Source organism: Thamnophis sirtalis, unplaced genomic scaffold (genome assembly GCF_051295495.1).
Source record: "Thamnophis sirtalis isolate CommonGarterSnake01/CBP01778 unplaced genomic scaffold, rThaSir2_p1.2 scaffold_4, whole genome shotgun sequence".
Taxonomy (NCBI): Eukaryota; Metazoa; Chordata; class Lepidosauria; order Squamata; family Natricidae; genus Thamnophis; species Thamnophis sirtalis.
Window position 1 is genome coordinate 9,953,663 of NW_028261384.1, and position 144,179 is coordinate 10,097,841.

Sequence of the window (144,179 nt, forward strand, 5' to 3'; positions counted from 1 at the left end):
CAGAGAACCCGTTGCTGAAATTTTTGAAGCCCACCCCTGCTCATGACCTGCCCCAATAGCCAAAGATGGTGATGCGAGGTGGGGTGGGTGGATGGCTGGGTTTCTTTCACAACCGAAGTCCCAAAAGTGGCTTGAACAGTCTCTAATCCAGAACTACAGGAGAAACCTATTTATTGGATGCTTTTAATCCTGCCCTTATTTTGCCTGCCTTTATTATTTTACATTTAACAGACCTAACAGATTAACGGAGTTGGAAGGGACCTTTTAGGTCATCTAGTCCAACCCTCCACTCAAGCAGGAGACCCTATACAAGTGTTTCTCAACCTTGGCAACTTGAAGATGTCTGGACTTCAAGTCCCAGAATTCCCCAGCCAGCATTTGCTGGCTGGGGAATTCTGGGACTTGAAGTCCAGACATCTTCAAGTTGCCAAGGTTGAGAAACACTGCCCTATACCATTTCTGACAAATGGCAGTCTCCCCTTGAAAGCCTCCAGTGATGAACCCCCCACAACATGTGAAGGCATGTTGAAGGCAACATGTGTTGTTGAAGGCAACATGTGTTAATAAGACCTCCCTCGTTAATAAACCCAATCGGGCTTCTGAGCGCATGCGCTATATAAGCCCTCCCCGGGAAAATATTGCAAGACAGCAGCAGTCATGAGGTGACCACTCTGGAATGCCTCCTGCACCTCAAAAATAATAAGGCTTCCCTGAAAATAAGGCCAAGCGCTTATTTTGGGGGGTCGAAAGAAAATAAAAGACAGCGAACGTCTAATACGCCGCCTTCTATTTTCCTCACAATGAAAACCCTGTGCGGTGGGTTGGGATGAGAGTGATTGGCCCAAAGTCCCCAGCCAGTTTTCATGGCTAAGGCAGTACTAGAACTCATATCCCCTGGATATATTGGCCCAAAGTCACCTAGTTGGCTTTCATGGCTAAGGTGGGACCTGAACTCACACCCTCATAGTTTCTAGTCTGGAGCATTCACTACTAGAACAAATTTACGCTCTCTAGATACTGATTGTTTGCTGATTGCTTGTTTGTACCCTATGACTATCATTAAGAGTTGTACTTATGATTCTTGATGAATGTATCTTGTCTTTTTATGTATACCAAGAACATATGCACCAAAGACAAATTCCTTGTGTGTCCAATTATACTTGGCCAATAAAGAATTCTATTCTATATTCTATTCTATATTGCAAGACCAAGACATTAGGCTCAGATAACTAATGCATTTTGGCCATGGCTAATGGGCAAAATGCAGGTATTTTAAAAAGTTTATTAAGGAAGTGAGCAAAGAAAAAACAGAAAGACATTTTTCTGGAGCCCCCCCCCCATCCCCCTTCACTTTCTTAGTCTGAATCAGAACATCCATAGGCAAACTTACTCATTCATTTTAAGGTCTGCTCAGTAGCTTTTCTTATTGTAATTAGCAATGCCCTGGCTGTAAACATTTGCTATAACTAAATCTGAAATAATGAAGTTCCACCCACCTATCCATTTTGCAATAGCCCCGTCTGTCAGTTCTGTTGAATGGGCAATTTAAATCCAAGGTAACAGGTAATTTACTACAGACGCAAAAGCAACAGAAAACGCAACCCAAGGCATCTCATACATGCCCAAGCAGAAACCTTGACCTGCAAAAGGGGCCACGGAGCTTTTCAAAAAGCATTTTGAAGAAAAGACCAGAACAAGAGAACTAATAGCGGGAATAGCCTTTGTGCATTTATTTTCATACTTGGCCGATGAATTTACTGGAGCACCGAGTAACAATGATGTAAAACAAAAAAGATGACAAAAACAATAGAATGAGAGGACAGGTTTGTTTTGGGTTATAAATGGACTTTCGCATATGTAGTGTTTGTTTTTATCAGTGCTCATTTAAAACCCCTTTCAGAAAATGGTCAACCACAATTGAGGTGCCCCACTTCAACTAGCACACAAATCATCCGTAAGAATTAGCATCCTGAACTCCTCCCTCCCATCTATCTACTCACTCACCCATCCTGTATTTATGAATTTTATCCAGTGCCCTTTTCGGATTTATTCCTGTCAACTCTTGGATTCCACATAAGCTGCTCAGGCTTCCTTAGTAAATACAAATGGTGCACAGCAGTTGTGGGATTCAAATTTTTTTACTGCCGATTCTGTGGGCATGGCTTGGTGGGCATGGTGTGGCTTGGTGGGTGTGGCAGGGGAAGGATACTGTAAAATCCCCATTCCTTCCCACTCTAGAGGAAGGATACAGTAAAATGTCCATTCCCTCCTCACTCCAGGGGAAGGATATTGCAAAATCCCCATTTCCTTCTCACTCCAGAAGGATACTGTAAAATCTCCATTTCCTCCCCACTCCAGGGGAAGGATACTGTAAAATCTCCATTCCCTCCTCACTCCAGGGGAAGAATATTGCAAAATCCCCATTTCCTTTTCACTCCAGGGGAAGGATACTGTAAAATCTCCATTCCCTCCCACTCCAGGAGGATATTGTAAACTCTCCATTCCCTCCCTACTCCAGGGAAAGGATACTGTAAAATCCCCATTTCCTCCCCCCTCCAGAGGAAGGATACTGTAAAATCTCCATTCCCTCCTCACTCCAGGGGAAGGATACTGTAAAATCCTCATTTCCTCCCGATCAGCTGGGACTCAGGAGGCAGAGAATAGATGGGGGTAGGCCAGAGGTGGTATTTACCGGTTCTCCGAACTACTCAAAATTTACACTACCAGTTCTCCAGAACTGGTCAGAATCTGCTGAATGCTACCTCTGGTGCACAGCCACTGTTTGCAAACACACACCTGGAATTGGGGGTGGGGGGAAGTGTATTATGGGAGTGAATGATGAGTATCCTGGAAAGCTTGACTGCACCATTCTGATATTTTGTAAACAGAATCACCTACTCTAGACCTTTTCTGACTTACCTAGTAGCCCCTTTCTCATATCAGGCCTTCAAAAGGTCAAAAGGCTGATGAACCTTCATGGCTTCCTGCCATCAATAAATACATTAATCTTTAGGCACAGTGAAAGAAATGAGACCAAAATTAAATAAAGAAGACCGAGAATGACCTCAAGTAGAACAATCAGCTTTAGAATGGACAATGAAGGTATTAAAGAGATGAGTAGCTTTGCCTTGTCAACCCTCAGTAATAAAGCAACAATCAAGAAATAGTTAGCATTGGGTCTATGCAGGAGACACGGTGGCTCAGTGGCTAGGATGCTGAGCTTGTTGATCAGAAAGGTTGGCAGTTCAGTGTTTCGAATCCCTAGCACTGCGTAATGGAGTGAGCTCCCATTACTTGTCCCAACTTCTGCCAACCTAGCAGTTCGAAAGCACATAAAAATGCAAGTAGAAAAATAGGAACTTACCTTTGGTGGGAAGGTAACAGCACCTTTGACATTTAGTCATGCCACCCACATGTAGAACCGTGATGGTGAACCTATGGCACACATACCAGAGGCGGCACGCAGCGCCCTCTGTGGGCACGTGAGCTGTTGCCCCCGTTCAGTTCTGCTGTATGCCTCCTGCTGGCCAGCTGATCTTTGTGCTTCTGCTGTGCATGCACAGGGGCGGGGCATTGCATGGGGGCGTGTGCATGCATAGGGGTGGAGCACATGCACAGGGGCAGCACACACATTGCATTATGGGGGTTCAGGCGTACGTGTGTGCATTCATGCGTGTGCGCATGCTTTGGGCACTTGGTCCGGAAAAAGTTAGTCACCACTGGTACAGAGGAAAGAGAATGACCAGGAACAAGGTGAATGGATTCAGTTATGGTGGCAATGAGTGGCCCTATTGGGAAACCTGAAAGAATAGGCTAGGGATAGATTACCATGGAGAAAATGTATCTACAGGTGGTCTTTGACTTACAACAATTTGTTGAACAATGCTTCAAAGTTATGACAACTTTGGAAAAAATGACTTGCAACCTATATTCACACTTGCACAAGATCACAATTCAGTCAATGGACAACCTGCTTGCATTTACAACTGGTTGCAGCAACCTGAGGTCATGTGATTACAGTTTGTAATCTTGTTTGCAGATCTAATACCCATTGGGGAAGCTGGATTTCCTTCATGACCCTGTGATTTGCTTAACGACTGCTGTAGAAATGATTCCTACTCAACCTTTGACTGCAATGACTTACGATGGAAATTCCAGTCCTGATTGTGGTCGTAAATTGAGGACTACCTGTATACGGTTCTTCTTCCTCCTAGCATATTCCTGCAGGAGCAGATGCACTTTTCGGACCATTGAACGCCACTTTGCATGGTCATCCGTGTCTCCAGGGCCCGTGGCTTGTGTATCTTTGTTGATGGCGTCTTGCCATCTCTGTTTTAGATGCCCGCAAGGTCACCGTCCATTGACTTCTACTTGGTAGGCAGTCTTGGCCACACATGAAGGTGCTGCTCTCAGGACATGTCCATACCAGCGGAGCCGGCCTTCCCTCATCTTCTCTGCAATTGGTGCCACACCAAAATGTTGTCGAACGGTGTCTTCTGTGATGTGGTCAAGAAAGGAGACGCCCAACATCCAACAGAGCATTCACATTTCCATGGCATGGATATTTCGGTCCCTGTTGTTGCTGCCCAGCATTCAGCACCATGCAGTGCAATAGAGTGGATGGTTATCTTGTAAATCTTAAGATTTAAGATGGGTTGGCATTCGTCTGTCACATAACGCACCAGAGAATTCTCGCCAACGCATCCAGGCTGTATTCATCTTTGCTCACTCTTTGCCACTGATGTTGCCATTGTCTTGGAGATGGGATGCCAGATACTGAAAAATATCCACCTTCTTTAAATTCTCTTCTTTGATTTGAAGCGTTATAATAACCATATATCATCTGTATATGGTGCCTAGGAACCAAATGACTTGATGGCCCATCCATCCATCCATCCATCCATCCATCCATCCATCCATCCATCCATCCATCCATCCATCCACCCACCCACCCACCCACTGTCTATCTGTACAGACTTACGTATATGTATTGGGGAAGCCCAGGAGAAGAAATAGATGAAGTATGCATTCAGACATGTCAGTAATACTATAATTTCCTCTTCAGGCAGGTTGGCAAATTGTTCCTCCATCTGCGATGTGGATCATTTTCCAGGATTATTGTTTAGATTGTAACATGGCATATAGAAGGCAGAGGTGGGATGCTACCAGTTTGCACCGGTTCGGGCAAACTAATAGTGGGCATTGGGATTGGGTCACTGAACCAGTAGGGATGGCCGGCTGGCCACGCCCCTGAACTGATTCCCCAGTCGCCCATGCTGTTGCCAGCATGTTTTTTTTAAACTCATTTTATAATGTTATGCGCATTAGCAGAACAATTAACCGGCAACTGTGCATGTGCAAGTAACGCTCAGTGCGTGTGTAAAGCAAACTGCAGTAACGCCAGCAGCAACCCACCTCTGATAGAAGGGACTTTATTCAAAAGTGGCAAGTGTGATAATTATGCATTAGTGAAAAATTGAGAAATATATGGATTTCACCTATAGTGTAGTTTTAAGAATTTCTTTTTAGCCTTGCATATATCTTGAATTTGTCAATAATAAAATGTATTTTGCAAAGCACTGAAATAATCAAAGGGCAATAAAATTAACATGCCCTGCACAGACGCAATATTGCTTTTGCTACTGCTCAGAGCTGTAGACCATTTTTTTATTTATTGGAACCTATCTTGTTTTCTCAAACTTTTGATCTATGGCACGCTGAATAAAATACTGGGCTTTCAGACACATAAAGTTCCTTCTAAGAACTTCTGGGCATTTAACCAGAAACTTATAGTAAAGAAAATGTATATTTGATAATTCATGTAATAACTGCAGTTAGGATTGTATTTGCAGAAAATTGGAAAAATGAAGGTATCCCTATGGATGAGAATGTGATTTGGAAAATATTAGAATGTGCAGAAATGAATAGGTGAACACTTGAAATTAAAGAGAAGGAACAATCTGATTATTATACTATGTAATAATCTATATATACATAGGTTATTATCAATTATTATCTATATAATCAATGATTAGAGAATAAATATGAAAAGTGGAAAAAAGGAGAAGAATGAAATAGAGAAAAGGTTTTAACAAAGTTACCGTATATACTCGAGTATAGGCCGACCCGAATATAAGCCGAGGCACCTAATTTTACCACAAAAAACTGGAAAAGTTATTGACTCGAGTATAAGCCTAGGGTGGGAAATGCAGCAGCTACCGGTAAATTTCAAAAATAAAAATAGATACCAATAATGTTTTTGAATATTTATTTCAAAGAAAAACAGTAAACTAGCGGTGTATTCAATGAAATACTTCACCCACCTCATGATGCTGATGTCCCGCTGTGATGATGATGTCCCGTGCAGCCGCGGGAGCGATGTCCCGCCTCCTATGACACACGGCACAGTGATTCCTATCATTGGATCACTGTACCAGAGGAGGTGGGACATCGCTATGTGGCTGCTTGCCATAACAAGGAGGAGGTGGGACATCGTTGCAGAGCGGCAGGAGGGGGAGGAAGGGGAATCGTAAGACAGCCCTGCATTACATTAGAACGTGAGGAGGGGGATGGTGCGGTACGCGCTGCGCGGCAAACTGACACAGAAGGAGGGGAAACTCACAGGGGCACCGGGCCATTCACGAGCGTCACCCAGCGGCATGGCCCCGCCCCTTTTTCTCCTCCATTTCGGGCAAATTTTTCACTGACTCGAGTATAAGCCGAGGCGGCTTTTTTCAGCCCAAAAAGTGGGCTGAAAAACTAGGCTTATACTCGAGTATATACAGTAAATAAGTTAAGAAGAGGATTGTTATAATATTAGGTATGGTATATATTAGTATTAAGAATAGTAAATATGACTGTAATCTGAAATTGCTTTTGTAAAGAATAATTGCACAAAATATATGTACCCAGATAACACACTGTTTAATGGATGGATAGATGGATGGATGGATAGATAATCTATCTGTCTGTCTGTCTATCTATCTATCATGTATCTATCTATTATCTATCATCTATCTTTCTTTCTATCTATTATTGTCTGTCTGTCTGTCTATCTATTATCATCTGTCTGTCTATTATCGTCTGTCTGTCTGTCTGTCTATCTATCTATCATCGTCTGTCTGTCTGTCTGTCTGTCTATCTATCTATCTATCTATCTATCTATCTATCTATCTATCTATCTATCTATCTATCTATCATCTATCTATCTATCTATCTATCTATCTATCTATCTATCTATCTATCTATCTATCTATCTATCTATCTATCTATCTATCTATCTATCTATCTATCTATCTATCTATCTATCTATCTATCTATCTAAAGTTCCTTCCAAGAACTTGTTTGTTCTGCTACTGGCAAACTATTTCAAGCTACAATTTGAATAAAAGGCCAATGAGAGTTTCCCAAAGCTACTTCCCTGGTTGACCCCAAGTCTTCACAACCCTGGGTGGAATGAAGAGCCTTGAAATAAATGAGAACAATTCCCAGGAAATCTGGAAAAAACAGATAAAAGCAAACTATTCAGTGGATTGGGGGAAAAATAGTATTCTTCCTATTAAATCCAGTTGCATGCCATGCATGGAGTCAACAGACGTTTGTTTGTTTGTTTGTTTGTTTATTAGGATTTATAGGCCGCCCTTTTCCCTGAGGGGACTCAGGGCGGCTTACAATCATTAGGAAGGGGGTGCAATTAAAAAATAAACAGTATGTGAACAAAGTAAAATAATAAAAACACAACTTGCATTCAACACTCAACACTCGGGTGGGGCAAATTAGGAGCTTATCCCCAGGCCTGTTGGGATAGCCAGGTCTTGAGGGCTGTGCGGAAGGCCTGGACGGTGGTGAGGGTGCGTATCTCGACGGGGAGGTCGTTCCACAGGGTCGGAGCTGCAACAGAAAAGGCTCTCCTCCGTGTAATCGCCAGTCGGCATTGACTGGCGGATGGGATTCGGAGGAGGCCCAGTCTGTGCGATCTTATCGGTCGGAGGGAGGTAATCGGCAGAAGGCGGTCTCTCAAGTACTCAGATCCACTACCATGAAGGGCTTTAAAGGTGGTCAACAACACCCTGAAGCGCACCCGGAGATCAACAGGTAGCCAGTGCAGCTCGCGGAGGATGGGTGTTATGTGGGCGAACCGCGGTGCGCCCACTATCACTCGCGCGGCCGCATTCTGAACTAACTGCAGTCGCCGGATGCACCTCAAGGGCAGCCCCATGTAGAGCACATTGCAGTATTCTACATGGGGCTGCCCTTGAGGTGCATCCGGCGACTGCAGTTAGTTCAGAACGTATCTTTTTTAAGAGAGAGAGAAAAAATCAAGCCAATCTCAATGTTCAGCTCAGGGGAAGCTTCTGTTTCTGTGCTTGAAAATAAGAAGCAACCACTTTTATTAGATTCCAGAACTTAACTTTTTTTTTTTAATAAGCCTCATCAATTCGCCCATATACACCTGAATATTAGCCCAAAAGCTGATCGGCGCGCTTTCTAAAATTAAATTTTAGATAATGTTAGTACAGAAACGTAAAAACTGTTTAGAAACAACAATAGGTGCCTTTAAAATGAACCTTGGGCTTTTAAAACTGGATCCCTTGTTCCGTAATGCAGAACGGACGTTTCGCCACGCAGTTGTTCTGAAGGTGACACGAAGTCATTAAAAATCCTTGGGTGCCGTCTGGATGGGGATGCCTGGAGAAGAAGATCCGGTGGGTGACGAGCTGTCGCCACGGTTTACAAAGAAAAGGGCGGTAATCTGAACCTGCATCACACTCAGTTTTTTCTGAGCTTTCCCCAAAGTTTGGTGACTTCTGCATAAGCGACTGAGTAGTGGCAAACAGTACCAAGTGATGCTCCCTTATAAGCTTTTGCAGAACCTGCACGCATCTTTTTAGGTTCGCTTCCTGCAGACTCAGGTTTTCTCCTCCGTTGGCTCGGTCTATCCAATAAAATGCCGACATGCTGTCTACGATCAAGAGGGAAAGGGAAGGGTGGGAGAGAAACATGCCTTCCAGAGAGTAAAGGCTAATCAGCAGCTGGGAACTGCTGTGGCAATTAATAAGGAGGAACCTCTCCAGGTAGCGCTTCATGGTGGCTTCGGTGCCTCGACACGACAACCTGTATTCCAGGAGAGTGATTAAACGCAGCATATCGAAATGGAAGTCCGTATCAATGAAAAGCACGCTAACTTCCAAACCACCTCTTGATTTTGGAAGAATGCAGCGAGCAATGAGATGATAGAGCATTTCTGTTTTTCCTGTCCCTTCCGCACCGTGGAATTCGACGACGTCTCCTGTGGAAGCGGAGAAGAGAAATGTGGTCACCTACAATACCTCTGTCCTTTTCCAAATTATTATTATTTTTTCCCCTTTGAATCCTCGCACTTCACATATAATCCCAACAGTGGTGGGTTCCAGATCCCGCTGCAACCGGTACGGTGCAACGGGGCTGGGCGTCCACCACACGCACGCACACATGCGTACTTACTGCCCGCGACGCTCCAGCTGCTCGGCGGAGCATCGCACAGGAGCCATATGCTCCGTGTACGTATGCGTAAGCCCCGATAGGCTCAAATACAGGTAAGGAGGGCTAGCGGGCCCTCCGGAGCACCATACTGGAACGGTACCTGGTGCTCCCAGCAGGCACCGGTATGCCGGGGCGTACCAGTCGTATCCCACCACTGAATCCCAAGTAAAAACACTTGGAATCTCCTGATTATTAGACAATTCCAATCCAGCATAATTGGTTTGCCTTTCCTGGTTTTATAGGAATTAGGTGTAAGTGGCACTATAAACAAGGAGATAAAACCCTTATTGGAGGAGCAAACTAGTACATTTGTATTTTCTAGAGCAAAGAGCTTCCCTGATCGTTATCTAATCTCCAGTGTTCTTATTGAAAATGGACAGATAAAATTGATCATTTTAAAAATTACTGGAAACTATCAGCTGACATAACAGAATACAATAAAACAGATTAATGGTTACTCTTGGGATATTCTATTTAATTTTTTTAAACTTTTGTATTATGTGTTTCTTTTAATGCGTGACCCGTCAAAACCGCGCTCGACTAAACCGCGCCCGATTAAACCGCGTCGCTGACGTCATCAACAGGGCGACAACAGCCAGCCCGGAGAAAGAAGGGTGCTTTAAATAGCGCTTTGAAAGCAAGCCGATTCAACTTAAGGTAAGGGTTAGCTTTAAGGTTAGGTTAAGGGTTAGGATTAGGTTTAGGGTTAGGTTAAGGGTTAGGGTTAGGTTAAGGGTTAGGATTAGGTTTAGGGTTAGGTTAAGGGTTACGTTTAGAGGGGTTAGGTTTAGGGGTTAATTTTAGGTTTAGGGTTTACAGCGTGCTTCTGTCTCTGCGCTGTTGTCGCCCTGTTGATGACGTCAGTGACGTGGTTTAGTCGGGTGCGGTTTAGTCGAGCGTGGTTTTGTGGGTGAACCCTTTTAATGTTGTACGCCGCCCTGAGTCCTTGGGAGAAGGGCGGCATATAAATCTAATAAACCAAACCAAACCAAACCAAACCAAACCAAACCTATAACCATAGTGAGTTTCTTCAAATTTCCAAAATGTGTAAATTTTTAAAGTTAGAGGTTGTGTTTTTGGGAAGAGGAGAGATCTGTAGCACAGGCAGTCCTCAACTTTCAACAGTTCATTTAGTGACTGTTTGAAGTTACAATGCACAGAAAAAAGTGACTTATGTCCGTTTCCCACACTTACAACCACTCTAGCATCCCCTTGATCACGTAATCAAAATTCAGACACTTGACAACTGACTCATATTTATGGCCCTTGCAGTGTCCCGGGGTCACGCAATCCCCTTTTGCAACTTGCTGACAAGCAAACTCAATGGGGAAGCCAACTTCATTTAGCAACTTAGCAAGTCCAGTGATTCACTTAACAACTGTAGCAAGAGAGGCCGTAAAACTCACTTGACAATTGCCTCACTTAGCAACAGAAATTTTGGGCTCAATTGTGGTCGTAAGTTGAGGACTACCTGTATTTCAAAGTAGCATATTTGCCAGGGGGAAAAAAAAATATTTTCAAACCATAAACGGGATATCCTTCTTCAGCAAACAGGAACGGTTCAAGAGTTTTGAGAGAACTTCGACCCTCAAGACGTGCAATCAACTTCGGGGGGAAAAAAGACAAGTCATTAGATATCATAAATATCTCACGATCAAGGCAACTAATTCCACAAACGATAGAGGCACGCAGGGCTGCCAGTTTCCCTTGGACCAGAAAAGAGCACAATCTGCAGAATAAACAAATCTTCTAAAATAGTGGAACCATCAACTTCACTTGTAAACTACACTTGTAAGCTGCACTTGTAAACTACAAATTGTTCGCTGGGCAGGGGCATTTCCCAAGTGAGTTGTCTTTTCCTAGAAATGCAGGGATTTAAAATACGGTGGTACTTCGCTAGTCCTCATTAATTGGTTCCGTGAGGTGCGATGAGTATCAAAAAATGATGAATACCAAATAAATTTTTCCCATAAAAAAGTAATGTAATGAGTCACAAGGCAGCCGACCCTGGAAGGTTCTAGCTTGTGCATTGAGTACGAAACAAATAATGAGTCCTGGGACAAAATTTTCATATCAAAATGCATTGAATATTAAATTTGATGAGTTTCAAAGCAGTTGAGCACCAAGGTACCACTGAAATGTCCTTCCAATTTTATCTGAATTTCAGTGTTCACTTTCATCAGAGCCAAAAGAGCTTAATCGTGCAGCCGCGCGAGCGATTGTGGGTGCACTTCGGTACACCCACGTTACACCTATCCTCCGCGAGCTGCACTGGCTGCCTATTGGTCTCCGGATACGCTTCAAGGTGCTAGTCGTCACTTATAAAGCCCTTCATGGTATTCGATCTGGGTACTTGAGAGACCACCTGCTGCCAATTACCTCCCAAAGACCCGTTAGATCACACAGGGTCGGCCTCCTCCGGGTTCCGTCTACCAGCCAATGCCACCTGGCTACCACCCGGGGGAGGGCCTTCTCTGTGGCAGCTCCGGCCCTTTGGAATGAACTCCCCGCAGAGATTCGGACCCTCACCTCTCTCCAGGCCATCCGAAAAGCCGTCAAAACCTGGCTGTGCCAGCAGGCCTGGGGTTGATGAGTTCCCTTCCCCTCTCGACCTGTGTGGCTGTGTGATTCTTGGCTATTTTAACTAGTTGTATTGTACTCTGTGTTCCCTTTCCCCCTTTGAGTTGTTCGCCGCCATGAGTCCCTCCCGGAATAGGGCGGCATATAAATAAAACAAATCTCAATCTAAAAGAAAAACATTTTAGGATTTTCAAACTGCTACTAATCTTGTGGTCTTTCAGGGTCTTCAAATACATATTAAGGTGAAAAATGCAGACTAGTCTGAATTTGAATAGCAGAATTCATGGCCTGTTTTCTTTTTTTCCCTTGGACATACTTGGTTTTTATTTGTAACTCTCGTTCTGAGGATAAAGTCCTGGAGAACTCAAAATACTTGAAAACTTGTCCTCCCCCACCCAAATCAATATTTTAAGATAAAATTGTATTATTTTACATTAACCATTAGACCCAAATTATTGCAACCCCCAAGCTCAAATAATAGCTTGCTGTATACGATAACCAGTCCTCCAACTCTTTCTGGAAGCTGCAAAATTTGCAAGATACCCAACATTTTCAAATGAAGGAAATATTTAGGCATTTGGCATACAGTCGCTCATGCAGCCGAAGGTCAAATGATTTTTAAGTGTTCCATTTTTCTAACACCATGGCATTGGAGACAGAATGGCCCATTTAGTTTGGACTGCAAGGTTCATGGCATTTAACAAGAAATTCCTGGAAAACACACTCAAGAGAGCCTAATGCAATATGGATTTTTGTGTTAGGTGGATACGTCTCTCAATTTAATGGGATGCCTTGTTTTAATATTTCAAAACTCCCGAGATTCAAAAAGACAGAAATGGACATGTTCCCAACGGCATCATGTGAAACGTTGTCACACATCTGTGTAATATTTTTGACCCATCATCTTGTCTGCTGGGTTTCTTTTTGGCCGAAGTTTAATTCCTTTTAGTAATGACTTTTTAAAAAGCAAATATCAAATAATTAAGTTCCAGCTCTTGCTGCTCGCTTCTCTATGGGAGGATCAGTAATGAAAACCTTTTGTACTTTAGAGCAACGGTGCAATTATTTTTTATTGCAGCTTTCCGCTTTCAATTTCCACAGAAAGAATTTTGACAAAACGAAAATATCGAACCTTATGGTAGACAAAATTCAGCTAACAAATACCATATTTTTCGGAGTGTAAGACGCATCTTTCTCCCCTTAAAAAGAGGGTGAAAAACTGGGTGCATCTTACACACTGAATGCAGCATTTTTGGCCTCCTAAAACCCCACCCTGCACATCCCATTTTTCATAAAAATGGATGCGCAGAAGATTTGGGAGGCCTCCAAAATGCTAGGGAGGGAAAAACAGCCCCATTTTTTTGCAAAACTTGAGGCGTTTAGAGGGTTTGGGAGACCTGTAGAGCACTCCTGGGGGCTGGGAAGGGCAAAAACAGGCGTGTTTTTCACAAAAATTGAGTATTTTTGCCCTCTCCAGCCCCCAGGAGTGTTCTACAGGCCTCCCAAACCCTCTGCACGCCTAGTTCTTTTGCAAAAAACAGGTCAGAGGGTTTGGGAGGCCTCTGCTCCTGGGGGCCAGAGAGGGCAAAAACACTCAATTTTTGGGCCAGAGAGGGCAAAAAAAATTTTTTTTTAAATTGCCTCTTCAAAATCTTGGTGCGTCTTGTACTCTGGTGCATCTTATAGTTTGAAAAACATGTCAGTTTTCTCAACTTTGGTCTCCAAAAACATTGGACAGGCTGTAGAGAGGGAATTAATCAGTGAAAGAATGCACATTCTGGAGAGAATGGCATTTAACAAGAAATGCCATTCGCTCCCTGAGGATGGATGGGCTACAGCACAAGTCCACAAACTCAGAAGACTAAAAACTCTGGCCCCGGTGACCCACTCAGATTGGATTCTGCAAACGTTATCTTGGCACATGTATATTTTGTCTTCATTCATAATGCATTCTCTGCCCATTTACATTACAGGTAGTCCTCGACTTACGACCACAATGGAGCCCAAAATTTCTGTTGTTAAATGAGACATTTGTTAAGTGGGTGTTGGCCCATTTTGCAATCCTTCTTGCCTTGGTTGTTAAGTGAACCATTGCAGCTGGTAAGTTAATAACCCGGGTTGTTGGTTCCACCACAAAACCGCGTTCGACTAAAGGGCGCTCGACGAAACTCCGTAGCTGACGTCATCACAGGGCGACAACAGCGTGGAGACAGAAGCATGCTGTAAACGCTAAACCTAAAATTAACCCCTAAACCTAAACCTAACCCTAACCCTAACCCTAATCCTAACCCTTAACCTAACCCTAACCCTTACCTTAACTTGAATCAGCTTGCTTTCAAAACGCTATTTAAAGCGCCCTTCTTTCTCCGCGCTCACTGTTGTCGGCCTGTTGATGATGTCAGCGATGCGGTTTAATCGGGCGCGCTTTAGTCGAGTGTTGTTTTGTCGTGCCACGGGGTTGTTAAATGAACCTGGCTTCCCCATTGACTTTGCTTGTTGGAAGGGTGACAAAAGTCACCCCATGACCTTGGGACATGGCAATGGCCATAAAATGAACCAGTAGCCATGCCATAAATTTTGATCACATGACCATGGGGATGCTGCAAAGGTTGTAACTGTGAAAAATAGCCAATATTCACTTTTTTTTCAGTGCCGTTGAACGGCCACTAAATGAAATGTTGTAAGTCAAGGACTACCTCTATTACATATATCTCCAGTTAAAAGATTCAGGTGGTTAGTTACAAGTAAGATTCAGAGGCTCTGAAAGACTAGCCAAAAAAAAAAAAAAAATGCCCTTGAACTGAGCGTAGCTTTTGCTTACTGCATATCCATAAAATATTTTTGGTAATGTAGACATGGGTTCATCATTGTCTTTTTTCCAAGATCTTTTTAAAAACTCCCCAATCTAGAACAGGGCTCTGTGGTTTCCTTGTGGTATTCTATAAAGCACTAACCAAGACAGCTTTTGTTAATCTTCCCACTTCCAAAGTTAACAAGCAGCTGCAACCAAATGACTGATAAATAATTCGCCTTAGTAAAAAGATTTTTTTTAAGATTGCTCAGTTTCTGCTCTTCTAACTACTAGGCAAGTCATTCTTACTGTTTATTGCTGACTAAATTGTAGAACTCCACTCACTATTTATTATGGGTTAGATAATTGCCCTACAAGGGTTTGGATACTTTTGACAGGGAAAAAACAGCAGGTCCTTAACTGCCGAAGCAAATTATTATAATAATTTAAACACTAATGCACCTGTGTTTCGCATTCGTGTTTACTCTCTGATTTTTAAGGGAAAGTAAGTGCAGTGGCTTAGCGTCATGCTGTGTGCACTGGAGAGCCAGCTTAACAGAAAGAAATAAAAAGAAAGAAGCCATGCCAAAGCCAACCACTGTCACCACACTTTCAAGCAATGATATTAAATATTAATCTTCATAAAAGGTTGTACTTTTGATCACACTCCAAACAGATTTTTAAAAACCCTACCGGCTGAATAAATTGCGGGATAAAAATTCTACCTTCCTACCTATTTAGGACCCTTTAATCTCACTTTTGCTGCAAGGAGTTTTTAAGCAACATCATTTCTTGCTTTCCATTAAGGTCACTTTATATTTCAAAAGGGGCTCTTGAGTGTTGGATTAAATTAAGATAATAAGCAACCTAACAGAGATCTTGTCGACCATTTTAAGAACTATTAGAACCTCAAGGGCCAACCTAAGAGCTGAAATTGGAATGTCATATTCATGGCAGATAAAATAAGTTTTTCAGCTGTTTTCCAACAGTTGTGGGGGGGAAAAATAAACCAAAACTTAATAAAAACTTTGTGAGCTGCAAAGCAGAAAAATGAAATTAAAAAAACAACAACAACCGAGGGACACAGCCAAATGACAGACTTCCACAGTCTGATTTCTTGAAGCTCTAGAGCCGGCCTGCTATCTGAAGGGCTGCCATCAATCTGTTGCAGAGTGAAATCAATTGACATATTGCTATCACACATGGTAAAAAGGCTTTAGATCCCAACCTGGATGAAATTAGCAAGGTTTTATCCACAGCTTATGTCCCCCTTTCTTCTGTTCTTTGGATTGTTTGAGAAGAGGACACGAACTTTGTCCCAAAACTGCCCTGTTTTCTTTTCCACAGCTGCCTTTATTATTTGTCCACACATTTTTTGCAACTCCAAAGTAGTTGTGTTTGTGTAGTTTCCGTGCACTTTGCATCCTGTACTTTTAAAAGCATAATTTCTCAACCTTAGCAAGTTGTGTGGACTTCCAACTCCCAGAATTCCCCAGCCAGCACCCAGCTTGAAGTTGCTGGGGTTGAGAAACACTCCAATGACTTCATTTCCCATAATCCCCAATTACCCAGATTGAAACTAAAAGTAACTTTCTGGCTGGAAAGCTGATTTAAAGCAAATTAATTGTTTCAGGCAACAGGTCCATGCAACAAGAACTAAAGGGAACGCTTGAGATAAGGAAGAAAGGAAGGGCGAAAGGAGTTGAATCTTTTACAGTAGAATCACAATGGAGCCTCCATAAACTGCAGCAGTATACCAGCTCATCTGATGGACACTCCTCCATCAGGAAACAGTCTGGAGTCTCCTTCCCTGCCTCAGCCGAACCTGCCTCACCTGGGCACCCGACTCCGATTTCGATACCCCGCTGGTCATCGCTCAGACCGAGCGAAAAACGCCCTTAACGAAGCGGTCGCTGACCAGACGAGCTCAACGCCTCCAGCGCGCATGCGCCATCCTGCCACCCGAGCAGGCGCGCTTGGCTTCCCAACGCCGCTTCGCCTCTCGGACCGCGACACTCTGCCCTGCGCACGCGCAATGCGCACTCCGGCCCTCGAGCGCCCCCGTGCGCTTCATAGAAGCTTTATGTTGGGTGGAGATTTTTTCATCCTCATCTCTCTTGCTGCAAGTTTTGTTAGGCGGCAGCCAAGAGCTATTACTAAGGGTTGTGTATCTCTGCTGCCCCCCTCATGGCTGTCTGCGTTTGGCAGACGAGATCGAGAGGTAAAGCAGAAGAATATTGCACTAAATGATAGGTGCTGTACTGCATACTAAATTACCTGCAAATTAGTCACTCACAACATAATTCCACATTTTATAATTCTTTATAGAATTCTTTATTGCCAAATGTAAATGGACACACATGGAATTTGTCTTTGGTGCATATGCTCTCAGTGTACATAAAAGAAAAAAAATACATTCATCTAGAATCATAAGACACAACACTTAGTGATAGTCATAGGTTATTAAATAAGCAATCTAATCATATTAGGAAACAAATAAAACAATATAAATCGTAGAGATGCAAGCAACAAGGTTATAATTATAAGTAGGAGGAGATTGGTAATAAGGATGAGAAGAATAATAGTAATACTGTAAATAGTAAATAGTTTGACAGTGTTGTGAGAATTAGTTAGTGATGGCATTGGGGGGAAAACTGTCCTTGTGGCTAGTTGTTCTGATGTGCAGTGCTTTATAGTGTCATTTTGAGGGTAGGAGTTGAAGGTCTTGTAAACCAATCTTACTTCCCCAAGGCGGATGCACTCCTTCTTACATATCCTTTTTTTAAATCTGCCTTTGAAGACATCATCAACTCCATTGAACCACAGGTTTCTCAGTAACGATAGGATTGTCATAGGATTTTGGCGCTACAAATGTGGCCAATGGATCTTTTGATCAATGTGTTTCAAACCTAACAACTTTAAGATGTGCAAACTTTTAACTCCTACAGCTAGATTTCCCCAACCAGCATGTACCAATTTTGTTCATTCCTGGAAATACTCTGTCGTGGTCACTTACATTTTAGTCAATTCACATGTGACTCCACTTACAACTATTAGTTTAGCCACCATTCAAAGTTACAACTATGCTGAAAAAAGTGTCTTATAACCACTCCTCGCACTTACAACAGTTGCAGTGTTCCTACAGCCACATGATCAAATTCAGGCACTTGGCAAATGTAATTGTGACAATAGTGGTGTCCTGGGAATCACTTGATCACCATTCGCTAATTTCCTAGTCAGCTCCCAATAAGCAAAGCCAATGGGGCAAGCCAGATTCACTTAGCTACTATATGATTCACTTAACAGAGCTAAAAAGGTCATAAAAGTAGGCTCAACTCATTTAACACCTGCCTTACAGTTGTACCTTGGTACTCAACTGCTTTGAAGCTCATCAAATTTGATACTCAACACATTTTGACATGAAAAATGTTGTTCGCTACCAGGGGTGGGTTTCTCGCCCCGTTCCAACCGGTTCGGTTGGGACGGGGCCGGCGGCGTCCTCGTGCACACGCGCGGTGCACACATGCGTACTAGCGTCTGTGCGATGCTCCAGCTGCTCCTGGAGGATCGCGCAGGTGCTGTATGCGTCCTGCGCATGCATGGAAGCGCAGAACTCGTCAAAACCGGGTAAGGAGCGCGGGCGGGCAGGTGCGCCGTTCCCGGAAGTTAGTTACTTCCGGGTTTGCCGACCAACCGGTTCGCAGGGACCGCCGCGAACCAGTTGAAACCCACCCCTGTTCGCTACTCATCATTTGTTTGGTGCTCAATGCATAAGCTAGAACGTGTCAATATCAGCTGCCCTGTGACTCACTACAGTAATCCTTATGGAAAAATTTTGTTTGGTACTCATCGTTTTAGGTACTCATCATGTCTCCCAGAACAATGATGAGTACTGAAGTACCACTGCGATGGATCTTCTGGTCTAAATTGTGTTTGCAAGTTGAGGACTACTTGTATTACAATGTGCTGAATGTGAGCTTCTCTCACCACTCAAAAGTTTCGGCTCCTCTGAAATCCAGAGTGTGGATTGCAGGAAGTTAAAACCCACCCCACTGCTAGAAAACTGAAATATCCTGGGAAATATTAAGAAGGCAGAATATTATATTTCTCTGGTTGTGAAAAGGGAGAAACATGTTTTTTTTAAGACAGAGTAGCTCCCTGCAGTTTTCTGCCTCCCCTTTTCTCAATGAGCCATTAAAGCCTGAGCTAGTCTACTTTACATAATAAAGTTAGGATCAGCCTTCCACATAAACTCACCACACGGCATCTGGAAACTCAATCAAACTTGGGACTCAAAACACAGCCTAGAGAGTTGCCCTTGCATGAACCAATCAGAATACATTTCTTACACAGGAACAGGAAACAGAGAGGTGGGGCCAAACAGAGAGTATAAAGCCAGGAACATCCAGCCCTTCTTTCTCTCATTCTTCTTCACTCAAAATCTGGAAGCATGTGATCACCTTTTCCCCCAGGACCTAAAATCCCATGGTCCTGTCCACCATTAAAACCGTCTTTCCAAGCAGCTTCCATGTTTCCAGTGTTGTTTTTCCCCCCACCTCGAACTGAACCCATTTCAGGACATTTCTTCCAACAGGAAGTATTGAGGATGTATCCAGTTGTGCTCATGCAATATCTCTGTTGGGCCAGCTGTAGTGGTTACCAGTAAACTTTCTAGTATAGGCCTACAACACCTGTAGAAAAGGGGCGGGGCCTTGAACATGCAGTCACAGCTGACATCCTGACTTTTCCATCCCTTCCCTGCAAACTCTAAATTTCAGTGGTCCATATTAGTCCTCTCTAATCCTTCCTATCACCCATCTCCTCCCACCTATGGCTGTAGAACTGTAACTGTTGCTTGCATCCTTACAATTTATATTGATATGGATTGTTTCCTGATTGCTTATTTGTGCCCTATGCCTATCATTAAGTGCTGCACCTTATGATTCTTGATGAATGTATCTTTGCCTTTTTATGTACACTGAGAGCATATTGCCCCAAAGACAAATTCCTTGTGTGTCCAATCACACTTGGCCAATAAATAATTCTATTCTATTCTAATCTATTCTAAAACAGGGGTCATCAACCTTTCGGACCTCAGGGACAACTAAATTCATAATTTTAAATCCTGCAGACCACTAATATGAATTTTTCAAAAAGTTAATAGTATTTAGTGCAATATAAAAATGCAAATAATTTTTCTGGGGACCACCAGAACTTTCTTGCAGACCACCAGTGGTCCAGGGACCACTGGCTGGTGATCGCTGTTCTAAAATACTGCCAATCTATACCACCATCACCATAATGTAATATACCACCATGCTTTGCAAAATTTGAAAAAGATCACTGCAATTGTGCCAAGAGCTGATAATTTATCTCGTGTCACATTTCTGCTTTCAGAGTCAGAAGCAACCATGTATTTTAGGAGCCAGCAACGAGCTGTATTTATATGTGAAGCTGACTCCTAGGTTTAATTAAGCATGATTTCCCAATTAGGCTTTATTTTCGGTGTTTGCCTGACCCTTTGCAACAGCATCTAATCACATGTCTGGGTTTGCCTGGTGCAGTGATCCATTAAGTAACCCTTCTTATTTGTGTAAACCCAGACGCAACTGTCAGGTTAAAAATCTTAACCAAAACCCTTTGTTTGAAAACTGAGTGGTTCATATATCAGGCAGAGGCAATAAAAGACAAAGATATGACAACAGATCAATTGTCAGCAGAAGCAGCTACAGGGCTGAAGGGCAAGGAAGGGGTCAATGATGAAACGTGCATTGAGATACATGTCAATACGACCAACCCTATAATTTATATATTTGTGTCTGACATCAGCAAGGCTGTTAAAAAAGTCGAAATAATGGTTATAACTATGAGGTCAAAGCTCTGTCTTTTTAAACATGCATTATGTGCATAAAAAGATAGTGCTTTGATTGCACAATTGTGGATGTCATTTTGAAACCTTCTCCAGATACCTCTGAAGATGGGCTGCAAATCCAAAAGGTTTTGTGATGTTTGCCTTGTGATGCTACAATAAACATTTTCTTTCTTTCTTTCTTTCTTTCTTTCTTTCTTTCTTTCTTTCTTTCTTTCTTTCTTTTTCTTTCTTTCTGTCTCTTTCTTTCTCTTTCTTTCCTTTCCTTCTTTCTTTCCTTTCTTTTTCTTTCTTTTTTCTGCTTTTTTTCCTTCTTCCTTTCTTTTTCTTTCCTTCCTTCTTTCTCTTTCCTTCTTTCTTGTTTCTCTTTATTTCTTTCCTTCCTTTTTTCTCTCCCTTCCTGTTTTCTTTTTCTGCTTTCTTTCTTTCCTTTTTCTTTCCTTCTTCCTTCCTTTCCTTTTTTTCTCTTTCTTTCCTTCCTTCTTTTTCTTTCTTTTCTCCCTCCCTCTCTCTTTCTATCTGTACTGTACAGTACATACAGTATGTCAATAATCAGTAGAACCCTATATATAGCATTGCAGTTCTTCAGAATAATTCAGAGGTAGTACTCCATAGAAGGCTGATCAAGAGACTCAGAATAAACCTTTCTTAGCTTGGGAGCTGTAAAGTGGACAGAAGTACTTTAAAACTTGCAAGGTTCTATTCATTTAGCTTCACAATAAATTACAACTATCTAGCACATCTGGACATGTTTCTTGTCTGCTCTACCCTGTAAAGCTGGCATGGTATCACTTAAAGCAGAATGCTTTAGCCTGGCTATGGCTAATAGGCATTAAAATGTGCAGGTAAAATTTGACTTGTAGGAAGTTAAAACCCACCCCTCTCCTAGAAAAATAAAATATCCTGGGAAATATCGAAAAGGCAGAATATTATATTCCCCTGGATCAAAAATGGAGAAACGTGTTTTGAGGCAGGAAACAGACTCACACTTAATAGCCCTCACCTTTGTCAATGGGCCAGCCTTTTCTACGTAACAAAAGTAGGATTAGCCTGCAACAGAAACTCACCACATGGCATCTGGGAACTCAACCAAGCTTGGGACTCAAAAGACACACAACCTACAAAGTTAGCTAAGACCCCCACCCCCACCCCCGGGAGTCTCACAACCAATCAGAATACGTTTCTTATACAGGAACAGGAAACAGAGAGGTGGGGCCGAATAGAGCGTATAAAAAACTCAGGAACTCTCAACAAGCCCTTTCTTTTTTCTTTCTCTTCTTCACCCAACATCTGCAAGCATGTGATTCCCCCTTTTCTGTTCAGGAGCTCAAGCCATGTGATCCTGTCCACCATTAAAACCATCATTCCAAGCAGCCTCCATGTTCCCAGTGTCTTTTTCCCCATTTGGAAACTGAACCCTTCCAACAGACATAAACTGTTTGTTTAGTGACAGTTACAACAGCACTGGGGAAAAAAAAGTAGATTACGACCCTTTTTTACCCTTAGAATCATTGTGGCATCCCTATGGCCACACGATCAAGGATTTTAGCCCTTGGCAACTGGAATATATTTAGGATGGTTACGGCGACATTGGTGTCCTGCTTTCTCCGTTGGTAACTTTCCGAGCCAACTTCCAATAAGTAAGCTCAATGGGGGGGAAGCCAAATTCACTTAATCACCACATAATTCACTTAACAACCACAAGGATTCGCTTAACCATTAGGACAAAAAGATCATAAAATAGGGGAAAGCTCACTTAAATAACTGCCTTGATTAGCAGTCGAAAGTTGCGGCTCAGTTGTGGCTGCCCAATTTGAGGATTACCCGTATTCTGTGATCCAAAATTCATTCAATACTTAGAGTATTGCAAGGGAAGAAACAAAAGGTGATGTTAGTTAGTTTCAGCACTTCTCTGTCTTCGAAAACAAGCTCTTAGTGGACTGTGGTAGTTAAAAAAGAAGATGTGCGCCAGATCAATACCTTTCCCTCTGTCAAAATAGAGCCAGCCTCACATTTATTATCTGCTGTATGGGACGGAAAATCAATTGCGCCAGGTCAAAGAGTCTTTTGTCTCGGCCTCTCAGGGCCTCTCCTGCCAAATATGTGTTTTTGTAACAAGTGCTACCAACTACAGTGCTTGAGAAATATGCTGCTTCGGCAAACTGATTCACCCGAGTTGCTCTCGATAAAAAAAACAACCCAACAACAACCCAGAAAATACCGAGGTGTTATATGCTTAAAAGCTGAGGTGGGGAGAGGAAACCCCGCTACTGGCCTAGTTTTCGTTGGGTTGCAACATCTGATCCGCATGATGGCAAGCGCCATCTTGACCTGGAGGCCTGGAGTATCCTTACCATCTGGTTAGATGCCTTCATGTTCTGAGCTTTAACACACTGCACTTCAGACATTGTTGTTGTTGTTAGTTGCGAAGTTGTGTCTGACCCATCGCAACCCCCATGGATAATGTTCCTCCAGGCCTTCTTGTCCTCTACCATCCTCTGGAGTCCATTGAAACTCATGTTCTAGTGCTTAAGTGACTCCATCCAGTCACTTCATTCTCTGTCATCCCTTTTTTCCCCGCTCTCAATCATTCCCAGCATGAGGCTCTTCTCCAGGGAGTCCTTCCTTCTCATTAGGTGGCCAAAGTATTTGAGTTTCCTCTTCAGGATCTGGCCTTCTAAAGAGCAGTCAGGGTTGATCTCCTCTAGGACTGACCGGTTGGATCTCCTTGCAGTCCAAGGGACTCAATGCAGGAGTCTTCTCCTGCACCATAGTTCAAAGGCCTCCATTCTTCGGCGCTCAGCCTTCCTTATGGTCCAACTTCCACAGCCATCCATTGCAAGTGGGAAAACCATCGCCTTGACTACATGCACTTTGGTTGGCAGGGTGATGTCTCTGCTTTTTAGCATGCTGTCTAGATTTGCCATAACTTTCCTCCCCAGGAGCAAGCGTCTTTTAATTTCTTGGCTTCAGTCCCCATCTGCAGTTATCTTGGAGCCCAGGGAAATAAAATCTGTCACTACCTCCATTTCCTCCCCATCTATTTGCCAGGAATTTGCCAGGCCGGATGCCAAGATCTTAGTTTTCTTAATGTTGAGTTTCAAGCCAACTTTTGCACTCTCCTTCTTCACCCACACCGAGAGGCTCTTTAGTTCCTCTTCATTTTCTGCCATTAGAAAATGCCATCATCTGCTTCAGACATAAGATAACCTTTCCACTGGGTCAGAAGTACGTGGGGCCTTTCCCCGTTACAAAAGTCATAAACCCAGTTGGTAGCAGAGGACAGTTTCGATCCATCGACCTCTTCGCCAGTTGAAACTTGACATTAAACCACACTTTGAAGTTGACACCGGCTGTATTTAGACAACATAGTTTGGATCACAAACACCACTTTTAAGCCAACTGATTAGCTGGTTTATGACTTGGTGCGCCATTACAATCTGGAAAATTGAACTAATTGAGTAAACAATATGAATAAATCATAGGAACGCAGGTGGTCCTTGAATTATGCCTGGAATTACTGTTGTATGTCGTGCTGGTTGTTAAATGAGTCACTATACAACCATGCCAAATGCAGGCTGGTGGCTAAGCACCCGAAATGCAATCATGTGATCTAGTCTGACACCCCCACCCCCCCAGTATTACGGGTGTGGAATACTTACTTACTAGGGTAAATTAAGTAAATAAGTAAGTAAATCCTTACTAGCGTTTTATAAAGCTGTACTAATTCTTCACGTGATATTGATTTTATGCCTCTATTTATACAACCCAGGATTGCGTTAGATTTTTTGGCTGCTGCTGCACACTGCTAGCTCATATTCAAGTGATCATCCACTAGGATTTCAAGGTCCCTATCACAGTTACTGTTTTTGAGCCAAGTCTCCCAAATCTGTACTTATATCTTTCATTTTTTCCTGCCTAAAGGTAAAACTTTGCTTTTCTCTACATTAACATTCATTTTGTTAGATCATAGGGCCCATTGTTAAAGTTTGTCAATATCTTTTTGGATCCTGAGCTTGTCTTCAGGGGTGCTGGCTATTCCTGCCAGTTTAGTGTCATCTGCAAATTTGGTGGGTTTAGGTTCAGACTTTCCACTCTCAAATATGGATGACCCAAACTCACATTATACGTAATCCTCAACTTACAAGTATTAGTTTAGTGAACATTTTGAAGTTACAAGAGCACTGGAAAAAGCGGTTTAAGACTGGTTCTCACACTTACAACTGCTGCAACTTTCCAATGGCTACCTGCTGAAAATTTGGACGCTTGACCACTGGCAAGGGTTTTATGTGGGTTGCAGTGTTCTGGCGTCATGTGACCACTATTGGTAAACCTTCCCAGCTAGCTTCCAATGAATAAAGTCAATGGCAGAAGCCAGATTTTCTTAATGACTGCACATTTCACTTTCACATTTAACAACTGCAGTGATTCGCTTAACAATTGTAGCCAGAAAGATTGTAAAATGGGGAAAAACTCAGTTAACAAGTGCCTTACTTAGCAACAGAAATTTTGGGCCCATTTGTGATAATCATTCAAGCACTTCTTGTATTGAATCAAACAGATATGTACAGAAGAAGAATGTTTTGATTTCCAGTTAAAAATATTGTCTTTCTACTTATAACGCTGAGCTTGTCGATCAGAAAGGTCGGCAGTTCGGCGGTTTGAATCTCCAGCGACGCGTAACAGAGTGAGCTCCCATTACTTGTCCCAGCTTCTGCCAACCTAGCAGTTCAAAAGCATGTTAAAATGCAAGTAGCAAAATAGGAACTACCTTTGGTGGGAAGGTAACAGCATTCCGTGCGCCTTCAGCGTTTACTCATGCCAGCCACACGACCAGAGAGTCGGCTTCGGATAGCGCTGGCTCTTTGGCTTTGAAACGGAAATAAGCACCGCCCCCTGGAGTTGGGAATGACTAGCACTTATGTGCGAGGGAAACCTTTGCCTTACTTATAATTTACCACGTATCACATGGTAAAATGTTCTCTCCAATATTCAACAGACTTTTTGATGGTTGTTTTGGACTGTGGCCTGAGTCCATTTGCAAATGGTTTTGTGCTTGATGTAAAACGAATGCTACTCCAGAATTCTTTTTGCAATCAATTATTTAAGCCTTATGAATATTAATGCAAAACAAGGGAGGGAGGGTGAGAAACAGAGAGACATCGTGGCCAAAGATTTCAGCAGGACCTGGTCAAAAAGTGAAGATGGAAGTTGCAATGGTTTAATCAAAGTTCTGTCTGGTTTTCATGCGCGTTTTTTTATCCACACGCTGCACACATTCCTGATTGTAGCATATGAATTGCTGGGATCAAATACTAACTTTCTATTTTGAAAAGTTCTACATAAATTACAGCCAAGAAAACTACAAGGATATGTCCAGGAATCAAACATCCCTCTATGGATAGTCCTTGACTTATGACAACAATTGGGACCACAATTCCATTACTCAACAAGACTAATCAAGTTAAGTTGCGTCCAATTTTAGATCTTTTTAAAATTGTTACGCAAATCACTGCAGTTGTTAATTGAATCATGCAGTCGCTAAGCGAATCGCCCTTCCCCCATTGGCTTTGCTTGTTGAAAGTCAGCTGGGAAGGTCACAAATGTTGATCACATGACCCCGCATGCAACCTTCGTAAATAAAACACATGTGGGTTGTGAAGCATAGGAATTATGATCATGTGGCCATGGGATGTAACAGATGTAAATACCAGTTGTAAATCACTTTTTTAATATTGTTATAACTTTGGTCACTAAATGAAAGGTTGTAAGTCGAGGACTCTCTGAACCTAGCTTGCTTTAAAGGACAGGTCTGAGAAGATAAATTGACTTGTGTAATCAGTTACTCTAGTTCTGCTTGCCTTCTTACAACAAATCATATTTAGCCGCTATATTAATTATGGCAAATGTTCTTTTTAAAGATCATCTTTGTTTATTCAACTTGTGGCCCAGTTTATCCATTTGGCAGATTTCTCGGTAGTTAAGCTGAAAGCGAAGAAGTAGGGCATATAGGTAGTCCTTGACTTATGACAAGTGATACCAGAATTTCCATTGTAAGTTGTTATAAATTGCATTCATACCCTTTTTATGACTATTATTGCCATGGCCGTTAAGGGAACCCCAGCTTTCATTAAGGACACTGTGACCAGTTGCAAATGCAAGCCAGTTGGTAATTGACAACTGGCTTTCATTGACAACCAGTGGCTGTATCCTGAGGTCATTTGCTTAATGATAGCGATAACCGCCTTAGCAGCCATTGCAATAAAAGTCAAATTGGAATCGTATGACAACGGGGGTGGTGGCAATTGCCTTAAGTGCAAAGACAAGTCGTTAAGTGTGAGGACTGGACTTTTTCAGCCCTATGGTAATCTCAAAGGGTCATAAAATAAATGGTTGTGAACTGAGGACTAACTATCTATGGTTCCACCACAAAACCGCGTTCGACTAAAGCGCGCTCGACGAAACCGCGTAGCTGACGTCATCACAGGGCGACAACAGCGCGGAGACAGAAGCACGCTGTAAACGCTAAACCTAAAATTAACCACTAAACCTAAACCTAGGTTCCACCACAAAACCGCGGTAGACAAAAGCGCGGTCGACGAAAGCGCGTATGTGACGTCATCACAGCGCGACGAAAAAGATCGAAAAATGGAAAAATAAAGCGAAAACCTTACCCTAACCCCCCCAAACCTAACCCTAAACCTAACCCTTAACCTAACCCTAAACCTAACCCTTAACCTAACGAAAAACCTAACACTAACCCTTAACCTAACGCTAAACGTAACCCTAACGCTCTAACCCTAACCCTAACCCTTAACCTAACCCTAACCCTAACCCTTACCTTTATGTGAATCGGCTTGCTGTAATTTAATTTTTATTTCAATTTTTCAATCTTTTTCGTCGCGCTGTGATGACGTCACATACGCGATTTCGTCGACCGCGCTTTTGTGGAATGCGGTTTTGACGGGTCACGCTAAACCTAACCCCCCTAAACCTAAACCTAATCCTTAACCTGGACTTATAGAAAAAGATGAGCACAGGCCTGTGGCTTCCCTAAGATGACATCATATCTGTTTGATAAAGGAGGAATCGGTTTCATTTCATCCAGAGAAGTCCAATATTCTGCAAACGATGGAGCAGAACTACTTAAAACCTCTGTTGTTAGTGACGTCGTGAGTGTGCCCTTCCAGTTTTCTCCGAGGCAACATGGAAACACGTAATTTCCCATTTCCTCTGGCCTGTTTTTTCAATTTTAATCATAATATTTACAGATGCTGACTGTGGTAAATATTCTTTCTGTAAACTTCTTCAGTGGACCACATATTTCTCTCTCATCTTCTCTGCGTTTTAACATTTATCAAATGGAGGCATAAATCAACAGAGATATTACTCATTTTCAGAGGGATCGGTTGGGAGGTTTTGACATATTGACACAAAGATCTATCACACACACATACACACACACACACACACACACACAGAGCTCTTCTCAAATTCAGATCTTAGCCCCAATATTATGAAAATAAGAATTGGGTGGATCCAAAATGGCCACAAATTATTGCATGACTGAAGTCACAAAGTGTGTGATGGGATCTAGACTTCATTCACCCCTCAGAAAAGGGCCCTGCCTTTTCCACAACAATCTGGCCTTTTGTCATTGCCAAGATATAATTTCAATGATATGTATATGATCCAGCTGTTTTCCTGTATCTTAAAAAGCTCAGCCTGCAAAGTATGGAGCAGATAAAAGCAAGGTTGGGGTACTGGATTAGCTGTTCTTTGTTTTACCAGTAAGGGCTGTTTCAAAAGAAAAACTGGGTCTCATTTCAGTATTTCATCTTAGCTCTGCATCTATATAGTATTTTCTCCACAAATCTTCTTATATAGCCACTCTTTGGTATTCCCCGTCTTTTGCAATATGGGAAGACTAGATCCAATGAAATTCCATTTCTATGACATGTTCATCTCTGTGTGGGAAACTCCCACCTCTCAGCAAAGTGATTCATTTCCAACTTAGCAGGCCTCCAGATTTCTATGCTGATTTTCCACTTCCAAAGAGAACACCTATGACCATGATGGCAAACCTATGGCATGCGTGCCAGAGTTGGCCCCAGTTCAGTTCTGCTGCGCATGCGCACGCACCTCCCACCAGTCAGCTAGTCTTTGGGTCTATGCCATGTATGTGCAGGAGGCAGGGCCAGTGTGTGTGTGGGGGGAAGAGCGTGCTCGCATGCACCGGGGGGAAGGGGATGCGGAAGGGTGGGGGCATGCACGCATGCACAGGAGCGGGACACATGCAGGGCGGCATATGCGAGGGGAAAGCTGCATGTGCATTGCATTTTGGAAGTTTGGCCATGCGCTTTGGGTACTCGGTCGGGAAAAGGTTAGCCATCACTGACCCATGACATTAAATTCCTAATGTGGTTCTGAAAGTATTTTGGAATCTGGAATCTGAACTACAATATAGGTAGTCCTCAACTTACAACAGTTCATTTAGTGACTGTTCAAAATTACAATGGCATTGAAAAATGTGACTTATGACCGTTTTTCAGTTATGACCTTCGCAATTTGAACCACTGACCATGTGATGAAAATTGAGATGCTTGACAAAACTGATTCATATTTATGACCCATATGGTTCACTTAACACTTGTGGGAGGAAAGGTCATAAAAATGGGGCAAAACTCATTTAACGAATACCTCATTTAAGGACAGAAATTTTGGGCTCAACTGTGGTTGTAAGTTGAGGATTAACTGCATTTAACAGCTTGCATTGCGATTTCATTTTTTCAATATTAATTTATTAAACACTTCACTCAAGGAAATGCTAAACAATATATAAAAGCAATGCAACAACAATAAGCCATTAAGTTCCTTTTTGGTAACCTCAGAAATAAGTCCCTGCGATTTTTTGGCCACAATTTTTGGGGGATTGTTTCCCCTTGTCTTTTGCCTAGGACAAAGAGAAAGTGACTCACTTGACAACATGGTGAATTTAGAGTCTCCTGGTTTCTGCCTGATGCCTTTAACGGCACACCAAACTGACCTTTTCCAATAATAAAATGCACCAAGGATTCTTGATGAATGTATTTTTTTCTTTTTTTTATGTACACTGAGAGCATCTGCACCAGAGACAAATTCCTCACACTTGGCCAATGAAGAATTCTCTTCTCTTTCATTCCATTCTTCTGTTCTTTTCTATTCTGTTCTATTCTTCTCTTCCACTCCATTCTTCTGTTCTATTCTATTCTTCTGTTCTTCTTTTCCACTCCATTCTTCTGTTCTATTCTATTCTTCTGTTCTTCTTTTCCACTCCATTCTTCTATTCTACTCTTCTCTTCCATTCCATTCTTCTCTTCCATTCCATTTTTCTGTTCTATTCAGTTCTTCTATTCTGTTGTTTTATTCTATTTTTCTCTTCCATTCCATTCTTCTGCTCTATTTTATTCTTCTCTTCCATTCCATTCTTCTGTTGTGTTCTATTCTTCTGTTCTGTTCTAGTCTGTTCTATTCTATTCTATACAGCACATTGCTAAGGTTAGGGCAATATTATAAGATATATTTGACAATCTTGAAATCAGCAGGAGTCGAGTCCTTTTTGGCAAGCTGTAAGACGAGCCGCCAAGGGCTTTCAGAGGCGCCCAGCTGTTTCTCCCCCCCCCAACTCGGGCTTCCTCACCCTGGGAAGCGGCTGGGTAACCACCACCCAGCGGTGCCACCTCCCAAGATGGCCGCCGGGGCAGCCTTGGCACGCCGCACACGTGGGCACCGGGGTTGGGCGCAAGCGCGCGGCGCTGCCCGGTTGCTCGTAGCTGCGGCGGCGGGGATCCCCGGGAATCGGTTCGGGAACTGGCTTCCCCTCCTGCCAGATCCCAGCGCCGAGCATGGCGAGCCGCCTGCCGCCCTGCGTCGTAGACAGCGGCACCGGGTGAGTGAGCACTGCGGAATCGAGGGCAAAGCCGATGAAGCCGCGGGCTGCGTCTCCTCCTCCTCCTCCTCGCGCAGAACTAGCGGCTTGGCTAGGCAGGGCTGCCCTGGTAGGGTCGGGCGAGTCTCAGCGTCTCCTCCCATCTCAGCATCGGAGCAGGTGCCGGTTCGGCCCTCTCCCTGCTACACACCATCTCCGCCCCCTTTTTCCTCCGCCAGTACTAGCGCCTTGGCTCTGCGCTGCTGCTTGAAGGAGAGACGTGGCGGCTCTCTCCTTGATCTAAAGGCAGGGAGGGACGCCCTTTCTGCTGCTCCCAGCTCTTCTCTGGACCCAAACTATGCCACCACCATCACCGTCTCATCCTGTCGCTGTGCTAAGAGGGGTGGGGGGCGTTGTGCCAAATGGAGCAGCCCCCTCTTTACACGGAGGTCTGCAGTGCGTGCTTTGCTTCTACTGAGCTGGCTTTCCCTTTCAACCCTAAACTAGTTGTGGGGCTCCCTCCTGCTTCTAACAATTCCATGGTGCAAATATTAAGGTTCTACATTTAGGCAAGAAAAATGAAATGCACAGGTACAGTATAGGTGGTAACTTGCTCAATAGTAGTAACTGTGAAAAGGATCTTGGAGTCCTAGCGGACAACTATTTAAATAGGAGCCAGCCTGTGCAGCAGCTGCCAAAAAAGCCAACACAGTTCTAGACTACATAAACAGAGGGATAGAATCAGGATCACATGAAGTGTTAATACCACTTTATAATGCCTTGGTAAGGCCACACTTGGAATACTGCATCCAGTTTTGGCCACAATTGAACCTGATGTAGAAAAGATGTGGAGACTCTAGAAAGAGTGCAGAGAAGAGCAACAAAGATGATTAGGGGACTTGAGAGTAAAGCATACAAAGAACGGTTGCAGGAACTGGGTATGTCTAGTTTAATGAAAAGAAGGACTAGGGGAGACATGATAGCAGTGTTCCAATATCTCAAGGGTTGCCACAAAGAAGAGGGAGTCAAATTATTATCCAAAGCACCTGAGGGCAGGACAAGAAGCAATGGGTGGAAACTAATCAAGGAGAGAAGCACCTAGAACTGAGAAGCAATTTCCTGACAGTTAGAACAATTAATCAGTGGAACAACTTGCCTTTAGAAGTTCTGAATGCCCTAACACTAGAAAATTTTAAGAAGATGCTGGATAACCATTTGTCTGAAGTGGTGTAGGGTTTCCTGCCTAAGCAGAGGGTTGGACTAGAAGACCTCCAATTCTGTTATTCTATTCTCTGCCCTCACATTCCTGTCTTTTCATGCCTCCTCTAAGGAGAACCTTTTTCTGGTACTTTTGCATTCCCCTAGTGCTGGATCCACCCCCTCCCCAGCAGTCTCACTTGTGTTGTTTTTTTAAAAAACTTTAGGAATAATTAGCTGTAGGCCCCAGAGATTAGTGAGGATTGCACCCCTCTTGAGTCACTTCTCCCTGCCTTCCAGCCTGAGACCCAATAATTGCCTCTCCTTTACACCTCCTTGCAAAGACCCCAAGAGGCAAATAGCTGCGTGCCTTCCTCTTCTAAAAAAAGCAAACAAATTTCAAACTATCAGAAGTCTGCCCAGGGTAGCATCAGCCATCCATCCTTGATTATAGAAATTATAGAAAAAAACAGCTACGCATCTTAATTTCTTGCTCTGTTTCTCCCATCCTTTGCCAGTTTTGTTATTGTCTCTAAATATACACAATGGACTTCTCTCTTGTTTCTCAGCTTTCTGCCACACTTTCTTGGAAGTGTTAAAAAAAAAATCAGCTTTTATTTTATAACTCCACTAGCTGATAACCTGGTATGTCCCTGGCATTTATTTATGCTAATCCTGTATTAGACAGGAAAAAGAATGAATTATATCTATAGTGTCAGGTCAAAGTAATGCTGGAACACACACACACACACACACACACGAATCCAAAATGCACACAATCGCTGTCAAAAGTACTGTGATTTGACATTATAGATATAATTCATTCCTTTTTATTTCAGCAGCCCATGCGTTCCAGAGTTATGATGGAACACTCACACACAGACACACACTCCTCTTTCTAGCCTGGGTGCCTTAACCACTGGACCAAATTGGCTGTCCTCAACTTACAGCTGTAATCGGGATCAGAATTTCTATTGCTAAGTAAATTGTTAAGTCGTTTCTGAATTTAGGACCTTTTTGTCATGATTGTTAAGCAAATCACTATAAGTGTGAGAACCAGTGGTAAATCACTTTACTTGACTTCTTTTTTTTTAGATCAAAGTTTTATCTTTATTGAACAAATCTTACACCATTAATCAAACAGCGTGTCATCTGAGTACAATGTTTGTGTCATCATATTTAACATTTACTATCATTTTAAATATATTTTTAAACTTTCCATTTACCTTTTCATTTCAATTACATTTCAATTCAACTTCTCCCCTATAAATCTGTTTTCCTTCCCAATTTATTTAATTTTGTATCTCTTTTTGTCTATATTCATTTTCTATCCAGTAATAGAACCTCCCTGATATATTATAATACTCCGATTCTTCCTTCCCTTTAATTGCCAATGTTAATCTATTCATTTCTGCACAACTCAATATTTTCTTAATTACCTTTACTTGACGTCAAACAACACTCCTTACTAGCACTGATGATGTTACCTAGTTAGGGTAATGAAACGTCTGCAAGAAAACAAGGGAAGTCATAAAAACCAAATTAAGAGTCACGGACATAAGGATGGCTGTGTACCATTCCTTTAGAGACCATTCAGAGTCACTGAATAATTTTGAATGACTCATGACCAGTTCTCACACTTATGACCGTTGCAGCAGTCCCACAATCAAAATGTGTGTGCTTCACAACCTGCATGAATTTGTAACGGTTGCAAGTCCTAGGATCCCGGGGCTGTCATTTGCAACCGTCCTAGAGAACTTCTGATAAGCAACTTCAGTTGAGGAACACAGATTTCCTTTATGACTGCCTGATTCACTTAAACAACTGTGGTGATTTGCTCGAAACTATGGCAAAACTTCATAAAATGGGGCACAACTCACTTAACAACCGGTTTGCTTAGTAATGGAAATTTTCAGCTCATTTGTAGTTGTAAATGGAGGACTCCCTACAAGCCAATCAGATATATAACCTTGTATATGAACGATCTTTGTTAATATGGAAATGAAATAAAGTACAGGTAAAGGTTCACTTCGCACATCTGTGCTAGTCGTTCCTGACTCTTGGGGGCGGTGCTCATCTCCTTTTCAAAGCTGAAGAGCCAGTGCTGTCCGAAGACGTCTCCATGGTCATGCGGCCAGCATGACCAAACACCGAAGGCGCATGGAATGCTGTTACCTTCCCACCAAAGGTGGTTCCTATTTTTCTACTTGCATTCTTACGTTTTTTTTTTTTTTGAACTGCTAGGTTGGCAGAAGCTGGGAAAAGTAACAGGAGCTCCCTCCATTATGCGGCGCTAGGGATTCGAACTGCCAAACTGCCGACCTTTCTGATTGACAAGCTCGGCGTGTTAGCCACTGAGCCACTGGGTCCTTTAGTGAAATAGATAAAGGCTGTATCTAATAATCAGTTAACCAAATAACAATGGTTGCGTCATTCTGTGTCCCTGATGTGTTGTAGGGATGTTAAACGATGCTAATAAATCTTGTGTGTCTGTATTATGCAATCCAAAATTGTTTTGGTAATTGATAGATCCTTTGTTCATTAAGTGCTTGTCTTCCTCCTAAACTCCATAGCATGACAGGTATAGTTTTATTTTGATTTTTTTTTCATTTTAATTTTTTTTTTACCCTGCCTTTATTTTTTTATAAATAACTCAAGCCATTGACATACTTAATACTCCTTCTATTTCCCCCCACAACAGCAACCCTGTAAGGTAGGCTGGTTGAAAGCCATCCGGTTTTTGTGACTAAAGTGGAACTAAAACTCCCAGTCTCCTGAGAATTGGCCTAAAGTCACCCAGTCAGCTTTCATGCCTACGGCAGTATTAAAACTCACCATTTCCTGATAATTGGCTCAAAGTCACCCAGCTGGCTTTCATATCTAAGGTGGTACTAAAACTCACAGTCACCTGGTGAAATCACCCAGGAGGACTAGAATTCTTAAGACTCCTGGTTTCAGGCCTGATGGTTTAACAACTAGACCAGTGATGGTTAATCTTTTTGTTGCGTGCTGAAAGTGTGAGCACGCACACGATAGCGCACACGTACATTTCCATACCCATAATGCATTGCATGCACGACCACCCCCCGCACACCCCTGTGCATGCATATGTGACCTCCCCCTGCGCCCCGTTTTGGGCCTAGCAGGCCTCCCTGAAGCCTCATAGGACCAAAAATGGACCGCAGCAGTGTGTGCACTGCACCCCCCCGCTCCATGTGCATGTGCACTCCCCCCTGCACAGGCGCACATGTTGCCCTCATGTGCCCTGCCCCCACACAGACGCAGCAGAGACCTGAAAATCAGCTCGCTGGCGGGAAGCATGTGCACATATGCAGTAAAGCTGAGCTGGGGGCGACAGCTCGCGTGCGCTCAGAGAGGGCTCCGCTTGCCGCCTGTGGTGCGCGTGCCGTAAGTTCACCATCACAGCATTAGACCAAACTGGCTCTCTTCTTACTGCATTTTAGGTAGACTTATTAATAGCTACATAACACAACGCTAGCTGCTAGCCGTTTCAATTCTCCTGTTAGTTTCTACCAATCCTTTCCTGCAGTTCTACAGATCAGCTTACACATTCACCCTAAAGTCAGGAGGCATAGTGATCTATTTAAAACTTCCTAGAGGGCATTCCTCTGATGTTATTCTGTCTGTCTAAGGTGGCATTGCATATATTAACTAAGGCCTGATTTTAAAATCCCATATTTAATTACAGTTACATGAGCAATCTGATCATCTTCCAGGCTTTTTCACTTTTGGTGTAGAGTTTGCAATTGAATCAATACTGCTAAATATACATCTCTATTTCAGAAGAAGGTCTCTATGAACTTGCTAGACTTCTGAGAAACCTGCTGAGGATTGTCCTGTAAATCGATACAGCCTCTCAGAAATTATTTCGAGCGCAGGATCAAAGCCCTGTATACCATGTCAGATAATGACATTAATTCTAGAGAGGTAGTGACACATTAGAGATTGATTTCATTTCACGTGCCAAAACATCTCTCAACATTGCAGGCAAAGCAGCCGTAACCAAGATGTGTAGAGTAGAACCTGAGGAGAGAGATTTAAAGAAAGATTTGCACCAGGCTCGAAAAAGTCCATTTTTAGGCATTCTCTTCTATTTTTGGCATGCTTCCCTTGGTTAAGACAAATGGTGAGGCTGTGAATCTGCGTTGTAAACTATAAACATTTGCAAGGTAATAGGTTGGTGAGGATTGCATAATAAAAGGTAAAAGTAAAGGTTCCCCTTGCACATATATCCTAGTCATTCCTGACTCTAGGGGGGCGGTGCTCATCTCCGTTTCAAAGCTGAAGAGCCAGCGCTGTCCGAAGATGTCTCCATGGTCATGTGGCTGCCATGACTAAATGCCGAAGGAGCAAGGAACGCTGTTACCTTCCCACCAAAGGTGGTCCCTATTTTTCTACTTGCATTTTTACATGCTTTCGAACTGCTAGGTTGGCAGAAGCTGGGACAAGTAACGGGAGCTCACTCCCTTATGCGGCGTTAGGGATTTGAACCGCCAAACTGCCTACCTTTCTGATTGCAACCATGTCCCTTTATTATTAATATTAATAGCAATAGCAATAGCAGTAGACTTATATACCGCTTCATAGGGCTTTCAGGCCTCTCTAAGCGGTTTACAGAGAGTCAGCATATTGCCCCCAACAATCTGGGTCCTCATTTTACCCACCTCGGAAGGATGGAAGGCTGAGTCAACCCTGAGCCGGTGGGATTTGAACCGCTGAACTGCTGATCTAGCAGTAGCCTGCAGTGCTGCATTTAACAACTGCGCCACCTAATAATATTATTAATAATATTTATCTATTATTATTGTATAATAGAGTGATTTAAGATCTACCATTTTGATGGGGAAATGTGAGAGTCATAATATTTTTACTTACTTAATTTCTTAATTTGATTTTAACGTCATCTTTATTACTTCATAAGTAACTCTAGGAAGTGAATTTACTTTATACTCTTTCCTTTTCCCATTTTCCCCCACTACAACAACGTTGTGAAGTGGCTTGGATCTCAGGGAAAGGGACTAACTCAAAATCACCCAGTTGGTTTTCATGTCTAAGGCAGGACTTGAACTCACCGTCTCCTGGTAATTGGCCCAAAGTCACCCAACCAGCTTTCATGCCAAAAGTGGGACCAGAACTCACAGTATCTTGATTTCAACCCTAACCAAACTGGCACTTTTCTTATAAGTGAAGTCCCCTTTTTCAGTTGAGTTTTAATTCTGATCGCCTTATGGCTGCAACCATTCATGCGGATTTCCTAACAACAATATGGAAATGTTTCTGTTGTTGCTTTTTTCTTTGACTTCACAGTCTAGTCAACAGATGAGATGCCCCAGAGATTTCTAGCCCTGTTTGCTTTCCTGAGCCAGACACCTGCTCCGCTATCTCTTTCATTGCCTATTGAAGAACAAGTATTTGTGTGAAGGCTTACGAATTGATGTCCTGGTTTTGCCAGCCTGAATTATTATTATTATTTATTTTAACCATGTTTATTTAATTGTAAGCCTGGATTAATACTACCTCGTGGGGAAGACTGAATCCTATACAGTACATCCTGTTCAGTTGCAAGGGCAAATTCTCTGCTGGGACTCAAAATGGGAAAAAAAAAAAACCAGAGTACTAGTAAATCAAAGCATAACTAAATAGCGTTGATTATTTTTGAGAAAAGAACTACAGTTCTGCGATTGAGAACTTCGACCTAAACTAGACATAGATGGAAAGATGGAGGGCTGTTTCATATGATTTTCTTTTTAAATTTTTCTTTTATTTTTTCATTTTCATAACATATAATCACATGTATACTATTACATAGCCAATATCATATTGTATTATTAAATGTTTACATCAATTCATCTTACCATCAGCTCCCAAAAACAATTATTGGCTTTTCTGCTCTCCATACACCATATTTGTACCTTATCCATCACTTTCTTCTCCCTCTCTCCTCCCCCTCGCTACCTCCTTTCTTCCCTCTGTCATCTTTCCTTTCTCTATTTCCCCTTCCTCCCTCCTTCTCCTCTCTCCCCTTTTCACTCCTCCTTTCTCTCCTCCTCTTCCCCCCCTTGCCCTCTCTCCTATCCTTCTCTTCTTCCCTTACCACTCTCCTCTATTTCCCTCTTAACATATGATCTTCTTAAGAACCTCCCAGGCATGCCAGTTCTCAAAAGCATGGGAGAGGACCCATCTTGTTAAGTCCACAGTTCTTAAGTGACTCAAGACTAATTACTTCCATAGCTTTGAATGAAGCCAAAGCATTAATCTGTTAAAATCAGTATATAGCAATTATTAATCATAAGATAAAAGAAGGACCAGGAACACAATAGCAATAGCAATAGCAGTTAGACTTGTATACCGCTTCATAGGGCTTTCAGCCCTCTCTAAGCGGTTTACAGAGTCAGCATATTGCCCCCAACAATCCGGGTCCTCATTTTACCCACCTCGGAAGGATGGAAGGCTGAGTCAACCTTGAGCTGGTGAGATTTGAACAGCCGAACTGCTGAATTGCAGTCAGCTGAAGTAGCCTGCAGTGCTGCACTCTAACCATTGCGCCACCTCCAGCTCACAATGGCTAGATACCATCAAATCTGACACCAGCCAGAACGTAGAACAACTCAAAGAAACAGGGCAATTCGCAATTCAGGGTCATAGGAAAATACAAGTATAAAGGTTAAAAAATGGTACAAGTGTATTCATTATTGGGAAGTAAAACATTAAACAGAAAATTATTTTTAAGTAAATATTAAGTCGGGATGCCTGGAATGCCACCCCGAAAGCCCATCAGAGAAAGTAACAAGCAAGGGCAACAATAGAAAGGAGGGAGGATGAGGAGGGAAAGGAAGAAAGGGCAAGGCAGAGGAAGTAAGGGAGGGGAAGCAAGAGTAGAAGAGGGTAAGAAGGAGAAGAAGAGAGGAGTGGGGGAGAGAGAGGGGAAGAAGAAAAGAGGAAGGAGAGGAGTATTTATAAGAATGTATACACTGCGCCGAGGTGGTGCAGTGGTTAGGGTGCAGTACTGCAGGCTACTTCAGCTGACTGTTATCTGCAGTTCAGCGGTTGAAATCTCACCGGCTCAAAGTTGACTCAGCCTTCCATCCTTCCGAGGTGGGTGAAATGAGGACCCAGACTGTGGGGGCGATATGCTGACTCTGTAAACCGCTTAGAGAGGGCTGAAAGCCCTATGAAGCGGTATATAAGTCTAACTCCTATTGCTATTGCTATTGCTATACTTGTGACTGTACTTGAAAGGAAACAACAAAAAATATTTGTGTTATATTTGTGCTGATAAATAAATAAAGGGCACAAATCAGCACAAATATAACACAAATATAACAAAGGCAACAGTAAAAATATTGGGTTTCTGTCATGATGGACTCTCTTGTGACGAGCCGATTGACAGATAATGGAAGCAGTTAGCTTCCTCCCATAATTGGGGCATACTAGGGGTTGTGATATATATATATATATATATATATGTATGTATGTATGTATGTATGTATGTATGTATGTATGTATGTATGTATGTATATATATATATATATATATATATATATATATATATATATATATATATATATATATATATATATATATATATATATATATATATATATATATATATATATATATATATATATATATATATATATATATATATATATATATATATATATATATAAAGTCACAACCCATGGGAGGAAGGTCACACTTCCACTCTCTGTCCTTCGGCTCGTCACAAGAGACCATTCAGACAGAAACCCAATATTTTTTACTGTTGCCTTTTTGTTACATTTGTTATATTTGTGCTGATAAATAAATAAAGGGAGACTAGTATAGATCTATTTCAAGCTATTTAGCTCTCATCAGCTAGCCATCCCCTTGCTGGGAATCGAACCTGTGCTCTATTGCCTCTTAGGCAGATGTGTTAACCATTGAGCTACAGAGCTCGACTCTGACTTTAAATATATACCTTTCACCTTGGCCTGGCTGATAAGGAGTATTATATAAATATATATAATATATATAATATATAATATATAATATATAATATATAATATATAATATATAATATATAATATATAATATATAAGATATAAGATATAAGATATAAGATATAAGATATAAGATATAAGATATAAGATATAAATATATATATATATATATATATATATATATATATATATATATATATATATATATATATATATATATATATATATATATATATATATATATATATATATGTAGGTCTCTAGTTGTTCGGGTTTTCTCCCGCGTAGAATTGGATATGTCTTTGCGACGTTTCGACGAAGTCACATTCGTCATCTTCAGGCTGCTGCTGACTACTTCAGGTTTGGTGTTTCCAGGAGTTTTCCTGGAAACACCAAACCTGAAGTAGTCAGCAGCAGCCTGAAGATGACGAATGTGACTTCGTCGAAACGTCGCAAAGACATATCCAATTCTACGCGGGAGAAAACCCGAACAACTAGAGACCTACATAGTAACACCCGCGAAAACCTCAGAAAACATATATATATATATATATATATATATATATATATATGTATGTATGTATGTATGTATGTATGTATGTATGTATGTATGTATGTATGTATGTATGTACGTACGTACGTATGTATGTAGGTCTCTAGTTGTTCGGGTTTTCTCCCGCGTAGAATTGGAGATGTCTTGGCGACGTTTCGACGAAGTCACATTCGTCATCTTCAGGCTGCTGCTGACTACTTCAGGTTTGGTGTTTCCAGGAGTAGTGGATACATACATACATATATATATATATTCACCAAGGGTCGGACACCACTACGTAGATAACACCACCACCATCATCATCTAGAATTAAATATTACCTAATAATTACTGTTTGGGCTTTCTCGAAGTCCTATCGTTTTGGAGCTCACTGACCATGAGAAATCTCTGCAAATATAAGCAATGGAAAAACTGGACATGCAGTTGTGATCTTTAGCCCTGAGCTTAGAGGATGGTACGATCAATAAGTGTGTGGAAAGCTGATTGCTCAGCATTAAAGCAAGGCCTAGAAAAGTTGATAATCAGTAAAACACATGGAATGCATCATATGTGTTTCTTTTCTTTTTTTTTTAACTCATGCTTCCCTTCAACTTCAGTCGTTGAAGCAGTTTAGTTTCCAGGTTATTCTTAGGGTCTATTACAACATTCTAGCATGTTTTGATCTACAGTTTTGGATTTTTATCTGATTTTTATTACATTATCACTAACTTAAGGTTGCAAAAATATCCAGCACCCCTTCTCTTATGTTCCGCACAAGGACCAGCCTGTGAAGTGAGCTGGGCTGGGGGAGGGACTGTGCAAAGTTACCCAACCAACTTTCATGTCCAAGCAAGGACTAGAACTCAAGTCTCCTGATTTCTAGGCCAGTACCTTAATCACCACATCAATCATCATTTATATGAAGACCTACTTTTTTTGCCATTTTAAAAAAAATTTCTATTCTCTTACATACCATTTTAAGTATACATTCACATAATTGTTATTCTTCTTTACATTTGTCATTCTTATACATTTGTTGTTTAATAGGTTATAATATACAGTTTGGGTTGCTTTGTTTACCATCCCTTCTGCCAGTTGTAACACCACATTATTTTCCCTTTCTTTTCTCCCTCCCTCCCTTTTCTATCTCCTTCCTTCTTCCTCTCCTTCCCCTTTCTTTTCCCCTTACCTCTCCCTTACTCCTACTCTTCCTCTTCCCCTTCTCCTTCTCCTTCATTCCCTTCCACCCTCCTCTCCTTACCGCTTTCTTCTCCCCCCCCCCATTTCCTCTCATTTTCTCCTCCTCTCTCCCTTTCCTTTTCTGTTGTTATAGGTGTCTCTTTCAAATCTCAGTTTGTTTTCTTAGGATGGTATTTTTGCAAACCCAAATATAATTTAGTATCATTTCTTACGCAGAATTACTGAGGCCAGGAATAAAGGAGTTTTCAAATTTCTATGGGGGGGAAGGCCAAGAGATTGCTTACCTCTGAACTGAACTGAAATCCATCCTCAGAAGATGCTGATTAGTATTCTGGAACCATACTTCCAGACACTGGAATGATGACATTCCATTTATCATTACCAAATTTCTTACAAACACACTTTAAAGCATAGGTGTCCAACCTTGGAAGCTTTAAGCTTCAATTTCCATGCTGGCTGGGAACTTCTGGGAGTTGAAGTCCACATACCTTAAAATTTTCCCAGGTTGGATACCCCTGCTTTCAAGGTTTCAGCAATGGTGATGGCGAAATAAGATTTCTTTATGGCCATCACTGTGGCAGACTAATTTTGAAAATGGATTATTGTATACATTTGCATTTGTTCTAAGTCTTCTACTGTTTATGCTGCCTTTCTCCAGGGCAGGCATAGAAACCCAGCAATTTGGATGAAGAGATGTATTTGTGCTTTACAAAACATGATGCATTTACCTGCGTGAAATCCTTGGTCACAATAAACCTTTATTTGATTCAGAAAAAGCTGGCCGAACATGATGCATTTATTTGCAAGCCAATTTAGCTAAACCTGACGTGGCTAAACCACGCTGAGTCTCTAATTATCTGCTTTCTTCTTATTCTAGGTACACAAAACTGGGCTACGCTGGAAATACTGAACCACAATTTATTATCCCATCATGTAAGTAGAGGGTGTTTTCATAATACGTGCTCCTCAGTGGAGAGAGACAGGCATTTGGCTTCTCTACTGTTTAGTGAGTTTTTCTTGGGGGTTGAGGGTGGGATGTGTGGGCTCTTTCTTCTGTGAAGTAGTATTTACTACATTAGTGTCCTTGGCTAGTATGTAGATGGAGAGACAAAGGTCTCCTTGCCAAGACTGGCCCTCATTAAGCCACTTTCCGGTTGCTATGGCAAATCCTCTTTCCTTCCTATCTCTATTATGTGCGCTGCCACAGATCTGCCTTGACGAACAAGTGACTTCCTTCTGACACCATGGATACAGCTTTTCACTTGGGGTACCCTTTGAGCAGCTTGTATTCTGAATTGAAGATGCCATCTGCATGTGGGACTAAGCACCTCTCTAACGGCAAATATTTACCGTATTTATCAGAGTATAAGATGCGCTGGAGTATAAGATGCACCAAGGTTTTGAAGAGGCAAATTAAAAAAAAAAAAGTTTTTGCATTCTGCAGTCCTCCCAAAAACGGCCCCGTTTTTCGCGAAAACGGCCTTTTTTTTTAAAAGGCATGAATAGCCTTTAGGAGGCTTGTAGAGTGCTCCTGGGGTGACCCCCCCCCCCAAGAGCAAACGGCCCGTTTTCTGTCAAAAAAATTGCATGCATAGCCTTTAGGAGGCTTAGAATGCTCCTGGGGGCTAGGAGAGGGGGGGAAATTGAGCAAAAAACGGCCTGTTTTTCACTCATTTCTGCCCTTCCCAGTCCCCAGAAGCACTCTGAAAGCTTCCTACAGACTCTGCACAGCAATTTGGTGAAGGGGGCGGGGTTTCAGGAGGCCAAAAATGCTGCATTCGGTGTATAAGACGCACCCAGATTTTCAGCCTCTTTTTTGAGGGAAAAAGGTGCGTCTTATACTCCGAAAAATGCAGTAATTGTTCTCCCAAAGCGAGCGCACCAAACGTGTATTTGCTTTCCAACTCTTTCACATTTAGGCATTGCAATAAGAGAATCGGCCAAAGTAGGTGACCAGGCGCAGAGGAGACTGGTCCAAGGCGTGGATGATCTAGACTTTTTCATTGGAGATGAAGCTCTCGTCAAACCCACCTATGCTACAAAGGTAAAGTTGGAGCGAATAATGGGAGTGTCGGGCACAAAGAATCGGGACCATACATCGACTTTCGCTTCGGAAGATGTATTGCTCAAAACTATACACAAGAATCTCGCCAATTAAAGTTCAGTACTAAATTGTCAGCAGTTAAGAGTCCACAGAATTCAAGAAGGGTTGGACTTAAGACTGTTTCCGGGAATGTAATGGCTCTAAGCCAGTGTTTCTGGGAGTTGAAGTCCACAGGACTTAAAGTCGCCAAGGTTGAGAAACACTGCTCTAAGCTAATTCAAGGGTGAAATCCTCCCGCTTTGGCTGAACCGGTAAGGATGATTGTCGTTGGTTCTGCGAACCGATAGTTAAAAAAAAAATCTTCCAAGGATTGCACAGCTCAGGTTTGGGCCTTCCCAATCGTGGGAAGCTTTCCCTCCGCTTTTTAAAGCATTTTTTTTCCTGCCAGTTCGGGCGAATAGGCAGGGAAAAAATGCTTTAAAAAGGCAAAGAATAGAGCTTCCAAAAATCACGCAGCTCACAGTTGATCCACGTGATCATTGGAAGCTTCCCCTCCCCTTTTTAAAGCATTTTTTCCCTGCCTATTCATCCAAACTGGCAGGAAAAAAGTGCTTTAAAAAGTGTGTGTGTGTGTGTGTGGGAGGGAAATGGCCACGCCCACCCAGTCACATGACATCCCCCCCACGCCCCACACTACTGATGGGTAAAAAAATTAAATTTCACCACTGGCTTAACTCCACACACCCCTCCACGCCACTTCTGTCTGCTTTTCTCATATATTGAGCTCTCAAAGGATTGGATCAGCAGGCGGTTTCTTTTCATCCACAGAAAGGATTCAAATAAATCAATATGGCAGACGTCCCGCACGTGATTGTAGCCCTGTTCCTTTTTGCAGGAAGTCCACGACTTATAACCAGTCAGTGACCATTTGACTTGCCTGAAAAAAGGGTACTTGCAACCTGGATTTGAAGTGCCAATGTACAATCCCCTTCCCAGGATCATGTAACTGCATTTTTTGGATACTTATCAGCCTGCCTGCACTTAGGGCTGATTGCAGAGTTACATAGTCTCATGACCTCAATTTATGACACTTTTGCCAGTTAAAAAAAAATAAAAATCATAGCAAAAAATGGGTTCACTTAACGACTGCAGTGTTTTTTTTACAACCTCTGTTACTCTCTTAATGACCCACTGTAAAAAGGATTGTAAAATTGGGTCTGGTCACATGATGACCTGCTTAACGAGGTTCCACCACAAAACCGCGGACGACAAAATCACGCTCGACGAAAGCGCGTATGTGACATCATCACAGCGCGACGAAAACATCGCGCTGTGATTGATAAATGTAAAAATAAAGCGAAAACCTTACCCTAACCCCCCCAAACCTAACCCTAAACCTAACCCTTAACCTAACCCTAAATCTAACCCTAAACCTAACCCTTAACCTAATGCTAAACCTAACCCTAACCCTTAACCTAACGCTAAACGTAACCCTAACGCTCTAAACCTAACCCTAACCCTTAACCTAACCCTAACCCTAACCCTTAACCTAACCCTTACCTTTATGTGAATCGGCTTGCTTTAATTTTATTTTTATTTCAATTTTTAATTTTTTTCGTCGTGCTGTGATGACGTCAAATGCGCGCTTTTGGCGAGCGCGCTTTTGTGGACCGCGGTTTTGACGGGTCACGGCTTAACGATTGTCAGACTTAGGACTGAATCGCAGGCTTAATTACAGTTGTAAGGTAGTACCTGCAAGTAAGCCCTCCAAATCATATTGAAGTGCCCTCTATGTTGATTGTTTCGGTCTTCCTCTGCATATGTTCCTTTTACCCCTAAAGTCTTTGGCACATTCTGGGTCCTTAATCTTTCTATGCCACAGAACCCTTTTAGACTGTTGAAAGCTACGTATTGCTTCTCAGAAAAGTGTATTTCAAGGCTTGCCATAAAATATATAGATATAGATTACATTAGAGAGGAAAGCATTGATGCTCAAATACAATTATCCAAATATTGAAGAATAATTCAGCTCATTTTAGAGAGTAATATCGATGTTAACAAACTTTTTTGTTTTTTAAAAAAGTTTTTTATTAGATAAACATTAAAAACATTGGACATAGTACGACATTTCTGGCCTAAACATTTCCATATAGTGATTAGATCATACAGCAATTACATTTATATCCATTCCATAGGTGTATGTAGTCAGTCAGATTACCTGTCTGTTCATCCTTTCTTTTATATAATTACTAATCATACAAATACATATCCAATTTCTACATATCACACATTCTTAATACCCGTATTTTCCAATTCTTAACTTGTCTATATGTTTTTCTGTCTCGGCCTTTTTCCCTCATTTCTAACCATCCGTACCATTTGTCCCAGATTTCGTGATATTCCGTCTCATTCTGTCCATCTCTGCACACGTCAGTATCTTATTTATTATTTCTTGTTCCTAGGGAATCTCCTTATTTTTCCATTTCTGTGCAAAAACCAGTCTTGCCGCCGATAAAATAATGCAGCATTAAATATAGTCAAACCTTTTTGGAGTCCATAGGCTGTCAGTTGACTTTGTTATCTAGTTTCATTATTGGATGGAAAGTTGGAGGGTGTTGAAAATAAAGTTATTATTTATTTTCCATGTGAGTTCATAGACTGCTAAAATCTCAGGTGAAAACCCGCTGCTTTAAACTTAACTAAACAACTCTAGAATTCCCACTCAGCCTGGTCATCAGGGAGTTGAAGTCCCAACCAATTTTGAAGTCAATTTTTCCTTCCGAGTAAGAATTATTACATCTAGTTGATCCCAATTCCCTGAACCTTTTCCTTCGTTCTCCTCTTCTGAAGTCTAATGTAGGCCCTTCTACTTTGCTACTGTATTTTTGTATCTGTGCTGACTATCAGCCATCTAGGTCATAATTGCCTCAAAGGTGCTTTTTTGCTTTTTCAAAAGGCAACAATTTTTTCCTTGATGAAGCCATTTTGCTTCTCATCCAAGAGGTTTCTGACAGAACTGAAGAACTGAACAAGCGTCTTGGGTGAGAAGTGAAACATTTTCCTCAAAGGGGAAAAAACAAAAACAAATTCCAGGTTCCTTTTAAAATAGCACCTTTGAGAATAGTGCATTTTGTTATCTCTTGCTTTCTCTAAAGCAGAGGTCTTCAAACTTGGCAGCTTTAAGACTTGTGGACTTCAACTCCCAGAATACTCCAGCCAGCATAGCTGGCTGGAGAATTCTGGGAGTTGAAATCCACAAGTCTTAAAGTTGTCAAGTTTGAAGACCTCTGCTCTAAAGCTTACAAAAAGATGCATTTATTGAAAGGAAGATCCAGCAGGAGAGACCTTTGAGGAAACCAAAGTAAGAACAAATTTGGCAGACAGTTGAGTTAGAAATTTACAAAACTATTGGAAGTTACCAGAGCGCTGAAAAAATGGACCAATCACCTTTTTTGACGCTTATGACCATTGCAGCATCCTCATGGTCATGTGATCAAAATTCGAGCGCTTAGTAATTGGAACTTACTTATGATGGTTGCACTGTTCCAGGGTCATGTGACCACCATTTATAACTTTCCCAGATGGCTTCTGATAAGCAAAGCCAATGGGAGAAGCAGGATTCGCTTAAGGACCACACGATTCATTAAGAACTGCAGTAATGGGCAAAAAGGCCGTAAAATGGGACTTAAAATGGAGATTAATTGTTCTGTCAGGAAATTTCTCCTCAGTTCTAGGTTGCTTCTCTCCTTGATTAGTTTCCACCCATTGCTTCTTGTTCTACTCTCAGGTGCCTTGGAGAATAGTTTGACTCCCTCTTCTTTGTGGCAACCCCTGAGATATTGGAACACTGCTGTCATGTCTCCCCTAGTCCTTCTTTTCATCAAACTAGTCATAAAATGAAGCAGACACACTTAGCAACAGAATTTTTGGGTTCACTTGTGGTCGTAAGTCATCCATACTCCAAAGGGTCACCTTGACAATTTCTTGAGAGGCCCCTATATCTTATTTGGTTTGATCTGGTGCCTTTTGTCTGAGCAGATGGCTCCCTATCTAACTTGTACGTAGGCACCTGTCCTTAGAATATAGAATTGCAGAGTTGGAAGGGACCTTGGAGGTCTTCTAGTCCAACCCTCTGCTTAGACAGGAAACCCTGCACCACGTCAGACAAATGGTTGTCCAATCTCTTCTTTAAAACTTCCAGTGTTGGAGCATTCACAACTTCTGGAGGCAAGTTCTTCCACTGATTTATTGTTCTCACTGCCAGGAAATTCCTCCTTAGTTCTAAGTTGCTTCTCTCCTGGATTAGTTTCCACCCATTGATTCTTGTTCTACCCTCTGGTGCTTTGGAGAATAGCTTGACTCCCTCTTCTTTGTGGCAACTCCTGAGATGTTGGAAGACTGCTATCATGTCACCCCTAGTCCTTCTTTTAATCAAACTAGACATACCCAGTTCCTGCAACCGTTCTTCATATGTTTTAGTCTCCAGTCCCCTAACCATCTTATTGCTCTTCTCTGCACTCTTTCTAGAGTCTCCACATCTTTTTTACATCACGGTGACCAAAATGGGATGCAGTATTCCAAGTGTGGCTCACCAAGGCATTATAAAGTAGTATCAACATTTCACAGGATCTTGATTTTATCCCTCTGTTGATGCACCCTGGAACTGTGTTGGCTTTTTTGGCAGCTGCTGCACACGGCTGGCTCATATTTAAATGGTTGTCCACTAGGACTCAAGATTCTTCTCACAGTTACTACTATTGAGCAAGGTACCACCTATGCTGTACCTGTGCATTTCGTTTTTCTTGCCTAAATGTAGAACCTTACTTTTTGCATCATTGAATTTCATTTTGTTAGATAGCGCCCAATATTCAAAACTATCAAGATCCTGCTGAATCTTAATGATAGAACAGACCTTTGTTTCTTCAAGGTAAAGATGACACATTCATTCATGGAATGATGCTGTGGTTCCTTTCTCCTTCACTTCAGTGGCCTATCCGGCATGGCATGGTGGAAGACTGGGATCTGATGGAAAGGTTCATGGAACACATTATTTTTAAGTATCTCCGGGCTGAACCAGAAGATCACTATTTTTTAATGGTAAGACCAACAGGCAAATGATACCATACATCACGCTTAAGTATTGTTGGTAATACATTTTGACATTAATAATATAAATACATACTGTTATGGCCTGCTAGTGGCCAGCAGAGTTGGTGGCAGATTCGGACAGTGAGGAGGTTGGAGAGGAACATGGGCCAGTCCTGGAGTCTGGGGAAGGCTCTGATGAGGGCTCTTTGTCAGAGGCAGAGAGGGGGCCAGAGTTGTCTGACAGTCATCAGCTGCCTTTGGAGTCAGATATCAGTGGGGCGGAAGGACAGCTGGAGTCTGTTCCTGATGTGCGCATGCGCAGAGCTGCCAGGACAAGGGAACAGCTAAGGAACAAGGGCTGACTCGGGAGTAAAGGCACAGGTGGACGGAGAATGGCCCCTCCCATAGGAACAAAGAGGAGCGAAAGGGGAGTTTGCAGGAGACAATTAGTTCAATTCATTAGGGTGAAGAGCTGTTCTTGACTTCTTGCCAAGTAATTGCTGCTATAGCATGGCCTTTGGAAGATATCGGCCTGCAACACTCCAAGGCTGATAAGGTCTGTAGTTGTGGAATCTCATGAAAGACTGTTTTCCGGGACTTTGCAGGAGAGGAATTCCTTTCAACCTAAATAAAAGAGGTTTTATCGGGAAGAGGAGTCTGCTTCATGATCTTGGGAAGCCTAGGTCAGAAAACACACACACACACACACAGACAGACAGACAGACACCATACATGCTTAATAGAAAAAAAGTGACTTGGGAAAGTCCACATCACTTTCATTTCATTTTTCATTTATACTTTATTTGTATGCCGCCCTTTTCCCTGAGGGGACTCAGGGCGGCTCACAGTTGAAGGGGAAGGGGAAGACAGACAAGTTACAAACATAGAGTCATACACCGTTAAAAACACAACAGTCACACCATTCGAGTGGGGTTACAAGTCGTTAGCCCCAGGCCTGTTGGAACAGCCAGCTTTTAAGGGCTATGCGGAAGGTCTGGAGGGTGGTGAGGGTACGAATCTCCACGGGGATTTCGTTCCAGAGGGTCGGAGCAGCCACCGAGAAGGCTCTCTCACAAATGGTTGGAACTTGGAGCAGGATTTATTTGACAAATAGATGCACAATCCTGATTTTATCCAAAGGATACACACACAGTGTCCCTTTTTAAAAAAATATTATCCTAAGAATCTCTATAAATAACATGTTTCTTAGAGTCTGGAGAGCCAAAGTGGGAGAATAAATAGGGTAGAATATTATGTTAAGCACTAAAGAAAACAAGGAGACAGTAAATATTTAATACCAGTTTAATTGTTGTCAATGTATTAAAAATAATTTAGCCATCAGTTCACTAGCTGTATTCTTGATTTGATAGCCCCTGTCAAACCTTTAGCTGTCAGAAAAGAGAATTACAATAAACACAAATGCTGTCTATTAACCTTGATAAAATATATGATTGATATCTTTTTTGTTTAACTCTGTCTTTTGAAAATAGACTGAACCGCCGTTGAACACCCCTGAAAACCGAGAATATCTTGCAGAGATCATGTTTGAATCATTTAACATACCTGGACTTTATATTGCTGTGCAGGTAAAATCAAATAAATTCTTCCTGGAACAATGCTGCTTTTGGCATTGGAAACAGTGTATTTAGTTCTCTCCCTCTCTCCCCCTCCCAGTAAATTCTGGAAGAGAAGTTGATATGATTAAGTAGGGTGTCCAAAAGATGAAGATGGCAGTTGCAACACCTGTTAAAAAAAGAACAGAGTTTGAATCATGCAGCTGTAGGTCCCATCTTACTTTTTTTTTTAACCCTCTCAGCAAATGTCTGTGTGATTGATGTAGGGAAAGTATTTTCATTTGGCTAATGTAGAAATGTTAAGAGTTACTGCTGAAGACCTGATTGTATATAAATAGAAAGAGGAAGTTGTGTCATTCTTACAAAGTCAATTTGTTTCAAGGAAGGGAGGGAGGGAGGGAGGGAGGAAGGAAGGAAGGAAGGAAGGAAGGAAGGAAGGAAGGAAGGAAGGAAGAAAGGAAGAAAGGCTTTTGCTGTGATCTCACTCTATATTTCATCTCTGTAGCAAAGATTATTTTATTTAACTATTTTCCAATTTTTTCCATTTTGCATCATTGCATAATTTTAGCCTTTAAGACAGCCCTGTTTCTTTCCTATCCATACCCTACTCCAGGAACCTACCATAATCTCATCATTATATTGGTTTGTAGACTAACTAGCATGGGGACCAGAGATAACATCTGTAGAAGTGGAAAGCATTATTCTATGGCAGTGTTTCTCAATCTTAGCAAGACCGTGGATTTAAACACCAAGAATTCTGGGAATTGAAGTCCACAGCTCTCCAAATTGGTCTAGGAAATGTTAGTTTAGGAAGTCCATTCTGCCCTATGGGTGCAGAAGATGTAGAAAGTGCTTTTGTTTTTGTTTTTAATTATTTTTATTTTTATTAAAATGTCTTTTACATTTTCTTTTCTTTGGTTTTTTTTTTTCTAAAAAAAAAGAGGAAAACTGATATTTAGTCTTTTATTTTTTAATTTATTTTATGTATAGAGTCTCACTTGGGCTGGGAATTTACCAACTATTTGGGAAATTGGTAAGAAATTCTATATTACTGTTTTTCAAATTAACTTTCACAGGCCGTGTTAGCCTTAGCTGCATCCTGGACTTCACGACAAGTTGGGAACCGTACCTTAACTGGCACAGTGATCGACAGCGGTGATGGGGTGACTCATGTCATTCCAGTGGTAAGTACGATATACAAGTAACCCTTGACTAAGCATTCACGTAATGATGGCTCAAAATTACAAATGGCCTTGAAAAAAATGATTGTACTGTTCTCTCATTTACAACTGTGCAACACTTTGACAGTCACATGATTGCTTATGGGATCCCAATTTGGGTATTTGGCAGCTCTCATTTATGAGTGATTACAGTGTCATACTACAGTCACACAATCACAATTTGCAATCTTTTATGTTGATTTTTGGCAAAAAAAAAAATAGCCCATTGGGAAAGCTGGATTCGGTTAACGTGATTTGTTTAACAACTGCAATGAATGTACTTAATGTTTGCTGCATAAATTGTTGTAAATTTGGGTCCAAACCAGGGGTGGGTTCCTGCTAGTACTAACCTCTTCTATAGAAGAGGTTCCACAAATCTACAGTGCCGTTTAGAAACGGTTCCAGATCCCTCCCCCCACCCGTCCACACATCATCAAGATGAAGTGCGAGAGGAGGAATTCTGGGTGTTGAAGGCCACAAGTATTAAAGCTGTCAAGTTTGAACACCCCTGGAGTTTTTTTTCTAAAGGGTTAGGGGTGTAAGGGTCTTGTAACTTGACAGCTTTAAGACTTGCACACTTCAATGCCAGAGTTCCTGAGCCAACATGACTGGAGGAGGTATTCTGGGAATTGAAGTCCACAAGTCTTAAAGCTGTCAAGTTTGAACACCCCTGGGGTTTTTTTTTCTAAAGGGTTAGGGGTGCAAGGGTCTTGTAACTTGATAGCTTTAAGACTTGCATGCTTCAAATTCCAGAATTTCTGAGCCAACATTTGGGTTGCTAAGCAAGAGTGTTGTTAAGTGAGTTTCACCACATTTTACAAGTTGGCCACGCCCACCCAGTCACATGGCTGGCAAGCCACTGCCACCTGGTCACATGGCCAGCAAGCCACTCCCACTCAGTCACATGGTCAGCCAGCCACTCCCACAAACCAGGCCACACCTACAGAAGAGGTTCTAAAATAAATTGAAACCCACCACTGGTCCAAACTGACAAGACTGCAATGATTTATGATAGAAATTCCACTTTCAGTTGTGGTCATAAGTTAAGGAAGCCCCCATGTTATTTTTGTTGTTGTTGTTTTGGGGTCCTGCTGATTGCACCAGAAAGTAAGTCATAGAAATGTGTTAAAGCAGTGCAATTGCTTTGGAAGATGTACTTGGGAAGACATAGGAATGTGAAGACAACACTGATCTGTGCAGTGGTTTAACAACCGGTTTGCTAAGTGTGTGCATTGCGTGCGCACGTGCGCTTGCGTGCAGCACTGAAAATGGAGCATTTAGAAGCTCAGCTGCTTACTTTCCAAGTCAGCAATGGTAAGTAGAACAGCGAAAAGGTGGGGGTGGGGGGGGAATCAGCTATGCTGCACGATTGTGATGAGCTAGAAAGCAGGAAATAACAAACAGGATAGGGCGGATGTGGCCATCAGAATCAGTGAGCTACCGGTTCGCCCGAACCGGTCTGAACCAGCTGAATACTACTTCTGTATCTGTGGATGTATCTTTAAAGCAAACACATCTGCTTCCAGAACCTTCTGCATCGTATCTGAAATCATAGAATTTATGATCTGGACACTCTCCGCCAGGGGGGTTTGCAGGAGTGTCAAAAAACTGCACGGTTGTGTGCCCCCTTTACTTTTTTTTTTTTTTTGACACAAACACACCCTCCTGCATCAGCATTCTCTCTTCAAAATAGGAAATAGACATTTATAACAAAATCAAATATCTTCAGCTGCACTATACTAATTACTGATTACTGCATTTCAGAGGACTGTTTGCAACACACAGGAGTCAATATGTAAAACTGAGTTATTCAAGGAACTATTTTGCACATGTACTAAAAAATGACCGAGACTCACTTCTCGAGCAGTTATGTGAGCTTTGCAAACGATGCATCTTTTTTTTAGCCATTTGTTGCTAAGCAAGGCATTTGTTAAGTGAATTTGGCTCTGTTTTACAACCGCTGTTGCCGTGGTTATTAAGTGAATCACTGCAGTTTTTAAGAGTACCACGGTTGTTAAGTGAATCTCAATTAACTTTCCTTTTCAAAAAGTCACAAAAGGGATCACATGACCCTGGGAATACTGCAACTGTCATAAATATGAGTCAGTTGCCAAGCATCCAAATTTTGGTCATGTGACCATGGGGATGCAGCAATGGTCATAAGTGTGAAAAAGAGTCATAAGTCACTCTCTCAGTGCTGTTGTAACTTTGAATGTTCAATAAACAAATTGTTATAAGTTGAGGACTTTCTGTACTTCTCTTCAATTTGCCCAACCTGGAACATTTTGCTTGCTCTTTAAAAACAGGCAAAAGTTTATTTTTCAGCTATCCAAAACATGTCACAGTTTCATATCTATTCAGTATTTAAATCAATATTTCTTTAAAAAAGTGACTTCCATAATATAAATTTAATAAAAAACATTTTTGGCTGCAAGCCATCCCTGAAATGCTAGTTGGGTATTTTTTAACTGCTTTTATTCTTTAATTTACTTGTTAAAAAAGGTCCAGAGTTTTGTATGTACCTTTCACCTCTCCAGAATCAGCCTCTACTTAATTTTTTTAAAAAAAATGCAATAATATTTGAGAGGGAAAAAAAAGGGTTACTGAATTAGGAATCACCCAATTAAACCTGTTTAGATAAACAGGAAAAGAAAAATCAGCCTACAGAGTACTTAAAATGCTGACAGACATTTAAAAAGACCTCTGTGGCTCTAAAACTTTTGAATGAATTTGACCAATTTTTCCTGAGAAAGCTATTTATTTATTAAACAAATCTATATAGCCCTCAACTCACACATTGTGATTACGGGTGGCATACAGCAATAAAAATCCACTGTTAATAATTTTAACACCCTCCTCCATCTAGAAGGCAAGGGACGTGGTGGCTCAGTGGCTAAGACGCTGAGCTTGTCAATCACAAAGGTTGGCAGTTCGGCGGTTTGAATCCATAGCGCCCCCTAACGGAGGCAGCGCCCATTACTTGTCCCAGCTTCTGCCAACCTAGCAGTTTGAAAGCACGTAAAAAATGCAAGTAGAAAAATAGGAGCCACCTTTGGAGGGAAGGTAACAGCGTTTTGTGTGCCTTTGGCGTCCAGTCATGCTGACCACATGACCACAGAGACCTCTTCAGACAGCGCTGGCTCTTCGGCTTTGAAACGAAGATGAGCACCGCCTCCCTAGAGTCGGGAACGACTAGCAAATATGTGTGAGGGGAACCTTTACCTTTATCATCTAGAGGTGTCAACAACAGATTCAGATAAAATACTTGATCAGCTTTTAAAGCCCACTGACAAAACTATGCCTTCAAGGACTTGTATCAAAATAATCAGGTGGGGGCCAATCTTATCTCTGGGGGAATGATGTTCCAAGAAAAGGGAGCCACCACAGAGAAGGCCCTTTTTCTAGGTCCCACCAGATAGACTTCCTTGATAGATGGGACCTTGATCAATGTCTTGCTTTCCTGCTCTGATGGGCCAGGTGGATATAATCGATCTCTGTGGCAAAGACTTAATCTTAGATGCCTACCCACTCCCTAGTGCCAATATGGTGGATTTGGACCAAGTTGGAAATGGAGAATATAATGAGCAGTATTTCAAGGTCTTATGCCAAGGGAGAGGGGATTTTGTATGCAGTCATCCGTATTCCACAAAAATATCTCCAGAGATTATTTTCACTGCAATATTTTCCATTTGCTTTTCGGATTGCAGAATGTGGTGGCGTAGTATGTCTTTGGCATTGCTATTTGAAAAAAAAGAGGGCAAAAGTCCCCACATAGTCTTCAAAACCAAAGGATATTCATAGGGTAAGATAAAAAAATGTCAAGATTGCAGCTGCAACAGTACAATGGACTGTTGCCATGAGCTTCACACACTGAGGTCACTCTTGCCATAATCCATTGGACACATAAAAAATTGGTAAGTTTCGGGGTGGGCTGATGGGAGTTCGCAGGGGTTTGGGAGAACTTCTAGCTAAGATTCTGTGCAGTTCGGAGAACTCCCAAATCACACTCCTGGCTGGCTCCTTCCCTTCCCAGGAATCCCCGATTCCACCACAAAACCGCGGTAGACTAAAGCGCGTGTGACTAAAGCGCGGTGACAAAACCGCACCGTCAAAACCACGCGACAACAGCGCGCTGACAACAGCGCGCTGTAACATAACCCTAAAAATAACCCTAAACCTAACCCTAAACCTAACGCTAAACCTACCCTAAACCTAACCCTAAACCTAAACCTAACCCTAAACCTTACCTTGTTAAATCGCACTTCTGTTGGCGCGCTGTTGTCGGCGCGCTGTTGTCGGCGCACTTTTGACATCGCGGTTTTAGCGCCACGGTGTTGTCGGCACGCTTTTGACGTTCGCGGTTATGTCGTGCCACGGGAATCCCCACGCCGCCCATTTTGGATACAGCTAAGTGCAGGGTGTGCATGAAGGCTCGGGGGGGAGGGGAGGGAAGAACGGACCTACCAGAAGTTCGAGAAGGTCAGAAACGGGCTGGTTTCCTGCCTCCAGAGGGCCTCTATAGCCTGAAGAGGCTGTTTTTGTCCTCCCAGAGGCTCGAAAAAAGGCTCTGGAGCCCAGGGAGGGCAAAATGCTCCCCCCCCTAGTTGCAGGAGGCTGACCAGGCCACACCCACATGGTCATACCCACCCAGCAACCGGGCAGAGAACCCCTTGCTAAACCTTTTGAAGCCCATCCTTGATAGGTTTCATGTTACAATGAACCTCTCTAGGGCAGGGGTCACAAACTGCGGCTCTGGAGCTGCATGTGGCTCTTTCCTCCCTCTGCTGCGGCTCTGTCACCGGTCGGCGCAACAATTTTGAGAGGAGCTTCGGGGGGGGGGGGGGAGAAGAGAAGCACAGTGCGCCAGGAGAAGACTCTATGGCAAGGGGAGGGTTTTCCAGTTGTCTCCACAATTGATAGGGCTTTCGGTTATGACAGGTAGAGGAAAAAGTACGCTGTGCTAGAAGGGGACTCAATGGTGGTGGTGGTGGGGAACTGAACTTCCGGTCAGCTCCAGAATTGAACAGGGGGCTTCCGGTAAGGACCTTTATGGCTCCCGGTGTTTTCTTTTCTGTGGGAAACGGTTCCAAATGGCTCTTTGAATGTTTACGTTTGCCGACCCCTGCTCTAGGGGATATTATGATCCGTTTCCAAAGTTTCAATGGCCACTCCTCCTGTCACATGACTGTGCCTTGGGTGTTGAGCAAAACGGCCATATTTATGGCTGTTTGCATTGCCCATGTGACCCTCTTTTATGATAGTTGGCCATTCCATAACCAACTTTGAGTTCGCTTAATGGTCATGCTGTTCATTTAATGGCTGCCATGCTTGCTTAACCCCTGCTGCAAAAAAGTTTGCAAAATCGGGCTGGTCACATAACCAACCTGATTTGCACTGCCACAACATATGGCCTTACCAAGTAGGCTCCCTTATGGTCATCTATTGAGGAACAGGGGTTTTTTAGACCCATTATGTCTAATTATATCATAAGTTCAGTTATTGTGTTTCCATAGCTAGCTCATTTTGCAGGTAGAGGATGCACTTTGAAAAGCTAAAATCTGAAACTCTGTTAGGTAATACAGATAATCCTTGATTTACTCACTCAGGGACCATTTGAAGCTACAAGAGTGCTGAAAAAAACCTGACTTACAACCAGTGCTCGTCCTTATAACTGTTATAGCATCCCCATGGTCAACTGATTAAAATTTGGGCGCTTGGCAATGGGCCTGTATTTTCAATGGTTGCTGTGTCCTTAGCTCACATGATCACCATTTGCAACCTTCCCAGCTAACGTGACCCGTCAAAAGCGCGGATGGCAAAAGCGTGATCGACAAAATCGCGCCTTTGACGTCATCACAGCGCGACGAAAAAGATCGAAAAATTCAAATAAAAATTAATAAAAATTAAATTAAAGCAAGCCGATTCACATAAAGGTTAGGGTTAGGGTTAGGTTAAGGGTTAGGGTTAGCTTTAGAGCGTTAGCGTTAGCGTTAGGGTTAGGATAAGGGTTAGCGTTAGGTTTTTCGTTACTTTAACGGTTAGGTTTAGGGTTAGGTTTAGGGTTAGGTTAAGGGTTAGGTTTAGGGTTAGGTTTAGGGTTAGGTTTGGGGGGCTTAGGGTAAGGTTTTCGCTTTATTTTTACATTTTTCGATCTTTTTCGTCGCGCTGTGATGACGTCACAGCGCGCTTTTGTCGAGCGCGATTTTGTCCTACGCGCTTTTGTGGTGGAACCCCCAGCTAACTTCCAACAAACAAAGTCAATGTGGTAATTTAGAATCACTTAGCAACTGCAGTGATTCACTTGACAAACCATGACAAAAATGACATAAAATGAAGTGCAATTCACTTAACAACAAGGGAATTGTTAGTCAATGCTTGCTTAATAGTGGAAATTCTGGTCCCAACTGTGGTTGCAAGCCAAGGACTACCATAATTGATTGAAAAGCAGAATGCATTCAGCCCCAAATTCTGAACTGGTTACTGTTGGAAGTCTAAAGCTAAGTAACTTTTCCCCCCCTTTGGAAGGCAGAAGGTTACGTGATTGGCAGCTGCATCAAGCACATCCCCGTTGCAGGAAGAGACATCACGTATTTTATTCAGCAACTCCTAAGGGAAAGGGAGATGGGAATTCCTCCGGAGCAATCCCTGGAGACAGCAAAAGCTATAAAGGTAAATACTTTTCTATTTCACTAAATTCTGCAGAACAGATTTTGGGGGAATCGGTAATGTAAAGGGTGCTTCCCGTGGTCTCTGGATAGCGCATTCATTTTAAGAGGATGGTACAAGGGAGTTGTAAAATGTTCTATCGCAGAATACCTTAATCCCAGAATAGGTTGCTCTAGTCTCAAAACAGATTGCTTTTCACAGGAAGTGCTCCAACACTTAATTCCAAACACTTCCAAAATCCTTCTAGTAGCCTGCTTAGGAACTGGGATCCTTCGTGAAGGCCACCTTTGGAGACAAGGAAGTGCTTAGTGCATGGGTATCAAACTTGATCATGTCACATGATGTCGCCTGTTGTATTGATTGTGACGTTCTTTGCCTTTGCAGAGCAGGGGTGGGCATGGCCTGTGTGTGATGCATCCGGCCCGCGAGCTGTCAATTTGACATCCCTGGCTTAGCGTTTCTAGTAGTTAAGGCTAAAAACCTGGAGACTTTGAGTCCTGGCCTAGGCGGGAAAACTAGCTGGGTATCTTTGAGCCAATCACCAGGAGAGTGTGAGTTCTAATTCAACCTTAGGCATGAAAACTGGTTGGGTATCTTTGGGCCAATCACCAAAGACTCTGAGTTCTCATCCTGCCTTAGCCATGGAAAGCTGACTGAGTTACTTTGGGCCAGTCAGTCTCTCAGCCCAACTCACTTCACAGGGTTGTTGTGGGAAATATAAGAGAAGGAAAGAGTATTAGGTACAGTGTGAAATCCAGCAGAACTGGTAGCGGAAATTTTGAGTAGTTCGGAGAACCGGCAAATGCCACCTCTGGCTGGCCCCAGAGTGGGATGGGAATGGAGATTTTGTAGTATCCTTCCCCTGCCACGCCCACTAAGCCACACTCATCAAGCTATGCCGGCAGAACCAGTAGTAAAAAAAATTGAATTTCACCACTGATTAGGTATCTTTGCCACCTTGAATTATTTATAAAAATAGTAAAGGGGAAATAATAATAATAATAACTGTATCAACCATTAGCAACGGTCACTGGTATTTGTAATGCATTTTTGAATGTTCAGTTGGCTGAGATTCATCTTTTATGAATAAAGTATATATAATAATAATAATAAACTTTTAAAATGGTTGGATGTCAACTCCCAGCACATTGGGAAATGAACGTGTCAGCCTCACTAGATGGACTTGACTGGGAAATCAACTCCACAGGGAATAAAATTATTTTTATTGAGATTGGATGTAATAACAGAATCTTGCAAGTCTGATTGAGCTGTACGCCATCTTTATAGTTCAATGAACGAGGGAAGAATTTTCCTGATCCCCTTCCAAATGTTATGTTGATGTTTTGGACTTAAAAAGTGCTTTATTTCTTATTTTGCCTATTCAGCAGATCCTGCATGACACAATAGCCATTTGATTTTTAGGAAAACAACAACAGCAATTTGAAGGGGCTGCCTTGAAATGCAAAATATTGCCCAACCCTATTAAATCAACATTGCTCACCAGTTCCTCCCCCTCCTCCCCCTCCCCTCCTCCTCCCCCTCCTCCTCCCCCTCCCCCTCCTCCTCCTCCTCCTCCTCCTCCACCTCCACCACCACCACTCATGGCTTTCAGATCCTGATAATAAACAGTTTTTCACAACATTGTACAATGTGGGATCTCCAAACCAGCTCCTGTAGCAGCTGTAATGCAAAATCACTCCTAAAGAAATTTTTAATCTCACCTTCTTTCATCCAGTGAAACAAACATTTTCCTTCTTCTTTTTTTTTTTTTCACTATTGACAGGAAAAGTACTGTTATATTTGTCCTGACATAGTAAAAGAATTTGCAAAGTATGATGTTGACCCCCACAAATGGATTAAGCAATACACAGGAATCAATGCCATCAATAGAAACACATTTACGATAGACGTTGGTTATGAAAGATTCCTTGGGCCAGAGGTCTTCTTTCATCCAGAGGTAAGAGACAATATTGCTGTACCACAGTAATAAATAGTAGTAGTAGTAGTTGTTGTAAGGGTGGTGGTAAGAAAGCAGGAAGGCAGGAATGAGGCAGGCAGGAAGGAAAGAAGGCAATGACACTTATGAGAGTAAGGCACCATCTTGTGGCCAAATTATTTTCTAATAGTGTTAGAAAATGTATATCTTTGATGTAGGTTAGTCATTCTCAACCTTAATAACTTTAAGATGTATGGACTTCAACTCCTAGAATTGAAGGGAGGCTAGCTGGGGAATTCTGGGAGTTGAAGTCCACACATTCTAAAGTTCCCAAAATTGAAAAATGCTGCTTTAGGTACTGTAGAACTGCATCAAATTAATTCTTTTGTTTTTTGACATGATGATTGTTCTTGACAGAAGGGTGTTCATATCTTTTGGCCCCCTCTTCTTGGAAAAGCAGAACTAATGGCTACAGTTAAGATCCACGAGTAGTATGACCATACCATTTATCGCCCAAACCAAGCCTGTTGCGCTGGGAAAAGCAGAAAACTAGATCACGGGAAAAACAGACATGGCATATAAGTCAGCTGCTGTGGTGGAAGAAGGGGGCATCTGCCCAGCAACCTTGCAAGGGAAGAATAGTAGTGGGGTGCCTGGGGCTGAGTTTGCATTCACAAACTACTGGCCTTGCTTTGCCAGTAAACAACAATTATTGACCATTCCACTTCATTAAGAAATGAAAAATCCAGGACAAAAGTAGATGGAAATGCTACGATAACAAGCAGAAACTGAGATGATCCAAGAAAACCAGAATGGTTGGTCATCTTGTCCGTGAGAAACTCTTTTTAAGAGGAGGCTGCACGACGGAAGTGGATTGCTGCCGGCATTACTGCTGGTTCGGTGCGCCCATAATTTTGCTCCATGCGCATGCGCAGTTGCCTGAAAGTAGATCTGTGCATGCACAGAACATTAAAAAAGGGGGACAAAAAGGCATTCTGCGCCAACTGGAGAACCGGTTCGGAGGTGTGGCAGGCCTGGGTCAATGCTGGTTCCAGCGACCCAGGCCAGCAAACAACTACCGGTTTGGCTGAACCGGCCCAAACCAGTAGGAACCCACCTCTGCTGCACAAACATCTGCCTGAAATGGTATAGGGTTTCCTGCTTGAACAGGGGGTTGGACTAGAAGACCTCAAAGGTCCCTTCCAACTCTGTTATTTTGTTAAAATGTAAGAGCTGTTATTGACAAACTCAGCTGGCTTTGTTTATCAGGAGCTCAGATGATGTCAGTCTTTATAAACCAGATCAGAAAGTGGATGAACTTGTCAATTTTCTAACCCAGCAGAGAAGGGGAGAAGTAAATTATGCTTCCCTGCCCTGCGGTGTGGAATCCAGAAGATGCCCCCCACATCTTTTGACAGTTCCTTGTTGTTACTGCTGGTTGTATGTCACCTCCTTCCCTTGCTCACCCACAACGGATCTTTCCACATCCCAAGGGAGGAATTTAAGTGCAGACTTATGACCAAAATTGGGTCTGGAGTATCTGCCACTGTGTGATGTGGTTGTTAAATGAGTTGCGCCTTATTTTATGACCTTTTTGCCATGGTTCTTAAATGAATCACACAGTTATAAAGGAAATCCCCCCCCCCCAAGTCACATTCCTTGTCAGAGGCTCCCTTGGAAGGTCCCAAAGAAAAATCATACGACACCAGGATGCTGCAGCCATTGTAGATACATGTCCATTGCCAAAAACCAGAATTATGATCACATGACTAGGGGGTTGCTGTCACGGTCATAAGTGCAAGTACCAGTCATAAGTCACTTTTTTTCAGCTGCGGTGTAACTTTAAATGGTCATTAAACCAATGGCTGTAATTCGAGAATTACCTGTACACTTTTTATAGATGTTAATAACTTCAGCTGTTTAATAAGCTTAAACTAATTGTCATAATCACAGGACCTCCTATATCTGCATTAATCGATTATCTGCCTCTCTTATTTATTTTTAGTTTGCCAATCCAGATTTTGTGGACTCTATTTCGAATGTGGTGGATGATGTTATACAGAACTGTCCCATTGATGTTCGGCGTCCTTTGTATAAGGTACACGGGGAGAAAGGATGATTAAATGACATTCAAGTGAAATTTGGAGTCTCCCACCTTGTGTGTCTTCCTGCTGGTTTGATCAGTATCTTGTAGATAGAGGGATAAACAGAAACTGTGATTATGATCTTGAAAACATACTTTTGGCAAAGCTGGTTTTATTTTCAGTGTTATTCGAACACTGAACATTTCTGAAGATTGTTAGGTATCCAGCTATGGATTCAGCTTTTCTCATGCTTTTACAGCTCATCAGTCCTTGGAAAAGTAGGAAAAATCACACATTTACTTTTTATTTGCTTATTATATTAAATTTGGAGCCTGCTCATCTCACTGGCATGGTAATTTAAAAGGAACCACGTTTGATGGGAAGGTAACACAACATTCCATGTACTTTTGGCGTGGAGTTGTACCGGCCACATGACCACAGAGACATCTTTGGACAGCGCTGGCTCTTTGGCTTTGAAACGGAGTTTATGAGCACCGCCCCCTAGAGTCAGGAACGACTAGCATATATGTGCAAGGGGAACTTTTACCTTTACCTAGAATAATTAGCTCCATTGTGGATCATTTTACACTTACTTATATTGAATTGTGTTTCTCTTTCGCTTGATCACTTACATCCCAACGGGTTAACATTCTCTATGTTCACCTCTCTCTCTTAAAGACATGTAATAACTGTATTTTTAAATTTTTATTAGCTTCATTTGTTTCCTTTTAAATGGGCTGCTCAACCATTAGGATCAGCTGAGAACTTTTTAATTTGATACATGATGTTAATTATCAAGTCCATTTATGAAGAGAGCGTAGTTCTGTCTGTCTTCTCTGTGTTCCTTGTCTTCAATCTTTTCTTCTAATGGCTCAAGTATTCTATTTGCATCATCGGTGGTGTGTACAGAAGCTGTCTGGGGACAGAGGTTGTCTTGAAGAAGGCAATCCATGACTTCTATGTGAATATTTACTTAGCCCAGGTAGACAGGAAAGGGTGAGGAAAACACTTGATTGCCCTGTCTTGATTCTCTTTAGTATAAAGAGGAGAGAAAAAAAATCTTAGGCAGTCTTCAAGGTTCTAGTATTATATCCTGTTCAACAAAGTTCCGATATGTTTTTTTATGATGTCTCTTTCCTGTCCTGGGGAGAGAAAACCTTTTTCTAATGGAATGCATGGATAATCTTGGGGAAAAGGAGGAAGTGATTCTGCCCAAGAAACAAAGCTGTAATTTTCAAAGGCCTTTATGGCATGGGTTCAGAGAGAGTATCTGAGGAATTTACCTCAGTAGTATTAACCGCCTCACTCATTCCAGCGGAAATGGGCTATTTTGGATCCCATTGGCCACATATCTTCGACTGGCGAGGCCCAAAAGAAGAGCCTTTTCAGTTTTGGCTCCCAGTTAAGCGTAACATAACAAAGTTTAAAAAAGGATATAGATTAAAGGTAAAGGTTCCTCTTGCGCATATGTGCTAGTCGTTCCCAACTCTAGGGGGCGGTGCTCATCTCTGTTTCAAAGCCGAAGAGCCAGTGCTGTCCAAAGACATCTCTGTGGTCATGTGGCTGGCATGACTAAACACCAAAGGCACACGGAACACTGTTACCTTCCCACCAAAGGTGGTTCCTATTTTTCTACTTGCATTTTTATGTGCCTTCGATTGCTACGTTGGTAGAAGCTGGGACAAGTAACGGGAGCTCACTCCGTTATGTGGCGGTAGGGATTCAATCTGCCGAACTGCTGACCTTTCTGATTGACAAGATCAGCATCTTAGCCACTGAGCCACGACGTCCCTTACAATATATAAATTCCAGATAATAGTGTAAGAAAAAAGATATAATGAAAGCCCTTAAAAGAAGGCTACAGCCTAGTTCTTAAAAAGTTTTTTTAAAATATTGTTGTTTATACTAAAACCCAAACTCTGTCTGCCTATCTTAATTTAAATTTAATTTCCAAAATGGAAAACCCCCAAATAGTTGTTCCTTATCTTGGAGCCCCCTCATGTGGCTATAAAAAAAAACCCTCATAAAGTTCAGGAAAAGAAGAAAGTTTAAAAGTTTGGCCAGATAATTGTAGATGAAACAAAACTGTTTATATTAGGAATATAACCTTGTTGCAGGAAAATAAATAAAAACGAGATAAATAAAATCACAATAAAAATAAATTGTTCTCAGATTAGTAAAATCATTATTTGTAAAATTTCATTAGGTAGCTAATGAAAAACAACGAAAACAGTAGATTATTGAGTGAAATATTCCTTAACTAAAGAGAGTTCAGCTCTGCTGATTCTCATTCATCGCTCTCTGTTGAAAATCCTTAGATGACATTGGAAGCAGGGCTATAAATCACTCTGAAGACTTTATAGTGTTACCAAGAGAAGAGAATATTTGTAGTTCTGGATTTAACTTTGGCATCCTTGGTGCTCTGGTTGTTTTCTTACAGATGTTTCATTATAAGTCTAAGTCAATTTACTAACCTCATCAGTGCTAGTGAGTGTGGGATTTGCTCCTGTACTTGCATTGATTATGTTACCTAGTTGGGCAATGAAACGTCTGCAAGAAAACAACCAAGCTCTCAGAGAGTAGCAAGGACCTTGTTAATAGTGATCTGGGGTCATCCTCTTTGGACAGTCTCCAGTTTTTCTATTGTGTATCTTGACGTTTAATTATCATCAAGAATGAAAAGGGGAAACTGGAAACTGTCCACTGAAGAAGACCCCTTCTTGATTTCATGAATGAAGCAATACCGTTTCGCAGTAGAACTTGTCTTGAAACAGCTTTATAGGAGGAATTCTAAATGAAATTTTTTTTTTGTATACCTTAAATTGGTACTGCTTTCTAGTTATAACCAGTGGTGAGTTGCCTAATTTGTTATTAGTGTTTTGGGAGTTTTTGCGCATGCACAGAAGTGTCCGGGTGTATGGGTGGAGCCTCCTGCCACCGCTACTACCGATTCAGCTGATCCGGACTGAACTGGCGGCAACTCACCTCTGCCTATAACATGTGTGGATTAATTAGTTCTGTTGTACATTCACCATACAAGCATTTCTAGGTAACATTCGCACCTACCTTATTACTCTTTTGTTATTAACTGCTAAACTTTTCTCCATGAATAATGGATGGATCAACCAAAAGTTTCACTTAGTCTTCTGACCTTCAGCTTTATAGTACATTATTATTAAAATCATTTTACCCTGGGTGCTGCAGTTAAATGTAGAAATTATGGAGACCATCTTCTGCTTCAAAATTCATCAGCTTCCCATAATCCATCATCAACTGGATTTATACTGTATGTGCTGTAGTAAATTCCCTGATTCTCTTCTCCAGTGTTTAGGTAGATCTTACCAACGATTCCAGATTCATTTGCTCTTAGCTAGCAGACATTTTTTACATTCCTTGACTTATGACCACAACTGGAACCAGAATTACTGCTGTTAAGTGAGTCATGCCCAATTTTGTGATCTTTTTGTCATGGTTGTTAAGTGAACCACCCCAGGGTGAAATGAACCACCCAGTTGTTAAATGAATACGGCTTCCTCCATGGACTTTTGCTTGTTGGAAGCTGGCTTGGAAAGTCACAAATGGTGATCACGTAACCCTTGGATGCTGCAACATTCATACATATAGTACATGCCAATGGACAAGCACTCGAATTTGTTCATGTGACTGTGGGGATGTTGCGAAAGTCGTAAATATGAGGACCAGTTGTAAGTAATGTGTTTTCGGTCATGGTCTTATGTTCATGATCAGAGGACTGCTGTATTGCTGTGGCTGAGATGAAGGAATTAATAAAAGCTAATTCTCATAGGGACACGGTTGCTCAGTGGCTAAGACGCTGAGCCTGTTGATCAGAAAAGTTGGCAGTTCGGCGGTTCGAATCCCTAGTGCCGCATAACAGAATGAGCTCCCGTTACTTGGCCCAGCTTCTGCCAACCAAGCAGTTTGAAAGCATGTAAAAATGCAAGTAGAAATATATGAACCACCTTGGTGGGAAGGTAACAGCATTGTGCTTTCGGTGTTTAGTCATGCTGGCCACATGACCATGGAGACGTCTTCGGACAGCGTTGGCTCTTCGACTTTAAAACAGAGATGAGCACCGCCCCCTAGAGTTGGGAACGACTCCAACATATGTGCAAGGGGAACCTTTTCCTTTATTTTTAATTCTCATTAGTGTTGCTAGCCATTTGAACGAAAGCAACCATTTTCTCAAAATCCACATCCATTTAATTAGTACCCATGTGAGGGAAAAAGATTGGGCCTTAAGTCTATTAAACGTAATAAAACTGTATACTCCTCTATAGACTAAAGTAAATTATCAGGTGAGGTAAGATGACTATGATCTTCTCAATAAGGAAAATTTGGTATTTGTTCTGAAATATCTCATTAATTTTCATTTAAGCTTTTACAGTGTGTTGGTTTAGACCAGGGGGTCAAACTGGCAGCCCAAGGGCCGGATGCGTCACCCATAGGCCACACCCACCCCAGTTCCGTGAAGAGGAAAAATGTCATGATACGTCATGCGACGGCAATGTGACGCTACGAGTTTTAATCCTGTGTTGTTTCTAAACTTGACAAGTTTAAGATGTGTTGGGTTCAACTCCCACAAGCTGGCTGGGGAATTCTGGGTGTTGAAGTCCATCCATCTTAAAGTAGCCAAGGTTGAGAAACAGTGGTCCATGCATTAATTAATTCATTCCTTCTCCAACTTGGCTGCTGTTTTCTTTCAGTTTTGCTTCAATTCATTTTGTAAAGGAGATGCTTATTGTTAAGCTACATCCTGAATACTGGAAGAGTTACCTCACACATAGTTGAAAAAACGTGATCAAAATAATTTTGAGAGCCTTTAGGAATGGGCAACTGTTGATCAGCTGCAGTAAGAAGGCCGTATTTGATGAGATTTACAGGAATTAACTTCGTCTCCTAATGGTTGGCATTTATATGTATTCATTGCCTTTGCTTATAATCTTAGATTATAATTCGATAAAAATGTTTTAAATCAGGCTTTGTGCAGTGCGTAGCCCACAGACAGCTGGTAATATAGCTCAAGATATATATACCGAAGAGGAATGGTCTTGGGCTGTATATAAAGTATACCTTTACCTTTACCTTTAATGCCCTACATGGTTTATGGCCTGGATATCTACGGGACCGTCTTCTGCCACATACCTCCCAGCGACCAATAAGATCTCACAGGGTGGGCCTTCTCCGGGTACCGTCAACTAGACAATGTCATTTGGCGGCCCCTCGGGGGAGAGCCTTCTCTGTGGCTGCTCCGGCCCTGTGGAACGATCTACCCCCGGAGATCCGGACCCTCCCCACTCTCGCGGCCTTCAAAAAGTCTATTAAGACCTGGCTTTTCCAGCAGGCCTGGGGCTGTTGACCTCTTGAATGAGTCCAGCCCCACTACGGTTGAGTGTGTTGTGTTTTAACTTGCTTTGTTCTTTTTATTTTTTAAACTTTTTAGTACTTTTTAAATTGTCTTTTATGTAAGCCGCCTGGAGTCCTTCGGGATTGAGTGGCATATAAGTTTATTAAAATTAAAATCCAAATATAATACACTTACTGTATATAAATCACATAATAATGTTATGTATTTATAGTAAAATGTAGTTACTGTATAGTAACTATATATTTATAGTATATAGCAGTGGTAGTCAGCCTGGTCCCTACCGCCCACTAGTGGGTGTTCCAGCTTTCATGGTGGACGGTAGGGGTTTGCTATAACTCTGCTTTATAAATTTTATAAAGTAAAGTTACTTCCCTACTTTATAAATCACCATTACTGTGAAACCGGTGGGCGGTTAGAAAATTTTACTACTAACAGAGATACAAAAGTGGGCGGTAGGTATAAAAAGGTTGACTACCCCCGGTATATAGAATAGTATAGTAAAATATAATAACTGTAAACTATAGTTAAAATATAGTTACTGTATATAAATCACATAATTTAACATTATTATGCAATTTATGTACAGTAAACTATATATACTTTATATGCGGCCCAAGAAAATTCCTCTTCACTCAATGAGGCCCAAGCAAGTCAAAAGTCCAGACGCTCAATGTGAAAATAGATGGGGCGGGTGTGTCAAAAAAAAAGGCACCTTTTATAAATATTATAAATATTATAATATTATAAAAAAGGCACCTTATATATAAGTGCCAAGCTTGTAAAACATTTGATTGCACTTGATTGTGCAGAGGTGGCCATTGATTTATTCGATCTTCCTGCAGAATAATCCTCAGTGGATCTATCATGTCATTTAATACTAGTCCTTTACTTACTAGTAGACACTTGGTGATCATTTGTAGCTACTAAAGGCACCCCCCTCCCAAGACACTTAAGACCTGGTTTTGAAATTACAATGGCCGCATATACATCCCGCCCCCTCGTGTGATCACGTGATCACATTTTGGAGGCTTGGGGCGACCGACTCATTTTTACAGCTGTTTGCTATGGTCTGTGGTCACATGGCTAATTTTCAATTATTATTATTTTTTCCTGGTTTCCGATGTTTCTTTTAGTTTTCAGTAAAAACTGCCCTTGGGGAAAAATGGATTCACTTAAAGACCCTGTCATTTGCTTAACAACCACGACAAAAAAAGTCATCCCTGATCATATAGCGACCCACTTAATGATTCCAACTACTGGCGAACATAATTCCACTAATGGTCGTAAGTTGAGAATTACCTGTAGGGCTGTACCTGACCTATCACATTTGTGTCCTGCTATTCCTCAAGGATGGGGACGCGGTGGCTCAGACACTGAGCTTGTCAATCAGAAGGTCAGCAGTTTGGCGGTTCGAATCCCTAGTGCCGTGTAATGGAGCTCCAGTTACTTGTCCCAGCTTCTGCCAACCTAGCAGTTCGAAAGCATGTAAAAATGCAAGCAGAAAAATAGGAACCACCTTTGGTGGGAAGGTAACAGCATTCCATGTGCCTTTGGCCTTTACTCATGCTGGCCACATGACCACGGAGACATCTTCAGACAGTGCTGGCTCTTCGGCTTAGAAACGGAGATGAGAAACGCCCCCTAGAGTTGGGAACGACTAGCACGCATGTGCGGAGGAAATTTTACCTTTACCTTATTCCTCAAGGAACAGCCTAGAGAGAAGATCCATAGATCTGTTTTTAAAAAAAGGTTGGTTTTTATTATCTAAAGCCCCCCAAATATCTCTTTGTCATGTAGAATGTGGTGCTTTCCGGAGGATCTACGATGTTCAGAGATTTTGGTCGTCGCTTACAGAGAGACTTGAAACGAGTAGTAGACGCTCGGCTAAAAATCAGCGAAGAACTTAGTGGAGGTCAATTAAAGGTACATTTTAATTTCCCATTAAATGCCCGAACAAACAAAGGGAGGACCCTGAACTGATTAGCAAGGCCTGTAAATCAGATGATATTTTTACAAGCATACTAATTGCATTTTTGGGGGGCCAGTATCCTGCTTTGAGATGATTCACAAAGAACAACATTATATTATTTATGGCCAATTCTCCAGGTTTAAAGAAATGGCCAACATCCAGAAAATGTTAGAACATTTTCAGCCCAGAGTTATGCTTCCTTGTAACAAAAATGAGGTGTTTGGTGTCAGAGGTCTGTCTGCAAAAGGCTCAAAGGATTTCATTCTGGTTAATATGAGTGGAGTAGAGGATGAATGAGAGTTAGTTTGGTGTAGCAGTTAAGGCTAAAAACCGGGAGGCTATAAGTTGTGATTCTGCCTTAGGCCCAAAGCCAATTGGTATCCTAGGGCCAGTCAGTCTTTCTCAGCCCTAGGGACAAGGCAATGGTAAATCACTTCTGAAAATCTTGCCAAGAAAACTGGAGGGACTTTATCCAGCTAGTTGCCAGGAGTCAAGACAGGAAGGGAAAGAAAGAAAGAATGAAAGAGAAAGAAAGAAAAGAAAAGAAAGAAAGAAAAAGAAAGAAAGAAAGACAGACAGACAGACAGACCAATATTTTCTCTGTTACTGGACCATAGATGTCCAAGCTGTGATTCTAGCCATAGTGTGGGGAAAAAATAGTGGAACCCACAATATTTGGGTGGGTGCTTGAATCCGGCAAGCATAATTACATTCTTTCTAGCAGAATGGTACAATTTCTTGCGTTAGGAATGGAGAGCTCAAATCTTGGGTAGTGAGCCATGGAGATTTGCATTGCTGGAGTCTGAGCCAGCTTCATTAATTCCGCACAGATGGTTATTCAGAATTTCTTCTCCCATAATAACTCATTAAACACAGCGTGCTGTTCCAACTGGTAGGCCTGGTTAACTCAGCCTGTGTTGTGTTCTGATAATATTCTGCTTTTGTTTGTGTTTTGCAGCCCAAACCTGTGGAAGTTCAAGTAATCAGTCATCACATGCAGCGTTATGCCGTCTGGTTTGGCGGATCCATGCTTGCGTCAACGGTATGTCTTTTATTAAATCAGCTGGTCCAGGAAAATCCGCACATCATCTGTTCGATTCCTAGGCACAGAAACTGGCTTCTCTTTTATTGTTCCCACCAGCAAATGAACTCATTGTTTTCCCATTGCTGGTTGGGATTACATTTTGCATTAATAAGATCAATGTGGAGAAGGCAAATTTTGTTAGGCAAAATCCAACACCCCCCGCTTTTTTTTTTACATTTCTCAGTTAAAAAAAGAGGCTAATGTCTTCTAAGGATATCTGATTGGAATGGAATGGAACAGAATAGAACAGAATAGAATAACAGGGACCTTGGAGGTCTTCTAGTCCAACCCCCTGCCTAAGCAGGAAACCCTACACCACTTCAGACAAATGGCTATCCAACATCATCTTAAAAACTTGCAGTGTTGGAACATTCAGAACTTCTAAAGGCAAGTTGTTCCACTGATTAATTGTTCTAACTGTCAGGAAATTCTTCCTCAGTTCTAAGTTGCTTCTCTCCTTGATTAGTTTCAACCCATTGCTTCTTGTTCTACCCTCAGGTGCCTTGGAGAATAGTTTGACTCCCTCTTCTTTGTGGCAACCCCTGAGATATTGGAACACTGCTATCATGTCTCCCCTAGTCCTTCTTTTCATTAAACTAGACATACCCAGTTCCTGCAACTGTTCCTCATATGATTTAGACAAATATTAAATTTGTCTAATTCCAAAGACCCTACAGGTAATCCTCGACTTATAACAGGTTGCTTAATTACTATTCAGTGGACCTCCCCAGAGCTACCTCCGACTCATTTTCAGAGTTGCAATGATCACATCACATGATTACATTTTGGGCACTTGGCAACCTGCTCATCTTTACAGCCTTTTGCATTGTCTCACTGTCATATAACTGTGATTTTTGCCCTTTTTTCTTTTTGGCCAGTTTCTAGTGTTTGCTTCCAATTTTCAGCAAAAAAATGCCTGTTGGGAAAACAGATTTGCTTAGCAATCATGGACATTTACTTAATGACTGCAGCTTTAACTTAAAAGAAAAGCCATAACTTTGAATCTGATCAAGTGATGCCTTGACTTAACATCCGCAATCTTATGACCATAATTCCAGGTTCAATTTTGGTCATAAGTGGAGGACTTTCTGCAGGTTGCAAACTAACATGATCTGCATTTAATAAGAAGTAGTCCGAAACATCTGAAGATGTTTGCAGTTGGGAACTTTTTCTTTCAAAGCCCAGCACCACATAAATAGGAAGCACAAAATAGCTCAGTGATGGCTAACATTTTTGTTGTTGTGAGCGACAGCATACACAATCACCCGCACCCAAAATGCAATTTGCGCGCAACCCCCTGTACCCTGCCCCCCCTACACATGTGAGTGCAACCCCGTCACACCCCATTTTGGCTGCCTCCCTGCAGCCTCCTGGGAAAAAAACAGGCTGTAGGGGGCCCACTCTGCACCCCCCCCGTGCCCCATTTTGAGTTTGGTAGGCCTCCCTGCAGCCTCCTGGGATCAATAACGGGCTGTGGGGGGCCTGTGCCAAATACCCCGTTGCTCCCCCTCCCATGTATGCACACACGTCTCCCACAAGCGCCCCCCCCCCGCACATGCATGGCCAAACCTGAAAATTTACTGGCTGGTGGGAGGCGTGCGCGCATGCGCAGTGGAGCTGAAGCGGGGTGACGGCTTGCTTGCCCGCAGAGGGGGATCTGTGTGCCACCTGTGAAACATGTGCTATAAGTTTGCCATCACGGGAATAGCCCAAAGCGTGCATTCTGGTAGAGAGAAGGTCCCTGATGATGCGCTCCAGCGTGAGTCTGAAGACTTGGAAGGGTAAATCTCTAGTCCCGTTGACCAACCCAGACTGGATACCGCAACATTATCTTGGGATACGTATATTGATCTCCTTTCTCCACCGTCTCTGCTTCCTTCTCCTGCCTTGAGCCTTGACTAACCCCTCAGTGTACTGAATTGCTCTTGTGGTACACTTTCTGTGCTCAGTTCACGAAAAGTCAAAAAGGTGCCTTTTTAGTGTCTGATTTAGAACAGTCCCAAGCCAATTCAGGTTCAGAACTGCTCCTTCTGGTGATAATGAAAGGAAGGAAAAACAGTAAGTTCAGATGGGATTTTTGACAAATAGAGTAGAATTCTTTATTGGCCAAGTATGGTTGGACATGCAAGGATAATCTCTCAGGGTACAATGTACACACAGCGAATAAGCAACAAGTGATAAATCATGATCCTGATCATAAAAATACAATCACCATAAATCATAAGATACAACACAGTGATAGTCATAGCATACTGAATAATCAACATAAATCATAACAGGATACTAATAAAAGCAGTCAATATAAAACATAAGATAAGAAACAAGGAAGTCATAGTTATTAGATCAGTGTTTCTCAACCTTGGCAACTTGAAGATGTCTGGAATTCAACTCCCAGAATTCCCCAGCCAGCGAATGCTGGCTGGGGAATTCTGGGAGTTGAAGTCCAGACATCTTCAAGTTGCCAAGGTTGAGAAACACTGTATTAGTATTTTAGTATTTTTTTAGTATTTTATTAGGATTTATAGGCCGCCCTTTTCCCTGAGGGGACTAGATGCTAAAGATGCTAAAGAAATAGGTAATAGGAAAGAGGAGGGATAATAGTAATACAGCTCTACCAGGTGGTTTGACAACTCAAGGCATAAGATGGTGTTGTGGGAATTCTATTCTATTCTATTCTATTCTATTCTATTCTATTCTATTCTATTCTGACAAATCATGGTGCAACAGCAGACTTTGGCAAGTTTTCATCCACGTGATCGCTTTGCATAGTAGCATAATGTGTGCTAGAAATGGAATAAATCTTTTCTATATTGCTTTCTTTATATTTCTGTTTCTAATCCAAAAGGGCTCGTGGCAAAAAATACCTTGAGAATATATGTCTCTTTCTTTCAAAATAAACTTCCAATCGATCTTTGCCCCGTGTAGTGAATTCCTGCTATTTCCAAGGGAGATAAATGCAGTATCAAAGTGATCATGTAGCATCCATTTTTGTTCTGGACTGGCTCATTTTCATAATCGTACTTTTTCGCACGCAGCGGTTTCTGATCTACCCTTCATATTTTTCTCCCTCTCAGCCAGAGTTCTTCGACGTGTGTCACACCAAGAAAGCCTACGAGGAATACGGTCCTGGCATTTGCCGTCACAATCCAGTTTTTGGAATTATGTCATAAAGATTCACGGCACAGCATCGCCTGCTCTGGGGCCTGATGGCAAAACCTCCGCTGACAAGGAGGAGAGAGACTTGGTGCATATAGCAAACCTCAGTGTGGTGCAGCTGCTCCCTTGCCTAGTCTGTGCGTTAGAATCAGGGAGTTCAAAACAATGGACCGTCTGGAGCTCAATGACTCAACTTTTAAATTAATTCCTTTCTGCAAGTTAGCTTCTTAGTACACAACATTCGCTTTGCTAGAAAGGGTGAAAGCAGGAACTGTTTGGGTCAGTTTCTCTCAACCTTAGCATTTTTAAGATGTGTGGACTACAACAACCCCAGGTTGGCTGGAGAATTCTGGGAGTTGTGGTCCAGGCATCTTAAAAGGTTGAGAAACAATAACCTATATCCGTGATGGCGAACCAATGGCACACGTGCCAAAGGTGGCACGCAAAGCCCTCTCTGTGGGCATGTGAGCCATCACCAGCTGCTCTTCTGGCATGCACATGTGCACTGGCCAGCTGGTCTTGCAGCTTCCAGGGCTCTGGCACGCACACGTGTGTGCATACATGCACACATGCACACGCAGAGAGAGAGGGAGGGAAAAGGAGGGAGGGAGAGAGAGAGAGAGGGAGGGAGAGGGAGGTGTTCCAGTTTGGGCACTCAGTGCCGAAAAGGTTCGCCATCACCAACCTATATGAACAGAGATTCAGATAAGTACCCAAAATATCATGTTATTCCTCCTGACTCTCACATTGGTTTTAACCTTACAGAGCAGTGTGTAAGCTAATTGGATTTCGACTCCCAGAATTCTGTTGAAGTCCACCCAGCTTAAAGTTGCCAAGGTGGATAAACACTGTTATGGTGAGTTTGGCAAGGGGAAAGCTCAGGCATTGAAAAATTGCGGTCTTGTTTCATTGGAAAAAAAAAGAAAACACCCTGCATTTGCAATATATGAAGGTTTTGAAAGTTTTATGCTCACGATTATGTTTGTGGTTGGTTTTTCTGCATAAGAGTTACAAGTATCACACCCACAGAATTTGTGGAAGTGATCTGAGTGTCTAGGTAAGGCCCTTAATACCATGTCACAAGCCACCCAGCATTATTTGAGATCGAGATGAGCAGCATATAAATATAATAAATAATGAAACAAGTCTTCCTTGCCAGTAGTACACAACCCTAAGGGCATTCTTTGAGGATGTCGTGTGTGTTTTTAAAATGGCAATGTTTATATTGGGATGAACATGCTCTGTTTCTGGAATTAATTTGTAAGATTTATTATTGCTATTTATTTGATTTTTGGGGGGTTATTGTTTTAAAAATGGGAATTGATTCCTCTTGGTGAAATAAAACCTGTTAATGTGTTCACGGACAGCTGCACTTGTTATATTTTATCTTGTTTGAGGCCTTTTTTTCTGTTTAAAATAGTCCCCATTTTGCTATAGAATGGGGCTAATTTCTCAGTATATTCCTGTAGAAGATACAGTTGCTTTAATGCCAGCCATAACCATTGTGATTTTTTTATTCATTTCAGGAAGACCCTAATGTAGTTGAGTCAAGAGTCAACCCAATGTTAACTTTTTTTAAAAATTAGCAACTAAAATTATTGCTAGAAAGCAGCATTTTGCCAATGAATTTTGGCAGTGTATTACAGAGATAGTGTGGCTGTTGCAAAAGGGGACTGTGCTTTGCCCACACCTTCTGTGAGTGAACATTTGCTAGCATTCGTTCACTACATTTGTACAAACAGCAGGTTCAGTGACCCAGTTCCTTCTCTCTGCTTAGCAATTACTGCTAAAACATTATGCCAATTTCTGGTCTTGGGCAATTCAAACCAGACAGAATCGTTTGTCCCTGGATTCTGTAGTGGAATCCATTTTTTTTAAAAATCAGGCTGAAAGAGGACAATCATTACATATATTTGCAATTTCTTGCAATCAGGGTAGTTTGACACATCCATGCTTTCATTGAATCTGGTTGGACAAAATACCTGGATACCAAAATGCTGAATTACCGTATTTTTCAGAGTATAAGACGCACCCCTTTCCCTCAAAAAAGAGGCTGAAAATCTGGGTGCGTCTTATACACTGAATACAGCGTTCTTTTGCCTCCTGAAACCCCGCCCCCTTCACCCAAATGGCCGTGCATAGCCTTTAGGAGGTTTTCAGAGAGCTCCTGGGGGCTGGGGAGGGCAGAAATGAGCAAAAAATGGGCTGTTTTTCCTCATTTTTGCCCCCCCAGAACACCCTACAAGCCTCCTTAGGGCTATTCATGCCCCTTTTTTTGAAAGAAAAACGCGCCGTTTTTGGGAGGTTTGCAGAGTACAAAAACGTTTTTTTTTTAAAATTGCCTCTTCAAAACCTTGGTGCGTCTTATACTCCGAAAAATATGGTATACTAAACTCCACTGAATATTTGGACTTGTTGCCTACAGTTACTTACCAACCCTTTTAGTCAATTCTGAGACTTCCCCCTGTCCCCAGAATTATTTCATTATAAGATGTGACTCTTTCATTATAAAATACAGATATGATTTGGATACAGTGGTATTTATGTAAGCCCCATTGGATCATAGTTACAGAGATGTTTCCTTACCTAACACTTGGGCATCCCTGCACTCCTTGACCAGGGTGGGCTTCAAAAATTGCAGCAACAGTGTGGCCTAGTTGGCCTCCTGCACCATGGCGGGGTGGGGGGCTCCGGAGACTTTCCTCAAGCCTCTGGGAGGGCAAAAACCGCTTCCCCCAGGCTCTGGAGGCCGACTCAGAGGCTGGAAACAGGTCCATTTCTGGACTTCCGGAACTTCTGGTAGGCCCATTTCCACCACCACCCCGCATGCTTCTGTGCGGTCCCTGCACTTACCTGGCATGATGACCGGGCCGCGTGGAGACTCCTGGGAGGGGTGGGTGGGTGAGTGTGGCCAGCCAGGAGTGGCATTTGGGGTTTGCCGAACTGGGCAGAATATTAGCTGGAGGATCGCCCGAACCCATGTAAACCCCTTGTACCTTTGTGCACCCTCCTCACCTTCCCAAACCTGTGCTGTATTCATGCAACCTTGCCAAATTATGCAACTCTTCTTGTGACCCGTGATGTGCTTCTTATCCACCCTTGGGCATCCTTCCAGATCTACATAGCACCTCTCATGCACTCCCACACATCCTATTGACCTGTGCGGTGCCTCTCGTGTACTATTCAAGTAATCCTCAACTTACAACCACAAACTGAGGCCAAAATTTATGTTGCTAGGTAAGAAATTTGTTGAGTATTGCTCCATTTTACAACTTTTCTCGCCATATTTAAGTGAACCAGTGCAGTTCTCAAATTGACAACCCTGTCAGGAGGTCACAAGAGGGATTCGCATGACTGGGACGCTGAATGCGAGGTAATTGTCAAACATCTACATGTAAACCACGTGACCACGGCCGTAAGCGTGAAAAACGGTCATGGCGCTTTTTTCAATGCTGTTGTAACTTTGAACAGTCACTAAATCAACTGTTGTAAGTCAAGGGCTGCCTCTATTTGCACCCGAGGTGGCACAGTGGTTAGGGTGCAGTACTGCAGGCCACTTCAGCTGACTGTTATCTGCAGTTCGGCAGTTCTAATCTCACCGGCTCAAGGTTGACTCAGCCTTCCATCCTTCCGAGGTGGGTGAAATGAGGACCCAGACTGTGGGGACGATATGCTGACTCTGTAAACCGCTTAGAGAGGGCCGAAAGCCCTATGAAGCCCTATATAAGTCTAACTGCTACTACTACCTTGTACACTCCTTCCTAAGCTGTCAGTGTTTCTTGCATAATCACATTCTTATACGCCTTCCCTATGGCATGTCATGTCTTGCACCTCTGTGGTTCCCCCACCGCTCACGAACCCCCTTGGCACCTCTCATGCATTCACACCCTTGTGCATCTCTGCAAATTACATGGTGCCCCTCCCTCCCTTCCTTGTATCCTCCCCAACCTACTTGGTGGCTCTTGGGCACCCTCACATGCTCCCATACCTGCACCCACTTCTTGTGTACACTGTTGCTCCCTTACACATTTTGCCCACCATATTCAGTGCCCCTTGCATGTCCTGCCTATGGTTTACCCTGTACCCCTGCACACCTCACTCCGTCCTTGAGCTGAAACGTACAGCTTTTCCAAGTTTCAGTCCTATACAAGTGAGAGGCCCTGGATTTAGGATGCATTCTGTAAATTAGCGCATTTGAGATCAGGTCATGCATGGTGGTAGGTTCCGATTCAGCCTGGTTCAGCCGAACCGGTAGTGGTTTGGCGGCCTGGGTCACTGGAACCAGCAGTGACTCACGCCTGCCATGCCCCTTAACTGGTTCTCCGGGTGGCGCTATATGTGTTGGTTCTTGTTTTTTGCTTCTGCACATGCGCAGAACAATTTTAATTGCACTGCGCAGGGACGGACACGGCGCACAAGCAAACTGGCAGTAGTGACTGCCGTAACCCACCCCTGGTCATGCACCAGGGAAAGATCCAGGCAGTTCAGATAAGTATAAAGATATATTTCAAGCTTCAGCTCTCTACAAGTATCTGAACTACGAATGGTCAACAGAAATGGGGAGCAGATGAGTGTCAAAGGAATTCAAGGTGGGATGGACTTAAACCAGGGGTGGGTTCCAGCTTCTTCTACTGCCGGTTCCTCGGGGATGCGCTTTGGGCGTGCTACGCGCACATGCGTAGTAGGAAGAAAAAGCTCCTGCACATGCACAGAAGCAAACAACAAGATGGCGCTGCCGATAGAACAGTGGTGGGTTTCAAAAATTGTTCGAACCTACTCTGTGGGTGTGGCCTCCTTTGTGGGAGTGGCTTCCCGCCCATGTGACCGGATGGGAGTGGCTTGCCGCCCATGTGACCGGATATGAAGATGCCGACGACACTTGTCAGAACCACCTTAACTTACCTCACGCACAGCACTGGCATGCATAAGAATATGATGTAAGCTTGGTTTTTAAAAGGCATCTTTGGTTTGTGTTAAAACAACTTGAACACATGCAATGTTCTGATTGCCCCACAAACGGAGTAGTCATCCTTACCTTTCACAGAGGCCCTGAGTTTTATAAATATGAGCATGATAGTGTAGAATAATCATCTCCAAGGACCAGTGGTGGGTTTCAAAAATTTTTGGAACCTCTTCTGTAGGTGTGGCCTGCTTTCCGGGTCCACTGGTGGAACCTCTTCTAACTGGTTCGGTAGATTTGACGAACCGGTTCTACCAAATAGGTGCGAACTGGTAGGAACTCACCTCTGCGATAGAACCAGTTTGGAGGTGTGGCTGACCGAGTTACTACCTACTCAGCCGAACTGGGCCGAACCGGTAGGAACCCACCTCTAACTTAAACCTCTTGTGGACAACGCAAGACTGATGATGGTTTTGGCTCATCCTGGTCATCTCCTACAGAAAACTTGATCCAAAAACAGTTGCTGTGTGATGTGTATTTGAGTATTTTTGAGTATTTATTAATACTTATAGGCCGCCCTTTTCCCTGAGGGGACTCAGGGCGGCTTACATAAAATGAGGGGTGGTGGTGGTATACAGACAATAGACACAAACAATACATAGAAGTAAAATAGTAAGCAACATTCATTCATCATTCGGGTGGGGACAGTTATCTTTGTCCCCAGGCCTGACGGGCTAGCCAGGTCTTAAGGGCTGTGCGGAAGGTCTGGACGGTGGTGAGGGTACGAATCTCCACGGGGGAGATCGTTCCAAAGGGTCGGAGCTACTACTGAAAAGGCTCTCCTCCGTGTAGTTGCCAGTCGGCACTGACTGGCAGATGGAACTCGGAGGAGGCCTAACAGCACTGCTGTTCTCCCCAGTGAAGGTCAAGGACTTAAGGATTTTAGTACTTTATAAACTAAAAATTGCTAACACTGCAATAGTTTAGGTAAGTTAAACATTTAGAGATATATATAAAAAGATTATATCAGTATTGCATATAATTTCTGAAACGTTAATAAATATAAGGTTGCTTGAATTGTACAATTAAAGCTGAGCATAGCATTGAAAAGCAATTGCAATTATTTATTACTGTGAGATCCCATCGCTGGACGAAAATGAACTGAGGGCAGTGAAGATAAGCTGTGTATTATTTGGAGTCAAAGAAACAGCAACGGAGGGATTTTGATCTTATCCAGTTCTAGGCTAAAGCTTGTGCAATAATCAGCAACGGGGAAGGACTGGATGAGTCAGCCAAAACTGTGCACGTAATAACTTTTGTTTGTTCACCCCTATTTGACATTTTAAAGAAATATCTGGTTGGCTTCCCATATACTAGCCTATCCCCCCAAGGCTGCCTCGCTGGTAAATGTTTAACGACTCTTGGGGTTCTTTGTGATAAATTTGAAAAATGTGGTGCATATGTCTCACCATCAAATTTTCAATTGGACTCAATTAGCAAAGCTTTGACGTGATGGGAAGTGCTGATCCCACTGTAAATAATTCATTCTTTATGATCACGCTGTTCTCCCTTGTCTGGGAAAATGAGCGCAGGGGTGCCAAACGAGTGTCTGAAGGCACTAAAGCGAAAAGCTGGCTCAGAATCGCCCTGGAGAGCAGCGGAAACAGGAATAAATAATCTGCAATTTAATTGTCAACTGGAAAGCGTTGCATAACACCAGAGAGTGCGAAACAAAGCTACCGACTCTTGTGAAAGGCCTGTTTTGTTTAAGGCCACGTCATTCCAGGAGTGGGAACCTGTAGCTAATATTCTGTGCAATTCGGAGAACCCCCCAAATCCCACTCCTGGCTGGCCCTGCCCATCCCATTCCACCCCTCCCAGGAGTCCCCATGCAGCCTGTTTTGGATGCAGGTAAATGGTGTACATGGGGGCTTGAGGAGGGAGAAAAACGGGCCTACAGGAAGTTCAGGAACTGGCCTCCAGAGAGCCTCCAGACTCTGGGACACCATTTTCACCCTCCCAGAGGCTTGAGCAAAGCCCCCGAAGCCCGGAGAGGGCAAAAGCCCCCCCCCCCCCGCTGTGGTGCAGGTGGCTGTCTAGGCCACTCCCACCATAGCCACGCCCACTCTGCAACCAGGCCGAGAACCGCTTGCTAAACATTTGTCAGCCTCTGCTTTGCTGCTGCATAGGCTGCCATTGAAATGGGGAGGGGGGGCATGGTATTTGGGAGGGGACTATTAATTGTGCTGGAGGAAGATTCTGGAGTTTCTGCTGCCTGTCTTACTGCGCATGCGGAGGAGGTTTCCCGCCAAGGCCAACGGCACCGACATTCCATCTTGGTGATGCCTTTCGAAGTTATCTCGCACCTGACATTTGGGAGAATTATGATTGGACTGTGACTGGGATGCCAAGGGGTGGGGAATGGGTTATTCTATATATATCATTTGCTTTCGCGCCTAAATAATCAATCTTCGCTTTGCTACCCTTCTGTTCATTAATAATTAGTAAAAGTACACTTGATTTCTATCAATGGAGTCTTGTGGTTTTCTTTCCTGATTATCCAATGAAGGAGTGCTGACAACATTTTTAAGTCCACCCCGGGATAGTTTGAGTTGAGCAGTCTGCAAGCAAGAGACCCTATATCAGTGATGGCGACTTTTTGTGGCTCGCGTGCCAAAAGTGGGGAGAATGCAGGGGGGGTTGTGTGCAGGCATGCCACACCCATAATGCTATGCGCATGACCCCAGCACACATGCGCGCACGACCAGCGCAACCCCCCATTTTTGGTGTGCTTTTTTTGCTTTGGAGAATAAGTTGACCTCATCTTTGATGTGACAACCCTCAGAGATTGAAAGACTACTATCATGTCTCTCTAGGGACATGGTGGCTCAGTGGCTTTGCTCAAAGTTGGCAGTTTGGCAGTTGAAATCCCCAGTGCCATGTAACGGAGTGAGCTCCCGTTACTTGTCCCAGCTGCTGCCAACCTAGCAGCTTGAAATCATACAAAAATGCAAATAGAAAAATAGGGAGCACCTTTGGTTGGAAGGTAACAGTGTTCTGTGTGACTTCGCTGTTTAGTCATGCCGACGGAGACGGAGACGTCTTCGGACAGTGCTAGCTCTTTGGCTTTGAAACGGAGATGAGCACCGCCCCCTAGAGTCAGGAACGACTAGCACATATGTCCGAGGAAAACCTTTACATTTACTTTTACCATGCCTCATCTAGCTAGTCCTTCTCTTCATTAAACTAGACATAACCCATTCCTGCCGCTGTTCTTCATACGTTTTTGCCTCCAGTCCCCTAATCGTCTTTGTTGTGCTTTTCTATGCAATTTTTAAAGCCTCAACGTCTTTCTGTGTCTTGTGGTAACCAAAACTGGACACGTTATTCCAAGTATGATCTTACCAAAACAGTATAAAGCAGTACTCACACCATGTAACGTTGATACTATCCTTCTGCAGTCACAGGACTGCAGTTCAATGAAATAATTAATCACACAGTGAAATCTTTTAGTGGTCCCTGACGTAGCAGCCTGCAAGTAACAGCCTGTATTTGTGAACAGTTGGTGCTATATATAGAAGATATTTCTGTAAAAGAATGAAGAAAAGAACGTAAATTATAGTATTTGTGCCACTTGTGTGACATTAATGATAAATTCCTGCAGTTGTTTGCTCTCCAATCTGACGTGCGTTTGTGACGAACATTTGCTCCCTTCCCTAGTAAGTTATTACAAAGTGTAACGGTATTAATAATAAAACCATTAGTGGAATGAGTGTTGTTTTTATGTTTTTAGATAAATGAAAGAAATGCATTGAAACAATTTTAAGGCCATTCACCTCAACCCAGTGACTTTAAGAGGCTAATAATGCATTTAGCAAAATAAAATAATGCAATATAGCACGATGTAACTGAGTCTCCAAAAAAACATGATGAAGAAGCAGAAGGAAGGGGAAGAGAAAAATTGATTTTAGTTTAGAAGAAGCAAAACGTGTAGAGTGGTGGTTTGCATCCTGCATCCAAATTCCAAACATACCTCTATCAAGGATTTTTAAAAAATAAATTTGTAAGACCACCCAACTTCTTAATAATTTTTTTTGGGGGGTGTATAAGAGAATCAGTGGTAAAAACAATCCAAATTTTAAAAAAAACCCACAAATGTCCAGTAAAAGCAAAGCATCCAATCTAAAAAATGACTTCACGAAGGAAGCAACAGTGAAAACAGGCCCAGATTCTGCAATAGCAATAGCAATAGTTAGGCTTATATACTGCTTCATAGGGCTTTCAGCTCTCTCTAAGCGGTTTACAGAGTCAGCATATTGCCCCCAACAACAATCCGGGTCCTCATTTTACCCACCTCGGATGGATGGAAGGCTGAGTCAACCTTGAGCCTGGTGGGATTTGAACAGCCAAACTGCTGAACTGCAGTCAGCTGAAGTAGCCTGCAGTGCTGCATTTAACCACTGTGCCATCTCAGCTCTTCTGGTGCTGTTCAGGGCCCTGACGGGGAGACAGTTGATCCAGGAGGCAGGCACTGTGAGTAAGGTGACCAGATTTCCAGATTGGTAAAGAGGGACACCATTGACCGGGAGGGGTGGGGGGAAGCTAGGCCGCGGCGGTTAGTGCCAGCCCGCGGCCTCGCTAGGGAGGTCTGGTCACCTTAATTATACATATCCTCTCTCTCTCTATCCATCCATCCGTCTGTCTGTCTATCTGCCTGCTTATCTGTCTATTTAGTTATGGTATCTCTCTGTCTCTCTCTCTCCTTCTGTCTGTCTATCTGCCTGCCTATCTGTCTATCTAGTTATGGTATCCCTCTCCCTCTCTCCCTCTCTCTCTCTCCGTCCGTCTATCTGCCTGCCTACCTATCTCTCTCTCTTTCTCTCTATCCATCCGTCTATCTGCCTGCCTATCTGTCAATATAGTTATGGTGTATATATATCTCTCTCTCTCCCTCTCCCTCCCTCATCTCATTATCATCTATCTCAGTGTTTCTCCATCTTGAAGACTTGAAAGTATGTGGACTCCCAGAATTCTGGGAGTTGAAGTCCACACACTTTCAAGTCTCCAAGGTGGAGAAACACTGATCTATCTAATTAATATAATTATTTCTCCCTCTCTTTTTCACTCTCTCTCTCTCCCACGCACACACGCAAAGGCATAGGGCAGCCCATCTCACACACAGGTAATGCCGGGCGGCTTACAACATTATGATGCACACCCAAAGCGAATAGAGTCAGGTGCCTGTGATCCCAACCCTCCTTTCCCGAGGGGGGAGGGCCGTGGAACACTGCAAACTCTTCTTGGTGGTGTCACTCTATGGGGCTTTCACTTTCGCTTGTCCCCCCCCCCCAACCTTTCCAAAGCCAAGCTTCATCCGATTCTAACCAATCCCAGCGCCTCTCGCATCTCTCCTTTGCAAGCGTCACCCTGTGCAGAGGGCTGGGATGAGAGCTGGAGTCCGATGCCACTGGCGATCTGGAGCTGCTGTAAGTAGGCTTTGGGGGAGGGGGGATGCGCAAAGCCCCCTCCCCTAATGCTTCCGGCTCTTCTAAAGAAGAGGGGGGGGCTTGTGCAGAAAGGGATCTCTCCTCTCCCCCCTGCACGCACCCCACTGATGCCCGCATCAGAGCTCGGGCGGGATTCAGGTGAAGGAAAGGACTTTTCTTTCGCCGGCATCAGAGCTCGGGCGAGCGAAAGCAAGTATTTTAATCAGTGGACTGCATGCAGGGACGAATATCTCCTCTCCTCCCTGCACGCATCCCACTGATTAAAAAGTGCTTCCTCTCGTCCGCCTGATCTCTGCTGCGGGCGAAAGGGAGCTGGGAGGATAGGAGAGATTCCTCCCAGCACGCACCCCACTGAAAGTGCTTTAATCAGTGGGGTGCGTGCTGGGAAGAATCTCTCCTCTCCTCCTGGCATGCACCTCCCTCCCTAAAGCGCTTCCTCTCGCCCGCCCAATCTCTGCTGCGGGCGAAAGAGAGCAGTTTAATCAGTGGTGTGCGTGCTGGGAGGACAGGAGAGATTCCTCCCAGCATGCACCCCACTGAAAGCGTGAGGATGGACGGGGGAGCGAGCGACAGCTGATGGGCTGGGGAGCGGGACTTTTTGAAAACTGTGCGGGGCGCGGGACAAATTGTACAAAAGCGTGCCTGTCAGGCTGAAAGCGGGACGTCTGGTCACCTTAACTGTGAGGTCCGCTTCCCAAATGCCATTATCAAATGGAAGAGACCTGGAATATGCTTGTTCTGCCAAATTGGAAAGATCAGCAGAAGTAACATTAGATAGATAACCCCATAGATAACCAGATCCTTTGCCCGTAGGATTTCTCCAGACTATCTTAACTTTTTGAGGTTGCCTCCAGAAGTTGTGAATGCCCCAACACTGGAAGTGTTTAAGAAGACGTTGGACAGCCATTTGTCTGAAGTGGTGTAGGGTTTCCTGCCTAGGCAGGGGGTCGGACTAGAAGACTTCCAAGGTTCCTTCCAACTATTCTGTTCTATTCTATTCTACTTTACTCTACTCTAAATATTTTTCGGGGGACAATAGCTAGTCCTATAGATACGATAGTAGTCTTCACCTTACAACCATGAGGTAGGCAGTCCTCGACTTACATCCATAATTGAGCCCAATATTTCTGTTGCTAAACAAGATAGTTGCTTGTCAGAAGGTCACAAAAGGCTATCATATCACCCCGGGGAAGGTGCAACTGTCATAAATACATGCTTAAATACAGTCCATGCTCTCAGCCAAGCATCCAAATTTTGATGACGTGACCATGGAGATGCTGCAATGGTTGCAAGTGTGCAAAATGGCCATAAGTCACTTTTTTCAGTTCCGTCGTAACTTCAAAGGATTACTAAAATGGATGTAAGTTGAGGACTACCCGTACTTCTCAGACAACTCTAGATCTTCCAGTGGAAGCTGAGCAGACAGAACGGGTGCCTTGTTGTTGTTCTCAATCTATACATAGGGAGTCCTTGACTTTTGACTGTAATGGAACCTGCCAGTGGTGGGATTCAAATAATTTAACAACTGGTTCTCTGCCCTAAGGACCAGCTGGGTAGGCGGGGCTCAGTGGTCATGTGACCGGGTGGGAGAGACCAACTCAACATCGCTGATGTTGATGGGTGCTTCGCCTTCGCTGCTACAATGTCGTAAGGGTTAAGCGGAGAGGCAGTTTCTGTAAGCAGGGCAATAAAGATTAGGCTAGAAACAACACCAGAATGTTTCCTTCCTGCCTTTCTTACAGGGTTAGCCCTGTAGTTGGAGAAAAACCAAAGGAGATTTCTTCCAACAACTGGTTCTCCGAACTTCTTAGAAACTAACAACCAGTTCTCCCGAATAGGTGTGAATCGGCTGAATCCCACCACTGGAACCTGCCCTTCACAGGTATATGTCACGACAGTCATAAAGTGGGTCAGGCTCATGACCAACCTGAGTTTATTACCTTTTTTGTGGCAGTCATCAAGTGAATGTGGCAGTTGTTAAGTGGCCACCATGTTCATTAAGAGACCGTCCCGGTTGTTAAGTAAACTAATGGTTTGCTATGGGTGCAGTTTTGCCAAATACTGGAAGAAATGCTAGTTTCCCACAAACTGTTGTAAGCACAATCCCATAATTGTGGAATTCTTCAAAAGGCCATAAATGCAGCCTGGTTTCCAAGCTCTTTAATTTAATTCTTCAACCATTGGAGGAGGGACAACTGTTGGGACTTGGAATGTGCATTGTAAATAGCTGCTGTCAGCGTTCCAAGTATCATGCAGAATTAAATCAGAGTCCAAGGCAAAACGATCCTTTTTGTTCCAATTTAATAAGACAGACATCTTAGGCACATCTGTGTTAATCCCAATACTGGAAATGACATCAGAATTTCACCCAGTTAAAAGTTAAAAGTTCATGATCTTGTCCCCACAATCCCCACAATCCATCACATGGTCCAATCTTCTTCTTCCACACTGGCGTCTCCACCCTGCTGCTTCCGGTCAGGTGTGAAAGTGTGGAGACAAAGGATGACCTTGGCTTCTAGTAAAGAATGAAAACAATACATTCCACAATCCTTCTCTTTCTATTTCTTCCTCCTATCGACTATACTAAAGAAACAGCATAATGAAATAAGAGAAAGTGTGGCAGGCCAAAATTCTAAAAGGAATATAATTGCAGGCCTGACAGCTGCATTGTAACTTGGAATGGTCACTAAATGAACCACTTGTAAGTTGTAGCAGTCGAAGTGAAGGACTGCGTAGGGAATGGATCTGCTTGGTCCTGACCATTATCTGCTTCCCCCAGCAATTATAATTATTCCTGTGGGAAAAGCCCACACATTTCATATACTCTGTAGCACTCCGGATTTGCTCTTAACAAAAGTGCTTCAAAGCACCTTCCTCCCATCTTTAATTTCCCATGTCATTTTGTCAATAGACATGGCTGCTTTGAACTGTTTCTTGCAGTAACTCCATTGACAATGTTGTACGTTCTAGAGCAAGGGTGTCAAACTCAAGGCCCGTGGGCCAGATCCGGCCTAAATCTGACCTGCGGGGCTGGAAATATCAAAGGACTGGTCTGCAGTGCCTCTGCTGGCCAAAACAAACCACGCCTTCCCCATATATGCCCCCCCCCAGCCAGTTTTCGGCCTCCTTGGCCTCTAGAAGCACTCTGCTTGCCAAAAACGGGCCACACCAGGGCCCCATGAGGCCTCTGCACCAGAGGTGGGTTGCTCGCAGTTCAGTTCAGATTGGGTGAATCGGTTGTAGTAGCGGTGGGAGGCTCCACCTATCCGCCTGGATGCTTCTGTGTATGTTCATGAGCAAACCAGTAATAAAAATAATAGAAACCTACCATTGCTGTGCATGGCCTGTTTTCAGCCAGCAGAGTTTGAAGTTTGAAGTTTTATTTTATTTATATGCCGCCTTATTCCCTATAGGGACTCAGGGCGACGAACAACTCAAACGGGAAAGGGAACATACAAATACAAAACAGGCATTTAAAATAACCAACAACCACACCTGTCGAGAGGGGAAGGGAGCTCATCAACCCCAGGCCTGCCGACACAGCCAGGTTTTAACGGCTTTTCGGAAGGCCAGGAGAGAGGTGAGGGTCCGAATCTCCGCAGGGAGTTCGTTCCAAAGGGCCGGAGCTGCAACAGAGAAGGCCCTCCCCCGGGTCGTAGCCAGATGGCATTGGCTGGTGGATGGAACCCGGAGGAGGCCGGCCCTGTGCGATCTAATGGGTCTTTGGGAGTGCTGCAGGAGTACTGGATTGGATTGGATTACAATTATGTGGCCTCAAGTAAATGCCTGATCTGTGCAACATCCTATGTTAATACCAGTGGTGGGATTCAAATAATTTAACAACCGGTTCTCTGTCCTAATGACCAGGTGGGTAAGCGGGACTTAGTGGTCATGTGACCGTGTGGGCATGGCCAATTCAACATTACTCAGGTCGATGGGCACTTTGCCTTAGCTATTACAATGTAATAAGGGTTAACTGGAGGGGCAGTTTCTGTAAGCAGAGCAATAAAGATTAAGCTATAATGTTTTCTTCCTGCCTTCCTTACAGGATTAGCCCTGTAAAGCAAAAAAAAAACCAGAAGATTTCTTCCAACAACCGGTTCTCTGAACCTCTTAGAAAGTTAAGAACCTGTTCTCCCGAATAGGTGCGAACTGGCTGAATCCCACCACTGGTTAATACTATAGCTTAATGCCAGATTTTATATACTGTAGATCCATTTAATATACAATCAACAATCTATAATTGACAGCCATTTCTATTTACTATCTTGGAAATTTACCTCTGCTGTATTAGCTTGTATTATCATGTTATTTATGCTATTGTATTTTTATTAGTAGTTGAATAATATAAATTCAATAGTATAAACGGCTTTTCTGCCTGGAAAAGCAATTTACTATTAAACAACGGGGTATAAATTTAAAAGTAAACAGTTTAGTGGAGTATGAAGTATAAATAATAAATGCTTGCCAGTAAAATCTGGTAGAAGAGATACAAAAATGCTTATAGTTAAGAACTGTGAAAAGAAAGAAGGGAAAAAAAAGGGCATTTTGAGTCTATGTGTCAAACGCCCACTATGGCGCCCATCACTCCGTACAAGATCAAACACAACCCTGATACAGTTCTCAATGAAATCGAAGTTGGTACCCCTGTTCTAGAGCAACTTCTGGAACCTGATTAAAAAATGCCCCATGGACCAGTAGTGGGTTCCGGATCTTGTCGCAACCGGTATGCTGCGACAGGGCCGGGCGTCCACCTCAGGCACATGCGCTGTGCATGCATGAGCACCCAATGCCCTGCCATGCTCCAGCTCTTGATGGAGGACGCGCACATACCTTATGCTATGTGTGCATGCGCAAATGGCCCGATTGGCTTAAAAACAGGTAAGGAATGTGGGCGGGCGGGTGGGCCCACCAAAACATTGTTCTGGTACGGTGGCTACTGCTCCCAGCTGCCACCAGTACACCCGTACCGGGGCATACTAGCTGGACCCATCACTGCCATGGACCTATTTTGCGCCATGTCTACTTGGCCTCTCAGCTGTTTTTGCCAGGAAATGTGACTTTTCTCCTTTTATTCTCTTATGGAAAACAAGCTCTCCCTCACCCTCTTCCATCAACCCATGCTATGGTCTTGCCTACAATACATCAAATGTTGGTGGCAATTAAAAGATTAAAGGCAGGTATAATTACATTGCACAATGAAGTTCTTCAGTGATTCCTCTTCTTCCTCTTGTGTAATTATGCTGCTTTTGCCCTGATGAGCCAGGATTAATGGTGGCGGTCACATCACTAGTCCTGAACTATGCACTTCCAAGCTACTTCTTGATACACAACCCAAGAAAATTATTCCTCTTTCAAAGCTGCTTGGCTTGGTGGCCATCACAACTGAATAAGATGTCCACCTACACTACATATGCGACAATGAAGATGATATTAAAGTTTTCCATGGTTCTCACTTTCTCACTTTAAAGCAGCTTCCATAACCTGGCACCTTTCCAATATAATGGGACTTCTATTCCTAAAATTCCTTAGCATGCTGGCTGGGAATGTTGGTAATTGATACAAAAAATCTTTAAAGGATATTACTAATAAGATTGTCTGTCTGTCTGTCTGTCTGTCTGTCTGTATGTATGTATGTATGTCTGTCTGTAAGCTATTTATTAAAGTCCTAGACCAGAGATCAGAATAAATCAAAACACTCAGTAAATATAGAATTAAAAATTCAAAAATACAATTAAATTAGATAGGAAGGAGGGAAGGAGGGAAGAAAGGAGGGAACTTAAGAGAAGAGAAAGGAAGGAGGGAAGGAGGAAAGGAGGGAGGGAAGATATGAGAGAAGGAGGGGGGGAAGAAGAGAGGAAAGAGAGAGGGAAGGAAAGGTAGGATAGGAAAAGAAAGGAGGGAAGGAGAGAAGGAGGGAGGGAAGGAAGGGGAGTGGGAAAGAAGAAACAAGGGAAGGAAAGAGGGAGGGAGGGTTGAAGATATCTAACCTCTGATGTCTATAAGGATTTTGATATTATGGGAACGTCTTGAAACACAGTCAAATGTAAAGCGAAACAGTGAATGTTGTACTGTTTTTTACCAGATATTGGTTGTTGTATTTTTCTTTTACTAATAAAAATATTTATTAATAATAATAATAAAAATTCCAGTATAAAATAATAAATAACAAGTAAAATCCATGATAAGATCCACTCTAACCATACTAAAATTACAATTCATAAACTGTGTGTCCTGTTGTCAGTTTAATACTGAAAAGGGGAAAGGAATAATCAGTGGAAAGGGTTTGCCACGTTTGTGGTATAACATGACTATGGTGGGTTAGACACATGACCGGACTGATCACCTTCTTCAGGAAGCCAGCATTGAAGCCTCAAATATATTCCAGTGGTGCAATTCAGCCAGTTCTATCCAGTTCGGGAGAACATGGTTTGCTTTCAATCTTTCCTTGGAGGATTAAGGATCAGATTCTTGTTGTCCACTCTTGTTGGTTTGTAGAATTTGCTTCTCTGAAAACCAGGGTGAAAACTTCAGCTGCTACAAAAAAAATATGTGGTGGCCCATATACCCATTGGGCTGCTGGAATATGCTGTGTAACTGCTGCAAGAACTGCATTGATTACTGTAGGAGAAAAGCAAGCAGAGATGGAAGGCGGAGTTATATGCGTCATCAGTTTGGAATCATTGCTTTGTCACAACAGACCCAAATCCGACTCCCTGTTAATTCCATTCATCTTTATCTAGCACCAATTTAGCACTCGGTAACTAGATTCTTGTGTACAGTATAGATCATATCAATAAGCTCTTCTGTGCTTTGAATCTAATGAATGCTCCTTATTACTTGCATCTGATCATTACTAAATTGTTGCAATTGGTGATTCAAGGTGCGAGTTGTTGAACTTACTATTGTGGGTAATATCGGAATAAACCGCCCCATAAAATAAACCAAGTGCAGTATCAAAATTATACAGAAAGCCAAAATGGACCCAAACATGCCTCTGTATGATTCAAATCTTCAATCACAGAATGACTGCCTTGTGAGTTTGCAAGGCTCAAGTTTTCAATCTTCTTGTCCATGGGTTCTTCCCAGGAAGGAGTTTCCAGAATGTAAGAATAGACTAAAACATGCCCCTCTTCTAGTGAGAGATGGTATTCTCGTGTAGACAAGATTTGGTTGATGTTGAGCCTCTTCAATCTGATTGGCAGGCAGATGAAAATGGTAAAAGATGGTCGCTTAGATAACCAAGTCCAGAGCCAAGTAAGGTTTTAAGGGAGACAATCAGCATCTCTAATCGGTTCCACCACAAAACCGCGGACGACAAAATCGCGGTCGACGAAAGCGCGTATGTGACGTCATCACAGCGCGACGAAAAAGATCGAAAAATGTAAAAATAAAGCGAAAACCTTACCCTAACCCCCCCAAACCTAACCCTAAACCTAACCCTAAACCTAACCCTTAACCTAACCCTAAACCTAACCCTAAACCTAACCCTTAACCTAACGAAAAACCTAACGCTAACCCTTAACCTAACGCTAAACGTAACGCTAATGCTCTAACCCTAACCCTAACCCTTAACCTAACCCTAACCCTAACCCTTAACCTAACGCTTACCTTTATGTGAATTGGCTTGCTGTAATTTAATTTTTATTTCAATTTTTCGATCTTTTTCGTCGCGTTGTGATGACGTCACATACGCGATTTCGTCGACCGCGCTTTTGTGGAACACAGTTTTGACGGGTCACGCTCTAATCATATCTGATAGCCAGCTAGCAACCACTGCAGCTTTTAAAACTGTGATGGTGAACCTATGGCATGCATGCCACAGGTGGCAGGCGGAGTCCTCTCTCGGCGGGCATGTGAGCCATCGGCCAGCTCCACTGTGCATGTGCATGCGCTCCCACCAGCCAGCTGATTTCCAGGTCTCTGCCATTCATGCAGGAGATTTGCATGCACGCGTAGACGTGGGGATACGGAGTGCAACCCTGCACCCTGATTTTGGTCCCAGGAAACTTCAGGGAGCCTGCTAGCCCAAAAATGGGACATGGGGGTGCAGCTGGTTTTGGTCCCAGGAGGCTTCAGGGAGGCCTGCTAGCCCCAGAAATACGGTAAGCCCTCTATGTCTAATTACGGAGGACTACCTTTTCCATTGTTTCTTAAGGAATGCCCCAAACCAACTATCCTCACATTTATCTAGTCCAGAGTTTGTGTCAGCTGTTTGCCGAAGTGCGAAATGAGATCCTTAACCTCCCCCACCTCCCCCAGCAAGTAGTGGAATTAGAGATGGAGCATCCTGGTGTATTTCAGCAGAATGATTGAGAACACTCCTAAAAACCCAGAGAGCCATTTCCATGATAAGCCTGCTCAGAAATTTTAATTAGGGAGAGAAATTGGGAAATTTCCTGTGTTGCGTTGATGCTTCCAAAGTCACAGGAAACCAATTAACTTTCTTATTGGATCCATACATTACTTCCTAGGGAGGGTAAGTACGATAGTGGAAGGTTCTTTGTATTAATAGCTGCCTTTTGGCCTTCATAGAAAACCAGTTAGTTGGAGCTGATGAAACTATTAGGAAGCCTAATATGAAAGTAAAACCTTTATCTTCTCTAGCAGAAAGGATAAGACACTCAAAAATGCTTTTATTCCTGCACAACACTTAAAATCTGATAAGAATGCCGTTTAACTGAAACACTGAGGGATGAAATGGCTGTGACATCAATCTCTACCTTGCCATAGCAATGAGATATACAACATTTTCAAGATCTGTTTTTGATAGCGATGAAGACTTCAGCTGGCCTTTTGAGCCAAAGGCGCAGGCCCATTGTTCAAAGCACCGAGTGAATTGTTAGAAATTAGATTCCTGCCTGTGTTCACATCAACAAAGTAGTCTACCCAGAAATACATCCTGTGCCTTTTGATAGGCTTTTGTGCTTCTCCAGAAAAATATTTTCTAAACTGAATTACAAATTAAAATAGCAGTTGGAGGGTTTTTAAAAAAAGTTTTTCCTTAATTTCAAAAGGCAAAGCAAATCTTCAATCTCCAAGTACCACTATAGACGAATGTGTATGGTGTCTTGTAGTGGTGGGTTTCAAATTTTTTATAACCTCTTCTGTGGGTGTGGCCTGCTTTGTGGGAGTGGCTTGCCGGCCATGTGACCGGTGGGAGTGACTTGCCAGTCATGTGACTGGGTGGGCGCGGCCAACTTTTAAAATGTGGTGAAACTCACTTAACAACGCTCTTGCTTAGCAACCAAAATGTTGGCTCAGGAACTCTGGCATTTGAAGCGCACATGTCTTAAAGCTGTCAAGTTACAAGACCTTTGCACCCCTAACCCTTTAGAAAAAAATCCCCAGGGGTGTTCAAACTTGACAGCTTTAAGACTTGTGAACTTCAACTCCCAGAATTCCTCCTTTCGCTCTTCATCTTAATGATATGTGGACAGGCGGGGGGAGGGAGGGAGCTGGAACCAGTTCCAAACTGCACTGTAGATTTGTGGAACCTCTTCTATAGAAGAGGTTAGAACTGGCAGGAACCCACTCCTGGTGTCTTGGGAAGATCTCTTGTGTGTTTCACGATATCTTCATGCAAATAACAGGAATGTCATTCCTTACTTCATTCACTTAGTGTGTCAATTTGCAAAGCTCCCCTAACCTGCTCCCAAGTTGCCATAGACAAGGGGATGGGGAATCAAGCCCTTGCAGCTGCACCGAGGAATTTGCACCTCAGTCAAAACAACACACATCCTGGCTGGCCAAAGTCAAGGCCATCTCCACAGAAACCAGTATGGCCAGAGGGAATGACTTCTATAACCTGCAGAATGTGACTGATGGCACACCTAGGGGAAGAAACAAGGTCAAGAACAAGAGTGGGTTCCGGCTGGATTTACTGCCAGTTTGCTTGTGTGTGTGTGCTTTGCTCGTGTGTGCGCTCGCTGTGTGCTGTGCATGCATGCATGCTGCACATGCATGCGCAGTTGAATTAAACTTGTTCTGCGCATGCACAGAACTTAAAAACAAGATGGCGTCGCCGATAGTGCTGATGGAAAAACTGGTTTGGGGGGCGTGGCAAGCCTGAGTCTCTGCCAGTTCCAACGACCCACGCCGTCATACCACTACCGGTTCGGCCGAACCAGGATGAACCAGTAGGAACTCACCTTTGGTCAAGAGGCAAGGTGTGAACTGAACTGGCTTCACTAGGTCCATGCCGACATGTTGCTCCTAATAAACTGGATTTTTCTTGAAACTTTGCTTGAGGCTCCTGCTTTCATTAGGGCATCGGTTGGAACCCTGCCATATCCAGATAAAACTGATGCTAGTGGCAACCCATTTCAAGTGATGATTTTCATGGTTCCTACGGAAGGGCTACACTGTTATAAGCCACATCCAACCTTCGGCTGCTGTAAATAGATTTCCCTCAAATACAAATACTGCTGTGGGGATATGGAATGTTTATAAATAAAATACTGTGGCTGAAATTAAATCGTTGATGGTCTAGGGCTCATATCCAGATGGAGTCTTTAAGACAAAAGTGTGTCAGTCAGAACAATCAATCAATAAATAGGAGATGCTTGCCTCTTGGAGTTGTGGATGCTCCATCATTGGGAGTTTTCAAGAAAAGATTGGGCTGCCATTTGCCCAGGATGGTATAAGGACTGGAAGACCTCCAAGTTCCCTTCCAGCTCTATGATTCTATATTCTATGCCAGTGTTTCTCAACCTTGGCAACTTGAAGATGTCTGGACTTCAACTCCCAGAATTCCACAGCCAGCGAATGCTGGCTGGGGAATTCTGGGAGTTGAAGTCCAGACATCTTCAAGTTGCCAAGGTTGAGAAACACTGTTCTATGCATTGTCATAGAATTCAATTGCAAGAAGAATTAGATGTGAATGAAAGTACAATTGCCCATGCAAGGTGAAAAAATAGATGAAGTGTACAATTCCAAATCTGTCCGCATACACATGTCCAGCTTACATGTGTGTATTTTAAATTCATACATTTAAGTTATTTTTTATTTTTTTTAATATTTATTAAAGCTGCTAAAAGAAGTCTAGCAGGAAAAGAAACAAGGCCATCAGATTACTAATTTCAAAGCTTTTCCTGTTACATAGGCTCAGAGACATTAGCCTTAAGGAATTACATCTCAAATTGCAGCAAGCTTTGAGGTCTGCTAGCTTTCTGCAACATTATTTGGCGACTGTTTAGGATGGATGGTTATTTAATAGAATATACCTCAAAGGGAGCTAGAGGGCGCTCTTTCATTGTGTAAAAGCTTCACTGAATATCACGGATAAACTCTGAGTCTGTGTCTGTTCATTTCAAGGTTTGATTGCAACAGAGATATCATTTCCAATTAAATTATACCTAATCTATTGATGATGAAACTAAAGGTAGCTCTCAAATTATGATCACAGCAGGGACTGACAAATTTGTTGTTAAACAATGACATCATTGTTTAGGTCAGTGGCTGCACCTGATTTTCCAAACTCTTTTTGCTATGATTGTCAAATGAATTGTGATAGTTAATGAGCCACTATGGTCATTATTTTATTTAAAGTATGGCATTTCCAGAGGTCATGCAATTATTGATATACAGCAATAATAAGCACATCATACATGCACTGGCATCCTTCAGTCTCAAAAGACTATGATACTGTGTTTCCCCCAAAATAAGACAGGGTCTTATTTTCTTTTGAGCCCCCCCCAAATAATCACTTGTCCTTATTTTTGGAGAGGTCTTATTATCTTTGAGGTGCAGGTACCAGCGAGTGTGGTCATCTCACGACTGCTGCTGTGTTGCAGTATTTTTTTTGGGGGGGGGGGCTTGTTTTAGAGCATGCGCTCAAAAGCCCTTATTTTTGGGGAAACAGGGTATCATGCTCTGGCTGTTTGCAAAGCCGGAGTGTCCTCTCCAGAGAGCACGAGACCTAGGTAGATTAATATGGAGGATAGAGTGTTATCCAAGCAGCAGATCCACCCCTCTCTACGTCGCTGAAATAATTCAATGGAACGGCAGAGCTGGTATGATTGGTTCCAGCAGCATCGCAGGAGTTACCAGAATGTGGTTGTCCACAATCACAAACTGCTTCCGGGACTCCGGCTCCGGATTTTGCCTCAAGGTTGACTCCTTAAGTCTGGTTATAGCCCCAAGGCAGTGGAGGTTTGTAATCAGAATTTCCCTTCTCCTAGAAGATGGTTCTGCTGCTTTATCTGCCATTGGGGTGTAGAGCCCTCTTCCGCCTTCAAAACCATTGACTGTATTCTCCTATAACCCTGGACCCTTAGGAGGTGCTACCAGCTGTGCCAGCTGGACCAAGGTTTTTTAAGGACGTGTTCCTCCTCCATCACTCACCCTTTGTCGTGGCTTGTGACAGGCAGAGCCTGGCTTCCCAAACGTTGGACCCAGGATAGCGGGTTTACATCATACATACAAACACAAATATGCATGCATATAAAATATGTGGCCAATACAATATATTGAGATAAAATATTAAGTTAAGGTAAAACCAATCACACTGACCTCCGGTTTCTTTTATTGTTGGAAAGGTTGCAAATGGCAATCAAACAACCCCAGTATGCTGCAATTGTGATAAATACATGCTTGTTGCCAAGCCACTGGGATATTGATAATATGGCCGTGTGGTCCCTGCACAATCATAAGTTTGAGGACTGGATGTAAGTCACTTTTTTTCAGCATTGTCATAGGTTACAAAAGCTATGGCCCATTACTTTTTTTTTTAAACCAGCATTTGTACATCTTAATATTTCTCCATTCATTTCTCCATTGTTTGTTACCATTCTATTCAAGTATATAATAAATCTATCAGTTGGCTTTAGTTTTTCATCCTTTGAATGTAGCTTATTAGCTATTGTTCCTTCCATTTTCCTGTCAAACACAACTACCGTACTCTTAATGAAGCATTAATTTTCAGATCCATATTCCTTGCTGTACTCTGCAATCTATTTAATCGTTTAGATGTTGAGCCAAACCGCATCATTTGCATGCAAAACTACTAGTACAGCAATAAATTATATTTTGTTTACTGAAATCAAGTAAAGTTGGCACTAAGTGAACTTCTCTGGGGAGGATATTTTGTTACCAGAAAAATACAACAGTAAATGCAGATATATTTGGGGGCAAAGTCTTCAGCCTCCAAGCTTCAAATATCAGACAATTTGCTGCAACTCTTAGACTGGGTGATTAGTAGCAAAAACTCTATTTACTACATCTTTAACTACTCTGCTGAAAATACAAATGATCTGAAAGCTTTAGTAAAAAATAATAATTAAGCACCAAGGTTTAAAAAATGGGGTTAAAATCTATATATTAAAAAACGGCTCTCTGTGTGTGTGTGTGTTCCAACATAACTCTGGAACACGTCAAGCAATTTCAACCAAACTTGGTACAAAGATAACTTACTCTCTGGAAACAAATACTGTGGGGGGTAAGACACCCCTAACACCCCTTGGTGTGTGTGTTCTGTTAAGATACAGCCTCTTTGGCCTTAAAATGGCTTCTACTGTACCACCACAAAATGGCTTCTACTGTAGAGCACCATGGTTGCCATGGTAATGGCTTCACAGTACTCCACAAGGGGGCTCCCTCTGGTAAGGGGGAAAATCCAACACTAGAAATTTGCTATGAACATTTTCCCCCTATAAATAATTTCCCTGGCAATGCCGGGTTATCAACTAGTTAAATATAAAGGAGAATGACAATGCCAGCCTTAGAATTGACAATGGATGTGAAAATGGTGATTAGCTCCTGCTTTTTAGGGTCACTGTGGCCTAGTGGTTAAGACAATGCCATGTTGAACTGAAGGTTGATAGTTTGAGACCCAAGCAGTGTGTGACGGGTTGAGCTTCTGGTCTTGCCTCAGTTGCTGCCTAACTAGCAGTTCAAAAGCAGTGACTTGCGGTGAGGTTTATGGCTGGTGAGGCACTGACGTCATCACAATTTTTTATTAAAATGCCTTTGTAATACAGGGGTTTTTAATAAAAGGATCCATGCCGTTTTGTCCCGTCCTTGCGCATTTCGAAGGGGTGGCGGGCAAGAGTGTATTGCCAGGGACCATATGTGGTGATTACCAGTGCCCAACAACAACAACACAAGAGATTTTTTTGGGGGGAGCAAGGAGCCGAGGAGTTCCTTGTTGTGTTTTCCACAAGGGATGATAGTCCCTCCGAGTGTGGGGAGGATACATATACATATACATACATACATACATACATACATACATATATGTATATATATATTTAAAGTCACAACCCCTGGAGGAAGGTCACACTTCCATTCTCTGCCTTCGGCTCGTCACAAGAGACCATCCAGACAGATAGAGCACAGGTTCGATTCCCAGCATGGGTATGGCTAGCTGATGAGAGCTAAATAGCTTGAAATAGATCTATACTAGTCTCCCTTTATTTATTTATCAGCACAAATATAACACACATATATATATATATATATATATATATATATATATATATATATATATATATATATATATATATATATATATATATATATATATATATATATATATATATATATATATATATATATAGACAATTAAGTATCAAAAATCTTTTGAGTTTGACAATATAATACGTTAGACTCAGATCAGCGCGAGCCGCGGTCCCATTCCCCTCCTTCCTGAGCCAACATGAAGGGGACCACAGTTCACGCTGACCTGAGTCTAGCGCTGAGGAGTCTTCGGCACTGCGTGGCTCTTCTCCACAGCGCAGCTGTCCCCACCACTGTGATCCTGGGGTATTTTGCTTGCACGCGCAAGAAAGAGATGAAAGAGAAAAGGGGAGAAAGAGAGAGAGATAGTGAGAAATGAAAGAGAGCTGGGAGGAGAGAATGGGAGAGAGGAAAAAGAGAGGGGAAACAAATTAGAGAGAGAAGGGGGAGAGGAATGAAAGAGAGCTGAAGGGAGAGAATGAGAGAGAAAAGAGAGGGAAACAAATCAGCGCTAAAAGCCACCCCTGTCCTCCCTCCCTTCCTCTCCACAACCTTCCCCCGAAAGCTTTTTCCCAAATAATACCAGCAGCCATTTCATCTCCACCAAAGTAGATACATACACACACCCATGTGCGCCACACATACAAGCACGCACACCAAACAAAATAAAATAAAATAAAAAATGGCAGAAATGGAGAAAGCAGTGACACCTCAAGAAAATAAAAGAAGCAGGAAGCTGGCTCATCCTGTAAAAAGGGAAATCAATGAAGAGATGAAGGTACATTTCTGCGCTTCCTCTTTATTGTCATTGTATTGCAAGTGAGAAGGGAAGAAAAAGGGAAGAGGGGTAGCTGCGATGCCGTTGAGCCACAGGAAGAATGAGCATCCTCTACTATGAGGCAGGAGAACGGCGTGCCTCACCTACGTCAGGAATTTTTAGGCTTTTAACCCTTGCTTAACTCTGCTCGAATAATCATAAAACACCTAAAGTCAGACTAGATGAGGCACACTGTTCTCCTGCCTCATAGTAGAGGGAGCTTTTTAGAGGCTTTTTTAAAAGTTAAGCAAAGTCATCCACAGTGAGGCAGCAACAAGCTCAGCTTTTTCCTTTTACATTTTTTTCTTTTCATGATTGGAGTGGTGAGGCTGTGCCTCCCCTGACTGCACATCACTGTTCAAAAGAATGCAAATGTGACTAGATAAATAGATACTACCTTGGTGGGGAAACACTTTCACATAATGCTGGTTCCCTCAGCTTAGAAACAGAATTGAACATGGGGAAACCTTTACATTTTTATCAACTATAAACAACAGTCAAGAGATACTATTTACCACAAACTTAGTAGAGGAACCGTGAATTTGCTGATTAATACAGAGAGCTGAAGATACAGGGATGAATTATATAAAATGTGGTGAGGTATGGAATGAAGATGTATTTGATAGCATTTTAAAAGACAGTGATAGGTTGCTAATGTTAAATATGCTTAATTGGCTGGAGGAGTTTGTTCTTCTCACTGTTTTCTGTTTTTTTAGGGAGGAATTTTACTCTTTCCCCCCTCTTTTTATTTTTTAAAAAAATGTATTTCTGTAATGGGTTTTTGCATTGTTTGGAAATAAGTACATTCATAAAAGTATTGGAAAAAAAAGAAAAGACGTTTAAATGCCATGATGCGCTATAACTACAAAGATCAAAACTCCGTAAGCCATGATATTTGCCGTGGCACTCAATGGAAGGGAAAACGTCTCTGAAGAAGCGGGATCATAAAATTATTGATGCCTTGGAATATTACATCCAGTTCTGGTCACCACAATATAACAATGATGCTGAGATACTAAAAAAAGTGCAGAGAAGAACAGCAAAGATGATTAGGGAGCTGGAGGCTAAAACATATGAAGAACGGTTGCAGAAATTGTGTATGTCTAGTAGTTTAATTAAAAGGAGGAAAGCAATGTCCCTATATTTAAGGGGCTACCACAAATAGGAGGAGGTCAAGCTATTCTCCAAAGCACCTGAAGGCAGGACGTGAAGCAATGGATGGAAAATAATCAAAGACAGAACCAAGCTAGAACTAGGGAGAAATTTCCTGACAATGAGAACAATTAATAAATGGAATGATTTTACCTCCACTGGAGGCTTTTAAGAAGAGATTTGACAAACATCTGTCTGAAATGATATACAGTCTCCTACTGTAATAGGGAGCTGGACTCACCAAGTGCTTTAACGATCCGCTAAAAGGATGCAAATTACCAGCTGTCTGCAAGGAATATATAAATCCTTCCGTTCTCCACTATCCTGTCAGAGCTGAAGAAGCTTTTTGGATGAGAAGCGAAACGTCTTCAGAAGAAAAAACAAGAAAGTCCAGTTGCCTCCTGAAAAAGCATCTTTGGGATAGATTTTGTCTTGGCTTAAATCCTGAATCCCTCCAGTATAACACAGTTTCCTGTTATTTAGATATGCTGGCAAAAAAATAAAAAATAAAATAAAATCCAGAGTACTTACATAGAAGAAAAATACTGGCTTAAATCATATCATATAATACAGTGATGGGATTCATTTTTTTTTACTACTAGTTCTGTGGGCTTGGCTTGGTGGGCGTGGCAGGGGAAGGATACTGCAAAATCCACATTCCCTCCCTCAGCTGGGATTCGGGAGGCAGAGAATAGATGGGGGAGGGGCTAGTCAGAGGCGGTATTTACCGGTTTTCTGAACTAATCAAAATGTCCGCTACTGGTTTTCCAGAACTGGTCAGAACCTGCTGAATATCACCTCTGATATAATATAATGTGGTTTGTTTGTTTTGATTTAAACTGTTAGGTTACCTCATCCCCTTGTGACTTGCATACTATATAGCTCAGTGATGACAAACCTTTTTCCCCTCAGGTGCCAAAAAATATGTGCGCTATTGCATGTGCGTGTGTGCACACACTCATAATTAAATGCCTCCTCGCATTGTGCCCACCTGCACATCCACTCATGACCCTCCGCTGGCTCATGCGTGTGCGCATGGCAAAAATGGCCTCCTCCATCCCGCCCTGGAGGCACTCTGAAGGCCAGAAACAGCCCATTTTCTGACTTCCAATGGGCCCGGTAGGTCCGTTTTTCACCCTTCCTAGGCTCTAGAGCCTTTCCTGAAGCCCGGGGAGGATGGAAGCGGCCCAACGGGCCTACCAGAAGTTCATTTCCAAACTTCGTTCATTCCCGTTGGGCCCATTTTTTGCCATCCACAGGCTTCAGGAGGCTTTCCTAAAGCCTGGGGAGGTAGAAAACGGCTTCCCCACACCCTCCAGAAGGCCAAAAATCAGCTGACCAGCAGGCATGTGCACTGGACCTGACATAGGGCAATGCCTCGCATGCCCTCAGATATGGCTCCATGCATCACCTGTGGCACACATGCCATAGGTTCTCCATCACGGATTTATGTTATACTATCCTGTGAATTCCAATTCAGTTCAGTTTACCATAGTTATGTGCTGGGTTCATAAAATGGATGAACCAGTCCATTGTATTCTTTGTTCTAAAAAAATCATGTACAACAATAATAAAAAGATATGATAAACTGAGTGCCAGAAAAATAAAATGACTTAATTGTCCAGGACTCAGCCATGATTTAACAAATTGATATGAAGGGAGACTGACAAGATATTTTCTTCTTCTTCTTTTTCTTACTGAGTGATAAAACTTAACTTTAGCTTGCATTGCATGATGAAATCTGTGTGATGCAGGACACACATTTTTAAGGTCCTCATTTTTCTGTGTGACAAAGATGCGGAAAAAATGTGAGTCTCAGTTACTTTGACATGGAAGTCATTTTAAGATTTGTAATCTGCTGACATCCCTGTTTGCTCAGAGTAACTGCTGGAAAGATTGGGTGATATATTTTGCTGGTTATGTTATCTCTGACAAAATTGAATGTATTCTTGCCCGTTAGACTCTCTCAATAAAGATTTCATTGTATCTTCCTTATGTGGGAAGTGATGAGTGACCCTGATATTTCTCTGCTCAAACCATATCAATAAAAAAACCAGTTCTGGATGGATGGTTCTCCGTTGATTCTTAATGAAGTGTCGTTTTATGGAATGTCAGAAAGTCGTGAAGTTGAGAGGTGTTATATATTTGGAAAATAGGACTTTTGACACACTGTAATGGCTGCACTGTACAAGAAATACAGGGATTCAACTCACTTCCCCTTCAGGTTCATCAATCATACTCTTAGAAATAAATACATGAAAAAGAACATTGATTGTTGGCTCAAACTCCTGAGCGTAAGTCAAGATTACTGTTTGCTGAACCAAATATATTGCTTAATGAATCCATCATCATAGCCAGTACTCCTTGAAAGTGACTGGATGCCATAGGTTTTCTGGCATGGTCTGGAATTTTAATTCACAGCCATATAGAGTTGTACATTACAGGTTGTTTTAAGGAATTTGGTGCATTGCATGAGTGGGATCATCCCCTGTTTTTATCTTAAAGGGATTGGATCTAGGCAGTACAAAATATCATTTTATTTAGCATTATCTTTGAAGCCTCTTATTCTTTCACGGACATCTATTCTATTATGATTGTGTGACATCATATTTTGGTGATTTTATCATAGTTTTACTTTAAATTAATATTTATCTTGTATATTGTATTACATACTCTCTCTCTCTCTCTCCTCTCTCTACCCCCCCTCTCTCATAAACATATAGAGCACAACAATAATGAGAACTATCTTGAATGCATTTGGGTCAATATTAAAAGTTTTGGGGGGGGAAATGACATTGCCATAGGTCAATACTACAGGCCACCCAACCAAGCAGAGGAAGTAGATGAACTTTTTGCTAGTCAGCTAACTAAGGTATGTAGGAAGCACACCACAATAGTAATGGGGAATTCTAACTACCCTGACATCAACTGGGAAACAAACTCTGCACCACGTGGAAGATCCAACAGGTTACTAACAAACCTAGCAGACAACTTTGTTTCCCAAAAAGTAGAGAAGGGAACAAGGGGATCAGCCATATTGGACTTAATTCTCACTAACAGAGAGAAAATGATAGAAGGTGTTGAAGCCACAGGAACCCTGGGGGCAAGTGACCATGCAATATTGGAATTCAACATTATGCAAACACAAGTAGTAGAACAAAGTCAAACTAGAGTCTTGGACTTTAAGAGAGCTAATTTCAATAAACTTAGAGAGAGCTTGGGAAAAATTCCATGGATGAGAATCCTCAAGGGGAAAACAACTCAAGAAGCTTGGGAAATTTTGAAAAATGAGATTACAAAAGCCCAGTCTAGCACAACACCAATGAGGAAGAAAAAGAACAGCTCCCAAAAGAAACCAGCATGACTGCATAAAGTATGCATTTCTGACAAATTGAAAGACAAAAAAGATAAGTATAAAAAGTGGAATTGGGGGAACATAACTAAGGCAGAATATCAGCAAATAGCCCGAGCATGTAAAGATGAAGTGAGGAAAGCTAAGGCCACAATGAAGAAAGGCTTGCCACAAAAGTAAAAAATAACAAAAAACATGTCTTCCAACATGTTAAAAGCAAGAAAAAAGTTAAGGAAACAATTGGTCTACTGCTGGGAGAAAGTGGCAAGAAGGTGACAAGCAACAGGGAGAAAGCAGAACTATTTAACTCATTTTTTGCATCTGTCTTTACACAAAGGGATAAAACAGTCCAGCCTATCAAAAACAGCACTACAAAAATCAGATTAGGAACACAAATTGAAATAGGGAAGAAAATGGTAAGTGAGCACCTGTCTACCCTACACGAGTTCAAATCGCCAGGACCGGATGGATTACACCCCAGGGTTCTGAAGGAACTGGCAGACAAGATCTCAGAACCACTGAACTATATCTTTCAGAGATCCTGGAGCACTGGGGAACTGCCAGAGGACTGGAAAAGAGCTGATGTGGTTCCCATCTTCGAAAAAGGAAAAAAATAGATCCAGGAAACTATAGACCTATTAGCCTGACCTCAATACCAGGAAAGATTCTGGAAAAGATAATCAAGCAACGAATTAGCGAACACCTAGAAGTAAACAAAGTAATAGCCAAAAGCCAACATGGGTTTGTCAAAAACAGATCATGCCAGACTAATTTTATTGCATTTTTTTGACAAAGTGACAAAATTAGTGGACCAGAGGAATGCCGTTGATATAATTTACTTGGACTTCAGTAAGGCATTTGATAAGGTAGACCATAACCTACTACTAGATAAAGTAGAAGAATGTGGGTTAGACAGCATCACTACCAGATGGATTTGTAACTGACTGACCAACCGCACTCAACATGTAGTCCTCAATGGAACTGCATCTACATGGAGGGAAGTATGCAGTGGAGTACCCCAAGGCTCTGTTTTAGGCCCAGTACTCTTCAACATCTTCATCAATGATTTGGATGAGGGAATAAATGGGGAACTCATCAGATTTGCAGATGACACCAAGCTGGCAGAAATAGCCAACACTCCAAAAGACAGTCTTAAGACACAGAAAGATCTTGACAAACTTGAACATTGGGCACTATCTAATAAAATGAAATTCAATGGTGAAGAGTAAGTTTCTACATTTAGGCAAGAAAAACAAAATGCACAGTATAGGTGGTGCCTTGCTCAACAGTAGTAACTGTGAGAGGATCTTGGAGTCCTAGTGGACAACCATTTAAATAGGAGCCAGCAGTGTGCAGGAATACTGCATTCAGTTTTGGTCACCACGATGTAGAAAAGATGTGGAGACTCTAGAAAGAGTGCAGAGAAGAGCAACAAAGATGATTAGGGGATTGGAGACTAAAACATATGAAGAACGGATGCAGGAACTGGGTGTGTCTAGTTTAATGAAAAGAAGGACTAGGGGAGACATGATAGCAGTGTTCCAATATCTCAGGGGTTGCCACAAAGAAGAGGGAGTCAAACTATTCTCCAAGGCACCTGAGGGTAGAAAAAGAAGCAATGGGTGGAAACTAATCAAGGAGAGAAGCAACTTAGAACTGAGGAGAAATTTCCTGACAGTTAGAACAATTAATCAGTGGAACAGCTTGCCTCCAGAAGTTGTGAACGCCCCAACACTGGAAGTCTTTAAGAAGATGTTGGATAGCCATTTGTCTGAAATGGTATAGGGTTTCCTGCCTAGGCAGGGGGTTGGACTAGAAGACCTCCAAGGTCCCTTCCAACTCTGCTATTGTATTATTGCATATACATATACATACCTGCTGATTTCAAATTTCCATTAGGTTGTTTGGATCCAACTCCATATGTAGTAAATTGGGGTGAAATCCAGCAGGTTCTGGATAATCAGTAGTGGAAATTTTGAGTAGTTTGGAGAACTGGCAAATGCCAGAACTGGCTGACCCCAGAGTGGGATGGGAATGGAGATTTTGAAGTATCCCTTCCCTGTCATGCCCACCAAGCCACACCCACCAAGCCACACCATGCCCATCAAATCCTGCCCACAGAACTGGTAGTAAAAAAATTGAATCTCACCACTAAATAAATAACTATTTATACTACAAGGCAAGAAACTGGTTAGACTTAGAAACACATTATTCTCCTACAAATATAATGCAATGTACAAATGTAATGTCGGCCAGTTCCAGCTCTTTCCCTGGAAATGCCATCCAGTACAGCTTCATTTACTATTAGCCATTCTTGGGAGGATTATGACACAGTCAATAAAGGAGAATATTTGTAAGGAGGGGTCCTTGGTGCTCTCTGGGCTCGCTTGTTTTCTTGCAGGTGTTTCATTACCCAAACTAAATTTGGGTATTATCTTGCAGATCTTTCCTTAACCAAATTAAGTTTCATTGATAATGAAATGTCTGCAACAAAACAAACAAGCTCAGAGAGCATCAAGGACCCTTCATTACTGTGCAGAGTCAGCTGGACATTTTGTGCTGTCTGATGAGCCCTGAATAGAACATACCTGGTCATGAAGTGCCTGCCTCCTGATGGTCTATGTAACTGAAGTACCACATAGGATAGACACTGTGTAAAACCAGAGGAAATGCCACCTTCTTCCAAAGGAGCGAGTGGGATGGAACTCACGCAAAACCTCATTCAAAGGGGCAGGACACACTGGTAAGACTCCATTCATTCAGCGATTGTTCAAAATTATGGCAGTGCTCGAAGAATGGACATTCCTTGGAGAGCCAGAAGTCACGCCATTTCCACTGCCACGTGATTGCAATCTGGGCACTTGGGTGTCTGGCTCACAATTACAACACTGCAGAGAATGGCAATAATGTGATTGCCACGGGGATCTCCCTGCTGGCTTTTCACAAGCAAAATCAGTGATGTAGCTGGCAGGGAAGTTGCAAGTTGCCCACTCTGGTATGTCACTCCCACCCACAACACTTCCACTGATATGTGGCCTGCTCCCTCCCCAGTTTCCATACCCAGCTGATCTCCCTCCATTGTCCCAGCTGCACCTGATATCTAAACCTAGCTGACAAGTTTGTCATCCAAAAGGTAGAAGAAGGAACTAGAGGGACAGTTGTACTGGACCCAATCTTATTAACAGAGAAGAAATAATAGAGTGGATTGAAGTTGCCAGAACTTTGGAAGACCATGTCATATTGGAATTCAACATAATACAGACACAAGCAATAATCAAACCAATGTCTTAGACTTTAAAAGAGCTGATTTCAACCTTCATGTTTCTTCTGCTCAAACTTGTTCCCACTTAACATACAATTACAATCGTAATCCCAGGATTGCTGCCTTTAGGCAATGTGATCATGTGATTGTCAACACACAAAGCATCCCTGGCCTGCTTTCGAGTTGCCATGGGCAAGGGAGATGGGAAACTGATGAAGCAGCATGGCAGCCACAAACAGAAGCACATTCCAGGCATATCTTTCTCAAGGCTGTCTCCCAGGTTACGTGCAACAGCAGGAGTGGCGTGATCTCTACAGCTCGCGAAAGTGCTCCGTTGGAGAATGTGATTTATGACACACCCTGGAGAGAGTGGGAAAACAGGGTCATAATTGGGACGTAAATTACGTGGGGTCATAGTTGGCTTCACTTGGGTATGTTCCGACATATTGCTCCTAATAAGTAACTGGATTTCTTTTGAAGCTTGGCTCGAGGCTCATGATTTAATTAGGGCATCCGTTGGAACCTTGACACCGAAGTCATAGTTTATGACCTCATTGCTTAGCAGAGACAATCCCAGTCCCAACTGCCATTGTAAGATGAGGACTACTTGTAATGCAACATCTCTGTGTCTGTTCTGAAAGCTTAAGGAAAGATGAACTGTTTCTCAGTTTTGGCAACATTAAGATGGGTGGACTTCAACTCCCAGAATTCCATGCATCTTAAAGTTGCTGAAATTGAGAAATACTGAGTTAAACTAATGTTGTAGACAGGAGGTATTTGAAACTGCACAAACTTTGTTTTGCAGAAGGCAGGAAGGCTCAACTAGGTTTGCCAAAATAGGGATAAATATGTTATTAATTTTTGGGGTTTTTAAAAAAAATGTATACAAGGTGTTGAACTTCTCCTTGGTAATTTCCAGAAACGTTCAATTTAAAAAAGAAAAAAAAATGAACTTGAGAACAAAGAAGTGCAAAGTATAAAGAGCAGGAACTGCTTAACAGAATAGATAAAATATTAATATTTGCTAGATTTATATTTTACCTTTTCTCCAGGAGATTCCATGGGAATTTCCATTCATTTTATACCAGCAGCTACCTGTGAATTTGGTTGAGCTGAGACAAAATGATCTCCTGAATTGATTTATTTAAAACATTTCTATTAAATGGGTTAAATCCCATTAAAAGTGAGCTCTTAGCATTTCACAATTAACCATCGCAATCACAGTTAAAAAAAATAATCATCATTCCAAACCACTATTGTAATATACCTGAAGACAGTTGATAAAATGTACAAATGTGAAAAAAAGAAGATATACCTTAAACCAGTTGAAAGAAAATAAGAACTGGCAGCAATAATAAAAAAAGAAACTTATTTGGAACCTGAAGACTACCAGGCATACTCTTGTTATTTTATGCACTCTTACTTTAAATAAGATTATTTTCCAAATTGCAATTAATCTACAAATAGTAGTAAATTAAGTAGTAGTACAAGTAGTAGAGAGCCTATTTTGTGTAGTGGTTAAGACATTAGCTAGGAACTGGGACACTATGAGTTCTAACCTTGCCTTAAACATGAAGCCAACCGGGTGACTTCAGGCCAGTCCCCTCTCTCAGCCCTAGGAAAGAGGCAATGGAAACCTCTTTTGAAAATTTTCAAGAAATCCACAGGGACTCATTAGTGGTGGGTTGCCAATTTTTTTACTACCATTTCAGCCACGCTCACGTGTCCAGACAGGTGGGCGGAGCCTCCCGCCGCCGCTACTAGCAGTTCGCCCAATCCGGGCCGAACCAGGAGCAACCCACATCTGGGACTCATCCAGATAATTGCTAGGAGTCCGCAGTAACTCTAAGGCTCAAATATATCTATACGTAGAGATAGTTCTTCGACTTAAGACCAGAGTTGGGAGCAGAATCTTGGTTGGCAAGTAAAATGGAGCCCATTCTTGTGGTCCTTTGGAAGACTTCTTCTTCACACTATTTGCAGACAGGAGGTTTCTGAAGGGTCATGAGAATGGACCATATTTGGAAAGTGGAGCAAGGTAGCTTTGGTAAGAAGAGTATCCACCTCACATAGATTGGATAGACCTGTCAGCAACCGGAGAAAGACAGCGTAGAGGAGTGGGCTGCTTCTCATGCAGTGCTGGGCTGGGTGGGCAGCTGAAATTGGGGAAGGAGATAGGTGGGCAGGGAAGTGCGAAATAACAGACTTAGATGGGACCTTGGAGGTCTTTTAATCCAACTCCCTGATCAAGCAGGAGACCCTATAACAGTGATGGCTAACCTTTTCGTCATTGTGTGCCGAAAGAACACACGCATGCCCGCAACCATAATGCAATGCGCTTGACACCACCCCCATTGGCCCCATCCCCTGTGCATGCACATGACCCCCCCTTCCCCATTTTGAGCCTAGCAACCCTCCCTACAGGCACCACCTGGGACTAAAAATGGGGCTTGTGGTGTGTCTGTGCACAGCATCCCCCAACTCTCCCCATGCCCGTGCCCCCCTTGTGCATGCATGCACGTCTCCTGCATGTGCCCCTCCTCCCATGCATGCGTGGCAGAGACCTGAAAACCAGCTTGCCAGTGGGTGGCGTGCACATATGCGTGGTGGAGCTAAGCTGGGGTGACGACTCACAGGCCTTTAGAGAGGGTTCTGTGTGCCACAGGGTCACCATCATGGCTCTATAGCATTTTGGACAAATTGTTACACAATCTCTTCTCCTGGTGTCGTAAATGGAGGTGGGCTGCTAAGCGACTGGATTTTTATTGTGTGGCCATGGGGGCACATTTTTAACTTTGGCAGATCTTAACTCCCTTTGTTCAATGCCATTAACCCAAGTGGTTGCTGAGCAAATGGTCATAAATCAAGGACTACCTCTACATGTAGCAGTAGAAGCAGAATCTGAGATGATTAAGTAAAGCCTTCCTATTAGTCTGAAAGGTTAAAGCTGGCTGTGTTTCAATCTAATGCTGTAGGAAGTCAGCACCCACCCCTCTTCTAGAAAAATGAAATATTCTAGGAAATATTGAAAAGGCAGAATATTATATTTCCCCTGGATGAGAAATGGAGAAACATGTTTTTAGGCAGGAAACAGGCTCACTCTTAATAACCCTCACCCCATCCTCCTCAATAGCCTACAGCAGATGTCTGCACTTAAGAGATAAAGAGATAGCTAGGTCTATTCATAGGCAAATGCCCTCAACCGAGATCCAACAAAGGTGGGATTAGCCCTCTTCCCATCTCACCACATGGCACCTGGGAAGATTACATCACCCAGCAAGGCTCAACCAAGCCTGGGATTTAGGAGAGAGTTGCCCCTGCATGGCCGCATGGGAGTCTGACAACCAACCAGAATACAAGCTCAAATTCAAAAGCCCAGAGGAGGTGTAAAACTCAGGCACTCTCAGAATCTCTTCCCTTTTTTCTTCTTCACCCAATATCTTCAAGGCATGTGATCCTGTCCACTATTAAAATCATCTTTCCAAAGATCCACCATGTTTCCAGTGTCTTTCTCCCCACTTGGAATTGAACCTAGAAGGACATTTCTTCCAACAATACAAAGCAAAATGCAGAGGTATAATATTTGTGCACCTTGTGGGAAATGGTAGCTGTTCAGAGTCAGCTGTTCCAGTATCTCCCCATCAAAAAGGATGCTCCCTGCCATTAATACAAGGACTGTGGAGGTTTACAACCAAACAGGAGAATTCCAAAGCTGGGACTCCCTTCTAGGAATCTTTTCTTTTCTGTAGTGATAATCTCCTACAATCCTGGGACTTTATCCTAGGAATTTAAAAGTTGCAAGCTCATCACAGCACACTTCTCTGCTGCATAAAACTTTTAACATTCTGCTCTTCCTCTTTTTATTTTTATCATGTGTATTGCTTGGTGCCCCTATAATTTCAGGAAAGACAGCTTTACAGTCTTTTAAATGAAGAGCTTCACCTACTTATTATGATGCAGACCACGTTCCAGCATTTCTTAACCTTGATGATATCTTTTTTGGGCCAAGGTCTCCAATCCTTGCTAAAGAAATTTTAGGAGGGCCTGAATCAGCTCTCATTGAAATGTCTTTCAATATTCAAGCTGATTTGGTTCAGAGGGTGATTTATTTGGGAAAACAAAATTGATTCAATTTGACACTTGGAATTACATTGCCAAATGGGGTTGACTTGGCTCAGAAAGTTGATCCAATTCAATCCAACGATTTAACATTGCTTGTAAGAGCCAGAAAGTCAATTCAACGTGGGGATTTGATCAAATTATTTTTGAGCTGAATTCTCAAATCAGAATTTTATGCCATCCTAATTATGTCGTATATTTTTGTGTCTTTGCAAACAAGATTGAAATTTAGATTTCAGAAACTGCTTTGCATCTTGCAACCTACAATCACAGATAAAACAACAGAAAACAAAACAAGGAAGAGAGGAAAGAATTATCTCTCATCTAAGTGTTTTTCCAGGAGAAAAGAGAAAGAACAGGTTCATAATACTATACAATTCTAACCAGGGTTTATTCCTCTTCTATTGTCTATGGATTTTATCATTGTATGCCCATATTATTATTATTATTATACAATTGTATCACAGCGGCCAGTTGTTTCGCCAGATTTGGCATTGGTTACTAGTCGGGCCCCACCCAGGGGCCTAGGACGTCATAACGTATTTTCGTAATATGCGTGCAGATCCAAGCAGTGCAGCTTTTTGCATTTGACTGATGGTGATTTTGTCAATTTTTAACTGTTTTAAATGTAATTCCAGTGCTTTTGGAATAGCATCCAGTGTGCCAATTACCACTGGAATTACCACTGCTGGTTTGTGCCATAGTTGTTGAATTTCGATTTTTAAGTCCTGGTATCTTGCGATTTTTTCATGTTCCTTCTCAGCGACCCTGCTATCACCTGGTATTGCGATGTCTATGATTGTGACCTTATTTTTCTCAACCAGTGTGATGTCTGGTGTATTATGTGCCAGTATTTTGTTGGTTTGTATACAGAAATCCCACAAGATCTTGACCATCTGATTTTCGGTGACTTTTTCAGGCTGATGTTCCCACCAGTTTGTTGCTGTTTTAATATTATAATTTTTACACAAATTCCAATGGATCATTTGTGCTACTGAATTGTGCCGCAATTTATAATCAGTCTGCGTGATTTTTTTACAGCAGCTGAGTATGTGATCAACAGTTTCATCAGCTTCTTTGCAAAGTCTGCATTTGGCATCATCAGAGGATTTTTCGATTTTGGCCTTAATGGCATTTGTGCGGATAGCTTGTTCTTGCGCAGCCAGGATTAGTGACTCTGTTTCTTTCTTTAATGTACCTGTTGTTAACCATAACCAAGTTTGTTCACTGTAAATTATTATTATTATTATTATTATTATTATTATTATTATTATTATTATTATTATTATTATTATTATTATTATGCAATTGTATCACAGCGGCCAGTTGTTTCACCGGATTTGGCATTGGTTACTAGTCGGGCCCCACCCAGGGGCCTAGGACGTCGTAACGTATTTTCGTAATATGCGTGCAGATCCAAGCAGTGCAGCTTTTTGCATTTGACTGATGGTGATTTTGTCAATTTTTAACTGTTTTAAATGTAATTCCAGTGCTTTTGGAATAGCACCCAGTGTGCCAATTACCACTGGAATTACCACTGCTGGTTTGTGCCATAGTCGTTGAATTTCGATTTTTAAGTCCTGGTATCTTGCGATTTTTTCATGTTCCTTCTCGGCGACCCTGCTATCACCTGGTATTGCGATGTCTATGATTGTGACCTTATTTTTCTCAACCAGTGTGATGTCTGGTGTATTATGCGCCAGTATTTTGTCAGTTTGTATACGGAAATCCCACAAGATCTTGACCATCTGATTTTCGGTGACTTTTTCAGGCTGATGTTCCCACCAGTTTGTTGCTGTTTTAATATTATAATTTTTGCACAAATTCCAATGGATCATTTGTGCTACTGAATTGTGCCGCAATTTATAATCAGTCTGCGCAATTTTTTTACAGCAGCTGAGTATGTGATCAACAGTTTCATCAGCTTCTTTGCAAAGTCTGCATTTGGCATCATCAGAGGATTTTTCGATTTTGGCCTTAATGGCATTTGTGCGGATAGCTTGTTCTTGCGCAGCCAGGATTAGTGACTCTGTTTCTTTCTTTAATGTACCTGTTTTTAACCATAACCAAGTTTGTTCACTGTCCACTTTATCTTTTATTTTTTCCAGAAATTGACCATGCAGTGCTTTGTTCTGCCAACTCTCCATTCTTGATTTTATCACATCTTTTCTGTATTCTTGTTTTGTCTGTTGGGCCTTCAGTAGATTTTTGTTCTTTACTTCGATTAATAGATGTTCTTGACTTTCTTTTAAATAATCAGCCAGTGCATGTTTTTCTTCTTCAACTGTTTGCTTCACTTGTAATAATCCTCTGCCACCTGATTTTCGGGGCAGATATAGTCTATCAGTATCACCACGTGGGTGTAAACTGTAGTGCATTGTCATTAGTTTCCTGGTTTTTCGGTCCAAAAGGTCCAAATCAGCTTGTGTCCAGTTAACTATGCCAGCTGTGTATCTTATAACTGGTATTGCCCAGGTATTTATGGCCTTGATTGTATTTCCACCATTCAATTTAGATTTCAAAATTTTCCTAACTCTGTTGGTGTACTCTCGCCTGACAATAGTTTTTACTTCTCCATGCTTGATGTTATCCAACTGCAGAATGCCTAAGTATTTGTAGGCTTCATTTTCTTTGCATTTAATTAGTTGGCCATTGGGCATTTCAATTCCCTCAGATGCAGTGATTTTGCCCCTTTTTATGGATACAGTGGCGCATTTTTCCATGCCAAACTGCATTGAAATATCGGTGCTGAATACTCGGACTGTATTTGTCAATGATTGGATTTCTATTTCTGACTTTCCATAGAGTTTCAAATCATCCATATATAGTAAATGCGAAATTTTTTCAGCTTTTTTGGCTGTTTGGTAGCCTAATTTCATTTTTTTAAAGATTACTGATAGTGGGATCATTGCGATGATGAAGAGAAGAGGTGAAAGTGAATCACCCTGGAAAATTCCTCGCTTGATATTAACCATTCCGTAGCTCTCATTCCCTACTGCCAACTCAGTTCTCCATTGTTTCATTGCCTTTTCAGTAAAGGATGTAATATTTTTGCTAATGCCAGTTGTTTCTAAGCATTTTATGATCCAACTATGTGGCAGTGAGTCAAATGCCTTTTTGTAATCAATCCAGACCATATTCAAGTTCGTTTTTCTGTTCTTACAATTTTCTAATATCATTTTATCAATTAGAAGCTGATCTTTTGTGCCCCTGCTCCTTCTTTTGTTGCCTTTTTGCTCTACTGGCAAGATGTTGTTTGTTTCCAAATAATCCATCATGTTATCTGCAATAATGCCTGTGAGTAATTTGAAGGTTGTTGGTAAGCATGTTATTGGTCTATAGTTTTCAGGTGTTGTTCCTTTAGTTGGATCTTTCTGAATCAAGTATGTTTTTCCAGTTGTCAACCATTCATCAATTTGGCCCTTTTGTAAAATTTCATTCAGTTGCCTGGCCAATATTGCATGTAAACTGGTCAGATATTTGAGCCAGAAACCATGTAATTGGTCCTTTCCAGGTGATGTCCAATTCTTTACCTTTTTAACTCGATTTTTGATCATCTCAGTTGTTATTTCTAATACTTGCATTTGTTTGTTGCCAATGCTTTTCTCAAAGTCATGTATCCACTTTGCTTCCTTGTTGTAGTCCTTTGCATTTTCCCACAATTCTTTCCAGAATTCAACTGTGGCCTGCTTTTCTGGTTTTTCACTTTTGGTGTCACCATTCACATTAAGACTTTGATAAAAACACCGTTGGTCTGATCGAAATTGCTGATTTTGTTTATATTGGATGATTCGTGCCTCATATCTTTCAATTTTTCTAGCTGTTGCTGTTATCTGCTGTTTTACAATCTCTACAGCTTCATTGATGTTTCTTGTATCCAATCTATATCTTCTGATTAGCCGATCTATGATTTTGTTGTTTTTAAGCCGTTGCTCATGCATGTTCTTTAAGTTACTAGCATCTGCCCTTAATTTTTTGATTTTTTGTTCTAGACGGATTTTCCACTTTGGCTTTGATGCTTTTTCTGTTGTGTGACTAGGTACTTTAATTTTAATGCCTAGTTCATTAGTGACTATTACAGCTGCGCTGTACATTAACTGGTTTGTTTCCAAGATGGATCCCGGTTCAATTGTTGAAAACACTGCATTAACCATTTTCATGATAGGGGCCAAAATTTTCTTAGGCACAGTTTTTAGTGATGGTAAACGTTGCCTTTCCTCATTAAGCAGAAAATGCTCCATGATCTTATCCTTCAATTCTTTTTGTTTTTGAGTTAGTTCATCAGTTGGTTCAGTGATAACTGGTTCTAGTGGTGGTGATGTTATTTCCTCCCTGAGAGCTTCTTCTGGGAGTTCTACTATAGTGTCTTTAGTTGTGTCTTGAATATCAGTTATTTCCGCTTGTGATATTGTTTTTTGGGTTTTGCAATTTGCCTGAATTTCCTCATGTTCAACTTCACTAAACACTTTATTCCGTATAATAAATCGCCTTTGATCTGCTAGTCGTTGTTCACTAACATTTGAATCTGGATATTGTTGTTTCCATAATTCATACATTCGCTTTAAATATCCTCTTTTTTCTGGCTCTGAGTTGTAGTAACAGGCCATTATGGCACGGTTTTCATCTGCACTATATTTTTGTCGTTTTGTTGGCTGGTCCACTTGTAGCCCACTTGTCGACGGATGTCCAGGGACCCCAACATCCGCCGCGGCCCTTGTTAACCCGCGCGACGACCGATGCGGTATGGAATTCTTATTCGTTTTTTTCACCATATTGTATGGGTTGGCAGGGGTTTTTTTACGGGACCAGATGCCAACCTGTTCCCAACCTTCCTCCTTTCTCATCCGGGCTTGGGACCGGCAATGGCGGAGTTGTTATTATTATTATTATTATTATTATTATTATTATTATTATTAAATCTATGTTTCCATACCATATGCTTTTTCTCCATAAAAACATACATGTGTATATGTATCAGTGGTGGGTTCCGGATCCTGTCGCAACTGTTATGCTGTGATGGGGCCGGACGTCCACCTTGGGCACATGCGCTGTGCATGCATGCACATGCCACCACCCTGCGACACCCCAGCTGCTCAGTGAGGTCGTGTAGGCACCGTGCACTGTGCACATGTACAATTGGCCCATATCCCTCAAAAAGAGGTAAGGAATGCAGGCGGACGGGTGGGCCCACCGAAACACCATTCCGGTAAGGTGGCCGCTGATCCCAGCTCCCACTGGTACACCTGAACTGGGCCATACTGCCCTGAACCCACCACTGGTGTGTGTGTGTGTATCTCAAGTTAATCTTCTGAAAAAAGTAGTATCTTAGTAGTATCCATAAGATATGCTGAAAAAGTCAAGATGGCAATTAGTAAAATATGATCGAAGATTTGACTATTGTCCATAAAAAAGAGAGGGCTTTGATCACATTGTGCCAGCTGTGGCTCATTTTGACTTTTTTGACCTTATGAGACCATATTTGACCTTAAAACATGAAGGTTCAATCATCTCACTTTTTTTTAAAACTATACTTTGTGGATATCTCTTGAATACACGTAAAGAATGTTTTTGCATTCACCAGGAAGTCATTTTTTGGGGGGGCATATGTGCTATAACTTTACAACTTCTAGTAATTTTTTCTGTTTCCAAGAATCTTACATATTTTTTATAAAAGGAGGAATGGAACAATACTTTCAGCAAACTATAATTATACAGGAATTTGGGTTGGGGTGGTGGAGGAAAGTGACATTTGTAAAACAATTAAATTTGCAAGAAATTAATATGCATTTTTATTATTGATAAATCAAACTAAGGTTAGCATTTAGCTGACCTTGGCTGAACTCAGAAAAGCTAAGGAAGTTTTGACCTAATCAATGCTTGGACAGAAAAATCTACCTAAAGACCAGACCAGACCAACGGAAGGAAGGAAGGAAGGAAGGAAGGAAGGAAGGAAGGAAGGAAGGAAGGAAGGAAGGAAGAAAGGGACTAGTCACCAGAAATCAAGATCAACTTGAAAGAATATATTATTGATAAACATTTATTGTTCTTGAATCTTTTGATTTTTTTTTCATAACTGGAGTGCATCATTTAGCATTGTTTTCTTGTTTTATTTCATTCCCATTTGTTCTCTGAGCTCCCCACTACTTAGTCCCTTCAGAATCTAAATTCTGTACATAAGAAAGTATATGAATAATTCAAAAGGAAGGCTATGCATACCTCTTTTGATTAACGGTTTGGAAGACAGATGGTGGGACTTTCTTAGAGAAGAAAGAAAAAAGAAGAATGGGACAAAGCAAAGATATAAGAACTTGTCTAATGGGCCAAGTTGATTGATGTTCCTTGATGGACAAGGAATAAAGAGAAGTTCAGAGGAAACAGATTTATCCAAAATTATTACCCATTACTAAAGAGGCAAGAGGAAGGAAGCCAGTAATGTAAGGAGAAAGCCATTTATTATTTTTAAGAAAGGGACTTTCTTTATTTTATTGAATATCTGCATCCTGGTTGCAGTTCCTTCAAGCCACTGAACATAAAAATATCATTGTTGGTCGACCTATGTTAAGTCTGAACTTATTTTCTAAAATGTAAAAAAGTCATTATTATGGAAGAAACATACCATCAGTGTTCAATGAATGGTATTTCTATCTCTACAATTGCTTCAAATGGCCTTATTTTTAAGATATATTTATTCGTAGTTAACTGATCCATGGTGCACTGGATAAAACAGATCACCTGGTTTAATTCATATAATATTCAGCAATGAATTTCAGTCTTCAAAGGCCCAATTTAGAAATTTTGGAATAACTAATTTGGTTCTTTCATGCTATTCTGTATTTGATGGTTATTTAGACCAACTCTGATACACACAGTATAATAAACCAAAGGATTAGTGGAGGTTAGAGAAACGTACATCCCGGTGAATACCAACCAAATTCAGAAGTTGGATAAGCAGCTCATGAGAATGTTCAATGACCCAAGAAAGAGCAAATCATAAGAACAGTGGTGGATGAAAAGTAATGGATCCATCCATAAATGTTTCTATGTAGGCCCCAAAATACACAACCCCAACATGCCTCTTCATCCAATTTTAGGAACTCCAACTTACAACTTAAGTTTGGATGTTTCATAGAGAGGAATCAATACTCTTTCCCGCTTCAGTGCCTCCAGAAATCAATGACCCAAAAAGAAAAGAAGATGAAATTATAGCTCCATTTGATGTCATTCTTCATGGCCATAAATCCAGATCTAGTGAAATAATCCATGGCAGCAGTACTATGCACAGGGCCAGATTTTCCTATAGGCTAACTAGGCTTCAGCCTAGGGCCTCAAGATCATTCAAATTGTTAGCAAAATTAAAATTACACTATTCTAAAAACAGTGAACACTAAAACACTGAACCGAAAATAAGGAGAAATTCTATGCATATGACTAATAAACAAACATAAAAATGTATTGGTTAAGATCGTTCCCGGCACCTGCGGTCGGGCGAGAGGCGCGGGTGTTCCCAGTAGCCGCCCCGTCGACGCGGAGCCCACCAGCGGTCAGGCAGGTGAGGCGAGGGGGCCGAGCCGGGCAGCTGAGCGCAGCAGGGGAAGCGGCTGGCCTTGCTGGCCTCCATTGGGAGGCCAGTTATATATATTGATATATATTGATATATATCACAGTAATGATGTATTTTATTGTCTCTCATGCAATTTACAAACTTAAAAATGGGAGGTGAAAGGGCCTCATAAGTGGAATAGCCTAGGGCCTCTTTTCATCTAAATCCGGCCCTGACTATGCAATAACACTCCCCACCCCAAATAGCACACCTAGCCAAATACACAAAGATTGAAACAGCCAAAATCATGGACCTCATCCACCTCTTCCTCACTACCTATTTTCAGTTTGATGTACAGATATAACAACAAATCAGAGGATCAGCCATGGAATCACATTATCAGGTTTCATAGCAGAGACTAGTATAATGCAATATCTAGAAACTATAGTACTCCCACACATACAACGAAAAGTGTTTGTCTTTGTCATAATAAAAAAGGAATAATTAAAGAAGACACGTGAAACAATCATCAGTGTCTTCAAAGGGATGAAATTCACAAAGGAAAGAGGGAAACAGATATCTTAGATACCTTCATGAGCAGACAAAATGACAGTAAATTAGAAATGCAAGTCTATTAAAAAAAAAAACAACCACCCACACAACCGAGTGCTCCATTATCAAAGTAACAACCCAACCTCCCACAAGAAGAGCTGTGTAATAACATTATTGAGACAATCACCCTGCAACAACCTGGAATGCCAGAAAAGTGAAACAGACTTCCTATACAGCATCTTCTAACAAAAGACGTATGTATCCATGCAACTTTATTGAAAACTGCAGTCAGCACACTATAGTGCAACCAACACAAGCCTTCAAATGGGTAATATTAACATATATTTAATACATTGCATAAACAATCAGCATCATCACCAGAGCACACAAACCATCTAAAACCCTTAAAAACATCTGAAATAAGCCAATATATATATATATATATATATATATATATATATATATATATATATATATATATATATATATATATATATATATATATATATATATATATATATATATATATATATATATATATATATATATTGTGTTTTTTTTTATTTGTGCTGATAAATAAATAAAGGAAGACTAGTATAGATCTATTTCAAGCTATTTAGCTCTCATCAGCTAGCCATATCCTTACTGGGATTCGAACCTGTGCTCTGTTGCCTCCCAGGCAGGGCAAATATAACAAAGGCAACAGTAAAAATATTGGGTTTCTGTCTGGATGGACTCTTGTGACGAGCCTAATGACAGAGAGTGGAAGTGTGACCTTCCTCCCACACTTGGGCATACCAGGGGTTGTGACTTTAAGTATATATATATATAGCCAAAGAAGGAAAAAACCAGGCATCATCTTGTAAGATGTTAGTGCCCATCCCTCTCCTCGAAAAATGAGATATTTTAGGAAATATTAAAAGGGCAAAATATTTCCCCTAAAAAGAGAAGTAGAAACTCAGAGAGGCAGAAACTCATACAACCCCCACCTTTGTCAATGGGCCATTAAGGCCTCAGCCAGTCTATTCTACATAAGAAATATCTAGACCTTTTAGGCAGAGCCATTTCATTGCCCTTCATTACACCACTCACCAAGTGTCAACCAAACTTAGCACACAAACAACCTATAAAGCTAGCTATGACCTCTAACTAACCAATCAGGATACTCTTCCTGTGCCCCAGGAAGTTCAAAGCCCAGAGAGGGCATAAAACCCAGAGACTCTCAGCATCTCTTCTCTTTTCACCCAGGAGCTCCAAGGCATGGGGTCCTGTCCACCATTAAACCATCTTTCCAAGCAGCCTCCATGTTTCTAGTGTCTTTTACCCCACTTGGAACTGAACCCAGGTGGACATTTCTTCCAACAATCTACAATATAAAATGTATGGACTGTAACACTAACAGCCAGTATGTAGGACAGACAGGGAGACTTGCAGAGTGTGTCCATAAACAACAAACAGAAATCAAAATACACAACGAAAACTCCTTAATCCCACCACACATGGACAGACTGTGAGCATCTTTGACTAAACCAAATCCAAAAATGCTACAGAATTTCTGGAAGCTTGGCATTCAGACAAATTAACCATCAACACACACATAGAAACAAACCATATTTATATATTATTCAAAAGAGACTAAGAAGGAATCAAGAATTGCATTCCCTCCAACATCCAGAGAAGCAGGGATAAATACCAGCAAAAAATTAAGCAGAAAACAATACCCTAAGCAAGGGCCCACCAAGTAAAACCGTACCTCTAGCAACGCTGGCAAGACAAGCTACAGTATATAAACAGGGAACAAACCCCACACTCATTAGCACTGATGATGCTACTTAGTTGGGTAATGAAACATCTACAAGTAATCAACCCAGCTTAAAGTTCCCCAAGGAATTCCAAAGTTTGACCACGAGCTATGTTTTCTTCTTCGGAAATAATAGTTTTGCTGTGCTGTCCTTGAGGATCTGAAGCTAAAGCTAAAAAACACCAAAAAAGAAGAGAGGACTCACTAGAAAAAACTCTGATGTGGGAAAGATTGAAGGCAAAGGAGAAGGGGATGGCAGAGGATGAGATAGTTAGTTTACTTTATCAACACAATGGACATGAATTTGAGCAAACTCTGGGAAAAAGAGGAAGAGAGGGAAGCTTGGCAGACAATTGTTGGAAGAACTGTCCATCTGGGTTCAGTTCCAAGTGGGGAAAAAAATACTGGAAACATGGAGGCTGCTTGAAAAGACGGTTTTAATGGTGGACAGGATCACCTGGCTTGAGTTCCTGAGCAGAATCACATGGCTTGAGTTCCTGAGCAGAAAAAGACAAGAGATACTGAGATTCCCAGGATTTTATGCCCTCTTCTGGACTTTGAACTTCCTGGGGCACAGGAAGAGTATCCTGATTGGTTGCTGTTTAGATGTTTAGATGTTTATTGACATTTATAGGCCGCCCTTTTCCCTGAGGGGACTCAGGGCAGCTTACACTTAATAGGGAGGGAGTGCAAGACAGAACACGAGAAAAAAGAAAAATGTGAATAAAAAAAAAAAAAACCAGTAAAACACAACATTCATTCAGCATTCAGGTGGGGCGAGGTTAAGGTCATCCCCAGGCCTGACGGGATAGCCAGATTTTGAGGGCTGTGCGGAAGGTCTGGACGGTGGTGAGGGTGCGAATCTCCACGGGGAGATCGTTCCAAAGCGTCGGAGCTGCAACTGAGAAGGCTCTCCTCCGCGTAGTCGCCAGTCGGCACTGACTGGCGGATGGGATTCGGAGGAGGCCTACTCTATGCGATCTGATGGGACGCAGGGAGGTAATTGGCAGAAGGCGGTCTCTCAAATAGTCAGATCCACTACCATGGAGGGCTTTATGAATGGTAAGTAGCACCTTGAAGCGCACCCGAAGATCAACAGGTAGCCAGCGCAGCTCACGGAGGATCGGTGTTATGTGGGCGAACCGTGGTGCGCCCACGATCACTCGCGCGGCCGCATTCTGGACTAGCTGAAGTCACTGGATGCTCTTCAAGGGCAGCCCCATGTAGAGCACATTGCAGTATTCCAGCCTAGAGATCAGAGGTCATAGCTAGCTTTGTAGGTTCTGTGCTAGGTTTAGTTTAAACTTTGTGGGTGGTCCAATGAAGGGCAATGAGATGGGGTAGATCTTCATTATGTAGAATCGGCTGGCCCAGGCCTTAGTGGCCCATTGACAAAGGTGGGAGGAGCTGTTAAGAATGAGTCTGTTTCCTGCCTAAAAACATGTTCCTCTGGCTCAGGCCTTAATGACCCGTTGACAAAAGTCGGGGTGGGGCAGAGTTTCTGCCTCTCTGAGTTTCTCTTTTGGGGGGAAATATTCTGCCTTTTTAATATTTCCTAAAACATTTCATTTTTTAGGAGAGGATTGGGTTCTAACTTCCTACACTATGTTCCATGGGGTTGTGACGAGTCAGACTGATCAACAACAACCACAACATCCTCTCTCCATTTTCCTTTCTTTTCACCCAGCAGAAAATTCTGCAGTAGCTCAACTCTATTGCGGATTTTATACGGATCTCTGGGATCCTACATGCCCTCAGTCAATCTTCACAGCTGAGCAACACAGACTGATCAAATAACCCCAGTCTATGTGCTTCCTTCGGGTGTGTGTATTTTTCACTGCAGGGGAAACCCACGTGCAAGTTTGCTCAACCGAAGTGTAAACTGCCTTAGTTTTCCGTCTGCTCCTTAGCAACAGGAGTCATAACTGTCATTCAGTGAGGGGGCCTTTGGTCATTAAAATTAAATAGATACAATTAAACGCTAACTAGGAATTACAGGCACAATGGGAGTTTGAGAGATATTGAGTCGAATTCTACAAGAATAAACAGAAGCCCTGCTTGATTTAGCTTGGATTATATTTCACCACTAATTAAAGTTCAGTGGTGTAGCCTTTCCTTAAATACAAACACAGTTTGTCCTCCCAAGATTGTTGTGCTAGGAGCGAAGAGACACAAACTTGCCGTGTGATTTATTGCTTGCTGTTTTCTCCACAACTAACCAGGTGCACACTATATCATACCCAGTAATGACACTGAAGGTGTATATGAATCAATATGAATCAATATTTGCTCCTGCTTATATTACTGTATACTATCAGAAATTAGTTGTTTTCTAGCCTAGCAAATTGTAACCTTAATACTGGACTGCAAATGTTATCTCACTGCTGCGTCTCGCTTCTATTCTTGGCTTCAAAGCTAGGGACATTCTTGAAAACATAGAAGAAACTGTTACACGGGCTGCATCGATAAAGGAACCAAAGGGAGGAAGTTTTCCTGGCTCACAAATCCTTAAAGAGCCAAGGTGGCGCAGTGGTTAAATGCAGCACTGCAGGCTACTGCTAGATCAGCAGGTCAGCAGTTCAAATCTCACCGGCTCAGGGTTGACTCAGCCTTCCATCCTTCCGAGGTGGGTAAAATGAGGACCCAGATTGTTGGGGGCAATATGCTGACTCTCTGTAAACCGCTTAGAGAGGCCTGAAAGGCCTATGAAGCGGTATATAAGTCTACTGCTATTGCTATTGCTATTGCTATTAAAGCATTGTGCCGAAAAACAAATTGGCAAAGGGGAGGAGTCGCCCCCCCCTACACAAGGCTATAGGAATCCTCCATAGATAAGGTAGACAGAGAGAGGAACTTGAACAAAAGAACACTTTAAAGATCACGTTGGTAACGAATCTTTGTCTCTGATCGGATAAACTTTGTTTCTATCTGCCTAAAATGTATATAATACTCTGAGCCCCTCTTGCAGGGTGTGGCTATTCCTTATATGCATTGGTTTGTATGATTTGGATATAGTTTTGTCACCCAGCTTTTGCTATAGTCATAAATAAAAGCTGATACTTTTTGCAAGCCTAGTCTCGAGTCACCACTCTTTTGGCATCTCAGTGGCTCTGGGAAAACTGCTGGAATCTTACAACACAATTTAGCCCCAAAATTTCTTGGCTGTAATAAACCTGAGCTGTTCTAAGCTAAAGGACTTAGGTCCTAGTAACAGTTTGATCTTTATTTCAATGCTGATTTAAATCCCAAACTGACTTATTCTTTCCCTTCTGATCTAATAAAGGTAAAGATAAATGTCCCCCTTGCACATATATGCTAGTCATTCCTGACTCTAGGGGGCAGTGCATTACAAAGCTGAAGAAGTATCCATTCATGGGGCCGGCATGACTAAACGCCGAAGGTGCACGGAACTCTGTTACTTTCCCACCAAAGGTGGTTCCTATTTTTCTACTTTCGATGCTGCTAGATTGGCAGAAGCTGGGACAAGTAACAGGAGCTCACTCTGTTATGCAGCGCTAGGGATTCGAACCACTGAACTGCGGACCTTTCTGATCAACAAGCTCAGCGTCTTAGTCCCTGAGCCCTTTAATAGATCTAATAGAACACAATAAAAACCAAAGCTTTCTGAGCTTGGTCACGTTATTGCAGACATTTCTTTACCAAACCTAGGTAACATACAGGTGGTCCTCAACTTATGACCACAATTGAGTCTAGAATTTACGTTGCAAAATGAGAAATTCGTTAGGTGAATTTTGCCCCATTTTATGACTTTTCTGCTACATTTAAGTGAATCACTGCAGTTATTAAATTAGTAACATGGTTAATATGTGGATTGACTCCCCCATTCACTTTGCTTGTCAGGAGGTTGCAGAATGTGATCACGTGACCTGGGACACTGCAACCATCATGAATACATGCCAGTTGCCAATCACCTGAATTTTGATCAAGAATTTTGACTGTGGAGATGTGCCAATGGTTGTGTGAAAAATGGTCATGTCACTTTTTTTCACTGCTATTCTAACTTTTAACAGTCGCTAAATGAATGGCTGAGGATTACTTGTATCTTGAGAAACGTACCCTTTTCCTGCAGCTATCTCTTGCAATTGGTATTTGGAAGTATGCAGCCATTAATTAGGAGGTAACATTTGAATCTTCAGTGTAATAGCTCTCAGTAGGCCACTTGTCATTAATTTATTCAATTCCCCTTTAAAATTATCCAGCCAGTGGCTATCACCAGGTTTTGTGCTAATGAATTCCACTGATTAATTATCTGCAGTGTGAAAAAAAAAGGTTCTTCCTTCTGTCTGTTAAAACCACAGGAACTCGGCCACATTTTACATCCCATCATTCTATTTATCACACCAATTATTGATTTTTTTTGCCTAGGCAGCATTCATAAGTAAAGGCAACGGAGCTAAATTCCATGCTAAATGATGGAACTTGCTTCTTGGTAAATGTGTTTAGGCAAAAAAAGCTAAACAGTTGAATTGCAGCGCTGTTCCCTAAATAGAAAATGAAGTTCATTGCCTACAGCAAAGCACCTGCTTGGCTTTAATGCTTGTTATTTCTCCTCTTCTTTAACTTGGCAGAATTGAATCTTCAAATGGCCTAATGTGATTGAAAAGAGGAATGCGGATACAGGAAGGACGAAGCCTAAACTCAGATGAACACTGTGCGAGAAATTCCTTTCACTATTTTCCGCAAGTGTTTTAAACTTGTTTTAAAATGGGGGACAATTCTGAAGAAGCCCAAATGTTGTTGTATGGTTAGAGACAACAAAGTTGACCTCTAAATTGGCACAGGTATAACTACCCTGTATAGGTAGTCCTTGACCTATGACCACAACTGAGCCCAAAATTTCTGTGGCTAAGTGAAACATTTGTTAAGTGAGTTTTGCCCCACTTTATGACATTTCTTGCCATAGTGAATAACTGCAGTTGTTAATCTAGTGCCACACAGTTGTTAAGTGATTTTGTTAAGCGAATTTCCCCATTGACTTTGCTTGTTATAAAGTCACAAAAGCTGTTCACACAACCCCAAGGCTCAGCAACCGTCGTAAACATGAGTCAGTTGCTAATCATCTGAATGTTGATCCTGTGACTCTGGGTTTGCTGCAACAGTTGTAACTGTGAAAAATGGTTATATAAGTCACTTTTTTTCCAGCGCCATTGTTACTTCCAACGGTCACTAAATTAACCGTTGTAAGCCAAGGACTACCAGTACAGACAGTCCTTGAGTTACAAGTATAGTGGCATTTGCGCATCATGATTAAGGCTCACAATGGCTGCAATGCCATTTTACAATGTTTTTGTGGGTAGTTGTCAAATGAATGCGATGGTTGTTAGGTGGACCAATGCCACGAGTGGGGTTTACGACTTTTCCCTTTAGAATATTTCACGCGATGGTCATAAGTGTTGAGACCTGGTGGTAGATCACTTTTTTCAGCGCCCCTGTAATCTTGAATGGCCACTACATCGATGGCTGTAAGTTGAGGACTACCTGTACTATATACTGGCTGGAATTAGTTTCTATCAAATCTTCTAGTTTCTATCAAATCTCTGAAGGAAAACTCTTCTGGGGAAGAAGGAGAAATCTTCTAAAATAGGACCAGGATCTTCTTTAGTATCGACTGCAGCAGTGCTATTGAGAAAACCCAATAGAGAATTCGTTTTATGATTCCTTTCTTTTAGGCTTGAATGAAATGTGGAGAAACGAAGCTTAAGCTGCTGGAAAAATTGTTATTCAATGAAAAGTGTTCAGACACATCCCTTGACCCCATGGTAATTAAGTAAGTCTAAGAACACTGCATTCCACCTATGTGAATATCAATAAAATATACTGATTTCCTCACTGGATAGTAACTTTAAAAGCAAAAGGGTTAAGAACTGATAGAAAACAAATGAAAAACTTCAGACCAGCCCTAGTGCTTGCATTGCATATTCTTTTTTCTAGTGAATTAAGAACCTTACGCTGTGCAGGAGAACAGCAGCAAATGATGGCTGGTAGAATAAGAAAAAACTCTTTTAAGAAAGCCCTGAAATCATGATCAGAAGCCAATGTTTAACAAACATAATGCAGCGTTCTGTGTTATCATTAAGATTTGGGCCTTTATTATGATCTCAGCTTTTGCAGAATGGATGGATGGATGGAAGATTGATTTGGAAGAAAAGCTTATAACAGCAACACAACTATACTGGGGATTTGTTGTAAGAACTTTGGGTTAAAGCAGCAAAGTAAACCCTACAGGAGTCCCTTGTTTGTGCTTTGTTATTTCTTTTTGTCTGAAGAGATGAAGTTTTTAAATTTATAGCCTATGTCTTAATAAAAGCAGAGCCATCTTCATGACACATGAATGAATGCACCAAGACATTTCAATTTCCTTCCAGTTTTCTCAGAGAGGATATTAATTATAAAGACAGAAGAGACATTCTCTTCTCTGGTCCATGGAGACAGCAGTAGAGTTTTAAAGTATGGAGTAGATTTCTTTTAACAATGGCAGCACAGCTACATCTTCTCCAAATCTGATTGACTAATGTAGGAGTTCATGGAAGATCACAGGGCAGCCATCTTGTTGCTCCCAGTCTAAAGCCATTGTTTCATTCTATCTAATGGAAGAGCTGTCCTTCATTTGCCTGAAAACTTTGATTCTGCATGTCAGGAATTATCTTTCTTCTACCAGATTGGGCAAAATCTTGACCTCCTTACATGAGTAATCATAGCTAACACCAACAAAAACACTTTTCTTGAAGGAAAATCCAACTGAGAAGAATAACATTCATCTCTATTAAATGGTGTCTGTTAAATGAATAATGTTATATTTGAGGAGATTAGATTCCTTAAACTAAAGTATTTAAACTGATATCATCAAAACAGCAGTATTGTCAAATCAGTGGGGTTATAATGCAAGAAAACCCATAATACTTGCCACTGCGTGGCCTACAATGATTAAAGAACTGCAATCAATCAATCTAGCCAATATTTCATATTTTAATCCTACAAAGAGCAGCCAGTCAAATGGACATTCAAATTCCAAACAGTCAATGGTGACCACTTCAGGCCCAAACATGAAGGACATAGAATTTGCAATTCCCTTCCTCCATCACTAAATCTATGATTTGAAGTACAAAACCTGTCAGAAGATTATGAATTGCAGTTCTCAGCTGAATCATGCAAAAATAACAGAGTCCACATCCTACGTGGAGAGAAGGCAGTTCATTTGAGAGCATGAAAGACGGCAATGGAAGGGAGGCTACAATTTGGGATGTAGAGACCCTTAGTATTTAAAGGAGAAATGGTCCTTTGTGAGATGTGTGTGAATGAACTCTTTGAAGTGTTTATTCTGGTGGAGAGATGCTCTTATCTGACTTTGATTAAGTTTACAGATCTTCTTTGGTGTGTACCTACATCAGTGGTGGGATTCAAATTATTTTACTGCTGGTTCTGTGGGCATGGCTTGGTGGGCGTGGCAGGAGAAGGATACTGTAAAGTCTCAATTCCTTCCCCAATCCAGGGGAAGGTTACTGCAAAATCCCCATTTCCTCCTGATCATTTGGGACTCGGGAGTCAGAGAATAGATAGATTTTGGGGTGCTACATCTCAGAGGTGGGTTCCTACTGATTTGGATTGGTTTGGCCGAACTGGTAGTGGTTTGCCAGTCAGAGTCTCAAGAAGTGGCAGTGATCCAGGCCTGCCACACCTCCGAACCAGTTCCCTGGTTGGCGCAGAATGTTTCCCCTCCCCATTTTTAAATGTTCTGCACATGCGCTTATAGGCAACTGCACATGCGCATGAAAAATTGCATGAACCGGCAGTAATGCTGGCAGCAACCCACTCCTGTCACGTCTGTATGCTCAGGGAAGATCATATTGAGAAGGAATTTCCCGGTTTGCTATTATTTGCACAATTTAATTAGTTTTAATTGTTAGGCTGAAAGAAGTTAAATAATCCTTGCAACATTGTACTATCTTTGTTTGCAACATAGTTTCTTCTGGTTTTGGTTACCTACAAGTCATGTTCCTGGTTAAAAGAACGTCAAAGGCAGTGCATGAATAAAATTATTCTGAATCTAATTTTCTTCCCACATGAGCAATTGGGGGGGAAAAGCAATTGGACACTATAAAATATGCACACAATTCTGCTGCAGTCTTCAAAGTGCTGTAACCACTGCTACAGTATCATTGGAGAGGATGTTATGCTGAAGTTTATCCCAGAAACAGGGAAAGCAATGCAAAAGAATAAATATTCAGGCTATTAAACTGAGTGGGCTTTGCATGCATGCTCTATTTCCATAATTCAAGAGCATGAACAATGATAAGAAGATAGCAATTATGAGGAAATTATTTTGTTTGTAATTATCCATTCATTGCATTTGTTTGGGACTGCTGAAAACATTATGAGTGCCTCCTTAAGGCATCATTGTCTTTTTTCCCCAGACTTCTAAAAAAGAAGAGGGGGTAGCTTTAATGAATAGCGGAGATGTGCTGTCCGTTCATGAGATTGTCAACACTTCAAAGTATTCTAATTATATATTGTTTAGTTTTATTTTTCTGATTGTTAGGGACCTCAAAACCTGGAATAAAACTGACGCAGGATCACGACTGACAATTCTAGGAAGTCCCAGCATAACAACTAAATCCTTAGTGAGCCCACATTCCAGGTTCTTAGGTCCCTAACAATCAGAAAAATAAAAGTAAACAACATATAATTAGAATACTTTGAAGAAGAAAAATGGTTTAATATCTAAACTTGGATTCTTCCTTGAGCCTGAGGCCCAGATCTCATCGACTGGATCATCTCTATTTTGCTGTCTGGAAATCTCATAATCCAGGGGTGTCAAACTCAAGGCTTGGGATCCAGCTCGTGAGGTGCTTAGATCTGGCCTGCAGGGTTGCCCTGGAAACAGCAAAGGACAGGCCCACAGGGCTGCTGCCATCTTCTGATAGGCTTCTGAGCTCCGCTTTTGGCTGTAACGGCCTCCTGCAACCCTCGTCCAGAGCTCCATTTTCTCTGGAAGAGAGTTGCAGGAGGCTGTCGCAGCCAGAAACGGAGCTCAGAAGGGCTGTTTTTGCTAGTAGAACGTTTGGGCCACCACAGGCACCCCTAACACAAGTGATGTCGGCTGGCCATGCCCTCCCCCCCCCCAAGTTCAAACACAACTCTAATATGGCCCTCAATGAAATTGAGTTTGACACCCCTGTCATAATCCAATGATCATCAGTTTGGAGAAATCTGTTCTTCAGCTTAAACAATATTCAGCTTTGTTTATGGGAAACTGGAGGGGAATATTGGCAAACATGGTAAAGTTAGCTTCCCCATTGAAAATGATGACCATATCTCTATAAGATGACTAAAGCAGGAAGGTGCTTCTGAAGTAACAATAGTTGCCACTTCCCCAAAATTTATTCCCACAGGTATAATAGATCCTCAAATTCTATAACTTAGCCCATTTGAGGTACCTTAATTCAAAAACGATTGCCCTATGATGTAATTTTTCATCCAATTGAAGGTTACAAACAGACATGAGGGTGGGGTTTTTTTTGGTCATATATAAATTAGGTTTGCTTAGTTTCTCACCAAGCCTTCACACCTTAAAAAAACTTTAATTGCTTGAGAATTCTGATAACTTGGGCCAGGAAGCAATCCACACCTCACACCTCCTTGTAATTGACTTCCACTCTAACAAAATAAGGCTTAATAAAATTTCCACTTTAAAAACTCATTTGCTTGGACTATTGATTTAATTAACGTGAGTCTATTTGTTTTTATTACCAGCCATGGTGCTTAAGATGCAGAAAGTGTTATGAGAGCTATCATGGATTGGATAGAATGTGTTTGTATATGCTTGCATTATATTTATATTTAGCATCCCAATGGCTACAGGTGCCATTATTTTTAAGCTAAATTAAGCAAACTTGTATTTTTTCTAAACGAATACTTGGTTTGAAGGGGGTAACCTCAAGCTGAAATTTAGACCAACATCCTCTGAGGAAGAAAATTAGTTTACCCCTTTGAGCTGCAACCATATTATGGAACTGAAGCAAAGGGCACTCAGAGTCCTTCAGATGGATCCTAAGAAATGTGTTCTCAGTAGAGTGATTTTTTGGAGTATAAGATGCATCAGAGTATAAGATGTGCCATGATTTTGAAGAGGCAAATTAAAAGAAAAGTTTTTGCACTCTGCAGACCTCCCGAAATTGGCCTATTTTTTTGTGAAAAAAGGCCTGTTTTCTGTCCATAAAAGGGCATGAATAGCTTTTAGGAGGCTTGTAGAGTGCTCCTGGAGGCTGGGGGGCAAACATTGGGCAGTTTTTTGCTCATTTTTGCCCTCCTCAGCCCCCAGGAGCACTCTGGAAGCCTCCTAAAGGCTATGCACGGCCATTTTGTTGAAGGGGTGTGGTTTCAGGAGGCCAAAAATGTTGTATTCAGTGTATAAGTTGCACCCAGATTTTCCGCCTCTTATTTGAGGGAAAAGTTGCGTCTTATACTCTGAAAAATACCCTAGTCCATGACTTACAACCATTTCTTTAGTGATCATTCAAAGTTTATTTATATTCATGTTTCTAAACAATCCATCTCCATCAAAGAGAGAAGTTACACTGGCACTGAAAAAAGTTCTGATCAGTCCTCACAATTACAATTATGGCGGTATCTCCATGGTTGTGTAATCAAAATTTGGGCCCTTGGCAACCAGCATGTATTTACGATGGCTGTAGTATTCCAGGATCATATGATTGCCATTTGTAACCTTCCCAGCCAGCTCCGTCCTGTACAGTCAATGGGAGAGGCTTAACAACTGTGGTGATTCACTTGACAACTACGGCAAAAAGGTCATAAAATTGGGTGCAACTCATTTAACAGCCATCTTGCTTAGCAATGGAAATTCGGATTCCAATTGTGGCCATAAATCAAGGACAACTTTTATGTCCTAAATTTAATTTCTTGCCTAAGATGAAGAATGATCTCTTACTAATAACTGGGTGTTCAGGAAGTTGATTAGAATTTATATTGCAAGAAAATGTGTTGATTAAACTTGACCAACCAATTTCTTACATTCTTTTCTGCAACATTTTTAAAGTTTCTGCTTGGATTTTACTTAGAAAAGGAATAATTGTAAGAGTTCAATGGAGGTGAACTACTGATTATTTATGGCTGAAAAACAGCCTCTGGCACATCATTAGTGGTTGAGGGAGAGGGGCACTTTCCATTGCTGTCCAGGGCAAGCTATATTGATCTCATGTGCGTCATGCTTTCCATCACATAACCAATGAAAATAATCTAATTTGCAGAGTGATGTGACAATGCCCGAGGTATCCTTTGCTCTCTTCAAGAGATGCCCACCCCACAGGAGAAGACAAGTGGGCGAGGCAACTCTGAACTTCGTCAATAACTCACAAATTCACTGGTGGGATGAATTCCTCTTGTTCCACGCCATTTGCAAAACAAATGTCCAATAGTCCTTTCTCCATTCTTGAAAAATTACCCTGTTCAGCCCCAAAGCTCACCTTTTGGAAATTGATGGCAGCTAGGCCATTGCTAAGGAAGCAGGCCTGAAAGACTGATTGGAAATTGAGTATTGGAAGAGAAATGGTCAACATAATGTTTGCTGCAGTGAAAAGGTCAGCAAGCTGCATTTCAAGAAAGTTATTTTTCCCGTTCCTGAAACTAGTATAAAGTTAAGCAAATTACCCTCTTGCCTATTTATAAAATAAAGTAATTAGGAATTAAATAATTGCCTGCCACATTCTTTGGTTTCCTTTAACTTTTGGAGTTCTGGGTTGTCCTTTCAAGCATCTGTCTTTGGCCTGATCTTTATTGTTCATGAAAATCACGATCTGTATTGGCCACTTGAATGCTTAGAAGGATTCACAAAATTAGTGTGTTAATTTCTTTGACCAGCTCATCCCATTTTGATGGTTGTTTTTTCCCCTCTTCAACATAATAGCTGTACTTTGCTTCTAGCCTGGGACTGGGAAATCGGTTTGTTTTTTTCATGAGTAAACCCATTTTTTTCATGAGCAAACCCTTTTGCATTATTATACCCACAAAGTCAATCTGTCAGGTTCCAAGCAATGCATCCATCACAAATTGAACTCTGAGGCATTCCTTTGCTCAAAGCACAAATTTCTTTAGATATACCATATTGGCACTAAATGGTGAAACGCCACTACTAAAGTCCCCGGGCTTTTCACCCCAATATAAGTTTCAGTTCTCTCAAGTTTCCAAAACAAACCGTCACATTGCCCAACCAAGATGGAAGCTAGTTGCTCAGCGACATCTATCCTCTCCTCCTCCTCTGGCCAGTCAGATGCTGGAATGTGATTGACTCATCAGTTAGGAATGATGTTTTGATGGAAGACTCCATCCCTCTTCAGTCCCAACCTGTGTCAAACTGAATTCAAGTCAGAATGCCCAGGGATACAAACAATCCCACACCCCATTCAAATTCAAGCTTGACACTCTCATTCTTCACAATTTGAAGAGCAATGGAAGGAATGCCACCATATCACACCCCAATACGTGTCTCCCCCTTGATATGGCCCTGTGGTTCCTTTTGTTTTGAATCTATGTTCATTGATCCACAGGAGAAGTGTCCCCCTCCAAAAAAAGTGAATATGGTAACCACAACCACATGCCCAGAGCCCCATTTTTTTGCATGCATCACAAGCTTTTTGATCACTTCCCTAGGCACACCCTGGGTACAATACAGTAATACAATAGCAGAGTTGGAAGGGACCTTGGAGGTCTTCTAGTCCAACCCCCCGCCTAGGCAGGAAACCCTATACCGTTTCAGACAAATGGCTATCCAACATCTTCTTAAAGATTTCCAGTGTTGGGGCATTCACAACTTCTGGAGGCAAGTTGTTCCACTGATTCATTGTTCTAACTGGCAGGAAATTTCTCCTCAGTTCTAGGTTGCTTCTCTCCTTGATTAGTTTCCACCCATTGCTTCTTGTTCTACCCTCAGGTGCCTTGGAGAATAGTTTGACTCCCTCTTCTTTGTAGCAATCCCTGAGATATTGGCACATTGCTATCATGTCTCCCCTAGTCCTTCTTTCTCTTAAACTAGACATACCCAGTTCCTGCAACAGTTCTTCATATGTTTTAGTCTCCAGTCCCCTAATCATCTTTGTTGCTCTTCTCTGCACTCTTTCCAGAGTCTCCACATCTTTTCTACATTGTGGCAACCAAAACTGAATGCAGTATTCCAAGTGTGGCCTTACCAAGGCATTATAAAGTGGTATTAACACATCACGTGGTCTTGATTCTATCCCTCTGTTTATGCAGCCTAGAACTGTGTTGGCTTTTTTGGCAGCTGCTGCACACGGCTGGCTCATATTTAAATGGTTGTCCACTAGGATTCTAAGATCCCTTTCACAGTTACTACTATTGAGCAAAGTACCACCTATACCTGTACTTGGGTATAAGTGCTGTAAATGAAAAATAATAGAGGTAGTCCTTGACTTATGACCCACAACTGGGACCAGGATTTCTGTTGTTAAGCAAGGAGGTTATTAAACGAGAAAGTCACAAATGGCAATTACATGTCCTCAGGACACAGCACTGTCATAAACACATGCCAGTTGCCAAGCACCCAAATTTTGATCACTTGACTGTGGAGATGCTGCAATGGCCGTATGTGCCAGGAATGGTTGTAAGTCACTTTTTTTTTCAGTGCTGTTGTAACTTTGAATGGTTATTAAATGAATAGTTGTAAGTTGACGGCCACCTGCATTATTTCAGAGTTAAATTGTCAGACCCGGAAGCCATCTTATACCATTGGGACTTCAGGCCTGCCACATTTTCTACTGTGGGAATATGGGAGGGAGGATTATACAGAGTGTGGGTGATAGCTAGCCATAATAACATTCTTTCTCAGAAAATCAAGGTCATCTGGCCCTGAAGCTGCGATGATGTGACAGCGAGGCATCTCCTGTGTTGGATAGTGCCTGATTGAATCATATGATGGACATGTGGGTGCTGGGCAGGGACTTGAACTTTCTTTTGGGTGTGGAAAACCTGGAAACTTTCAGATTCGGGTTTTCCCAGTTGTGCCAATATGACATCTCTAATAAAATGGAAGCCTTGGAGTCTTCTTTCGTTGGGGGTCTTACTTGGAACACTGACATAAATTTGTGGTCAATAATACCCATTCTGCATATCTCCAGCTTTGTTGATGACTTTTTTCTACTGAGGTGATTGTTGCATTGTTACAATTCCAGACATTTCTTGGTTTGGTTGCTGAAGGTCAGCCTCCAAACAGACCAAGCTTCCGTTTAGCTGCAAATGAAGAAAGAATTTTAAAAAAGGGCTCAAACTTTTGAGTTGAGGAACTTTTTCTCAACTTTAGTTAGTAAAGTCAAGCCAGATTCCTATTAACTTCCACTCTGCAGTTGACTGCCTATTCTCTTGTGGCTGCTCTCAACAATTATTTTAAAAATGGCCTCCCCCCCCTCCTCCTTCCATGGTCCCTTTTTCAGTGACCCTTCTAATCAGTGTAATATCCCTGGTTATAACTAACTGCAGTCCCCACACTTAATCTTAAAATGTAATTAAAACAAAGGAGTGTGAAATGAAAGTCCATCAGACAGAAAATCACAAAACCTTCTTACAAAGATCGTGTGCCTTTTCGCTCCTGGAATGTAAATGGGGACAGCTACAGAAACACTCCATCTTTTAATTGTGGGGAAATTTAAAAACGACTTTCTTCCTTTACCTTTATCTGGAAAAAATGAGAACCCAAAGGCAGCAAACATAGGGAGACAAAGAAGCACGAACAATGGATAAGAACCTAATATCTTTATGTTTCTATATTCATATATCAGAGTTTCTCAACGTCTGAGAGTTTAAGAAGATCGGACTTCAACTCCCAGAATTCCCCTGCCAGCAGAACACTGCTGAAAGAGGGCTATGTATGGCTCTTCGTTTTCCATTATCTATTTTTCTCCATTGAGACACACTGCTCTATATCTGGCCTTCTAAAACTGGGAGTAAGTACTACCAAAGGGGTAATTGGGAAATATCCTTGGGATTATAGCAATAGCAATAGCAATAGCAGTTAGACTTATATACCGCTTCATAGGGCTTTCAGCCCTCTCTAAGCGGTTTACAGAGTCAGCATATTGCCCCCAACAACAATCTGGGTCCTCATTTCACCCACCTCAGAAGGATGGAAGGCTGAGTCAACCTTGAGCCGGTGAGATTTGAACAGCCGAACTGCAGAACTGCAGTCAGCTGAAGTAGCCTGCAGTGCTGCATTTAACCACTGCGCCACCTCGGCTCTGCAGGAAGCTTCTAAGTGTATGACAGTTAGGGATCCAATGTGCAAGAATCACTGTTGAGATTTATTTATTTAGTTTGTCAAACTTGTACGAGATAACAGGTATAAGTATAAACACGGACATGAACAAAGGAAATGCGGATGAATAAATGGGGACAATAGGACGGTAGGGACGCTAGCCTCTTAGGAAAGGGTTGACCTCTTAGGAAAGGACTGACTTCTTAGCAAAGGGTTGAGGTCCACAGTAGACAGTTTAAGGTTAAAGCTATGGGGATTTGAAGATGTAACAACAGAGTCGGGTAGAGCATTCCAGGCATTGACCACTCTGTGGATGAAGTCGTATTTTCTGCAATCAAGATTGGAGGCGGTTTACCTTCAGTTTGTATCTATTGTTTGCCCGTGTATTATTACGGTTGAAGCTGAAGTAGTCATTGACAGGTAGGACGTTGCAGCAGACAATTTTGTGTACTACACTTAAGGCCAGACCTTAATCGGCGTAATTCTTGGTTTTTCAAGCCCAAAATTTCAAGCCTGGTGGCATAAGGTATTCTATTATGAGCAGAGGAGTGGAATACTCTTCTCATGAAATACCTCTGGACTCAATCGTATTAATGTCCAATAGACAGTGCGGATTCCAGGCAGATTGAGCTATATTTGAGAATTGGTCTGGGAAAAATTATATATGCTCGAGTTTTGCAGTACAATATTACCAGAGAAGAAGCTATGCAAAACTAGGTTAACAACTCTTAATGCCTTTTTTGGCAATGTTGTTTACAGTGAACTCTGAGGCTTAGATTGTTTGAGATGAGTATTCCTGGGTCTTTGACTTAGTGAGGATCATCTATGAGGTTGTATCCACCCAGCTTTTTTTTTTTTGATATTCTGATTTTCATTGCCAATGTGTAAGGCAGAGCATTTGTTGGTTGAGATTTGGAGTTGCCCAGTTGTTCGTAGTCTGTTTTATTTGTGGGGATAGTGAGCTTATTCAAGACTGGGGAAAAATGGTGTGGTAGTTAGATCAAACAATTTAAGAACTAGAAAAGACACGAATTATATTGTGAATTACTTCTTTAAACATTTCTTTTTTTTTGGATCTTTTTCTTATCTTTTGTTGGATAGTGTTGGATAGAAGACTTACAAGGCGCCTCCCAGCCTTACGATTCTATGTTCTATCACTATACTATACTATAGGAGCCGAGGTGACGCAGTGGTTAGGGTGCAGTACTGCAGGCCACTTCAGCTGACTGTTATCTGCAGTTCAGCGGTTCAAATCTCACCGGCTCAAGGTTGACTCAGCCTTCCATCCTTCCCAGGTGGGTGAAATGAGGACCCAGACTGTGGGGGCGATTTGCTGACTCAATTTTCTAAAAATCTGTAAACTGCTTAGAGAGGGCTGAAAGCCCTATGAAGCGCTATATAAGCCTAATAAATAAATAAATAAATAAATAAATAAATAAATAAATAAATAAATAAATAAATAAATAAATAAATAAATAAATAAATAAATAAATAAATAAATAACTAACTAAATAAATAAATAAATAAATAAATAAATAAATAAATAAATAAATAAATAAATAAATAAATAAATAAATATTCACTTCCTCTATCTTTTCTGTTTTTCTTTTTATATCTTTTTTCTTTGCCATATTGTTTCCCTGTTTTTCTATAGTTTTTAACAGTCATTGTCATAAGTCATGTTGTCATTAAGTGGGTCATCACATAACCCCACTTGATTTTACAACCATTTTTGCAATGCCATTAAGCCAACCTTTAAAAAAAAATTTTTTTTTTGGCTGGAAACTGGAAATAAATGCTGGCATCCAGCAAAAAATCGTAAAGTATGGTCAGGTGACTGTGGGATGCTGCAAACATGTGGAAATGTGAGCCAATTTTTGAGAGCCCAAAATGTGATCACATGACTGTGGGGTAGGGATGACTATTGGAACCTTGAATTTGGGCTATAAGTAGCTTTTGGGGGGAGAGGTATCAGGGGTGAAATTCAGCAAGTTCTGACCGGTTTTGGAGAACCGGTTAGTGGAAATTTTGAGTAGTTTGAAGAACTGGCAAATACCACCTCTGGCTGGCCCCAGAGTGGGGTGGAATGTAGATTTTGCAGTATCCTTCCAGTGGTGGGTTTGTGCCAATTTTGCTACCATTTTGCTCTTGTGCATGCACTCTTGTGCTTGCGATGCTTCTGTGCATGCGCAGAAGTGACCAGGTGGGTGGGCGGAGTCTCCCGCCACCGCCACTACCGGTTCGGCCGAACTGGGTCGAACCAGGAGCAACCCACCTCTGTATCCTTCCCCTAGAATGGGGTGAGAATGGGGATTTTGCAGTATCCTTCCCCTGCCCACCAAGCCACGCCCAAAGAACCAGTAGTAAAAAAAAAATGAATGAGTTTCAATGAATTTCACCACTGGGGGAGTATGTCTTAACTTTGAACAGTTGCTATTTGACTGGTCATATGTTGAAGATTACCTATATAGCACTAGCTGAATACAGATGGAAAGTGGGACGCCGGTACTTGAGAGACCGCCTGCTGCCAATTACCTCCCACAGACCCATTAGATCTCACAGGGTTGGCCTCCTCTGGGTGCCATCTACCAGCCAATGCCACCTGGCTATTACCCGGGGGAGGGTCTTCTCTGTGGCAGCTCCGGCCCTCTGGAATGAACTCCCCGCAGGGATTCGGACCCTCACCTCTCTCCAGGCCTTCCGAAAAGCCGTCAAAACCTGGCTTTGCCGGCAGGCCTGGGGGTGATGAGTTCCCTCCCCTCTCGACATGTATGGTTGTGCGACTGTTGTTTACTTTTATTATTTGTATTTTGTTTTTTATGTTCCCCTTTTCCCCCTTGAATTGTTCGCCGCCCTGAGTCCTCCCGGAGAAGGGCGGCATACAAATAATAAAATTCTATTCTATTCTATTCTATTCTATTCTATTCTATTCTATTCTATTCTGTTCTGGACCACGAAAGAAACAGCGTGGTGGATAAGGACAAGCTATTGGAAGTCCAGAAACTTTTGAAAGCATTATAATGCTCTTCTTTATCCTCAATATACAGGCATTTTTTAAGCTATTGTGTGCAGCATGCAACTGAGATCTCACACCCATTTCTGAGGAAGTCTTTAAAGGTAAAAGTAAAGGAGCTAGTTGTTCACTACAGGAAGATAACTGTTATAAGTTGAAAAAACAAATAGATTTGGAAAGATGGAAAAACCTACAATTATCATTGACGGGAAGAATAGCAGTAGCAAAGATGAATATATTATCAAGATTGCTATACCTATTCCAAACAATACCGATAAAACTAGAGAAAAAAATTCTTTGAAAGTATGAATAAAATAGTGGGGAAATATATATGGCAGGGGAAAAAAGCAAGAATTAACATAAAATGTTACAAGATGCAGGGGTTCGAGGTGGATTTGGATTACTAAACTTGGAATTGTACTATCAAGCAGCGGGACTAGCTTGGATGAAAGAATGGATTTTATTGAGAAATACAAGATTATTGACACTGGAGGGTCATGATTTGCAATTGGGTTGGCATGCTTTTTTGTGGTATCATAAAAGTAGGGCACATAGCTATTTTCAAAGACATTATGTAAGGAATGGATTATTAACAATATGGGAAAGAGTGAAAGGGAAACATTATTCAGAAATACCAATGTAGCTTTCAACAATGGAGACATTGACACATCCAAACATTAGTAGTATGGAAAATATTATTAGAAACAAAGATATCTTAACAGAAAAGGGGGATTAAAACAAAAACAAGAATTAGAAAAACAAGGGATTGATATAGTTTGGTTTTCACAACTGCAAATACAATCAAGATATGAAAAAGATAAAAGGGAGTATGGTTTTAACCTAGGAAATTTGGAGTTGGATAAGATACTTATGGGAACCGAAGAAAGAATAATCAAGGAATTATATAGCTGCCTATTAAGAACTATCTTAGAAGAAGTAGTTAAAGTTACAATGTTAACTTGGGCAAAGAATTTTGGCCATACGTTTGAACTGGGAAAGTGGCAACAATCATGGGCAAGGAATTATAAATTAACCATGTCAACAGCTTACAAAGAAAACTTATACAAAATGTTTTATAGATGACACATGTCACCGGGAAAACTAGCAAATATGTTTAAAGTCAGGGAAATGTTGGAAATGTCAACAAGTAATAGGTTCCTCCTATCCTATGTGGTGGACATGTGCAGAAGCAAGGAAATATTAGACTAAAATAAGAGCATGGTTAAAGAAAATGTTACAACAAGAAATATAATTCAGATCAGAGACATTTTTACTAGGTATTATCCCAGAGTAATTCAAGAAAGAGGATACTTATTTGATTATACATGTAACTACAGCAGTGAGAATTGTATTTGCCCCAAATTGGAAGTCAAATAAGCTACCAACAGCAAAGAAACAATAAAAAAGATATTAGATTATGCAGAGATGAATAGGTTGACAATGAAAATAAAGGATAAAGAGGAATCGGAGTACTTCAAGACATGGGGAAGATTTTATGATTAGCTAGAGAAAGCAAGCTAGAAAAGAAAGTAGGGAGAAGATCAAGTACCCAGACGATGCACTATTAAATGGAATGGGGGGGGGGAAAGAAAGGGAAAATAGAAAAGAAAATATTAAATATATAAGTACTGTTGGGTAAGCTCCCCATTGGGAGACCGAGTGCGTTCAGAGAAACATTGTGAGAGAGGTGTTGGAGAACACAGAAACCAGCATACAGAGACACTGCAGTTTAAATAGGCTTTTACTTTTGTGGAAATAGAGGTATCAGAGTCCATCAAACAATCCAAGTCATACACGGTTAAGACAGTAAATTATCAATGTCTTTCAGTTAAGGGATAATCCAAATAACATAATCCATAATCATACAAACAGTCCGGTACACAAAGTTTGCTAGCAGTTGCAAAACTTACAATAGCTCACGCTGATCACTATACGGCACTTCTAACAGCCAGCCTCCAAACACTCAGATCAGATCAGCATCTAACAGTGATTCTGGCTCCATCTTATGGCTGATTGGGGAAACAGCAACCAATCACATTTACAGCACGATTTAAAGAAACAGGTACAGCATTGTTACAAGATTTATATATCGCCAACCCAACCATTAGATTATATTCCTAACAAGTACATATTCAAAAATGAGATATAAAAGTGGGAAACATAACTAAGGTAGATTAACAAAGGTAAGAGAATAAGAAATGATACTAAATTATATTTGGGTTGGTGGAAATACCATCCCAAGGAAACATAAACTGACTTTTGAAATATACACCCAAAATAATAGAAAAAGAAAGGGAGAAAGGAGGAGAGAACAAAAGGAAGATGGGAAAAGAAGAAAGAGGTAAGGAGAGGAGGATGGAAGGGAGAGAAAGAGGAGGAGAGAGGGTAGGAAGGGGAAGAGGAAGAGCAGGAGACAGGCAAGGGAAGAAGGAAAGGGAAGGAGAGGAGGAAGGAAGAAAGTAGAGAAGGGAGGGAGGGAGAAAAGAAAGGGGAAACAAGGTGGTGTTGCAAAAGAAGGAAAGGATGGTAAATAAAGCAACCCAAAATGTACATTATAACTTATTAAGTGAAATAATAAACATATAAGAATGATAAATGTAAAGAAAAATAACAATTTTGTGAATGTATACTTAAAATGATATGTAAGAGAAATAAAAAAATAAAAAATTCTTTGAAAAAAAAGATGCTAGTCGTTCCCAACTCTAGAGGGCAGTGCTCATCTCCGTTTCAAAGCCGAAGACCCAGCGCTGTCCAACAACGTCTCCGTGTACATGTGACTGGCATGAGTAAACACCAAAGGCGCATGGAACGCTGTTAACTTCCCACCAAAGGTGGTTTCTATTTTTCTACTTGCATTTTTTACATGCTTTCAATCTGCTGGGTTGGCAGAAGCTGGGACTGGTAACGGGAGCTCACCCCATTACGTGGTGATAAGGATTCGAACCGCCGAACTGTTGACCTTTCTGATAGACAAGCTCAGCGTCTTAGCCACTGAGCCACTGCATCCCTGAGGAAGTCTTTAGGTTTAGGTAATCTCCCTGCAGAGGTTACTGAGATGGTCTGTTTTTCGTTGTCCATTCCTAGTTTAAGAGCATTATACTTTACCACAGCTTTGCTATCAAGGTAGTAAACCTCAACCCTGCTTCCAGGTACCACTTTATACCACTTTATAATGCCTTGGTAAGGCCACACTTGGAATACTGCATTCAGTTTTGGTTGCCACGATGTAGAAAAGATGTGGAGATTCTAGAAAGAGTGCAGAGAAGAGCAACAAAGATGATTAGAGGACTGGAGACTAAAACATATGAAGAATGGTTGCAGGAACTGGGTATGTCTAGTTTAATGAAAAGAAGGACTAGGGGAGACATGATAGCAGTCTTCCAATATCTCAGGGGCTGCTACAAATAAGAAAAAGTGAAACTATTCTCCAAGGCACCTGAGGGCAGAACAAGAAGCAATGGGTGGAAACTAATCAAGGAGAGAGGCAACTTAGAACTGAGGAGAAATTTCCTGACTGTGAGAACAATTAATCAGTGGAACAGAAGTTGCCTCCAGAAGTTGTGAACGCCCCAACACTGGAAGTCTTTAAGAAGATGTTGGATAGCCATTTGTCTGAAACGGTATAGGGTTTCTTGCCTAGGCAGGGGGTTGGACTAGAAGACCTCCAAGGTCCCTTCCAACTCTGCTATTGTATTGTATTACTCTACTAACGAGCTCACTTACTGCATTTCTAACTCACCCCAACAGTCTTGATGCATGCACAGAACCAGACAAAGAAGCTGGCCAAGGAGATGCAATGTTGACCACCACCACCACCACCCAAAAAAAAAAAAAAAAAAGACTTTCATTGTTCAGATAGAAGAAAGCTTCCTTGCGTAATTGGAGAATTGTTTGTTGAAATGTTTTCCATAAAAAGGTTAATCCATCTTCTTTTTCTGAGATAAGGAGTGTAACGACATGAGGTTGTTTCCATTACAGCAGGAAAGCTGTTTGATTTACACTACTAAATGCCGGCAGGTTCCCCCCCCCCTCCCCGAATCCTTTCAGGCCCTTTGGCTGTAAATAAAAACGGAGTGGAATGGAATTGAAAAGGGTCTCCAAACTCTCTGCAGTGCGTCTGTGGATGAGGCCAGGCTTCCAAAGGTCGCCTCAGATGGCCACGCTTCCTCCTCTCTGTGATTTAAATCACTGCTGTGGCTTGTAAAGGTTTCCAGCTTTCTTTTCATCTTTCAGGACCCTTAATGGGAGATCTGACTTACAATCCTCGCACACGGCACCTTTTCACCTTCCCCTCTGCCTCTGGGCCTTTTCTCCTGCGAAGCAATCTCGGTACTGTAATTCGGGCAGCCACGTCTCCATCCTTTTAATTCTCTGCCTGCCAGACGTTCACCCAACTCGAGGTAATTCCCTTTAATGGCAATTCACCTTTTGTCACCTGGTGGAATGAGGCTCACTGCTTTCATAAATTCGGCTCAAAATGGCACCTCTCCCCTGGCGCCACCCCTCTTTTCTTGGGGTTTCCATCTGAGGCAGAAGCTCAAGCAAATACGGCTGGTTATTAAACTTTAATCCCTAAGCTTTTTTTTCCTGACATGCTGAAGATC

General features: G+C 41.9%; 2 protein-coding genes across 5 annotated transcripts; one reads left to right on the forward strand and one right to left on the reverse strand.

Moving 5' to 3' along the window:
* Positions 1-8,294: 8,294 nt before the first annotated feature.
* XRCC2 (X-ray repair cross complementing 2) lies at positions 8,295-16,865 on the reverse strand. Of its 2 annotated transcripts, none has more exons than XM_087712473.1 (3): positions 16,651-16,865; positions 11,046-11,127; positions 8,295-9,289 (listed from the first exon to the last, which is right to left on the reverse strand). In XM_087712473.1, the coding sequence occupies exons 1-3, from the start codon at positions 16,675-16,677 to the stop codon at positions 8,577-8,579; spliced, it is 822 nt and encodes a 273-aa protein (XP_087568599.1). In that variant the 5' UTR covers positions 16,678-16,865; the 3' UTR covers positions 8,295-8,576. The 2 variants fall into 2 exon arrangements, with proteins under 2 accessions (XP_087568599.1, XP_013931483.2); XM_014076008.2 differs by having other exon boundaries at positions 16,728-16,852.
* Positions 16,866-30,546: 13,681 nt separating this feature from the next.
* ACTR3B (actin related protein 3B) lies at positions 30,547-73,993 on the forward strand. Of its 3 annotated transcripts, none has more exons than XM_014076038.2 (12): positions 30,547-30,690; positions 42,479-42,534; positions 43,521-43,645; positions 48,632-48,742; positions 50,224-50,319; positions 51,384-51,491; positions 58,053-58,196; positions 59,977-60,150; positions 62,135-62,227; positions 69,397-69,522; positions 70,527-70,610; positions 73,731-73,993. In XM_014076038.2, exons 1-12 carry the CDS (start codon positions 30,647-30,649, stop codon positions 73,857-73,859), a joined length of 1,290 nt encoding a protein of 429 aa, XP_013931513.2. In that variant the 5' UTR covers positions 30,547-30,646; the 3' UTR covers positions 73,860-73,993. The 3 variants fall into 3 exon arrangements, with proteins under 3 accessions (XP_013931513.2, XP_013931514.2, XP_013931515.2); XM_014076039.2 differs by having other exon boundaries at positions 73,727-73,956; XM_014076040.2 differs by lacking the exons at positions 30,547-30,690; positions 42,479-42,534 and having other exon boundaries at positions 42,592-43,645; positions 48,573-48,742.
* The last annotated feature ends 70,186 nt before the right edge of the window (positions 73,994-144,179 follow it).

Bases quoted from the DNA above. Each gene is read 5' to 3' on its own strand.
- XRCC2 (XM_014076008.2), bottom strand. From the start codon at position 16,766: ATGACCAGCGGGGTATCGAAATCGGAGTCGGGTGCCCAG. The intron at 11,128-16,727 runs GTGAGGCAGGTT...TTCCCCCCGAAG, and splicing joins AATCGGAGTCGGGTGCCCAG to TTGATTGCACGTCTTGAGGG. The intron at 9,290-11,045 runs GTTTGAAAATAT...CCGCTTCCACAG, and splicing joins AGAAGGATATCCCGTTTATG to GAGACGTCGTCGAATTCCAC.
- ACTR3B (XM_014076038.2), top strand. From the start codon at position 30,647: ATGGCGAGCCGCCTGCCGCCCTGCGTCGTAGACAGCGGCACCGG. The intron at 48,743-50,223 runs GTAAGACCAACA...TTTTGAAAATAG, and splicing joins AAGATCACTATTTTTTAATG to ACTGAACCGCCGTTGAACAC. The intron at 69,523-70,526 runs GTACATTTTAAT...TGTGTTTTGCAG, and splicing joins TTAGTGGAGGTCAATTAAAG to CCCAAACCTGTGGAAGTTCA.